Source organism: Lemur catta, chromosome 7 (genome assembly GCF_020740605.2).
Source record: "Lemur catta isolate mLemCat1 chromosome 7, mLemCat1.pri, whole genome shotgun sequence".
Taxonomy (NCBI): domain Eukaryota; kingdom Metazoa; phylum Chordata; class Mammalia; order Primates; family Lemuridae; genus Lemur; species Lemur catta.
Genome location: NC_059134.1, coordinates 40,608,259 through 40,752,437, shown reverse-complemented (window position 1 = coordinate 40,752,437; position 144,179 = coordinate 40,608,259). Strand labels below are relative to the sequence as shown.

The following is a 144,179-nucleotide window of genomic DNA, read 5'->3' as shown; positions in this document are numbered from 1 at the left end:
GAGTTTCCTTCCTGTGAGTTACTGCACCTTTTCTGGATGTCATCGTTGGTATAATATATTTGCAAAATAAGAAGAAAGGAATGATCTCCAGGGCCTTCTCAAATTGTAAGTAATAAAACCTTGCTTTCCAACAAGTATTTTCATATTACTGGGTCACAGAGATTCTCATCAAGTTTTATCAACTTATCTATGTAGACAACCTGAGAGCATTTAAGAAATGGTAATGGTCCTGGCTCCCAGTTAATTGTCTCAGTAGCCTGAGGTGTTGCCAGAAATCTCACCACTTGGCGCGGTTCCTGTAGGCTATGAAAACACAAACAGTCTGAGGAGAGTTAGTGCATTGTCCCAATACTAGCAACTTAGAGTAAATGATCTTATGAAATCCTTCCCACTAGCTAGGAACAATTCCTACACACAAGCAATTGTTTTGGTAGGTAACAGGTGTGGTGGGAATGCTGTTCTGAGTCAGGAGGTGCCCGTCTTAGACTGGCTTCCTGTGGGAGACGGGAGCCTTACCGAAGGTGAGCCCTTTATTGTAAGATCTGGGGACAAAGCGAGAGGCACTCTAAGATCTTAAAAGTGGGGCCAAAACATTGCTGTCTAAATGTCCAACGTGAGATCAGTCCATAATGGATCAAAGAAATAACAAGGCTGGTTGGGCTGGTTGGGCTGATTGTACTTATAACCAGTAGTGTGCTGGTCCATGTTGAACAACCAGCTTTCTAGGGGGAAAAAAGTGCCCTGGTTTGTCATGTTTGCCAATTTCTGTGGTGTAAATATCCCCACCATCGCTGATTTCAAGCTGCCAACGTGACATCACTGCAAGCAGAGTTGGGAAGAGCTGTACACAATCCATGCTCCTGAGTGGTGCAAGTCACTGGGAACTCCCCCATACCACTGTACTTCCTAATTCAATTGAGCACATTCAAATATGTACAGAAAGAAGGTTTCCAGTAGAAAAGGAGTTGAACAGCCATAGTATGGCAGAGAAAGGAAAATCATTAAGACAAATACCATGCCCATTTGACCATGCCCATTTGAGTACTATCCAGGAGACAGGAAGGCTTAGTAAACTGAACATTGAATATCTCAAAATCCAAAGGCTACATCACCTGTCCTGTAAAATGAATGTATCGGGTTATTTTAGCTCAATGTCATTAATGTCTCTTTTCAGTCCTGTTTCAATCAACAACCTTCTGATCATGACCTGGCTTCCTGCGTTGGGTTGCCTCTACGGAGCGAGTACACTGAGCACACAGACTCCAAATCCCCTTGACAATGCTTCATCAGAGCAATTGAAACAAAGTAGCTTCCTGTGTAGCTTAAGAACACAATGTACTTAAAATGCTAGTGGAAGTGTTCTAGTCTATATAATCAGCTGTATTTTTCAATGTAAATTAATAAAATGTCATTGTAGTGTTGCCTTCAATCTCTGGTGTGTCCTAGTATGAATCCCCTTCTTACAGCCTCATCATTCCCAAAAGCTCATCAGAGCCCACATTTGAGCTTTCAAATCTAGAAAACACCTCAGGCTGTGGTATTCAAATCAGCACAGAGAATTCTGCACAGCCCTGGGTGGCTTTCCCTAAAATACCACTGCCACATTTCCACCTCCTGTCTCAGATCTCACTTCTCAGCACTGTAACCTCTATCCGTGAATCAAATAGCATGAGGATGTGTTGAAAATCAGTGAAAACCCATCTTCTGCCATGGTACTTCAGGATGACAAAATGCGTTAGTTAGGATCCCTTTGCTTGCACGCAACAGAAGCCTCTCTCAAGCAAGCCTAATCCCAAATTCACTGGCTCATGCAACAAAAATTTAGAAAGAGGCTGTTGATAGCAGGGACTCAAATGATGACAGAACTCTCTCACTTCTCTGTGTTGTCCTGGAGTAAATGATCTTTGTTCATACAGCATGGAGCATGGCCACAGGCAGCTTATGGCCTCATATTCAGAGAGGCAGGAAAGCTTTTCTGTTAGCTCTGGGTAGGAAAATCCCCAGGAAGTTTGTTTGTGTGTTTGTTTCCTAGTTGGGTGCATGCCCTCCTTGGGTCAATCACTGTGGCCAGGATGGTGCAGGAAGATGATTGACTTGGATTGGGTCATGGACTCATGTGATGGTATTGGTAGTTCTCATAAGAAAGACAGAGGAGGGAATGCAAGATAGACGTCTACCATAGCCCCTCATAGACTGACTCACAGCTTTATTTAAGACATACAGTTTGTCCTTTCAGTTTATAAGGTGCCTTATAATTTATAAAGCGCTTTCATCCCTTGATATGGACGACATCTGAATCACAGATAGATTTAGTTTCTGGCTTCTCTTGAAAAACAGAAGCTCTGGCAACTCTGGGCCAGCATATCTACAAGGCCATAATCAGAGCTGAGTAGATAGGGTGGACACTCTACAGTTTGTCACAGTCCCTGTCCTTTCCCTATTGCCTCCGTTTCCTGACCCACTGTGCTCATTTAACCTCCTTACCTAACTCCTGTAGCCATTTGGGTTTGCTGATCCCGAGAAACATCACATTTCATTCACAGCTAGCCTGTGAACACCAGTTATCCCCATTTTACATTTTAAACCAAGCCTCAGAGCTTCAACTGACTTTCCTAGGATCCCATAGTTAGAAGGTGAAACCCAGCACCTAGATTTTAGAGATGAAGACCGTTCAGTTTTCCTGCATAAGCTTGTATCCATTGTGCACAGGTTTCACGCTGTAGTCTATGTAAATGAAGCCCTCTAGAGTTACGTAGTCAGCATTATACGTGGAAGCCTTGGAACTATTTTCCCTTCCATTTCACCATAGTCATAATTCTGTCACAAATTTGGTTGAAATAATGTACTTTCTTCAAAATTTACTGTAGGACAAATGCTTGTGACTAAGTGAAATGATGAATGATCAGGTTGGAGCAGATACCTCAGTTAATTATATCAGTAAGTCCTACCACAGACAATGGTAGCACTTGTCCGATTTATGGAAATGATGTGGTTAGGTCTGCAATGAAGAGGTTTGCACTCGATTTTCTGGGAAGACCGTGATATTTACTCCTGGCTGCACGTTAGAATCACCAGGGAGGTTTTATTGATTTTTTTAACTGATGTTTATGTCCTGTTCCTAATGGTTTGAACATAAACTTCACCAAAGAACATCTACAGATAGCAAAAAAGTACATGAAAAGATGCCCAACATCATTAGTCATTACAGAAATGCAAATTAAAATCACACTGAGATGTAGTAAACTCCCCCGCAGACAAGAATGGTGAGGATATGGAACAACTGGAGCTCTCATTTCCTGCTGGTGGAAATGTAAAATGGTGCAACCACTTTGGAAAACTGTTTAGAAGCTTCTTAAATGTTAAACTTATGCCCACCATGTGATTCAGGCATTCCACTCTTAGGTATTTATCCAAGAGAACAAAGCATACATCTATGAAAAGACTTGTACATGTGTGTTCAGAGCAGCTTTATTTGTAATAGTCCAAAACTGGAAACAACTCAAATGTTCAGCTACAGTTGAATAGATAAACAAACTGTGGTGCATCTATACAATGAAATGCTACTTAACAATAAAAAGGAATTGACACATATAACCACATAGACAAATCTCAAAATAATTACGTTGAGTTTTAAAGAAGCCAGAGAAAAGAAACATACTATATTATTCCATTTATATATAATTCTAGAAATGTAATCTAAATTAATCTATAATGACAAAAAGAAGATCAGCATTTGCCTGGGGATAGGAATGGAGGAGGTAGGGAAAGATTACAAAGTGCATGAAGAAACTTTAGGAGGTATTGTAGTATTGTACATGTTCATTATCTTGATCGTGGTGATGGGCTGGGATGTATGCCTATGTCACCATGCATTAAATTGATCATTAAATATGTGGAGTTTATTATATATCAATTATGCCTCACTATAGCTGTACAAAACAATACTGATGCCTGGATCTCAGCCTCAAAGATTCTGATTTAATTGGTCTGTGTGGGGCCCTGGTATCTTCAATTGCTAAAAACTTCACGTATGATTCTGTTGTACAGCCAGGGTTGGTTCAGTGATTTCAGATCATTACAATTGCCCTGGGCCAGGAAGTGTGGGAGAGACTCCCAACCTTTGCAGACTAGGGCAGAAAGGGCTGGACTGCAGCTGCTGCTCATGCACAAGCATGCAAAGTTCTCTAATCCACTGCCTTGGCACTCAAAGGTCAGGCCTGGCCCCCTGGCCACTGGAGCTACTTGGCCTTTCACAGAGCAGAAGTCCCCTCCATCCTCACTGTCTACCCATCTACTCCAGCTGGCCTGGTGCTTTCTTAAGACTTCACTTTCCTTTGAGAGCTGCCTCTGGTGAGCATGTCAATGATATTTAAACTATGTAATAATGTCAGTTGAAGGGTTTATACGTGTAAAACAGTGTGACTTGCTCTAGCCAGGTACTTCCTAGTAGTACCTGTCAGTACAACCTTGGGCAGAAGAAGAAGCTGACACCGGCTGTTTGGGTGTCAGAGCTAAGGCAGCACACTGTGGACCCAGAATCCTGGAAGGTGGGAGAGAAATGCTCCCCACCCCAATGGTTCCAGAGATGGCAGCAAAACTTGACCAATGGCATTGACCAGGGATCATGCAGTCAGGACCTTCAGCTAGGGTGCTACTGTTTCTACTCAGCCCAGAGATACAGCAGGAACGATCTTGTTGCATGCTTCTTACTAATCTGGGCAAGTCACTTAAGCTCTCTTTGCCTTTATTTCCTCACCTCTAATGTAGAGATAACAAGATCTTCCTCATTTACCTCAACAAGGTTATTGCAGGGATCAAACAAGAAAATGAATGTGATCATGTCTTTAAACACACAGGCAGTATTATTCACCGTGATTATCTCAGTGTTTTATAGAAGGGAGAGGCGAAGGCGTAGACTCAATCGGTGGGAAGCTGGCTGAGCTTCATGGGGGCTGAGTGGGTGTGAGGAATGACATCATTGTGGTCTGCAGAAACTGGACTTGCTATCTACATGACTTGGGTAATGCCATACTCATAAGGATAAGAATAATAACAATAACAGCTACACTGTATTGAGCAGTTACTTTCTAGACACTAAAGTGTGTGTCTATTTTATTCTGAGTTTACGAAGGAGGGCCCTGAGGCTTAGGGAGGCTAAGTACCTTGTCCAAGGTCACATAGCCGGTAAGTGGACTCGGGTCTGGATACACCATAGTCCTGCTCCAGAGCCCACAGTTCTAACCGGCTAAGCTTTCTCCTACAAAGGAATGTCCCTCTGCTTTCTGCAAACATTCTCTCTTAATCTTAAATTAAGCAAAACACAGCTTTGCTAGGAATCAGACATAGATCTTTGTTCTAGAATTTTCTGTGCTATCTGGAGGTGAGAGAGGGTGTTTATGATCAAGTTGTCAATGCAAATGTTTTTTCCTTAGCTTCTAAAAGCTAGTGAGATAAGAGTAGGGTTATCAGCTAGGTTGCAGAATGTGGGGTTATCTGCCATGTAGAGTTTGTGGTTAGTATTCATTTGTTGAACCTTCATGTCCATCAGGCCGTGTATTAGGCACAGAGGGTAGACCAAAACCACAGTCATGTACCTGCCGCTACAGTGCTTAGATCACGTGCCTTACAGACTGTGGCTGGGGAGGTGAGGAGACTGATAAATAATATGGCAGACAAAGAACTAATGGACACACTGGAACAGTTTCCCTCCACTTCCACTGTAAGAGGAAAGTGCCACTGCCAGACCTTCTGGCATGAAGGGGCTCCATTCCTACGGTAAATACTTTTCCCCCTTGGCCATCACTGCCCTGAATTTTTGGCCCCACTTTCATAGGTCCTACCCCCTCAGAGCCCCTTGGACCACTCTGTGGCCTCTGCAGCTCTCTGGGTCTAATCTTGGCACCAGGAATCCACCACTAACTTCTGGGATCTACTCCCAGCTCTTGGGGTTCACCTTCCATTGCTGGAGTTAATACCCAGGCCCAGAAGTCCAGCCATCAACCACTGAAGTTTGCCTCCAGACTCCGGGGGTCCACCAGCTTCTGGAACTCACCCTAGCCTGTTAGAGTGCACCCACCGACCCAATAGTACACACTGATCCCAACTCCCCAGTGGTGAGTTCCAGGAACTTCAGAGGCACTCATTTGCCTCTGATTCCTGGAAACATTTCTCCCCCTCTTCCAAATGGAAAGTTCTGCCTGTTCCCTACCAACTTGTCTTTTTTCTTGTAATTTGTCATATTTTCCTCCATAGGGAAGTTTTGGTGATTTTGTATTGTGGACTGCACTGTGTCCAGAGCTGATTAAATAGATTCTTCCTCTCCGTCATTATAGGAATACATTGCAGTAACAAAAATTATACTAAATTGCTAAATGAAAGGGCACTGTATTATTTTACATAAACTACAACTGTAGCCATGCAGAGAAAACATTAATACAAACAAGTAATAACATTTTAAATAAGAAGAGAATGAGGAGGATAAGAGATTTGACTTCTACTAAAGACAAACTATAGAGCAATGAAGCAAACTTTTGTCTATTCATGCAAATTCCCCTGCTCCCAGTACCTTGTGAGTTGTGGATGGAGCTCGTCTGCAGGTTAATTAGGCTGAGAATAGAAGGCCCAGTTCAAACGGCTCTTTGCTCTGCTCTGATGGGTCACATCCTCTGTTTCTCAAAAGAAAAAAGAAACCTTTCTCAGATGTGACATAGAATTTATGTTTAGTACTTAAGATTAAAATTCTAACTTCTATATTTGTGTGAAACTCATGGTTTTTGGAACATATTTAAAGATAATTTTAAGAAGCCATAAAATACAGCTTTGTGTGGGAAACAGTGATAGCTCATGAACCATAGCAGCTGTTGACTACTTGGCTGTAATGAACTTGAAGTGAACTCTTTGGAGTTTTTAAAAAAACTGGTTTCACCTGCCTGTTAAAACCACAGCCTACTAAAAACTCAGTGTCCCTGTGAAGCTTGAGCAAGCAGCTTATGCTGTTAATTTCCCGTGATGCAGGTGTTTGAAATAAATTTGAATTAAAAGAATCTCTGACGTTTTCTGAATCCACACAAAATAAGGTGCATTTTTTTTGGTGGTGGTGGTTCTTTTTCCTTCTCCTCCTTCTTCTTCTTCTATTTTTGTTTTGTTGTGTTGTTTTGTTTGGATTGCTCTAGGAGGTGGGGCCTTGATGATGCAGAAGACCTGGGGACTGCCCGCAAAGAGCCCACAGGCTGGTGTTCCAGTTCCAGGCACACTGCTCCTTCCTTGCTAAGGCTCAGCTTGACTCTTTCAGCAGAGACAGGTAAGTGGATGTGTAAATAGCTGACTTCAGGCTATGCAGCAAGAAAGCAAAGAGCCTGAGAACCGTCACTCAAAATACAAGTTGACACAAAGAAAATGTACCAGCAGGATCCAGAGCACAAGAAAACTGGATAAGCAGAGTTGGCCAATAGTGAAATGACTTGCCTGATTGCACTCTGGGGAAATGCATCCCTTTTCCCTGCATTTCTCCCTCACTGTACATGACACTGTGCAGAGACTGTCCCTGTGTTAGTCTCTGGCACTGGACTGTGTCTAATTTATCTTGTGTCCCACTTCCCAGCATTACCATCTACCATACTTCCTGGCACAGAGCAGGGTTTAATAAATAATTTGGATTAAATAAACATTTAAGAAGGAATGTCCTAACTGGGTGGGAGATTGCACTAGAAGAGCTCCAAAATTCCTTTCTACTCAGAGATTCTATGATCATATAGAGAGCCTGGTATATGATCGGTGCCCACCAAATATTGAATCAGATGGTGTCTGCTTAGTGTTGAGGTTATTTGTACCCATATTTTAACTCCTCATATAATCAGCTTACTTTTTTCTACAAGTGTAGTAATCATCTGCTGAGTACTTTGCCAATCAACTTGCATGCGTTATCTCATTTAATTTTCACACAGCAACCCTAGGAGGTAATGTTTTGGTTTCTATTGCTGCAAAACAAACCACGGCGTAACTTAGTGGCTTAGAACAACAGTTTACCATTACCTGTCTTGGTTTGTGGGTTAACTGAGCTCAGCTTACCCCAATGTGGGGGGGGGGGGTCTCATGGGATTCCAGTCAGATAGTGGCTGGGCCTGCAATCATCTGAAAGCCCAAACGGACTGGCTTATCCAGGAGGGCTCACTCACTTGGCTAGCAATTGGCTGGGACTATTGACCAGAGCACCTACACGTGGCCTCTCCAAGTGCTCAGGCCTTTCACAGCATGGTGGCTGGGCTCCAACAGGGAACGTCCCAAGAGACACAGACAAAATGACTTATCCTTGTATAGCCTAGCCATGGAAGTTCCAGAACATCACTTCTGCCACATTCCCATGGTCAGGCAAGTCACTGAGGCCAGCCTAGAGGCAAGGGCAGGGGAAGTAGATTCCATCTGTTGAAGGAGGAATGGTAAGTTCATTTCTGAAGAGCAGCCGGGATGGAAAGTATTCTGCAGGCATTTATGGAAAATACCATCTACTACAAGTAGTTACTGTTAATATCTCTTTCTACAGGTGAGGAAATTTCACAATGACTTAGCTAGGTTACGTGGTTAACTTGCTTGTTCAAGGTCAACCAAATCCGTACTCCCTCTGATTTTGTAACCATTATACTTCACTTAGGGCAGTGTTTCATAACAAAGGAATCATATCTTGCAAAGATGCAGTATTATTTTCAAAAATATGAAAATATAAATTCAAGTAAAATTTATATGGTAGCAATATAAATTCTAGTAGGATTTGGGGTGTCATGTTCAAGAAATACTACTGAAGGAGGAACTAACATTTGTTGCATTGCTTCAGTGATCCAGGTGCTTATATACTATCTATAAATTCATATAATCCTCACAATAATTTTTTTCTGCCAGATGAAAAGTAAACTTTAGAGGGATTCAATAAATTGCCTCAAATCACATATCCACTAAGTGACAGAGCCAGGATTTGAACACCAGTATGTTTTGGTCAACATTCCATGTGTTTTCCATGTAGTTCCATGTTGCAGGTCGGGCTCCTCAGGAATCAGTCTCTGGGAAGGAGATTAGCATGAGGGCCGTTACTGGACAAGTGCTCAGGGGCAATGCCTTCCGGGAAGGGAGAGATGCAGGATCAGGCAATGGAAAGGGTGGGCTGCGGTACAGTTCATTGCAAGAACTCAGCAGGCCCACAGAGAGCTCTGAAGCTGAGATAGCCCCTCAGAATGGTCCTAACAGGAGCCAGGGGTCTGCACCTTTATTGCCACCTTATTTCCCCATAGAAGGCAGCACAGTAAATGGTTGCTGAATACACAAATGTATCAAGCAGTCGATCAAGATTGAACTGTACTCAGGAGGCTGAGACAGGAGGATCGCTTGAGCCCAGGAGTTCAAGGCTGTAGTGAGCTATGATCGTGGCACTGCACTCCAGCCTGGATGACAGAGTGTGACCTTGTCTCAAAAAAAAAAAAAAAAAAAAGAACTGTAAAGGGAAGTAGCATCACAGGGGGGAGGAACCACTGACATGTAAGGGCAACCAGTCCTAGCTCTGGACAAGGAGTCTTTCCCAAGAAAGACTAGAATATTCGGGGCCCCAACTCCCATAAATCCTTAAAGGGTGAAGTGAGGTCTCTTAGCCCAAACAAAGTGCTAAGATGAATGCTGCAAGTGCCTCTATATAACCTGCCAAAGGAGTCCTCGGAGCAGGCTGGTACATTTTTAATGTTGAGTTTAGACATGGCCCTGAATTGAATCAACTTACAGTATTGAATTTGTTTACCCTACGATTCCAAATTGTGACCATACACCCAATGAGGAGTTCCAAAAAGTAAATAATTCAGGAGCTAGTCCGTCATAGAGGTCAGTGGTGGGAGACTGTTAGTTAATAAGACATTACTAGCTAATCATAATGACAGTCATCTTCAAAGGGTAGAGTCCAAATTGGGTGGCTTGCAATAAAGGAACCACACCTCTCTCAGACCTCGTCCTTCATGTCTGTGTCTGATCCAGCGTCATTTTCGATCTCTGTGGAGAGAGGGAAGAAGCAAAAGCAGGGAGAACTAGAAGTCAACAGGGAAGAGGAAAAGATGAGGAAATGAGACTAATTTATTAAATACATGTCATGTTGCTTAATCTTGCGGTCCCCAACCCTCGGGCCGCAGACCAGTACTGGTCTGAGGCCTGTTAGGGACCTGGCTGCAGAGCTCAGCTGCTCCCACCTCCCCACCCCACACTCCGTCTGTGGAAAAATTATCTTCCACAAAACTTAGGAAGGGGAGGGGGCCGCAGAAAGAGGTGAGCAGTTTTGAGTGAGAGAAGCTTCTGGGCTCCCCATCACTCACGTCACTGCCTGAGCTCCACCTCCACCCCCACCCCAATCCATGGAAAAATTGTCTTCCAAGAAACCTGTCCCTGGTGCCAAAAAGGTTGAGGGCCACTGGTTTAATCCTTATTACAACTCTACATATTGCTATGATTTCAAGTTTTTCAGATGAGGAAATTGAGATTCAGAAGGACCAATTGAGATCCCATGGGTGTGGGAAGAAACAGGAAAGAATAAAAGGGTGAAGTGGGGAGCAAACCAGAGATTAGAATTGGGCAGGCACTTTTATCAGGAAAGGGGAAGAACAATTTTTAAGCTGCTGCCCAGATACCTGCATGCTGCTGGAACACGAGCTCCCTGCCTCTGCACCCAAACTGTGAGAAACCAAGTCCCTGGACTCTGGTCCCTTCGTGATCACACGGTCAGCATCCACCGCCCTGTGCCTGTGGCAATCATCCTCAAATTAGAACTGGCTCTCTCCTGTGTGGATGCCTATGGATGCTGCCAGTGTGTCCTCAGGAGGGCATGCCATTATCCACAGCACCCAGGTCCTGGCCGTGGGGCTGAGAGACTGGCCGGAGCACCGACGGAGGGCCGATGAGCTGCAGCCTGGGGGGAGAGGACCCTTCTGGGGGCACACCCAAGCAGAAGGTGCTGTCCCCACAGAGCTGAATGAGGAGTCAGGGGGCATTTGAGGCTGGGTCCCCCCAAACAAACTATGACCCCACATGCTACCAAGCAACCAAGAGGTGGGACAGGGGAAGAGGGAGGTGGGTGATGGGTGGAGTGGGCAGATGTTATTTACTGAGCCATGCAGAGCTGGAGGCAAGCAAATGTCAGTGGTGGCTTTTGGAGGCTTTGGGTGGAAAGGGGACGATGTCAAAATGGCATTAATCCTCAACCCTGCGTGGTGGGAAGAATGTGTGTGTGTGTGTGTGTGTGTCCATGTATATGTAATTTCTCCAATTCAGACAGTGCTGGGTTTGTGACTCCTCTATCATTTACCAATTGTGGGACTTTGCACAAGGCACATAACCTCACTGCAGGTAATAATTCCTCCGGACGCGCTTCGGGGAGGATTCTAGGGCTGGCCCATATTCCGACTGCAGGGAAAGTTCCCTTCCACTCCCTCAGTGTGGTCAGGAAGGCGGTTTTGTCTTCTTCCCACGCAGAGACCGCAAAGAAAAGTAAGACTTGTGTCTATCTTTGGAATCCTCTAAGGGGAGGGAGCCCTGAGCTGAGCGGAGGGGCAGGATCAGCCGCATGAGGACGGGCGACAAAGGGGCATTGTTTCCCGGGAGGGCAGGCTGGGGCCTGCCTGACTCCACTGCGGGCCTGGGCGTGGGCAGGCTGCCCCCGGGGAGGAGAAGTCCTCCATCTGGTCCACGGTGGCCAACCCCCCAAAAAATCAAGATGCAGGAAAATGCCGGTGTCCCCTGGGGCAAGTGGGGGAGAAAGCTGCTCCTTTTTCTGGGCTGGATGGAGCTCAGGGAGGCGGCCAGGTGGCAGCATCGCCACTTCCTTCCTCTTCCTCTCGGGTGACTGCGGCCCTTTCTGAGCCTCGCTCAGCCTCGCTCTCCGGCTGTGCATGGAGATGCTGACACCGCAACGCACAGGCCAGAGACAGGGATGGACGAGATACCGCGATCCGCCTGGCACCGAGCAACCGCACATGCCAGGCCTCGCTGCGCCCCAGGCCCGGGGCCCGGAGATTGCGCGGATGCTCGCTTCGGAAAGCTGGCCACCCTGCGGTTGCACCTGGAACAAATGTGTATACAGTGTCCATCGTGCCCGTCTACATGGAAACACGGTGGCTCCTTTGACAAACAACTCTCCAGTGCCAGCAGGGCGGTGGTGGAGAGAGATTCCCCGCCTGGAAGAGGGCGGCTGGCCTGCCGAGTACTCTGTTCTGGGATTGTCCGCTGCCTCCGGGCTTCCCAGGGCGCCTCGACGTCCCTTCCCAGCGCCCAGGCTCGGGCTGAGCTCGCGAAGCCGCGTGTCCGACCGACCGCCGCGACCCACCTCTCTCCCGACGCCCACCGGTCCCGCACTTCTCTGGGGAGGGCGACATCAAAGTAGACTGAGGCGGGCGGGACAACCGGGGCTCCTTCCCGCTGGCCGGCCTCGCGTCCTTCCTCCCGGAGCGCGTTCTTTCCCTTTCTCCGGGCGGGGGCCTTGCAGAGTCAGAGGGAAGCTTTAGACTGCTCCCCGAGAAATGCACCCTCAGCTACCCAATTCTGCATTTCCCCCGGGAGTTCCCAGACCTGCGGACGCCCCCGATGGAGCCAGATCCCACCCCGGGAAGCGCCGCGCGGGGCCCGGGCCGGGCAGCGCCGGCCGCCTGCAGTCCCCGAGCGGCCCCACCACGGTGGCCCTGCTGGGAACGACTGGGCGGTGCTCACCACGCTGAGGGCCATTTATGAATCTGCACCGAGAAAGTGCTGCCGAGGCTCCACACGTGTGAATCCGCCTGTGGAGGGCGTCCCCTCCCGGAGGCCCCCGGGAAGGACAGAGCGGGAGACGTTGCTGGAAGACGGTGAACTCAGAGCAGGGGAATAGACGCATTGAAGGTGCGGCGACATCAGGCTCGGACAGCCTGTTCACTCATCTCAAGAAGCCCTGACGCTTCTGCGAGCCCCACAGGGCCATCCCTTTCCTAGACGTGTGCCCCCTTTTTTGTGTGAAGCGAGCTGGTCACCCTCCGTCTGGGATGTGTAAACACACGCAGTCGCGTGAGTTTAGTCCGGCTTGTTCTTCCACACGTCTCTGCACTCCCGCCGTTGAGCCGATTTCATAGTTTCACCCGCAGGGGGCGACCTTATTCCAAGTTTCTGAGGTCCCCAGGCGTCGCTCCTCTCCCTACCTAACGGGTGAGGTGGAACTTACAGCCATTGTCATGGTTTACAGCCATTTCCCCCCAGGGCGGCCCCTCCGGTGCATCCAGTGGGGCTGGCTCCCCCCACGTCTCCAGGAAGGCTTAGGCGAGAGGGCCCACGCTGCTTGGCCCCAGGACAGCCGGTGTGACCCGCTCTACCCTCAGTGGAGGAGGTGACTGTCCTTTTAGCCCTCCTCCCGAGCTGTTTGCAGTTTAAGGACCTTAAAAGCCTCCGACAGAAGGAAAGCAGACTATCTGCTGGAAGGAGGCCGACTGTGTAGGGCTTCGTAGACATTTTACAGACTTTAGCTTTAATGTGAAAGACATGGGGAACCATTGGTGGGTTTTTGAGTAGCGGATGGACATTTGCTTTTCACAGGACTCACAGGAGGTGCTGTGTCGGGCAGGGACTGTAGGGGGTAATTGGGCAAAATGGAAGCCGTGGCAGCGACCCAGGTGAGACCCAGGTGAGACTCAGGTGAGACAGAGTTGCTTTGGCCAGGGAGTAGCGCCAGAGGTGGAGAGAGGGGGTCAGATTTTGAATACGTTTTTGAAAGTAGAATAAAAAAGATTTCCTGTGCAATTGTTCGTGAGGCGTGAGAAAAAGAGAGGAATCAAGGATGACTGCAAGCAGCTGGAAGGGTAGAGATGCTACTGCCTGAGATTGGAAGACTGTGGAGGCAAGAGGAAGGAGGGCTTAATTTTGGACATTTCAAGTTTGAGAAATGTTAGAAAAACAAGGAGAGGCCGGGCGCGGTGGCTCATGCCTGTAATCCTAGCACTCTGGAGGCCCAGGCGGGTGGATCATTTGGGCTCAGGAGTTTGAGACCAGCCTGAGCAAGAGTGAGACCCTGTCTCTACTAAAAAAAATAGAAAGAAATAAGCTGGACAACTAAAAATACTTAGAAAAAATTAGCCGGGTGTGGTGGCACATGCCTGTAGTCCCACCTACTCGGGAGGCTGAGGCAGTAGGATCGCTAGAGCCCAGGAGTTTGAGGTTGCTGTGGGCTAGGCTGACGCCACAGCACTCACTCTAGACCCGGCAACAGAGTGAGACTCTGTCTCAAAAAAAAAAAAAAAAAAAAAAAATTAAAAAAGAAAAAAGAAAAACAAGTAGAGAGGCTGATTAGGCAGGCAGGCACACCTGTCTGGAGAGGGCTGGGCGGGAGAAAGAAATAGGGGTTATCATGATACAGGTGTGGGACTGAAAGCTGAGAGGCTGAAGAGATCCTCCGGGGAGTGGGCAGAGACAGAGGAGTCCAAGCACTGAGCCCCTGGCCCCCCGCACGCACTTGGAGTCTGTTTCCTTTGCTCAGCTGCAGTTCCCATGATCCTCTCCTGTTCACAACTCTGCCCGCAGTGCCTGCTCAAAGAACGTCTATTAAATGAAGGAATCCAACTTTCATCGAATGTAAAAAGAACACAAACATGATCCCTACCTTCTAAGGTGGTTGTCAGAAAACGCTAAATGAGGTAATGAAAGTAAAAATGCAAATAGTAGACACAGTGTATTTTTAAAGTGTAGGTTTCATTATCTCATTCTCCCTTATTTATAACTCAAGTTTATATGAACTCTACAGCTTTTATTACTTGATTGTATCTTCACAGTTTCTGATGCATGCAAGGCAAATACTATTATTCTCATTTTATGGATGAGGAAAATAGGCTCGGTGAGGTAACGTAACTTCCTGGAGGTGCACTTATCATAGTAATACCAGCGGCTAACCTGCTTGAGCACATCTGTGTCAGGCACTGTGTTAACGACTTGCAACAATGCAGTGAGGTGGCCATTATTACCTTCACTTGCAAATGAGGAAACTAAAGCATGGAGAGGGTGGTTAACTTAGCCAAGGTCCCCTAGTGAGTGGGTGGCACAGCCTGGTCATGAAGCGGACCTGCCCATCCTGACTTGGATGCTCTTTACCTAGCCTCATAGCTCCTCTTCCTCATCCCCTCACTAGACTCCTGCCAGGGCCGGGCTTCACCACTTCTTGCCTTGAAGTTGGCAACATTTTCTTTTCTTACACTTTCCTCCTATCAAGCCTGCAGCAGGATCCAAAGTTCAATTACTCCTTGGGAACTTTCTGGAACAAGCTAGGTAAAAGTATTTGGTTCATTAATCCCTATGTTTGGAAAGTCCTTTCCCTTCTTCTCTACCTGGTAAACTTCTGTGTGTTGTTACAAATCCTGGTTAACTCCTATGTGGTTTTCCAAATCCAACTAATATGTCACCTCTACTGTGAGGCTTTCCCTGCTTGTACCAGACACACTCAGGATTTAGTTCATGTGATACTTTGTTCATACGTCTGTCACAACAAACTGATGATTTCCCATGGGTTTGACCAATGCACCTGTAAGATTGTGATGTCCTCCAGGAAAGGTTCTTATTTTTGTCATGTCTTTGTATCCAATGTGGTATTTGCTTGATGGATATGTAAATGAATGAATGATCCATTGACAATAACTATCAAAGCAAACTTAACAGTTATCAAATGTTCTTTTAGAGATGAGAAAACAGGCTAAGAAAAGTGATTTTCCCAAAGTCACTCAACTGATTAAATACTGGAGCCTCACCAGCCACAGTGGTGTGCACCTGTAGTCCCAGCTACTCAGGAGCCTGAGCTGGGAGGAACACTTGAGCCCAGGAATTCAAGGTAAGCCTGGCCAATATAGCAAGACCCCATCTCAAAAATAAACAAACAAATAAATAAATATTGGAGCCTGGGCTCCAGAGAGGTGAGGAGTTTGTGTCTCACGAAGTCTCTTGGCATAAAGTCTTTTGACAACTGGCGAAGTCCAAGACTTCACACTGCTGTTGCCTGCTTTTTCCTGTGCCGTCTAGGGTCCTGGAACCCTCCCCGATATGCTCCTGCAGGTGGCAACAGAGGCCAAGGAAAGGCGAAGCATCCTGGTGGAATCCCCCGTATGAGGTACATGGGTGGAGAGGCAGAGCTCTTTGAGGGCAGGGGAAAGGGGACTTGAAGAAATCCAGGCAAGAGAGCATTTTATGCATCCATCATTTGTACCTCAAAAGGAAATGGTTTAGATACTTTTAGCATAAGCACTAGTCATAAAATTGACATGAAGAAAGGGGAAAACAATTAAAATAAAAGGACAGCAAATAACAGAATACCTGTTATAAGGAAAAGCTATGCCATCTGCCCCAAGTCACAGAGTTAGAAAACAGCAGAGGGTAGTAAGTCTCAGGGCCCATTGCTGTCTGCGGAGGAAGTTTCTGTCTGATGTTTGAGCACAGAGAAACAAGGTCAGGTATGGGTACATTATGCAGGCCCCAGAGGATGCTGACACATGGACTGAGGGCTATCTGCTGGGCCAGAGCTTCTGGCTTCTTGTGGGGTTCTGTCCCTAACTCTGTCCTACTAAACATTTTTATCACTAGCTCCCTGAGAGAAACATAGGAAAGATCAGCGAGCTTACCAAGAACAGAAAGCTCTGAGTGCTTGCAAGTGCCCACGCAGAACAGGGAATTGAACAAGTTCAAGCAGCATGGGCCAATGTGGAAATGGAACAAGGTGACATTTTACCCTTGTGTTCAAAATAATTGGACAAGGACAGCATGGAAGAGACAGAGCTATGGCAGTAGTGTATGTGGGCTGAGGCTTTTATTATAACAACTCGCATTTGTGCAGCATGTTTAAGGCATTTGCATTATCTCTATACTCCTCACAACACCCTAGAGGTGGTAATGGGAAAAGCAAGCCTGGGAGTATCTTATCTAACTAAGTGGGAGAGCTGTAGCATGAATTGCATTTCTGTAATTCTGGAGTTCTCTGGTTTTACTGCACATCTCTGACCAGGCTGTGTGCTCTGCTCATTCTTGTTTTAGAGTCTCCCACCTCCAAGCCAGCCATCCACCCCATTAGAGAAGTGTATATCCATCTCTTTCTGAGGCTATTTCTCAATCTCTTCATTTAATCTCATCCTCTTTGTCCTCTCACTAATTTGATACATGCCACATGCGTAGGGTTGCCAGATTTAGCAAAAACCAAAAAACCCAAGGTGCTCAGTTAAATTCAGATTTTAGAGAAACAATGAGTAATTTTTATTGTATGGAACATACTTATGTTAAAAATTATCATTTATCTAGAATTCAAATTTAAATGGGCATCCTGTATTTTATCTGGCACATGTGATACATGTGACAGTTCTGAAATGCCATTTCCACCATTCAAAACATTTCCATTGGTTTCCTGTTACCTATAGGGCTGTGGCCACAAACTCAAATTCCTACAGGTGGTAACATAAAGGTATGAATTGGGTGAGAAATTGGAGAAGTGGGGCCTGGAGCTAAATTTAAAATTGAAGAGCAAATGTTCCCTCACTCCAGAAATTCAAATTCAGGTTTTAAATGTGCATAATTAATCCCAATGAAAGCAAAAAGCAAAAGCAAACACACACACACACACACACACACACACACACACACACACACACACACTCACCCATGGCTATCAGAGACCTGGGCTAAGCCAAACCACTCGGCCTGGCATCGGAGGCCCCTGGTTGAGCCTTCTGCCCTTCACTCTCACCACTTTCCATCACGGGCCCTCCCTGCCCTCCCCCCACCTCTCCTCCCCAGCTAATCACAGCCCAGCTCACCCATGGCCACCTTCCCATTGTGCCAGTCTTACTGGCACTCAAGTCCTCAGTGATCTTTCCCATGGTCATAGTGCTCTTCTCTGTCCAACACCTCTAGTGGTCACATCATTATTCCCTCCAACAGCCCAAAGGGAAGACAGAAAGTGACTTTGCGAGGTCCCTACCATGTGCCAAGTCCTCTATGCAGATGTTACTTAGTTTTGTCCTCTCCTTAGTGAGACAGTGAATCACTCAGTGGAGCAAGTTTGTCTCATGTGCCTCCAAATGCCATGTTGAGCTTTGCTATAAAATACATGTTCAGTATATACTTACCAGCAGGGCCCAGAGTGTGCAAACTCCCCAGCTGCAGACTGGAAGCCAAACCATAAGCCAGTGCTCCCCCCACCCCCACACTTCCTCAGCACACCTCTGCCACCTCCCAATTCGAGCTCAAGCATTTTTCCGTCTGAGGCTTTAGCCCAAATTTAAGTTTTGGCCTAAATAATGTTGTTTTTTTTTTTTTTTACAGAGTTGATTAGAACCTGAATTTGAAAGATCGTTCTCTTTTTGGCCTCAGTCCTGCTGGGTAGTTTTGCTTTATTAGAAAATTAGCCATAGCACCTTCAAAGGCCTTCTCTTGTGCATGGTGAGCTGAGCAGGACTGGGAGCTTTGAAAGGAATGCCATTTCATCTTGGCAGAGCTCCACCTTTTGTTTCCTAAGGAGGGAAAAGTCCCAAGGAACACAGGTGACCTGGGGGCTGTTTGCACCCAGACCTGATCCCCCTTTGATGGGAAAAGGCTCAGAAACTTCGAAGTACACAAAGCTTGCAAAAAAGAGAGACAAGCACTGGCCAGGCAACCTTCGGTCTTGCTAACTCCAAAGGTTTTAAAAATATCCTCCCCCTCTCATGGTTCCCTGGCCTGCCCAGCTATGTTCTGGCTGAGCTGTGCTGAGCTGGGCGGGGCTGCCGGCTCTGGGACTGGTTTGTAGCCAGCTGTGCCTTCAAAGAGCTCTCTCTCTCTCTCTCTAAGACTTCCTCCAACTCCAGATTCCACAGCTGCCTCCAGGAGCTTCCTTCTGGAAGCCCCACTGCCTTTCGAATTCTGTTATTACTCTTTTCTTTGTAAACAGGTTCTCTTCCTTTTAGTGGGAAAAGTGTCAGGACAAATACATATCTCTATTTTCCCATTAGGCTCCAAACTTTCCATGGGAAAAAATAGCTGTTTTTTTTTTTTTTAATTGAATGGACTAAAAGAAGCTCTTTATTACTCATCAACTTCAAAGAGACTGTACCAGGTCGCTTGGGCAGGACTACAGAGCAGCGTTTCTTAATCAGAAATCATAGCCAAAAAGAAGAGGAGATCAGGACACATGGGCATTTTACTGGATTAGTGGTTTCCCTTAATAGTCTAGTTTTAGGGAGGAAGGAAGTTGCATGTGCTTGCGTGCCGGGTACTGTGCTAGGAGCTAAGGATGCAGGAATAAATAAAATACAATCCCTGGCTCTCCCTACCAGATGGAGAAGGTAGACTTGAGCACCCTGTGCCGGGAATAAGCAGTGTAGTACAGTAATTATGAGCACTAGCTCTGGAGTCAGAGGACTTGGCTTGTGAACTGGCTGTGCCGCTTAGGGGCTGTGTGGCATTGGATAAGTTACTTGGCTTCTCTGTGCCTTCTATTTTGCATCCCAAATTGGGGTTAATTATAAAACCTGTGTTACAGGGTTCCTGTGAGGATGTAGGGAGTTAAAATAGTTAAAGTGCTTAAGCACAGTGCTTGGCACCTGTAAGTGTTTATTACCGTGGTAAAGAAGGTGTGGAGGAAGTGCGTGGGTGAACAAAGGAAGGTGCAACCGACTGCTTGGATGAGGTAAGGGCAGCTTCAAAGAGGAGGTGACATTTGCTTTGCACCCTGAAAGATGAGTAGGAGTTCGGTAACTGAGGGTGGCGTGAGGGAATTCAGGCAGTGGGGAGCATGGTCAGAGGCAGAGAGAAGGTGGTGGCTGTAAGGAGCAGCAGAGAGGCCATGGTGGTAGCTGCGTGGGACTTGCATTTGGCTTGGGGAAGGGAGTAAAAGCACAAACTGAGTCTGGAAAGGTGAGTTCAGACTAGATTGGGAAAGGCCTTGAATTCCGTGTAATAGGCCGCTAATTCATTCATGTAAATCACATAGACTGTGTCGTGTGTACTATAAGTGCTCAATAAACACTAGCCATGTTATTATTACTGTTATTACAAAGTCTTTTATAGGTTTCATCTCATTGAATTTCACAACATCCCTGAGAAGTAGGTTCCATTATCCCCGTAGAGGTGAAGAGGGAAGGCATCAAAAAGTTATGTAATTTGCCCAATGTCACTGAAACAGTAGGTAGCAGAGCTGGAATTTGAACCTGGGCCTGACTCCAGAGCCTGTGCTCTAAACCTTGACTTTGTGCTTCCTTGTAATCCTTAAGGCTGCTGCCTTGAAACTGTGCTTCCCATTTGCCTAGTTAAATGGGATTGTATATGACTATACTATACTGTTTACTTTTAAAGAAATAAAAGAACCTAATAAAGCAGTGTGACATGGACCTCAGGTGAAGAAATTCACCATTAGGCTGGGGTGTATCTCAGGCAGGCTGGGTAGGGAACTCGGGCTGTCTCCTCAAGGCACAGTCCCTAAGAAGCATGGCCACCTGACGCCCTGCTTCCTTTAGCACAAAAATTGCCATGATAGCCCCAGTTAGTAATTCCCTGGAGTCTGCTTGGCAGGGCTAAGTGATACCTGGTACCCTCTGGGTCACTTTGTTTTGACCAAGGGCTTTGCTAGGGTCAATGTCATATCGGGTGATGCAGGTCACCAGGCTTTGGAGAAGAGCCCAAACATCTTTCAATGAGACCAGGCCCTGTGATACCTTCTCTCCAATCCATTCATGGCCTGCTGGGCTTTTTTGTCCCGGGTTGATTCTGCAGGTCTTCTCCTCCTTCTTTTGGGAGACACTCAGTGGTCAAAGACACTTAGTCACTGGGTCCCTGGCACTTCCTGGGAAGTAGCTGGGGAGAGAAGGGCCCCACTGGGGAAGCAGACAACAGGCATCAGGGAATTCCCCTTCCCCCTGTTTATTGTGCGTTGGCATTTCATGCCACAGGTTTAAGAAATCACCAGGAATCCCACGGCATTTACCCTGGGACAGCTGCACCTCCCAGTGCAGATCTGCAGAGAACCCTGCTCTGCCCCACAATTCACTTTTAGTCCCTGTCTGTCCCTTTGTAACATTGACTCCAATTTGTAGTTCTGTGATTTTGTGGTTTTCTCCCCCCGCCTCCTCCTCCTGACTGTGAGCTCTATGTGGGCAGGGATCGAATCTATTTTATTCCCTATTGTAGCCAGCACTGGGGACAGGTGTGGCACATGGTCTTTGTCCCTGCATCACTGGCAATTTCTTTTCTATCTCCTTCATTGTCACTGGTGCATTCTCCTCTTTCTGGCCTGTAAGTGTTGAGGTCCCTCCAAGCTGGCTCGTAGGTTACCTTCATCTCTCACTTTTTCCTAAGCCATCTCACCCATGAATAAAGCTTCAATTAACCTACTTGACATCTTTGTCTATAAGTCTTAAAGGCATCTCACACTCCCAGTTACCAAGGCAATACACCTGATCTTTTCCCCAGAACTTGGCCCCTTCCCAGTGTTCTCTGAGTAAATGGCTCCATCATGCAGCAATATGGGCAAGCCAGAGACCTAGGAATCACCCTGACATCTCCTCACTGTTTACCCTCCCCCAAGCCCATCACCCAGACAGGTCTATTTTTACCTCTTACCTATCTCTCAAATCCTGCTCTGCAGTTCGTATCCTAGTCTGTACTTTCTGCCCCTTTCACCTGACTGGCTTATTAAGGAGCCTTTCTGCTTCTATTCTGGTCCCTTGCATTCTCCATGCTCCAGCCAGCGTGTCCTTGAAATGCAGATCTGATCATGTCACTCATTATCGTTCTATACACACACATACACACACACGCGCACACACGCTTTAAAATTCTGCTACAGCTTCCATTGCTCTTGCAATAAAAGCTAACAGCCTTTGCATGGGCTTTAAAGCCTTGCACATTTGAGACCTGCACTCTCTGGCTGAACTCTTGTGATATCCCAGCCTCTGGCCTTTGTGTTGGGGGGCACCTCACTCCAGCAGGCCCCCCTCTTGACAGTGTCCCGTCAAGACAGCTCCAGCCCAGTTACTTCCCAGGGTCTTGTCTTGGCCTACAGAAAGCTCACACGTCCTTGCCATGCCAAACACTGGAAGGGCAACTGTTCTTGCTGCCGCCCGGCCTACACAGGCCGCTCCGGCCACAGCTGGCCTGCATGCTTTCGTTTAGATTGGAGTTGAATGCCAGTCTATGTTGTTTCTGAAACTCCACAAGATTTGGAGAACTCCCTCAGAATGATCTCCTTGAAGGGCGGTGGGACTCAAAGCACACTCTTTCTAAAGAAATCCTCTCTTCCTGCCTCTTCAGCCTCTGCTCTTTTATAGCCAGGAACGGGGGTGGGGTGGGGTGGGGTGAGGTAATGGCTCACAAGGCAGGTGTGGGATCACCGCTTCTGCAAGTCCCGAATCCATGAGCCCTCCTCCCACTTTGGATTATGGGAACACTTGGCCATCTCTTGAATCCTTTTGGGCCATGGCCAGAACTGAGTAGAAAGAGCTCCCTGTACAGAATCCTGTACACAGAAGGTGCTCAATGGGTGCTGCGTGGAGCATTGCTGGTCGGCCCAGACATGGAGATGCGAGGGAGTAGCTGGCCATTGAATAAGCTTACGAAATGGCAGTGAGTGCCGTCTCACGCATCTGCCACCATTTGCTGCCATCTGCTGCTGGCTGGTGCCACCTGCTCAGGCCACCCCCTGGGGCCCCCTCCTGCCTACTGCCTCTGTTCTCACCGCAACTCCCAGCCTGAGGGTGACCCCAGCTTGCCACAGCCACTTGGCCCAAGCACGGAGCAGGAGCCATTGGCAAAGGCTCTGTGGGGCCCGAGGGGAAGCTGTGGTCCACCGGTGGGGACTACAAGTCCCAGTGAGATAGGGCACCACAGGCCCTGCACATAAGGGGTCCTAAGACTCAAACCAAGGTCTCCGATAACACAGGAGGCAGCAGAAAAACTGGCCAAACCCAGCTAGAACCCAGATGACCAAGCAGCAAGAGTCCTTCTCTCTTGCTCAGAAGTCCCATGGCTGTCTGGACCTTGCCGTTCACTGAGTCCTTGGCATTTCTGTCCCATCTCACGAAGGCCAGCCCTGGACAAATTCATGAAGGAGAGGCAGTTTGTCTGAAGCGCTTGTGACCATAGGGAGGGGCATCTCATGCGCGTTGGTGGGGTGTAAATTGGCACAACTTTTCTGGAAAGCAATTCAGAAATGTGTCAAGAGCATTAAGAGTGTTTTTTTGCCTTTTGATTGAGAAATTCCATTTCAGTAGTTTCCATGTCAGAAACCGTTTCTAACAGGATTGTAATGGGAAGTTTATTTTCACCTTGGGGAATCCATCTTTGATATCATTTCTTCTGGGTTCCATTTGATTTGCTGCTTTAATAACATCATGAAACTTCTTCGGTTTCTCAGTTATATATGGAACATAGAGAAGGGGTGTAGGCAGTCAAGGTGGATTTAAGGCTATGTAACGCTGTTAATGTTGTCTAAGAGACGCTGCTTCCTAAAGACATATGGTTCCCAAAAAAGAGACTAGTGGAGTGCAGAGTACATAAAAATTTGTATGGGGAGCTTGTAAGAAGGGAAATAGTATGAGCCCCTTACCTCCAATTTTGATTCAGCAAGTCACGGTGGTTTCCAGGAATGTCTATTTTTAATAAGCTTTCCTGTAGATTTTGATGGTTAGACAGAAGGTATGGTAATCACAGCTGAGACTATAATCTACCATACTCCATTTAATTTTTAAAGAATTCTCCTAAATTTTATGTTCATGGAATATTGTATGATCCATGCATTCAAGAAATACTTGAAACACTAGACAAGCATTCTCATTGCAAAGTTATAGGGAGGAGAGTAATTACAAAAAATACTACATAAACCATATGCCACACTTTTAAGTGCACACACCAAGTATAGATACAGAGAAGTCTAGAATGACTTCGATATGCAAAAGTGTTCTGCTCACCAGCAAGCTTGGGCACTTGACTGTTTCCCCTAGGGTTCCTGAGAAATGGGTGAATATTTCTATTTCACCTTTCTAGCACTTCTGAGGCTCCATCCTAAGGATGTGGACTTAGAAACAACTGGAATTTTTTTTTTTATTTCTGCCTAATCCAATTATCTTTGCTCCATTCTGCCTGCAGGCCAGTTTGGTAAATCAGAGCTGCAGTTTTTCCTACTGTTAGGAAGATATCTATTTGGTGGGATTAACAACACAATTTTTCCCAGTGGTTCTCAAAATGTGTTGCATATTGGAATCACCAGGAGTGCGTTTCAAAACCAAATGTCCTGGCTATGCCTCAGACTAATTACATCAGAATCTCCACGTAGGGGGTTGGTTCTCAGGTATCAGTATTTTTTAAAGTCCTCAGGTGATTCCAGGTGCAGTGTGATTGAGAACTATTCATTTGGCCTAAACTCCACCTGCTTTTTAACAATGGAGGTTCCTGGTCCATACATGTGTGTGTGTGTGTGTGTGTGTGTGTGTGAAGAGACAGAGAGAGATGGAAAGAGAGAAAGAGAGAGAGAGAGAGAGGAGAAGGGATTTATTACGGAAATAGGCTTACTCAATTATGGGAGATGAGAAGTCCAACGATAGAATACCTGCAAGCTGGAGAACCAGGAAAGCCGGTATCATGGCTCAGTCCAAGTCTGAAGGCCTCAGAACCATGGAAGCCAATGGTGTAACTCTCAGTCTGAGACCAAAGTCCTGAGAGCCCAGGTGGCTGCTGGTGTGAGTCTCAGAGTCCATAGGTCAGAAAACCTAGAGTTCTGACATCTGAGGGCAGGAGAAGAAGGGTGACCCAGCTCCAGAAGAGAAAGTAAGAATTTGCCCTTTATCTACCTTTTTGTTTCATCCAGGTCCCCAGGTGATTGTACACTGCCTGCCAATGTTGACAGCAGATCTCCCCACTCCGCCTGCCAACTCAAATGCAAATCTCTCTCAGAAACACAGATACACATGGGGGCAGCCCAATCATTCTAATCAATGCCAAAGCATCTGGGTTTCCCTTTTAGCAGAAGGATAGACATAGTGCCCACTGAAGCACTGCCATTAATGCTTTACTTGCTACCTGGGTATCTCTTAACCCAGTCAAGTTGACACCCCAAGTCAACCATCACATTGAGTGATTCTTATACTCTAAAGTTTGAGTATTTCTGTCCTTACCTCACTGGTCCAGTTATGAGTACAGTCAGGCTTAGGATCCAAAATATTAAGTGTAAAGACCTAAGAACAAACTTAACAGGAATGTGATATATTTTAACCCCACAAAGATGGACTTTCTGAGGACAGGGATGAACAAAGGGCTGATTATTAAGTTACCAACTATATTGACTCTGGTTTAGAGGTATAAGTAAAAATCCCTAAAATTATGCAAGGCTATTGTTAATAGACAGTAGTATAAGGAAGAAATTTCCTAATGCAGATTTACTATGGGTGCAGCACTGGCCACTTCCAGCACTTACATTCTATAAGTTATCTATTGGTGCAACAATGTTGTACTGTGCAACACGCAGCCAGAAAACCTGAATGGTACACAACAATAAATACTGAGTTTTGCTCATGAATCGGTAGGTTGACTGGATGATTCTGCTGATCTAAAGTGGGCTTGACAGGGCACTTTCATGAATTTGCAGTCAGTTCTAGGAAGGCTAGTTGACTTTAGTGGTCTTGGATGGGCTTTCTCACATCTGAGGCCTTAGCCAAAATATCTGGGACAACTCAGCTTCCTTCAGGTGGCTCATTCTCCCGTGGGCTAGCCCAGGTATGGCAGGGTTCTGAGCAAGAGAGAAAGAGAGAGAGAATAAGCATGCAAGGTCTCTGAAAGCCTAAATCTGCAGCTTGTACAATGCTACTTCTGCTGCATTCTATTGGTCAACCCAAGTCACAGATGAGCCCAGATTCAATCAAGTGGGGAAATAGACTCTACCTCTTGATGAGAAAGTTGTGAAGTCATGTTCCAAAGGATGGGGATGCAGGGAGGACAGTAATTGAGGTCGTTTATACAAACAATCAACTACATACAGTACCTAAACTTTATCTGTTTATGTACCACTTAGGTAGAAGGCATCAATTCTGAAGGCTATCATATTGGTTCGGCATCCGAAGAGTGTGCGTGCACATACATGGGAAGGTAAGGCCTTGCATGTCAACAGTTTGCTCTGAGTATCTTACACTTTACCCATGATAACCTGCTGTACGTCATCAAGGGGGATGTGCAGAAGTATTCAGGAGATTATTTCAGATATTGGGAAAATTCCCAAATGCTCAAAGAAGGCATTATTTTTACCTTGAAGATCTTGTTTCCATGCTACTCTGGTTGCCAAGGAGATGCTGTTGTTTCAAAGTGGGACACAGCATTGTGCTAAAGACCCATTGAAAATGGCTCCACATGAATGTGCCTCAATCTGGCTTTCGCTTCTTTTTCCAAATGAATAAATACAAATATTTTAGCTTATAACCATTACACTCTGCACAGTTTGACCAAACTACACTTTCCAGATTCATCTTCTAATGTGAAGTCCCACACATATGCCCCGACCATCACACTCTGGATTTTTGTTCTGACTCTTCTACCTACAATGTGATGTCTTTAGTCTCTGCAAATCCAAATCTTAACAATCTTTTAAGTGTCTGTTTAAATATTACCTGTTTGAAAAGCCTTCACTGATAACACCAAACAAAAATGCACTCGTTTCCTCTTTATGTGGCATAGAGGGAAAAAAAAGGCAACTAAACTCAGACAAATCTGATAACAGTTCTACCATTCACTTATTGTTTGACATTAGGTGCTTAATTTTGCGAAGCTATTTTTCTTAACTCCCTAAAATGGAGGTAATACTCACCTGCAGGTATTATAATAAAATACTGCATTTAAAGTTCCTAACATTAACAAGGTCCTTGATAAATGGTGGCTCTTTTTATGACCCCTGTACAAGCTATTACCTTTTCATTTTCTATATTGTATGATGTCAAACCAAGGCCTGTCTTACTGTCTTTCTACCCACCCTTTCCCCTTCTTAAGGACAAGGTCTTCTTTCTAGTTACTGTTCTCTGCATTTTATAGATGAGGAAACTGAGGAACCACAAGATTAAATAACTTGTTCAAGGCCAGATAGTTGGCAATAGTGAAGATTTGAATTTATTCTAGGACCTACTTTCTTAACCCCTACCCTGTATGTAGTGCCCTATCTTAGCCTGGGTTCCCCTGGAAGCAAAACCTGAGACCATGGTTTATTTGAGACTGAGGAGGAAGGAGTGAAGGACGGGGGAGTGAAATAGGAAAGGAGGGACCACCGATAGAGTTGGATTGGTACCACCCATCCCACCAGGCTCTCTCAATTTCAAAACTGTGGCTTGGGGGAATGAAAGAAGGAGGCACTGGTCATGGTTAACCAGCATTAACCCCTTGCCCTTCTGGTTGTGCATGCTTAGTGGAAAGGTAGTTTCCTCAGGCATCCTACCACAAGCACTCAGGCAAGCCCCGTGGCAGGGAGCCAGAAAGAAGCAGTCCAGAGCCACAAGAGCTGTACCTGTAAAAATCTAGCTGAAACCTGCATGGAGTTGGTTGCCACAGCTGCAGTGCAGGAGTTAGAGATGCTTGTGAAGTGGCTTCCAAGAGCCCTGCCCCTACATGCCTCTTAGCAAATTAAAGAGTCAATGGGTGTCAAAAAATAGTGTAACCAGGTGAGTTTTCCTGAAATTCCCCTTGATGTGAAGATGAAGGACTTGTTTATGTTTATTTTAGGAGCAGGCCTGTGCGAGAGGGAGTATTAAGAATTCTTGCCTGAAATTCCTTTTAAAGAGTTTTATGGAAAGTTTTGGGCTCACCTGTGTTTTGAAACATACCAAGTATGTGAGATTATGGGAGAAGAGACATTTTTTGAGATTGGCTTTCCTCTGAATCCACACAAAGGGAAGCCCATACGAGAACGTTACATGCATTAAAACTATAACTTGAATTTGTAACTTTCACCACAGTGTATTTCACCATATAGTGAAAGTTACCATCCTCAGTAAAATGGTCCTAAAAATATATAGTGAAAGTTACTATTTTCAGTAGAATGGTCCTAAAAATAAAAACACAACACATTTTAAGCTTTCCTGAGTTGTCTTTAGGATCAGGCCTATTGTTCTCTTGGGAAAAATTTTTAGCCTTTAAATTCACAGATGCTGATTTTATCTATTGTTCTGTGAACCTTCCCCTCAGGGACTATGTTTTAAATCAAAGGGCCTGTTTAGCAGTGGAGGGGAAAAAATTCTGTTTTTTAAAATTAAAAAGGTTGTAAGTTAGCCAGAGAAGAAAGTTATCTAATGTTTTTTGAGGTATGGATTATCCTTTTACTTTTGAGTAAAACATCATGTAGATAGCATGGTCATTTATATCATTAAGCAAGAAGCTTAGGCTGAATTAAGGTAGAGAAGTTCAGTAGAAATGGTATCAGAAAGACCGGAAAGTTCCAGCCCTCATCATGCCAATTCTAGGTGTCAACTCTCAGGCAAGCAAAGCCCTCTAAGACTCAATTTCCTCATCTAGACAATGAAGATATCTTCATTACAAAGTTATTGTGAGGATTAAATGAGATCATATATGTGAAAGGACAACACACACACACATAAACATGGAGTTTTACTTTAAAAAAAAAAGAGGCCCAAAGTTGTTAATAAATTCATAGGGAACTAGTGTCAAAAAGCTGGCTTTGGAATTGGGGGAGAGCTTGTGGAAGGAAGGGCTGGGCTGTTGGCCGAGTTTGTGCCTTGTCCTTTATCTCCCCCAAGGGGCTGCATATTATTGAAAGAGACAGAGTAATCAGCCAGGAGCTGGTTTCTGCTGAGCTCCCATTACAGCTAGACACATGGCACAAAAGAAGAGCTCCTGCCTTTGGTATGAATTTTTATATAATGAGTTAAGACAAATGATAAGTAAGGACTTTCCTTGGAAACCCTTGCACAAAAGACTGTGCACATCCCTTATAGATTTCCAAAAGCCTACTTTACATTTCTACTTGGAAGTCTTACTGTCACTTCACATTACATATGTATAATCTTCCCCTCCCCATCAATTCTCCTTCCTACTTTATTTCAACTGGCAACAACAGTATTCTCCAAACTCATTACTGCACTATATATTCAAATACATTAGTACACTTTACCTAATTCTTAAACAACTATCTCAAGTAGGTATTACTCCTCCCCCCCACCATTGTGGTACAGAAATTAAAAATTATAGAGATTAAATTACTTCCAAGGTCACAGAGCTAGTAGAATATGAAAAAAAATAGGTTTTTGAATCTAGGCCCTGACCCCATATTCAATGTTCCTTTCCCCATTCTAATTACTATTTTGGTTAATGAGAGATAATAATAAAGTTAATTTGCCTCTTGCTGAGATCACAATTGATATTTTAAAAGGTAATAAGGTAATAACTATACATCTTGCACAACTTACACTATTGCAATATTCCACTAATGCAATATCCAGTGATTATAAGAAATAATCACAAGAAAACTGTGGGTCAGGAAAAACTTAGTGAAAATAATGACCCCTACAATTCAGATGTCTTTCAGAATGCATGTCTCAATACAAGCAGAAACAAGCTTAGGCAAGAATGCTACTCCAATATAAATAAAGCAAGCAAATGATCAGTGTTCAGTTTTGCCAATTTTATTGAACCAATAAAATTCCTACTAATAACAATGAAATAAATTTCTGCAAGTATAAATGTGATACAGTTTAACAAAACCCATTGTTCTGTACCTATAAATAGATTTTCAAAATGTCATAAAAAGTGCAGTTATGAATCGTTGTTAACATGTTAATACACAGTTCCTTTATTTCAAATGTGTTTGTCTTGACTCACTAACAGTTCCTTCTGCATCTGTTCAAATAATATTACCCATCCCTCCAAAAAAAAAAAAAAGGCATTAAAGCACTAGAATATTACACATAAACTGATCCATTCAGGTCAGCTTTAGTCAGAACTGTAAAATCAGCAACAAAAGAAAAATAAAACCTAGTAATACATACAAAAAGCTTTCATGGGTTCTATAATCTCCTTAACTGCTGACTCATGTGGAGGGCATTAAGAGTTGAAAAGGCTTATATGTTTAACTATCTTAGACTATATCTACAGCAGGGTCTGGTTTGCCAGAACAAGTTTAAAGTGGCTGTTTATTAAGTTTGCTATTTTCAGAATTGAAAGTATAAATATGAGACCGCCATTTGACACTGAAACTTGTGTAAATCCTAAATTGCATCAATGATCTATTTGATAAAAGCTTATTCTAATTTAAAACCTTATAGAGTAAGAGACTGCTATATATATATATAGCAGTCTTAAAGATCACGTCATCCGCCTTACATTAGTCCAAAGTCACGTGCTTCGTAAAAAAAAAAAAGAAATTACAGTAACAAAGCACAGGACTACAAAGGCAAAACATCACAGCTTCTGATTACATTGAATAAAAAGTACCAAAGAACATAAAAGATAATTCTGTATTAATACTGATGAATTAAAGAACTATTATAGACATTTCACAGCATGCTACATATATCGCTCACAACTGAAGGATAAAATGATGTTTAAAATTGAAAGTCAAGAAGTTGGCAATCTGATTTCATGTGCAATTCAGCTACAAAGTTTTAATATATACATTCATGATGTAGCTGCCCTGCAAAATCAGGATTTTTTTAAAAAAAGAGTTTTCAAGTTCAAATCCTATTTCATAAGTTAAAAGATACATCCAGTTCTTCCATGACCAGGAAAGTTATTTTCAGGTTTGAAGGAGCTAATCCAAGTAGCAAGGCCATATTCCAAGTTGACCTGACAGGGTTCTTTATTACCTTGCTCAGACTGTGTATGTGAATGTGCCCATTCTATTAGCATTGAGAAGATTCCAAACTGGCCTGTGGTTTGCTTTCTGTCTATATTTTGGGTTGAAAAGAGTAAATGTGAAGAGAAAGAGGAAGAGGAAAATTATGTTTTCTCTCCAGAGAAGACATATAAATGCAAAGGAAATATTTGCACTAGATTATAGTTTGGATCACTTTCCTTGGTGAACAAAGGTACCATTTAACTCTTTATTTTTACTTTAGAGAACGAGCAAAATTCAGAAAGGCGATAATAGTCTTTCCACATTACAAAGAAAACCTCTTGGCTACCCGACTGATATATTTCCTTTATCCTACCTTTTGATCCTTCCTTATCAGACTTGGGGAGCCAGTTAAAAATTTGTAAAGAGCTGTATGATTAGTTTTATTATGTAAGTATCATAATGTATGCACTTAACTAATCAGGATTCATGAAAAATATTTTAACACTAAAGACCAGAGAGTCTCTCTCCCTCTTTGATATTCTTTTTGTAGAAATTATACATTCAGTTTTTAAGAGGTTAACTTGAGAGGTGCAAGAAAATAGACTGTTTTAGCAAAATTTACATAACAAAAATTATATTTATCATATTTAGACTTACTAATGTTTGATGTTGCCCTATGAAATGTAAGATGGGGTATTTGTTCTAAAGGCTATCTTATGGTATGCACTGCATTGTTTCAAAGATTTCTACAAGCATTCAAAAGAATCAGATATTCCTTCTCTTTTTCTCCCTGTATTAGTTCTTTTCCAATTCTGTACTTCATGGTGGTGCAGTCATAATTAGATTAAAGTTAGAATGAACACTTCATGACATATGACTTAATAAAAACCATTGCTTTAGTCTCCACAGCCAAGTCTCACTTCTTAAACTAGGCCATCAATTCATTTCTGGGCCATTTAAGGTATTTATTGGATACTGCTATCAGGTTGGGTTGTTCATCAATGAGTTGGAAAACATCCAAATACCACCAGAGATCCTAATACTCTATACTTTCAAACAGGATGGTTCATCTTTAGGTCAGACAACCATCTGCAGTGCCCCATGTTGGAAACCTGACATAGTTTTACATCTATGAACAACACTGAGTACACAATGGCTGGAAAGGAAGAACCATTGTGTCTTCCTCTTTTGTGCATTTCCTCTTCCTTAATGATACTATCTGGGTACACCTGAGGTGCAGCTAGGGGAATAGAGATTACAAAGTCAATGCCTTCTCTTTTCATCTCATAGAACATTTTTTCTCCCATGAGAACAGGACAGGAATGGGAATTAGAGCCTTAGTCTAACCAAGAAAAGCCTGGGCAAACCTTTAAGTGCTCAATTTTGTGGTATTTTATCTACATTATAAATGGGCTTCTGTGATGCAGTTGGACCACCTAAACACCCTTTATGGCATGTCCTTCTATTAGAAATGCGTTTCAAGGCCTAAACAACACCAGTAAAACAAATGTCTGAAACATCACCCCATTTGTATGCTAGAAATTTCCTGTTCCCACTCAAGGGTTACAGGTCATCTGGACTGCTGGAGAATTTTAACTTTACATTCAAATAGCTTGGATTAACACCAGTATTCATTACCTAATATAGATCCAAGTTAGGATGGCAATTCAATCACTTTAAAATCCTGCTAAATGCTAAATTCTGCATGGTAGAAATAGTTCAATTTTTGTATCATGTATAAATATAAAGATTCCTACTTTGATAGAAGGCAAAAATCTTTTATGACTTATTTAAAATATGGAAGTAGTATTACTGAACAACAGAGAGTGAATCCATGAAAAGGTTGGATACTCTGACTTTATAGGCTCTTTGGGGATGAGGTAGAGGAGAGCAAGATATTTTGGCAGCTGGGACAAGGGTAGAATAGTATGGGGTGGATGAGATTTACACTTGATACTGTGTAACATCTGGTAGGGTGTCTAGGGCAAAGGGTAGGCAAAATATAGCTGGACGACTGAGGGATTTAGAAGTTGGGACAAAGCCAAATTCTTAATGAATGGGTAAAAAGTAACTCAGAAAAATAAATGCTGGTGACTATCAGCAGGTGGCTGGTGATGTTTGGTTTGGATTGTGAAAGGCGTTCGGACCAAGATGGGCTGAGGGAAGGGGAGGAGAGTGAGCATGTAGAGGTTGAGGCACTTGGAGGAAGAGAAAGCAGGCAGGAAAGGGTGGGCTGAATGCAGGTAGGAGCTCCCACGTGGGAAATGTTTCCTTTATGTTAGGCGTACGATGCTGAGGACAGCCGCATTCTCAGCGTTATGTTCCATGTATTCTTTCAAAACTTTTCCTTCCTCACAGGGCTCTGCTTTGACATATACCTATGCCTCTAATATCCATTTCGCCCCAGCTATTTTTGTTCTAGGTCTCACCTGAGCAGACACTGCCAACTAAGTCAAATTAGCATTGAAATCAGCTCCACATAAAATGGGCTTTTAAGTTCTGTTGACTGAGATAAATACATTCATATTACAGTACTGCTTTGAGGAAAGACTAGTTAATTTGATTCTCAGTCTCCAGAGGGATATAATAGGGAAACACAGTTTATCATGGTGGCCACCTAGAATAGGTTCTGATTATACAAATTGGGTAACTTAAAACTCAACCTGAACAGAGGAGCCACATGTCTTTCAGTTTGCTATTGAATTGTACTACTGAGCAAATTTCATATACTATTTATATAGCATTATTGTTGCATACATTTTACTCCATGCAAGACCATCTCTTTGCATAAAAGAAGAAAAGTCCTATTAGATAAAGAGGAGAGTTTAAGGTCTTGCTTTCTGGAGAAATGATTTAGAATTGTCTTTAAAACACAACATAAAACAAAACAAAAAAAACCTCATTTTAATATCAGTGCAAATCGTTTTTATAACATGCACTGAAATTTACTTTTTTTCCCCTGATGAATTGTCCTTAGAGTTTAAAAGGATCTTACCATCATATATGCATGCACTCTCCACTAAAAGTGGTAAACTATTTTAGGTATAGATCTTTAATTATTTGTTGATAATTTTATTTTGCTGCGGCATAGAAATCTAAGATTTTGGATTAAAAAAACTTTATAAGGTGGAAAAGGAAAAGGCTGCTCTGTGATAATATCAATTAGATTTTAGAAGCATTTAAAATCTTTAGGAGACATTATAACAATTAAAATAGGAGCTCTGGTTCAAATTTTATATGATTTTGATATAAAACTTACATTGAATTTTCTGTTCTCAAAACAGCCCTGTGTTTCTCTGCCATTATTTGGGCTTAAAACCATAATTAAAGGCCAAGGCCATGCCCCGGATTCCACATTAGTCATCTTTTATTTAAAAAGTACCCCAGATGGGACAAATTCCTACTGAGAACGAGATAATGTACTTAGTTCAAAAGGTAGACCCAGCTCAAAAGCCTCTTTTCCCTAATTATCATGAGTCCACCTGAGGGAGCCTTGTCTGAAGGATCCAACGAGGCACCTGCCTGGCCACTCCCACAGTCAAGTGGGTTAAAGAACAGATTACTTTCAGGTGGGAGAGAGTATTTCAGTATTTCTTAAGGTGACCTGAGACATTAAGAATTACCATTGAAGCTGGAAAGCTTGAAATTCCAAAGTAAATAGACATTATTCAAGCATACACATCAGTGGGTTATTAGACGGATTTTAACGTAATAAGGAATTAAAGAATTCACATTCACATGTGCTTTTTTCACGTACACTTGCACATTTAAGTTTGGCACAATGTGAGACTAAGGTGTAGATTAGCATATTGTATAATCACATCATTATACCAATTGAACCAGATATCTCTTTTTAAAAATATCACATTTTAATATAAAAAGCTATACTATAAATTACTATGTAGTAAATTCAATACTCTGAAAAAATACCACCCTGGAAAACCGCATCAGAATTTCAAGTTTGCATTGGATAAAGAGTGTTAACAGCAAAAAATGCCATTCACAACCTGGAATGCTGTGCATGCTGCATGTTAGTAGGTGCTTTAGCACCTGCAGAAGTCAATTTTTCTAGGCTGGTTCACTGAGGTTCATAAACATATTGTTTTGTTTTTGTTTATAGTTCCAAGTCAACTTATTTTCCTGATTATTGATGAGATAGATAAATGCTGAGCTAAAAGAAACTTTGCTAGGAAAGAGATCTATTAAAGGCACTAATATTTCCATAACCTAAATTCTAACTACTTACATTTCTGGGGGAAAAAAAAAAACAAAAACTAAGTGGCCATTTTAGTTACTTAAACCTTTGTTTCCCCTTTTGGTCTAAAGCTCATATGGTGTTCTGTGAGAATTTCTCCTCCTTTTCAATACATAAAAATCATTTTTCATCCTGTAATACAGTTCACCTGCACAAAAATATACAGCTATTAATTGAAAGGAATCTAGTAAAAAAACAAATGCAAGAATAAAAGATATCCTCAACTTGAAAGTTCTAAAGTTAGGGAAGTCAAATGGACATTTACATTGCCATCTGTGTTTTGCCATTCTCCTAAATACTTTCTTTGTAGTTAATACATATCTATATAATGTGATATTGAATAAAAATCAACATATGGCACATGCAATAAACAAAACAGAAGAGATCTGGCACAAGTTCTTTGAATAATCTCTTTAAATAAACCACCCTGTCTTCAAAAATATTAGTAATTTTTTCCTCACATGGAAGATTTCAAACAAGATCCTGGAATCCAAAAATGCAGAACTACCTTATGTTAATAGGTTTATAATCATCTCTGTTTTCTTATCTGGAACAAAATCTAAAGGAAAGCAACCTAATGTATTGTACCAGAAAAGTGATAAATGGAAGAGAAAAATGACTTAACAAAACACTAGTTCACGATTCTTTCACGAGAGAAAAAAGTTAAGTCCTATATAACAAGTAAGTCTAAAATAAAGTCTTTATGGGAACTATAACGGAAAATTTTAACTACATTATTTACTATGAAAAAATTGGATTTTTAAAAAAAAATTAGCATGTATGTGTAAAATTCAAGTCACCCTTAATTAACCAAAAAGTGTTTAAAAAGCAGTGCAGTTGTGTCCTACTGGATAGTTGTAAGCATCTCTTTAGGCACTTCACTGGTTCATTAACATAATACAAATTAAAGCTATAAACACATAATTTGTGCTCTCTGAAGATAGTCTAATCAAGCAACAGAAACCAATGCAAAAATGTGACCTTTTGGCCGATTATTCCTCCCCTAAGACTTGATATCTTTTTTAAACCAGTTGTCCAAAGAGATTTTTCTGGGGAAGGGAATGCTTTGGCATTATGAAAGGAACATTGTTCAACCCCAGTAAGGTAAAACTGAAAAAAGCCTTGTGCAATAAAGAAATTTGAACAAAATTTCTTTATGGCTCTGTTTAAAAGGACACTTCTGCAGTGACATGATGGGGGAAAGTTTAATTGAGTATTTAACATATTGCACTCTTTTGTTGTTGTTCAATCACATTAATGCATAGAAATGCAATTTTTACCTTTGAATAATAAACTGTTTAACTTATTATAAGAAGAAAAATCATGGAAAATAATTTCTAAAAGCCTAACAGGAAGAAATACAGACATATTAACCTTCCTTTGCTTACTGAAATATAGGAATAGCTATGAAAAAGGAAAAATGTGCAAAGAAAATTTTTGGTCAGTCTTGTGTGGGTACAGGTTTATATGTGCCAACTAAATGAACTGTAAGCAGCACTGTAAGCACTGATTATTTAAGATGACTGAAGATTACTGTCAGTGATAGAAAGGATTGTGCATAATTCCACTTTTAATATATACATCTGATATGGAAAACCAAAACTTTTCTGTTTTAGAAGAGAAAGGAAATAGCTGAATTTGGCATTTCAGTAGCATGCTATAGAATTCATCATGATTAATTTCACATTAAATTATGGACAATGGCTGTATCACATTTCACGTTATAGCCAATAGCAGTAAAAAAACAAAACAAAAGAAATGAACAAACAAATTCGAAAAAAAAAAAAAAAAAACAGTGCCTGACAAATAATCTCCTGGGGACACAAAAGTGTCCAGTGAGCAGCTTAGTTCAACAGCGCATGCTTTTCTTCCACCAGATTTAGGACACAACATTAAAATTTTAGAATGGCCAGAAGAGGTCATTCTTTGCTGAATTTCAATATCTGAAAAACAACTGCTTGAGCAGATTGTAAGCGCTTTTCCTTACTTAAAAAAAAAAAGAGAAAGAAAAAAATACACATACATACAAAACCCAAAAGCGCTGAAGTTAAGCATTAACAAACCAGGTTCATGATTTATGATCAGTATCAAAACTCCAACTATAAACAATGCAAAGTAGTGCTCCTCAGTATTATTTTTGCAATTGTTAGTAATATTAAGCATCAAGAAAAATAAAACACATCATTGCACATTACAGCCGCAAAAAAACAAAACAAAACAAAAACGGCTAAACTTTGACACTAGAGAATTGAATAATTTTGATGCTATATCACAAACAGCTTCTGATGTATATCTTATGTGAAAGGTCTTTACACATATATGACATTTTCCTTGGGTGATGCTTCAGGTCAAATGCCGAGTTATGGCACGAAGAGCATAAAGAAGTTCAGCTTGCATCCGTGCTTCCATTAAAAGTAGATTTACATGAACCTAGAAATGAAAATGTTTATCAGTTTAGCAACCATTATAAACAGCTAAAACAATCTTTAATTTTTTTCACATGTCAGACATTCACAAAGGTTTTTTATAGATAATATACACACATACATGCCTGGGCATATTTAGGCACATTCATGATATAACACTCAAATCTGTATTTGTAAGAAATGGCTCTGCAACCAGTAAAAATGACCTATAAAATCTAAAAAAATTCCCATAATTTTGTTAGAAAATAAGTTTCATAAGGCCAATCAACCTTTTGTATTATAAAATAATATTAAGTTTTATAAATTACAATTTTCCTAAAAATTATACTTCCTTCTAGTTGTAAAATTTTACATGGCTAAAAATCAGCCGTACATTTCTTACAGCTTATGCTTATCCTGTGGAATGCTTTTAAAAAATCTGCTAGTGTTTACTTGAAAGATACTAATGTGAAAATCTGATGCTTAAAGCAGTTTCTAATTAGTGTTTGATACTTGTTAGATATGTGTAGCTTCCCTAGAGTCTTTTAGATAAAACTTTGAAGAGCACTTCTTTTGGGGATACACATCAGGTGATAGGTTAAAATGAATAACCACAAGTTTTCAAGATTTACTGCAAAAAATATGATATTATATTTAAATTATTTTGACATGCTTCTAAGGTTGGATATATTTTAGATATATTCTCCTGATGAGTAAAAAGAATTTCTAGATACACTCTAGAAAAGGAAGAAAATCTTGCAAAACATATACATAGGGCATAAAGATGCATCAAGGAGAGATGCTGGAGATAAAATGGGTCTTTTTATCTGTTAGGTACTGAGGCCATAACATTCTCTGCTAAGGTCATACAGTTAATAAGCGAATGTTAGGACCTTAAAAAGATTTTCATACTTTTAAGCTTGGAAACTGTAGTATAAAGGAGATTCTTGGACTTAATAGTTAAAAGACGTAGGACTTAAGGCCAGCTCTTATACTATGATGTTAGTATAGATCCTCAACATTTATTAGGTTTTAATTTAATGTTTCCTCCTGGTCTCATGTTATCCTTCTGCCTCAACCTCCCAGAGCACCAGGATTACAGGCATCATTACTTCCCATAGTGAACACTGGCCTATGGTATAATGCTTAGTCATGAAATACTTACCTTTTCTGAGTGTTTGAACTGCCGCCAGTAACTATCATACATGCGCTTTGTAGTTCTCTCAGGATAGCAGGTCACTGTCTTAATGTAAACCTTCAGGCTTCGTTCAAGTAATTGATTAACCTCTCCATAATCATAATCATCATACCTATGAGCAATATGACAACAGCTTTATAATGACAAATCAAAACTTTTAATTTCTAAAGATCTATCAAGAGATATTGATTGTCTGATAATTAAATACCTAAAGCTCATTAGTTAATTTATCTAATAAATATTTGTTTATTTATTTTTTTATTTTTGTGACACCATGTCTCCAGAGGTATCTAACAAACATTTATTGAGTGCCTATTATGTGCCATGTACCCTTCTAGCATACCCCCCAATCTGGTTTCATAGAGCTTAAATTCTATTGACGAAAAAAGGAAAAAATTAAAAAGATAAACATATAGTATATTACATGGTAATAATTGCTACGGAGAGAAAATGGAACTGTGGTCTTCGAGGAGAGGAGTTGTGATTTTAAATAGGGTAGGCAGGAAGGCTTCTCCGAGAGGTTGACATTTGAGTGAGTAAATACCAGAAGATGGTGAAGAAACAAGTGTAAAGGCCCTGAGGTAGGAGACAAATGTTTCAGGGAAGAGGGAGTAATCACTGTGTCCAATGCTACTGAATAGTCAAATAGGATGATAGCTGAGAACTGGCCACTGGAAGTAACTATTAATATATGGAGGTCATTGGCAACCCCAATAAGAGCAGTTTATTGGTTGGTAGGGGTAAAAGCCTGAGCCTGTAAGTGGGTTCAAGAGAGACTGGGAGATGAGAAAATGGTGATGGCAAATATACAAAATTTTTTCAAGAAGATTTGCTATACATGGATGTAGAGAAATGAGGCCATAGCCAGAGGGAAAAGAAGGATGAAGCCAGGATTTTCTTTAAAGATGGGACAAATTAACACCATGTTTCTACACTAATGGGAAAGACCCAATAGAGTAAAGCTGATTATACAGGAGAGAGAAGAAAGAATTGCTAGAACAGAGATCTTTAGAAGATGAGAGATGGGATTTTGTGCATAGGTGCACATAGGGGCATGGACAGAAATAACGGCAGAGACAGAAGAGACAGCAGAGTAAACGGGCACAGATGCAGACAAGTGGGTAAATGTGATATTAGGAGCTTGTGGAATTTCTCTTTTATAATATATTTTCAGTTAATTTTTAACCCAAATATAATGCTTAGTTTAAAAAAAGTATCTTGATGATTTTATATAAGCTTTATTTTGTAGCACCCAATAGATAAATTCATATAATCACCACATTTTTTTTGGCTTGCAGACAATAAATATTTATTATATTTAAATTAAACTCTATTAAGTATTTATTTTTCTTATATGTAGGTACAATATCTATGTGTTTTAAAATGTGAGATTCTTTGATAACTTATTATCTAGGATGGTAAATGGACAAATAGCTCAGTTATTACATACTACCATAATAGTGTCTTTTAGAATATTATATTATTAGTTGATTTATCAGGACATTTTAGAGTTTTTTAGTTAAAATTATAGAAAACACTTTGCTTAATAGATCGACTTCTAATTCTACTTCATAAAGGCTTTCTGATATATATCAGAAAGGATATAGTATATAGTCAAGTTAAATGTATTCATAACTGAAAATTTTCTCTTTCTGCAAATCTATCTCCATAAAAGCCTTCAAAACTCAGTTCAACAAGGCACTTTCTCCAAAAGCAACTTTCTTGATTAGATTGTTCAGTTTCACTCATTTACTCACTTTCCCCTCAAGGGTAATTTTTTAAATTTAGAGGCCATTAATTTATATTGGCTGATATATATTTTGTTTCATTGTTCTTGTATGAACTTATATAAGCTTTACGAGGGTAGAATCTATTCTAGTTTTGTTTGTACCCTATTATCATTTCTTTAAAAATAAATTTAAAAAAAAACAAACTAACTAAACAAGTCAGAATTTATTACAGTGATCTAAACGGACACAATACATGTCTTTTTAAAAACTCACCTATTCTTCCAGAAAGAATTCTCAAATTTAGTCTGATTCTATCCTGTTCCCCAATGATTGCTGATGCTTTTTTCCTTCCTTAGTAAATTCTTACTACTGTATTTATATGTCCATCATTGTTAAAATTCACAACACTTAAAGAAAAATGCTTCTCTATAAAAAGAAATTAAATTTTTAAATCAGAAGTCCTCATGTAATATTTTGCCCCAGAATCATATACTCCTAAACAGGATATAAATAAGCCTTTATGCCAGAATTTTCACTTAGAAATGTATAAAACTGTCTATGCAATGAACATACCTGATTCCAAACATACAGTGAACATAGTTAAATAAAGCTCTGCGTAGCATGGTTGTGTCAACATCCTCATGGGTGGCCATAGTGTTGTATGTGAGATTGTAGACCATCCGAAATTTTTCATCAAGAAGATGTCCGATGTCAGAATAAAGTCTGTTCACCAGGGAGAACCCATGATTTTCCCAGGTATAGTCCTAAAAGAATAAAATCAATCCAACCGCAAAGTGGGCATTTTCCATTTAAACTCTGTTTTTATTAAATATAATTACTGAAGCAAGTAAGTGCAAATATTTCTAATTTAGTTTCTAGGTGTGCAGCTTTACTAAGGCTTTGCCAAGAACCTTTCACATCAGTTTGGAGATCGATGTACCAGGATGTTTCCTCACAGGGCCAGAGTTTGGCACATTGGTAATGAACTATGGCCACCTCCCACGGTCAGTTACTATGCACATTATGCCCTTACCTGGAAGGACCCCAGGAGATCTTGGACTATTCCTGTGTGACCAAACCTACTCAATGTCTTGGACGGTTAGCAGATCATCTAAAACAAACTTGAAGGAGTTTGTCTTAATTCAATCTTATACCCTCTTAAGGAGTCCCGTCACTATTATGGCTATTTTCTAGGGGTGGGGGGAGGGCTAGCCCTTAAGCCCATAACTACTGGTGTATGATCTTATTACAAAATGCCTTTTTATTTATAAATGTGACCATATCACTTGATTTCCTCCTTGCTCCCCTCCAAAAATGGTGTGAACATTATACAACTACCATAATATGATGCAAGTAACTGAATAAAGCAGATAGTTTACTTTTGCCTTCTTAGAGGGAAAAATATTAAACTAATTATCCATCTATTGGGACCTCAAATTAGATTAAGCTGAAAACTATATTAAATAAAAAGATTTACAGATCCTATCTAAAAAAATCTGTCAATTTCTTTAGAAGTCAATTTATTTACATTTCAATGATTAACCGTTAAAATGACAGTATTTTCTAGTGTCTCTGAATTAAAGACATTTCATACCTGAGCTCGGAATGTTGGCAAATGCTCTTCTCCTCGTCTAGCAAAGTCTTCATACCCAAAACCAGGGTCTTCAATGTATCGAGAGACATCAGATGTTATAATCATGTCATCCTCAAAATCTACAGACAATAATGAACAACCTAGTGTTAAGGATACTATACATAGTTAAGACAACAAAACTGAACTCCATTTTCTTCCACATTTTAGCTTTTCCATGGATTTCTATAGTGATGATATTGACTCCATGGCTTAACTTCATTTACTGTATCTATTGCTAAAGTTTTGAGTACAATTTCATTACCAAATACTGGCAATCTTATCATTTAGCTGTAGTTTTCCAGGTAAAAAAACTAACTAAATTCAAATATCTAAGCAGTAGAGGCAAAAAATCAATACACTAGTTTTACTAATTTGGAAATGGAAGATAGGATAGACCTGTAAGTATAAAGCTTAAATATTTTTTTGATTTCTCCTGGGGAATGAAGTAGCAAGTGGGGAAAGAGAAGAGATAAAGATAAAAGACAACTTTGAGTTTAACTTTAAGATAAAATTTGTTAAAATTACATGGTGTTTAATCTGGACATAAACACAGTAAAAATCAGTTCAAGATAGTTCACTTTGAGCTTTTTAAGGAAGCACATAGGGAGAAGGATCAGGAAGGAAGCTCAACCGGAAGGAGAGCAGGTGTTTGGATGCCACAATCATTATTTTAATTTAAGTAAGGTGCTAGTTAAATGGAAGGGTTCAGTTTGTGAACATTCACTGAGATTTACACCTAAGATATGTACACTTTTCTGTGTACATGAAAACAAAAAAGTACACAACATATGGAATAAACAATGTGCTAATGAGACTGCAATTAGAATATTACCAAAGTAGCATTCGGGAAGACAGGAAGGCAATGATAACATTTTGAGACAGCTGACTTCGGCACACTTGAGGACATAAAAAAATTCACCACTGAAAATTTTCAAATGTCCAGTGGATATTAATTTTGGTAAAAATAATTCTCTTCTAACTCATTTTTTATTTTAGGTTAGTCTGTCTTTATAATAAATAATTATTTTTTTCCTGATTTTAACCACTTAAAGGGAATGGACAAGCTTTATTTACTACCTTCTACTCTAGAAAATGAACATATGTTTCTCAAAAAAAAAAAAATTAGCTCTTCCCAGGCAAGGAACAATATTTTCTTAACAAGTATTAAATAAGTTTGATATTTAATAAATAATAAATAAATAAATCCAAAATAAGTAGTTAATAAAACAATATTATGGCATAATAAAAACTATACTTCTTAACTGCACAAAATCTTGAGAGGCTTAAAAAACATTTGGTTATTCTTCCAAAAGAAACACGTGTAGACTAGTAATACTTCGTTATTTTTAATCTTTGCTATTTCATGAAAATCCTAACGATAAATATTCTTTTCTCACAAGTTTTTACCTTTCCTTATGTTGCTGCTGTGGACCAATTGGGGTGCTTGATAATGGTAAGAAAGATGTGCCCAGACTACCCAATTTAGGTATATCTTATCAAAATTGTTACCTAACTTTATTCTCTAATGAGAACAAACTGGCATTTATTGAGGGCTTACTACATACCAAGTACTATGCTATACACTTAGTATCTATTTTTTCTTTGTTTCATTAATAGCAAAAGAAATATCGACTGTAAGTTACTAACACCATTGCCAGTACTAAGTGTCAGTAAGAAATAAAGTGTGGATTGGCATAAAATGATGTGGAAAACTTCTAAACATTAAATTACTTGAACTGATCTGAAGCTTTTAAGTGACTTTCAGTTCTCTGAAGAGACATTTTTAGGCTTTTCTCCAGTCCAGTTCTACAACCACTTTATCTTCCCTGTGTGCTCCAGCACCCTATTCAGGCGAATAGAAACACTTTTAAGATGGCATTTTCAATGCACTGTCTCTTAATATTTACAAACTAGCGTATACTTTCCTTCATTCAGTCCATCACATAATATTCAATAGAAATGAAGAAAAAAATGTAGTAGCAATTACTGAGGCTGCTATGAAAACTAGGAGTTTTGTGGGTTGCAAAGTAAAATCAAACAAAGAACAACGAGTGATAACTAAACTCTGCAGAACAGTGTCTCTCTAGAAGTGATTTTTCCCTCCATACTGTGGTTTCATTTGGAAAATATTGGTACTGGAGTTGAGTATTATATACTTGGTTCCTTTGCCTTTGATGTTAGTTTCTGTTTGTTTATATACATTTTCAACTTGTCTGATCTTTAAACATCTTAAAATTAACAATAAAAAATGAGTAATTAACCAAATAGGAGACTTGATCCTAGGAAAAACTCTATGTATTAATTTAAAATTAGGAGTTAATTAAGACCTGTTTTCTAGACAATTTTGCACACAAAAAGAAATGTACAAAGGTCCCTCAATCAACAATTTTTTTTCCTAAATTCATCTTAAGAAGTTAAAATTAGTACTCTGATTAACAAATCTAAAACTATAGTTTTAATTCTATCTAAACAAATATTTCAAAGTCTGTATTCAAAGGAAATAGCATTTTGCTCATTATCTGCATTCTCCTGTCCCTAAGAAGTAGCTACTAACATAATAGAGAAAACACACGGTTGCAGTAATGGCATACCTTTCTAACTTAAACAACAAACAAACAAAAAATAAATAAAAAAAAAGCTAGTTAACCCTGTTACCAAGCTTCAGAATGTGAACCCCATAAAAACACTTCAAAGATTTATTTTCTTCAAAAGAAAAACTATTCTTTGAATCCCTACATAGAATCTAGGATGCTTTATCATACTGGTCAATCAAACCAAGAAATTTTTTATAGGAAAAAATAAATTCCTATTTCTAGTTTAAAACATGGTAAGTCTATAAAAATAATTAGCTGCTGTGGTGAGTTGTTTTTTGCTATATTTTCTTAGTGTAGCTAGCAAATTTAATATGACAATGGCTAAGAGTAAAAAACACATATAATGAAATCATTTCCTTGAATGATTTATACATGATATAACCTCTTCTATTAAGATTGGAACATAATTTTTGGCTAGGACCCAAAACTTGCTAGTATAAATTTTCATTTGAAGGCAGTAGTCCCTGCTCAGGGATCCAAGAAGGTAGAGACTGGAATCCAAAATATATTTTCAATATTTCAAAAGACCTAAAAGAAATAAAACATTTATATCCTTTGAGCTCTAGTGATCTTAATGAAGCTCTTAAAAATTAATGTCTGAAAGCAAATAGATACTACTAACCCTAATAAAAATGATTACATTTTAAAATATTGGTTTACCTAGAAGGTTTACCCTAGGCTCATTTTCATTTGCCCTCACTTGTTCTCTCTGGATGATTTTTATAATTAACTCTTTTGATTTCTGCTCCCAGTTATACGCTGATCACTTCCAAAATTTTACCTTGAGCTCAAAAACCTCTCTGCTACACCCTTGCTATTCCAAGTGTGGTTTGCAGACTAGCAGTACTGCATCAGTTGGAGGTTCAATGGAAATGTGGCTTCTGAGGCCCCACCCTAGACTGCCTGACTCAACATCTGCATCTCAACAAGATGCCCCAAGTGACTCATAAGAACATTAAAGTTTGAGAGGTACTGTGCTAGACATTTCGAGAGTGGATGTGTTACAGACATCTCAGCTCAGAATGTCCCAAACATGCAGGACACATGTTCCTTAAGGTTACAGAGGCCTTTCTAACCATTTGGCTCCTATACCTAGCATCCTGCTTCCTCATCACTGTGCCTATGCTTGGACCTGGATGCTGTTTACCACGTTCTCTTGTACCTCCCAGCCATTACCTGGCTTTGCCATGCTCAAGTCTAAGACTTATCTTAGAACCAAGGGGTGCAGGAGTTCTTGTCTAGGCTCTGCTTCTGTCTACTCTATTCTCCCCAAAAAGATCAGGTTCATGCCCTCTTACAGGCTTATATATCTTTTAAATTCTGCTAGGTAATATAATTATTTCCCTCCCACTAGCATAAGGGTGCTCTGAGGGCAAGAATCATGTTTTATTTAGCCTTAAACCTTATTACCTATGACAGTGCTGAGACTATACGGGGTTCTCAATGTTTGTAGAATGAATATTACAGGAGTAACTAAAACACCAAGTTTCTTTATTTGGAATTTCCTGCTGATTAGAGGGTTTGATTTTAGTTATAGTTGTCTTGAATGGATAATATTAATTAAATGGGTTAAATTGATCACTCAATTTGGTAGATAAAATTTTTCACAAAAAAGATCATTTGATAGGAGGGGTTCTTATTCCTCCTGGTAAGACTGAGAGCTACTGGTCCATGTTATGTTTAACATTAACAAACAAGTTACAGCTAAAACAATTCTCTAAATTTATGAGACTGACTAATCATTTTTTTTTGTTTTTTTTTAGAGACAGAGTCTTGCTCTTGCTCAGGCTGCTCTCAAACTCCTGAAGTGATCCTCCTACCTCAGCCTCCCAGAGTGCTAGGATTACAGGCGTAAGCCACCGCGCCTGGCCAAGACTGACAAGAAAGTAATTTTGAAGGTCTCTTTTAAACCAATGGAACTGTATTTTAAAAAGAAATGTTATATAGATTGATGACTTTTGAAGGGTTTAAGCTTTGTATTGAGTCTATGCTATTTTAATAGCATTTACTATGTGGTATTCAGTATCTTTTTTAGTTGTAATTGAAAAGTTCCCTTCCTATTTCACAGTCTCTTAGAGTATTAGAAAAACTATGTTTTTGAAACTAGAGCAAAGATTCCTAGCTTTTAATACAGAAAATTCAGTCTAAGAAAATGACCTAAATAATACATTTTATAGAATTCCAAAGAAATGCAAATGCAAGTGCAATGTAATTTTAGAACTAATCTGGAAAAGCAGCAGTGTGAGAATAATCCTCCCACACATACCCTATCCACAAAAAAGGCAAAGATATTTTTTAAAAAAATTATATCTATTGAAATAAGATTTCACTTATCATTTTAAAAAAATCACAAAAGTAGGATGAATTAAATATTCCTATCTAACTTTATAAGCCATTGGTCTGCTTCAGATGACATTTTTTTCCAGGATAGAATACAGACTACAGAGCTGGAAGTTTCTCTTAACCGGACCTGAAATACATTCAAAGATGCACCAGCCTAAGAAGGAAAGTAATAGCATTAGGGGATGGTAGACGAAGAAAACTCAATAAAAAGAAGATGGTAGTAGAATCATTTTTACATATCCATATGGAAAATACTGAAGGTTGTTCTGTTGGGGTTCTAAGAACACTGTAAGGCAAAGAAGTGAACAAAAGCACCTGAATGAGGAAATGAATGAAAAGTATCTCCAGAGACCACAAAAAGACTTTCTTTCTTCTCCTTCTCAAAACGAGTGGTCATTTCTTCCTGAGATGCTTCATCATCATCCCTTTCTTCTTGAAGCCTTTTCATCCTTTCCATTAAGGCCTCTAGCTCACTTAGAGAATCCACAATCTGGAACAAGATAAGATAATGTTGGGTGCTATTAATATTAAAAATTGTTCTAGTAAATGTCTCCATCTCCCAGTGTCACTTATGGACAGTGGCACAGGCACAGTTATTAAGTTCCTAAGCGGGCTTTTCACTAACTCCAGAGAGAATCATATGACATAGTCAAACATTTTCAGAAGTATGGTATTTTTGCTTCAGTTATGATTATAAAAAGTTTATAAGTATATATATGTATTTAACCTAGAATTCTAGCATTTGGTATATATTAAATTATATTATAGATTATTAAAAATGAGGCAGCCTCAAATTTTCTACCTTCTGCTCTCTTAATATATGTTTTCCATTGGTTGTCCCAGTGTCTTATAGACATAGGCACATTGTTCTGCGACCTGCTGTGCAAAGGGTATGACATTAAAAGCGTGTGTTTACTAGAATGCATCATTGTTTAGTCTTTATAATTTGTAATGATATATATTTGCTTTAAAAGCCTCTTTAAGACAAATCAGAACTTTAAGTACTGGTTAAATTTTTACAGTAATAAAAATTACGCAAAAATACTTCAAGTATATAATATCCTGTCTAATCAGAGAATAAATTCTCTCTAGGTATTTTTAACATTAAGAAGTTTAAAGCAAAAATAGTAAAGAAGAGTTAGGGAAACTAACCCCATAGTTGCCGCCTGTAAGGGATGCATTCTCTATGCTGTTATCATTTGCAAGATCACAAACGCAGAAATTGTTGACTGATATTAGCCTGAATCCATTGGAGATTTCCGGATCTCTCTCTGGATTGATACCACTACCAAAAACAAAGCTTGCCAAAGCATGATAATGTGCCAGTAGGACCACAGCATGTACCAGTTCAGGCAGAGACCAATTGTTTTCTCCAGTTTTGACAAGTTTCTGGAATGAGAAAGCAAATCAGAGCATATATGAAAACCACAGAATGCTTCAAAGAAATTTTAATTAACAGCATGCAAAAATCTACCAAATTTCATATATCCATTTGTTACAGTCCAACTGAGTTGTATTGCCCACTGCACAGAGAAGAGCCAATACAGCGAGACAGCAGGGGTTGCAGCAGGGGAGATCCATCTCCTCGCCTGGCACTCTGCAATATTTAACTGTTTGTCTGCTGAAACTTGGGCTATCTCACTGTATTGGCTGCACTTGCACCTACTGGAATGTTTTCTCTCTGACATTTTGGGCTTCCTATCAGGTCAAGTAAATGGAAAGTTTGACTTGGGTCCAATCCAGTAGACTGAGTGTCCCTACATACTACTGAAGACTCCCTTTTGGGAGCTGGGGACAAATTTGTAACAGAATAAATAACAGTATGGGAGACCAGGCATCCTCCATACCAGAAGGTAGCCCGCTGGGATGATTTCTCAAAAATTGGAAGTCCTTCAGGTTTTTCCCATCGACCTGCAAACAGTTAGTTTTTCTTTGCAAAACTGCTTGGCCACATTAGTCCCTGGGATGAGGAGAACAGTGGTCAGTGAATGGATCCTTTAACTACAATACAATTCTGCAGTGAGATTTATTCCCTAAGAGTGGGGACTGAAACTGACTCAACACATGAAGACAATTTCTACACCCCTATGGTTCCACCCTGAACTCAGCCACTTAGCAGCTCCAATTGCCTAGCCCTTTGCCTGCCAAACTATCTTTAAAAACCCTTTCTCCCAAATGCTCAGGGATACAGATTTGAGAAACTCCTCCAGTCTCCTCACTTGGCGCTATGCAATATGCACCTTTTCCCACTGCAACTTCCACCGTCTCAGTGTATTGGCTCTTCTCTGTGCAGTGGGCAAATACAACCTGGTTGGTCTGTAACACATTTATAGTAATAAAGCTTAAAACTCTCTTCTAAAAATGTTTCATATATTAATATTAAAAATATGGCTTTGGTCAAACAGTACTCTAGTAAAGCTATCACACCTAACAATATAATTATGTTGTAGCTTCTAAGTCCCTTATTATATAATAGATCTGCTTCCAAAGCACTTTTATATATTATTGTATATATTATTTGTATGTTATTTTAATGAGATACTTTCAGAGAATCACAGAACATTTGAAGGGATTTTAAAGATTATCTAGCAAAATCATTAATTTTAAGGTTTTAGGGAAACTTTGCCTAACAAAAATCACATAAAAATCCAATTCAGCAAATTAACTTTTCAATATCTTTTTTATACCTTCTGAGGGAGAAAAACCCTACAGCAGATGACAAAACCATAGAATAGTGCCTCACATTTAAATAAGAATTTTTAAAATGTCAAAGCTCTTTTTCATATGCTATTTTATCTGATCTTCCAGCTGAAATGATAGAATCACAAATGAAGCCATTAAAATCAGTAATTCTTCCACCCACTTTCTCCAAGAGTGAATTCCACCAATTAATCCATCAGGGGTTCTTTCCTATCAGTATTCTCTCTCTCTCTCTTTCTCTTTCAGGTGTGGAGGTGGGTTTGGGGTAGGCAAGGATCTCATCCCTCTCCTTCTCCTCCCCCTAAATCTAAAACTTTCATTTGACCTACTTAAAGGGTAAAACAAAACAAACAAAAAAAAAACCCTGCTTTCTTTTGCTTTACTTTCCGTTATTTAACTATTATACATACACACACATATATAATTTATTACCAAAAGCCCAGGGAAAAGAAAGGGAAAAAAAGTCAAATTCTACCACCCTAATATAACTTTTACATATCTTCTTTTATTTTTATAAGCATTATTATACAGTTATAATCATATACATCTAGTTTTCTGCCTTTCAAATTTGACATTTTGACAGGTTCATTTTTCATGAGGCTACACTGTCATACTAATTTTTAAGCATAGGCCTTTATTGTGTATCAATGGATGTACGTAACTACTTTTCCCTTCCCATACTGTTAGACATACATACGTCTAATTTTTTTTGTTTATTTGCTACTATCAATAGCATCTTCGTGCTATAGCTTTGTTCATATTTTAGAAACACTTCCTAAGAGGATTTTTAGGACAAAGAGTATTAATATTTTTATGACGTTTGATAATACTGCCAGAGAGATTTCCAGAAGGTTTGTTAGAATTTATAATGCCTTTGCCAATCTTTGCACGGTTATCATTAAACCTGAAACGACAGACAACACTCATCATCTCTAATTTCTCACTTTTCATTCATATCTACTTTTTTTTTTATTCATTATGATCTGGTTTCTTTTTCAGATAAACTCCTGAAGCTACATTCACTAAGGTCACATATTCCTTATCCTATTTGATCTCTGCAGAATTTACATTGTTTGCTTCCTCCCTTCTTGATGTTAATCTCCTTTGACTTTTCAAAGGGTTGGCAGAAAAGTACATTTTCTACTCTGAGATGTATCTTTTGCTATTACTGTATTCTATCCATTATCTTTTTTCCTTGTACAATATCTCCCTGGATAAAACATTCATTCCTTCAACTCGACCTTTGCTTATCTGTAAATAACTATCCAATTTTATTTCTCTCCCCACTCCACCCCTGTCTTGAGTTACAGACCTGTATTTCCTTCAGCAACGGGACATCACTTTGTGGATGTCATAATCTGTTGGCAGCATGTGTATGCTTATACCATGAAGAAGGAAACTTCAGTCATTCTCCTGTTCCACCCCCTTTCTCCATCCTCCCATCCTGCCAGTCACTGAGTCCTGCTTATTCTCACGCACTGTAAGTACTACAATCTCACTTCTCTTCTTTATCTCCCCATATTTTTTTTGAAAAAATCATCTCTCAGGTGCAGTACTATGCCTGGTCTCCCTGCTTCTAGTCTGCACAATCTGTAATTTATCTTCTCCATCACCAAATATGTTTATATTACAACTTGGCACAAAAGCCTTTAATGATTCTTGATTCTCTAGCATATTCATCTCCAAGCTCTTTTGATCATATATACTTCCAACAGTAACAACAGGGGGACCAAACCGTGATATTATCTATATTTATTTATAAATTAATATATACTTATAAAATACATTTTATATAGAATAGTTATATAAATGTACTAGAATACTAATATAAAATACACAAATATGGAAATTTAAAAGGTTAAGAGTGCGTAGAGATGGATTATTGCTCTTGCTTAGGCTGGTCTTGAACTCCTGGCCTTAAACAATCCTCTCACCTCAGCCTTCCAGAATGCTGGGATTACAGGCATGAGCCACCACACCTGGCCAATAAATTCTTTAATACAGTATTGATTGGCTCATTCAATATGATTCTTCCCATTTCCACTTCTTCCCATTTCCCATCCCCCACCTCATACAAACATTCCTCCACTTCAATAACCTGAAGCTATTAGCTATTCTTCCAATATATAACATTACATGCCCTATTCTTTCTGTAAATGTGCTCCTCTACTTGAAAACTCCCACTTATTCATCAAGACCAAGCTCAAATGTCACCTCTTTCAACAAACCTTCTGATCCATTCTCTTTATTCATACCTGCATACACTACTGTGCTGTGATTATTATCATTACCCCCTGCATCTCCTCCCCTAGACTCCAAGCACATCCAAGGGTTAGGGTCTTCATCTTTACCCACCAAAGTATCTGGCACAAAGTAATTAAGACATAACATAAAAATAATGATTAACTCCTTTACCTAACTAACATATTATCAAATCAGAACATAAACTTTAGGACAGCATTGTACTTCACAAATTTCCAGATAGATCATCAAAATCTGAGAGTATACAGATTATTGACAAAAGCTACATTTGGTTAGATGGACAAATAACGAACAAAAATGTAGTCTAATAAAAGGATCAAAAAAACAAGGACATTTCTGTGCATCAGAAACAGAGATTTTAAATAACAAAGGATCCTACTGATAATAATTTAGATGATAGCTCCTATTTATTGAATAGTTACTATGTGCCAAGCATAGTGCTAAGCATACTATATAACAATCTCATCCTATAGGCCTTTGATAGAAGCTCCTTTTGAAATACAAATACTCTAAAAGTTAATCACAACTCTATTTCTCATCTAAGCTCTAGTTTCTAAAGGCATTTGGCATTCACACACCAGCTGGCAAAATCATTTTTTGGGAATCTTCGAATTATGATATTAGAAAGGAGTTTAGAACTCATTAATCTAGCCCTCTCATTCCACAGAGGGCAGAGCTGACGTGGAGCTGAGGCCCATAGAAGTTAATTTACTATAAAGGGCACAAACTTGTAACAGAGTAGAGACTAAAATGCAGGCATCCTACCATGTTAGTGTTATTTTCTTTGTTTTACCTACTGCTTAAAAAGAGAAGCCAACTTTTCTGATAGCCATTGACCAAAGTACTTGTATAAGCTAATTAATGATTACTTAAACAGGAGAAGTATTTGTTTGTACACATATTAAACCCACTGACTTTCTACATTTATCTTTTCTACACATATTAACATAATAGTTTTTATTTTTCAAGTTTTTAATATGCAAGTGTTTAAAATTAAGTCCTAAGCAAAGTCCTTTATATTTCAAAGAAATGCTCAGTACCTGAATGTGCTCTTTCGTGATCAGCCAGGGTCGATGTGCTAGCAGCTTATTTATTTCATTAAGATTTTTCAGTCTTTGTGGCACATATTCCAAACCATTCAACCACTCAGGAATACCTCCAGTCTTCAAAAATTCATCCACATGCATGTTTATTAAATAAGAACAGCGATGTCTGGCTGCAGCCTAAAGCACAAAGAAAAGAATTCGTTGATAAAACAATCATGGGAAAGTCTCATTCCACTATTTCTAAACAAATAATTCAGGTGGAGTTGATAATTTTTATGGCCAGTAACTCTTTTCTTATAGAATCCTCCTTCTAAAATATCTATCATAATACTGCAATAGATTCTCGAATCAATACATGAGGCCAATACTTGTACAAGCAAATAATTGTCACCTAAAGCCAATTACTTCCTCATCTAGATGTTGGTGTATAGATTAAGCAAGAGCCCACTTTCCAGTTAAGGAAATACATGTCCATTTCACTATGGTAAATTTTTCTACTGTATCCTATTTAAAACATAATAAGATTTCATTAACTTATACCTTAACAATTCAGAATTCATGCTAATTTGGGTACTTCTCTTACATCCTTTAAGATAACTGATTTCAATCACATTTGTGTACATCATCCTACTCAACTGACACTGAAGCTCACTGATCCTTTCCTTCCTATGCAGTCAGAATCAGCCTTCATGCTGACAATTTCATAAATCCATGCAAAGCAGGCTTTTGACCTCTCTTTTCCTCAGGGCTGTTCTCAGCAAAATAGTATTGTTTTATTGTTTTTGTTCTCTACGTCTTGTTTCTCTCTTAGCTTGTGAGCATTCAAAGTCTGCTCTCAGCCTTACTGTCATCAAAACCATAAGCTAAAATTATAGTCTTAGTCAAGTTCCTCATTCAATAAAACACAGAATGCTGCTTTTTGTTATTGTTGTGTGAAACTTCAGTGAGAATATTAAAAAGATAATCAAAGCAAATGTGGTAAAACCTAATCTGCTAACTCTTGGCTGGCTCTGCTAGCTGTCAGCCCAGCTGTTCCCTTAACCTCTCTAGATACATATAGCACTTGCCTCGTGTTTTTGTTTTTCTTCTCCATTAACAGTCAACCGTGGCGCTTTCTTTCTATCCTTCTTTCTATCCCTCTCTATCCTGCTGCCTATCATCCCAATTTATAATTCTCCTCCCTAACCCCTACCACCTGCCAATAATATTATAATAACTAGTTAACCAGTTTGTAACAAGAACTATACTTAGAAGTGTTAAAATTCATTTAAGAATTCTTCTCTTATCCAGATTCTGCATTACTGATGATTGATACTTTCCTCTTATTTCACCAAATTAGTAATATCCTTCATGTATAAAATGACTAAAGTAATGTCACAAATGACTTATGTTTTTATTAATAATAAAAACAAGACATCAAGAGCAAAACCAAAATTGGTCGGATATTATTTTGGACCCTACAAGCATCTTTAATCATAAAATTTTTACTAAAAATTCAGTGAGAAACATTCAGTGCATTAAGTGGTTTAAAGCATTCCAAATGTACCCAAGGGACTTGGTACCCAAAAGGCTACCGGTTTCTTCAATTCTTATGTCTATAAAATTACATGTTGCTTTACACACACATACACACACACACACACTCTGATTTTAGAAGGGAGAGAGAATAAGTGGGGAAGATGTTATCTGAAAATAGGAAAAAATAGGAAGTTAAGCACCTACCATTATTGCAATGTAGTGCCTATATGGTAAAGGAAGGGGACCGTCCATGCGCAACATGTAAAACTGGCTCCGCAAGAAAGACTCCAGGTACTGAGTGTGCAAACTCATGACCTGTGTGATGTTGTCCAGACGACCAGATGTAGAATATTCTTCCACAAGAAAGTTAGTACGTTCATCCACTGTGTTTGCTTGGACAACCTTATAACCAAGAAACACAAAACAAAATAACTATTGAAACATAAATATACCCTTGGTTTACATAAATCATGCCACTATTGAAGCAAATGAATATTCATTTGATATTAACAGACACTGAAATTATGCAGTTGCTCATACTAGGAACAGAAATAAAAAAAAAGAAAGCACCATTCGTTTTTGGCTCTGGTACCACAATTTATTAAACAACAAATGTTAAATTATCAAACATTATACACACAGCTATGAAATTGAAGAAAAGAAGCTTCCATCTGTGTTTCCAGGCACATTAGGCAGATCTTTCAGGGCCCACTTGCCTGACCATTTTCACACCAATTTGTGGTGAGGCGAAAGCAGCAGCGTTTGATTACATACATTTACAATTTCAGCTCATCAGCCTATGAAGATAATTGACCACATCATTTTTAGACAAATATTTTCATTCTGATCTTTTGTTTGCTTTTGTTATTCAACATAAAAAAAAGCTTTCTGAAGTCTTTTTAGGGACGCAGGGACATATGATAATTTGTGGGAAAGTGTTAATTGAAAAATTAATAAGGACAGTAGAAGACAGTCATTTCTATTTTGAGCCTATCATATTAATTACTAAAAACAAGGAAAGTTATTAAAATGGACATCTTCCATCCTAGGAAATCAAAAGAGCTTTTTCAAAAATAGATTATTTAAATATAGCTTTTATACACAATGATAGTTTGGGCATCACACCAAGAACTGGCTCTGAAGGTGTTAAGAGCTTATTAGCACCTTCTAGAAAGACCCAGCTCTGCGGGTATTAATGGACATGAAATGCATAATTCTAGGACTGGTCCATTATTTATCTGTATTTTAGAATTAGAGTTCTAGACTTAAGAAGAATACTTTTTTTTATTTTAGAGATAAAGAAATAGATTCAAAATTAAATTCAAGCTCATGCACCTTATTAATAGCAGAGCCTAATCTAGAATCCACATCTCCTAAAGTCCAGACTAATGGTCTTTCCAAAGATCCACAGTGCTATTAAGAAACTCTGTTTACTCTTCAGAGCTCACTTCATAGTCTTTTCTGAAAAATAAGTACACATTTTACAAAGGCACTACTGATTTAGGCAAGTTTAATCCCAAAGAAAATATGTTTGAGAAGTGTAAATTGTGAGGAAATGTTAATTATAATGGTGTAACTCATTATAGAGTCAAGTATACTTTCATTTGCCCATTTTCCCCCATGTCATCAACTACAGGGACGAAGATGATAGTTAAAAATATAATAGGATCCAGATGAACCACATATAATTAGGGACAGAATATTTGTTATTTTTGTTGTGCTTTCCCTAGCAGAAGTTTCTTGTGTCTAACTGGATGCCTAGGATACATTAATAGATTCATATGATGCAACAGATTCTGAAAACCAGATTATCTTCAAATATATACCGTGAAAATGACTGTGCTTCAGAAAGTCTTTATAAATACTAGGCAATTAAGAGCAGCCCCAAGCTATATGAAGGAAAGAGGCATACACACAGCAGATTCTCTAGTGCATGGTTATCACCCAGAAAGCTATTGCCACTGAGCTCCTGAAATGTTACTGCGTCTTGGATTTTCACTTAAATGGTAAGGTCACTAAAAAAGTGATATGAATATAAAAACAACTGCTGACTCTGGCAATGATCTGGTATTATTCTAATTCTACTAGTCCCTTCTTTTAAGACAATGCCTGGCACAAAATAGATGATCTATAAATACTTGTTAACTAATTTTAGAACACTATGGGAATAATCCTGCTACTGTAAGATAAATGATATTTTTGTAGTAAATAGTGAATTAGTACATAGTAAACTGTATATAATATGAGCTAATAACTCCTTGAAGTAGAGAAAAACTCAATTAGTGGTTCTTAAACTTTTCTTAGCCCAGATATTTCTGAGAGGCATCTAGGAATCTAAGGTCCTACAAACTGCTGTGATCCTTCAAAGAGATGTATACCCACAAAACAGGTACAAACCTTGTATTGATTATAATCTCCTTTGTGTCATTTTATAACCTCTCTTTCTTGGCATTTACCATCTTGACTCCTCATCCTCACAAAAGGTGTATAATTGTATTGGAGATTCTGTGACATCCTGTCCAATCAAAAACTTAGAACCAAATGAAAAGAGTAACTACTACTTATGTAATATCATGTTTTATCTGATCAGTTTAGTTGGGACACTTACTTTTTCATTTCAAAATATCTTTTCTTAACATTTATGTAACCTATAATCACCATGAAACCGTGGCCATTTTAAAATTTAAAATCTTCAGGTTAATATTAAATTTTATTACTCTTAGCCACTTTGTTCAGAAAAGCTATATATGAAATCAAATATGATTAAACTTATATTTTCTAACCTTGTAGTACTATCTAACTTTAAAATAAGAAGACAGATTATTATACACTCAAACTTCTAAGTGAAGCTGAAAAGAAATTATCTCCATGATTTTCTGACATGTGAATAAGAAACCCAAGAGCAAAATACATTTTTTACTTCTATATTAGAAATGGAGATATTATTTGATACAATTAAGTAATTTTTTAAAATCATACTTTATATATTTTAAGACAGATGAACTTACTTCCTTCTCTGGAATAAAGGCACTTGGTCCTCTTGTCAAGGGTTGAGCTACTCTGATTCTTTTATCCTATTTTTAAAAGAAAATGTTTTATGTATTAATGACTTTCTAAGAAAAGTTAAATTTGTATACATTTATTGCTAATGTACTAAAATAAATAAATAAATAGAATTGTGTGAAACCAGAGTAAATGTTGGGTCTCAGACCAAAGAAAACGCGTAAGTGCATCGTATGGATGAGACAATGGGTCAAACGTCTACCATAGTGCTAGGTGCACCACAGGTGCCTCAAAATGTCATTTCCCTGAGTTCATATTCTGTATCACCATACATCTTTAGCCTATAGTTGACATGACTGAAAACCATTAATCTCTGTAATAAATATATCTAATAGTATATTACCACCGTTTCAATTTGAAAGCTAAAGGAAAGGTTAAATTCAAAGAGGATTACAGACAACTCTCCAAAGCAATTACCTGGCCTGTAGGCTTTTTTCTAAATAAAATAGCAATAAACATATCTAAGATCAAGTTCTGAAACTTTAAGAAAAATGTAAAAATTGGAGAAATAGAGGTTAGTTTAAGAAATGAAGAATACAGTAATTCTAATTGTTCCACTTGCTATCCTGTTAGTGTTAACAACTGGTAGACCACAAATGGTATATCTGAATGCTGTATTTTGTTAAGTTTTGAAATTTTTCATTAAATTTTTTTTATTTCAACTTATTATGGGGGTACAAAAGTTTAGGTTATGTATATTGCCCATGCCTCCGCACCCCCCACCCTGAGTCAGAGCTTCAAGCGTGTCCATTCCCCAAACAGTTCGCTTGCAAAATATTTCAGTGTCCTCATTTAAGTGTGATACAAGCCACAAAAATTCCAATCAGGGATTAGCTTCCTTTCTTCTCCATAGCTATGTTTAGGAGCAGAGATATCGAAGGAGGCTCTCCTGCTTTGAACTCTTTCTTAGCCAGAAGAGATGGGATAAATGGCCACTTAATTTTATATAATAAAAGTAATATTCTAAATTTCTGAAGAAAGAAAAGCCCTACAAAGCCATAACATAAAATTATGGACTATGTCATGGTTTATAAAGGTTATACAGACTGAGAAAATTAAAGAACATGGGAACACATATCTATTGGAAAAGAGTTTGTTAAGCTTTAGGTGCCATCAAATCCTCCTGAGGAAACTTCTAAGCCAAGAAAAGAATTCTAGCTGGTTTCTTATTTGAGGATAGCAATATCTATTTCATATGACTCTGTCTCCTGGCCACAGCTAACTAGACCAAGATTCCAACTAGTCAAAATAGAAGATAATTTGGAGCCCATGGGTGCCTTGATGTACAAGTTATGCCCAAACAGAGTTGAGGGTAACTAGCTGGACCAGTAAGATTCTCTCAGGACTATGTACTAGACTTATAGGAAAGTAAGACAATCTGACAGAGAAGAGAAACAAAATATCACTCATAAGTAGAGGCAAAGAGGAAACAAGGAAGAAGCACCAGGTAGGTATCAACAGATACCCGCTTCTGAGAGGAAAACTCTTTCCCCCCTCTCTCCTCCTCCCCTGCTCCTCCCTCCATTAGTAGGTAACCTCAGTCTTCCTTGTTCCTTAATATCAAAAAGCCTACAGTACAAAGTAGTTACTTAAATCCCCTAAAACTTTTACTTTGTAAACTTTGCAAAGTCCTTTACTGTTACAAAACAACATGGCAAAAGGAGGCAGTCAGGCATCCAACAATGATTTCTTGAGAGCCTAATCAGATACTGTGACAGACTTTGAGAATGCAAGGTGAAGAAAACAGGTATCATCCCTGCCCTCACGAGCTTAACACACAAGTCTTCATCAATTTTCAGGGTTCTATTGAAATAAATATATTAAATAATGATAACCTTAAACTGGTAAAGTTTTGGAAATAACGAGGGATCTAGGTTATGTTTATAAGGTGATGACAAATAGGTCTCAATACTGGTCAAACACACTAGGGGACTGCATGTTAAAAGGATTAATTCAGAATTCTAATATTGGCATTTCTTGCCTACATCAACCATAATCAAGATTTATCCAGAAAAATAAAAGTAAATAACTGATTTCTTCCCTTTGCTGGCTTCTGTAAGTTGCAGAAAACAAAATTTCAAACATTTTCTATATATCTGAATAAACTAGTATGTGAAAAGCAATTTTTTGGACAATTGATCATTTCAAATAAACAAAGCAGCTAGAGAAACTGATTATGAGGGAAAATCATAGGCCTGAGGAGAAAAATATAATGGGCAGATAAGTGGAGATTTTAAAATAATAAAAATACATAAAATTTAGAGAAAACAAAGGGGAGGAAAAAACATAAAATCTTTTACATTAAAATATACCAGGCTTTCAATCCAAGGAGGAGGATTAAGAAAAAAATTGTACCAGGAGATACAGAATGATTTATTACTAATATGATTTATTTATAAAAGTCACAATTTGATATATTTCACAACTGAATTTACCTTTAAATATTTGATATTGTTATTTTATCTACAACAATATTTTCTGAGACAGGAGAGGTTTAAATTTGAAACACGTTTTCATTATGAATGGAGATGGAAGCTACTGTATTTAAATGAATATAACACCTCTTAGATTTTGCCAATTTATGAGAAGCAACTTAAACTCAATTTCACTTGTGTCAGCCTTGATTTGTTCATTTACTTAGCAAACATTCATTAAGCATTTGCAATGTGCTAGGCACAGTGGGGACACAAATAAGGATTAGACTGGCAGAAATGCATGCAACTAACTATACCATACATTCCATACTGTAGCAGATGCATACACAACATGATGTGGGAAGACAACATTTTAGCAATTACCACTTAGTCATTTCCCTATTGTTGAACATTTAAGTTATGTACAGTTTTCACTGTTATAAATAATGCTACGATGAACATCTTCACACAAAGAGATTTGAGACATATTCATGGTATTTAAGATAGTTTCTTCAGGAAGATTCTCAGAAGTGGATTTACTGGGCTTTTGGTTACAAATATCTTTACACTTCTTGTTTACTGCCAATATGCTAATGAAAATGTTTTACCAATTTTATTTTCATCAGCTCAGAAAATGTCCCTTAACTTCCTAATTTCAAAAATGAAAAACAGCATCCAAAGACATGTTTGAAACTTTTTATTGTATGCTTATTTGTAGTACAAAATTCTTAAGCAGAGATGTATCAGATCTGTGTTTTTAATAATACAATTCTGCGGGTGATATAGACCCTGGGCTTGAGAGGGAAAAAAAAAAAAAAACAGCTGGGACGTTACGGTAACAGTCCAGGAGAGAGATGATATAATCTGACCTAAGAGATGAGTTTACATACTGAACATAAGGGAAAACTAACATAATTTTTAAGTTTTACTATCATGTATGCTTCTTCAACTATATTGTTTAAATGTCATCACTTTTGAAATGATCAGCCCAGTTCCTGCTTCTGTATAAGGAACATCTTTTCTGGTGAGGACTCTATTACTCAGTTGGCTGCTTTGTATATTTATATGAAGGTGAAAAATAATTTAAAAAATGATCAGAGGCCGGGCGCGGTGGCTCACGCCTGTAATCCTAGCACTCTGGGAGGCCGAGGCGGGTGGATCGCTTGAGGTCAGGAGTTCAAGACCAGCCTGAGCGAGACCCGTCTCTACTAAAAACAGAAATAAATTATCTGTCCAACTAAAATATATATAGAAAAAATTAGCCGGGCATGGTGGCGCATGCCTGTAGTCCCAGCTACTCGGGAGGCTGAGGCAGTAGGATCACTTAAAGCCCAGGAGTTTGAGGTTGCTGTGAGCTAGGCTGATGCCACGGCACTCACTCTAGCCTGGGCAACAAAGTGAGACTCTGTCTCAAAAAAAAAAAAAAAAAATGATCAGAGCAGTTCATAAATTCTACTATAAGCTCATTTTACTATGAAATTTTTTTTCTATCCACTTTATATCTCTGTATGTTTTTAAAGTCAGTAAGATCAAATAGAAAAGAAATAGGACAGCACTAAATCCAAAAGATTCATTTTAAAAACATAAGCTGGAACTCTGACCAAATTGTAATGCCTTTCCTCAGCTTTTCTTTCAAATCCAAAATGCTCAAGGACCAAGTTCCCACTTAATTCATACTCTGATTAACTTTTCTGGACTCTCTAGACTTATGTTGCCCAATGGGGTAACCATCAGACATGTACAGCTAAATTTAAATTAATTAAAATTAAATAAAGTTAAAAACATGGTTTCTCAGCCACACTAGTCACGTTCAGGTACTCCATAAGAACATGTGGCCATGGCTACCATATAAAATGGTGCAGACATTTCCATTTGCCATTGCAGAAGAGTTCTGCTGGACTGCTCAGGACTCCTCACTTGGTTTTGTTTTTTAAAATCACATTTTCAGACATTTTTATACCTTTTGAAATGTTAAATGACTGCTCTGCAGAGTTATTGGTTTGATGGTCACACTTAATCTCAGAACCAAGTATCTTAGTGTAATTGCAGAAATGCTTTCAACCAAATCAAGAGTAAACCCAGATAGGGATAAATCAGGAAAGGAAAAGAAAAAAAAAAAAATAATAACCCAGCCAGTTCCAAAGATCCTTGTCTCAACTTCTGCTTACATTATAGTCTCCAGAAAAGTATCAAGGGCATACTCCTTCCTTCCCTCCCTCTCTCGCCCTCCTTCCTTTCCTCCTTCCTTTGTTTTCATTGTGGTAAAAATATCCACATAACATGAGATCTACCCTCCTAACAAATTAAATGTACAACACAGCATTGTTAACTATAGGCACAATACAGCAGATCACTAGGACTTTTCATCTTGTGTAACTGAAACTTAATACCCACTGCACAGCAACTCCGCATTCCCCCTACCCCCAGCCTCTGGGAACCACCTTTCTGCTTTTATGTAAGCACAGTCTTCAGGTCACAGGGGAGCCTTCTTACCTCCCTACTGAATTCACATCTACCCTTTATGTGCAATTCTCTCCTTGCTCAGCTTCCATAACACTGAACCACCCAATACACTAACTTCTTTGGTCATTTACTTTTATGCTTTGCCTAGATGTTCCTTGCAATTCTGTTTTCATAAATATTCATTCTCTCAAGTGGGTGTTCTCTTCCATGCTTCATCTTCTTTACACAAAATTCTAATGAAATTTGTTATGGTCACCATATTAGGGGGAAGATAATGGATTGGGTGAGGGGGAAAAAGGGCATGTGATAGGAAAATGAGCAAGCCATGCAACTGCCTCCTGAATCTTTTATATCTAATGAAGAGCTAGCTCTTCTCTGCCCTTCCGTCTGGCTTTGGGATGTTTTGTGACATCATCTGGATGCAATAATTAGCACCTTAAAATCAACATGTTTAAAATTAATCTTCTACCCCAAACCAGCTGTTCCTCCTCACTTTCCTCTGTAGGTTATAAAATCACCACACACACTATTAACCCTGGCTCAGATTCACAGTTATGTTTGACTCTTTATCTTAGGAGCCTGCATTCAAACAGTTGCCAAATCCTATAATTGCCTTTTACCAACTAAATCTTTGAGTCATCCTTTCCACAGCCCCTTCTCCATCATAAGGTTTCTCTCATGCTGAGAAATATTTTCTCCTCACAGCTGAGAATAATGTCAATTCTAGGCCATAGCTTTCTCCCTTGTCAAGAAACTTTGAAAAGATAACACATAAAAATGTAAAAAATGCCAAGCACAATACAAAATATTTTTATTTTTCTTAAATGAGTTTGATCATTTAGTCGAAGATCTAGTGAATCTTACACAATGGCCTTTAAATCATAAACCTGTTCAGTTTCTGTGAAAACAAAAAACAAATCCTGGAGTTTCTTTAGCTGTACTGTCCATGACAGCAGCCACTAGCCACATATGCCTATTTAGGTTTCAGTTGATTAACATTAAATAAAGTTAACATTTTAGAGCCTCAGTTGTACTAGCCACATGCCAAGTGTTTAACAGCCACATGTGGCTAGTGGGTACCAGGCCAGATAATGCAAATCTAGGATATTTCTATCCATTGCCAAAGGGTCTATGGTAGAGTTTTCCTTCTTAACGTTTTTCAGCTACTGGGATGATGCCCCCAGGATAATGCAAAGATATAAAATGGCTACAAATTCAGGAATAAACAAAGCACAATAAACATGTATTAAAGTACCTTCACAGAAATGAAAAATTGATTTGGATGTTAAAACTGGAAAAACCAATAAAACCAACAAATTAACTATAATAATAGAAAAGTTGAAAGATACCATTCTGCAGAGTCTAAATTTGATGACAATTTTGAAATCACTAACTAAAAAGAAGAAAAAAATTCTCTAAAATGTTGCCTCCACTGTTAAAAAATAAAAAGGGGTATAGACATATTTAAGAAATTTTAAACAGTAGTAACTTTGTGATCTGTTTTCAGATATCTTAAATAGTAGTGAGAATTTGCTTAAATTTTTTTATCATAAAATCCTATAATTTAAATCAAGAAAAAAACTAGTTATAAAATAGGAACTCATACTATGTGTCAGTTTTATGTGCTATAAGAGATTATTTTACAAGGGTTACGATCTTTTTTTTTTTTTTTTTGGAGACAGAGTTTCACTCCATTGCCTGGGCTAGAGTGCCGTGGCATCAGCCTAACTCACAGGAACCTCAAACTCCTGGGCTTAAGCAATCCTTCTGCTTAAGTCTCCCAAGTAGCTGGGACTACAGGCATGTGCCACCATGCCTGGCTAATTTTTTCTATATATTTTTAGTTGTCCCACTAATTTCTTTCTATTTTTAGTAGAGACAGAGTCTTGCTCTTGCTCAGGCTGGTCTCAAACTCCTGACCTTGAGTGATCCTCCCACTTCGGAAGGGTTATGATCTTAAGAATGCTACCATTAGGAAAGTTTCTTTTTTTCAGCTATCTTGTTATAGCTGAAAGAAGTTATGTTGGAAATTCATCAGTTGAGATTATGCCTATTAAGTAATGCTGGAAAACAAAACATTAAATGGATAAAGATGAGTTATAGTTAGAAAATTACTTCTTTTAACACTTAACAGCTAAGCAATTTACTAGATCATTTTATATAAATTAATCCCAATAGAAAATTAAGCTACTTGGAAGTTAGGAACTCTTAAAATTATGAATAATCAGCAAATTATTTGCCCTTAAAAGGCTGACTTCCAAAGAAAATTAATTGCTGCACTTTAAGCTACTGAATGCTTTAACATAAATTATTAAATTTAATTTTAACTTTTCTTTAGTTCATTTAAAAATAGAAAAGCAAAAAACATGCATTTCTACCATTAAAATGTAAAAGCTGCTTATGTATTTATTTCTGTAGGAGAGAAGAATGTTAAGAGTAAAATGTGTAATTAATTTTACATAAAGACACTTAAGAGATCTTTTTAAAAAAATATGTTCAACATATAAAATATTCTGGCAAAGCAAAATTTGACTCCACAGAGTATACTCACTCCACAATTTTTAAAGACAACACTAAGAAGATATTTTCTTTAATAGTTTCACAACATTCTTTTTTTTAATAGACTACAATGCCAAAATATTTTAAATATAAAAAACATGTCCCAAACAAAATTTTTAGGTGTGAATGTGAGAAGGCCAACTGTAGTTGTCAACACAAATAGTAAATTTCAGTTATTGACCCTCCTTTTATTGTTATGGATGTTTCACTTTTGCAGAAATACTGCAAAAAAGAGCAAGGATGGACAGGTGGCTCTATGCTACGAAATAATGCTAATGTCATGTTCTTATTCCTTGGCAGATAATTTCAAGTAATATGACTAGTTTGTGGAAATTGAAGACATTATATATTACAAAGGGGATGGGCAAATGGGAAAGAACACAGGAAAACTGCTATAAAATTTCTCTAATCCTAAATGAGGAAAGAATAAGTTTTAGATTAGATTAATTATAATGGATTGGTAATTTTACAGTAAACTTAAGTGTCAGTTACTACCTCAAACATACGTTCTGTTCCCACCATCCCTAGAAAAAATATACAAAAGACTATTGAAAAAAATTGTGACTTCTCCTATACCAGATTAAGATATGTATTGACATTCATATTAATAATATCATAACAACTAACTGAGATCCAAGGGCCTTTAGTCAGAAAAGATCTGGAAGCAGAAAATGGCAACGGCACAAAGGGTGAGAATCTTCCAAGTCACACCAAACTCTCTCCTCTTATTTGGAGCTGGAGTGGTTTAAGGAACCACTAAGCATCAGGCCCTGTCAGACAGACACTACAGGGTGTGTCAGAAATTCACTGACACGCCAAAGAGCACTCAAGATTCCCCTTCATAGTAGGGAATCTCATCTGATTTGAAGGGCCAGAGATGTCAGGAGTGGATTCTTTTTAACTGAGCTATTAAAACCAAGGCTATCAAGTCCTTCCTGCAACAGCTCCCACTCGTGGTAGAGCCACTAGAGGAACATTGCAAAGATATTGTTAATAAAAGTGTGAAATTTAGCCTTCTTCAACAATACATATGAATTTCAGTTTTTAACTTGAACTCTCAAAACATTTCCACTCAAAAGCACCGTATTTATCAACTATACTACAGCAATTTCTTTATCTCCTCTCTCCCTACTGAATCAATTAGTTCCTTGCAGGTTGGGAAGTACCTTGTTTATCTTTGAGTACTTCAACTTTAGAATGATATACAGTGTGAGGTAAACTTCTGGTCTTATTTTTGAAAATTTTATGTAATGGTCATTTGAAAAAGAGTATTTTTTTTTTCTATTTCACTTTTCAAAAAAATGAGTTCTAAGAAATCATATGAGATATCACGATTAAGCAACTCTCATTAAAAAAAAAAATCTTGGTGTGCCATATGCTGAGAACCATTAGGTCAATTTTACTTGTTTTGCTAACCATGAGCCTAAAACTAGACAAACTCACCTAGTGAGTTTCCAGAGTGAGTACTCTGGAAATGGTAGCCCTGAGTACTATTACTACTACTAGCAGAAATCAGCACTAGTACTCATTGTAGGAGAACCAGTTAAGTATTCAAAGATGAATGGAACTCGTCCCAGCACTAAAAGAATTAAAATGTATGAGGAATTAAAAATGTATATCCATATAGCAAATGGCAGCTAATGAGTTTAATTTGCACTGCAGTATAGGTGAGATTCTAAATGAGCTTTCCCTTGGTCAGTAACAAAATCCCTTAAATCTACTCATTAGAACACATGGTGAACCTGTTCAAAGTGCAGGCAAGTTTTTATATTTATACACTGGCTATGGAATAGCAAGCTTCTAAAAACAAAAGGACCACTTTAAGGAAGCACAAGAACGCTGTACTATTCCATCCCTTTTCTCTTCCTTGAACAGAACAAGAACATCCTATTGACTTAAGGAAATTAATGTTCACTGTATCCTTATTAGAAAAACCAATAAATTAAACTAATAAATTAAACACAGTCCTGGACATCAATTCACTACCTTGCAGGTACCTTCTGGATTCCCATTTATTTTCTTATGTTGGTAAAACAAATGGTATGTACAATTTCCCATAATTTGTACTGCTTTCTTAGAAATCAGTAATAATATTGCATGCTGTGACACTAATCTTGGGCAACAAAGGCTCCTATAAAAGCCTTTAAGTGTTAAGCACTTTCTATAGAGATGCAGAGCTACAAAATATACTTGTTGAATATGCTATTAAAACTTTGGGCCAAAGCCCAAGAAAATGAGGGAAGAACTATAAGTCTTTGTACCTGAGATAATACAAGTCCATAATAACCATCTAACTCAATGCTTCCCTATTAACATACAGACAATATACTTTTCTACCACTAATTATAAGATCTGGTCCCACAGAAGTGTTAAGAAGGGCTTCACTTCTACACAAACAATTTTTTTTAAAGTTTCTGTATTGTATAATAATAAAACCTTGCTCTCAATTTTATAAAGATTCACCTAGTAAAATTATGTCCCAATTAGATTAAAAGAAATTAAAATTCGGAGTTTTAGAAAGTAAAATTCCCATTAGAAACAAAGTTACATAACATTCTAATATTACTCAGTAGATATTTGAGAGTTACTAGTATTTTTTGAGAAAAAAACAAAAAAAATGCTATGAATGTAGTTATCTTGTTATATGTGGGAAAAGTAGAATTTTAAATCAAGCCTCCATATTCGGCATCTACCAGCTTGACTATAATGAAATCAAAAGATTTTAGGTCATTCTAATGGAACAGGATAGTTTAAGGGCTTTCAAAACACAACAATAAGCAAAATACAAGTCACTTGCTCAGCTTAGAGGAATCAGGGAAAATACATTAAGTGCATTTGATTTCTAGAGATTTATAAAACATATTATAAGGATTTAGCCATCTGGAAACCAATGTTTCTTTATAGATTGAGTAGTCAAAATAGCAAGAATTCATGCTCTCATTTAAATTGAGAAAGTATCTTTTACACAACCTCCCAGGAACACAACTGGGAAAGTTACAGTATGTTTGATTTTACATTGAATTATATTAATCTTCAGGATTTTTTAAAATTTATTTATTTTCAATCTACCCAAGATAGTATTTAATAAACTTTAGTTTTAATAAAGCTTAAAAGAACAGAAGTTTTCATTCTCAGTTTTAAAAGAAGTTGTATTTTCACTTTTGCCGGGAATATGATAGATCTGATCTGTATAGTAATTGCTCATGGACCTCACTTCAGTTCTGTCAGTCCCCCAGTCTAGAAACAGAGGACTACAAAGTTGTGCTTTAATGTATGCAGGTAAACTTAAAAACCTACTGTAATCAGAATTAAAAACATGAATTGTTTTTCTCATTTAAGCAGATGGTTCACAAACTTTTTGATATCACGGCCTCTTTATATTCTCAAAAATTATTGACTCCTTTGCTTCTGGGCAAGGAGCAGGTTGCTGGCGTGGACCTTCATGTCTGTGTGAAGGGTGGTGGTCACAAGGCTCAGATTTACACTGTCAGTCCAACTCCAAAGCACTAGTGGCCTATTACCAGAAATATGTGGATGAGGCTTCCAAGAGGGAGATCAAAGACATCCTCATCCAGGATGACTGGACTCTACTCATAGCTGACCTGTGTCACTGTGAATGTAAAAAGTTTGGAAGCCCTGGTGTCTGAGCTTGCTGCCAGAAATCCTACTGGTAAGCCCACCACAAGGATCAATGTTCACCTTTATAATAAACAATAGTTATGGGATTGTAAGTCTAAAAAAAAAATCACTGATTCCAAGAGCTTCTGTTTATGTGGTTTATATTTATCAATAATTACCATATTAGAAATTAAATATGAGAAATTTAAAAAATATCTATTAATTTATTGAAAAATTAAAATATACTCATTACATGTTAAGACAGATGAATTTTTGGAAACTACAATTTCCAAAACAAAGAAAAAATTACTGAGAAGAGTGCCACTGTTTTATGTTTGTGCAAATATCTGGCTTAATTATAGAGAATTGAATTCTCATATCTGTTTCTGCATTCCATCTGTTGCTATATGTTGTGGTGATTGAACCACAAGGAGTAAATCCGGCCTCACAAAGATAGGTAGTCGGAAAAGAGAGAAGTATTTTAATAGCTTTTTCAAATAATTTTGGACATTCTTTGACACTAACCTAAAACTTGACAAGTGATGACTTTCAAAAGTTTTTTGTACTGTGGAATCTGAAAGCATATGGATAAACTTACTACACTACCACATTAAAATCCACTGGTTTATCTTGGACTTTGAATAGGTCATTTTATCAATGCATGATTTTGTAATGTTAATCATTGGTCATTTAGAAAATATTGGTTCATGAAGCTTTGCAGGTTTTCCAAATGTTGAAACATTTAATACAGTATTAAAAATGAAATTTGTTTATATCACCGCTGATCACATAAGTCTTTAAGTATTGAGAAGCAGTCAAGCTCATGGTACAAGATACCAGTGTTCTAAAATTATTTTCTCCTGAAAGCTCAAATGTTATCATCAGCAATAAATCTTGTCAGTTGTTTTCCTTGATATAATAGGCTCACTGTATTCATTTTTGTGAAAATGTGTGAAAAATATGCAAGTGTGAATGACTATCATTCTTTGAATGACTATCAAAACTGGTGTTTGATAAAAAGTAACTCCTTCCCAAAAGTGACCAGCTCATAACTCAATCACAAGACTGCTCTTCTTTGACTCAACCATCACTGTTTGGTATGCAGAAGAGCATTATGCATAGTCATCATTTCAAAACACAGATTATTCAAAAGATAAGCATTCAATGGTTGAGATTTAATGACATGTATAATTTTTACTGTTTTATCAAGGACATTCTTCAGTGAAGCAGGCATTTCTTTACTGTGAGTACAGGGTGGTGAGGAAAACAATGACTATTATTAAAGTATGATATCAATCCTTTAATTTGTCCTAAGGTGCCAGAGGTCTGTAGAACATACTTTGAGAACTGCTGGTTGAAATACATGTTTCCAATACACTCATGTCTCTCTTCCTTTTAATTCTGTATCCTTATAAACTCTTTCAGTCATTTGGAAAAAGATTGATACATTTAACACTCATATTAAGACATAGTACTAAGAAACACTTAAGAACAATGAATACTTTTTCCTCTTTATTATAAGGTCATAGATCTTCTATGGAATTGTTCATTTCTTATTTGTACAAGAAGCTTTCATCAACTAAACAAACATACATAGCCAAGAAAAACCTGTAAAAAGAGCCCCATGGAGAGTGGTTAGGCCTATCATAAAATAAAACGTATTTCTATAATTAAAAGGATTGTGTTGGCACATGAATAGACTAAAAAACCAATTGACTCTTCCTAATTATGACTCAAAATCAAAAAATGACAAAAAATGATAATCCAACTACATATAAACACACACACAATTTAAAAAGCCTTTTACATGGTATAAAAACACCATAAGCAAAATCATATGGCAAGTATTTGTGCCTTATCAGGCAAACAATGGCTAATACCCCAAGTATATAAAGAGATCCTAAAAAATCAAAAAGAAAAAACCCCTACAAACCAATCTAAAAATAGGCAATTAACAGAAGAAATTACTCATAAAAGGAGAAAAGGAAATATTATAATTCATACACCAGTTTGGTGAAAATCCAAGTTAAACAGTATACTTATTGACAAAGCTGTAAGGGAACAGGTACTCTCAAAAATTGTGTGAGAATGCAAAATCAAACAACTCTCATCAATAAGAATTTGGAAATGTCTAGCAAAATTATGTATGCATTTGTCCTTTCACCCAGCATTCCCACTTCTAAGAATCTATCCCACCAATGTAGCCACAAAAAAAGGGATGGGGAAAATATCTACATACCAAAAATACCTCGAACTTGAATGGAATCAAGGCTGTAGTCATAACTTCAAATTAACAGGAAATACGGGAGTTAGGGGAATAAGTTAAATGGCAACATGAGAAAGAATGGAAATATTATGAAATATTCCATAGAACAACTGATCTAATTTTTTCAACTAGTTAAAGGTATGGGGAGTAGGGGAAAGGGAATTACTCTAAGATAAACTTAAAAGACCTAACTACCAAAAGTAATGGTGGACTTCACTCAGAAAAAGTCAACTCTAAAAACACATTTGACAATAAGGGGAAATTGTTTAATTGCCAATTTTGGTGATGGGTCTATGAAGATTTAGTATTGTATTCTGTCTGTTTTTGTGTAGCTTGAAATTTTTCATAACTTTTTAAAGGTGCCTAGCAAGATACCTGACACATAACAGGCATTTAAATAAATGGCAATTTTTAAAATTAAGTTTTGGTAATTTACAAAACAAGGTGAAGAATAAATGTGTTTATTAAGCATTACTAAGCATTGAAATTAAACATTATAACTTTCATAAGGAAGAACTATTAATTCGTGTGACAGATTTTTTTTAAGCTCCATTATGGACTGAATGTGCCCCCCCTCCAAAAATAGATATGTTGAAATACTAATCCCCAATGTGATGGTATTAGGAGGTGGGGCCTTTGGGAGGTGATTAGATCATGGGTGGAGACCTGATGAATGGGATTAGTGCTCTTTATAAAAGAGCCCCCAAGAACTCCCTGGCCCTCTTCTGCCATGTTGAGGATACCATGAGAAGACAGCTATTTCTGAACTAGGAAGTGGGCCCTAATCAGACACCAAATTTGCTCGCACCTTGATCCAGGACTTTTCAGCCTCCAGAACTATGAGAAATAAATGTTTATTGTTTCAGCTACCCAATCAACAGTTTTTGTTATAGTAGCCTGAATGGACTAAGAAAGGTTCATTACCTGGAAGGTCTTGGGCTAAGTACTGGGAGTACAAAGATAAATAAAGCACAAGTGCTGCCCTAAAGGAAAAATCCAGTTAAATAAACATGGATGCACAATTACAATTCTGTTAGGAGCTATAATGAGGGTGATCAAACTAGGAATGCCTAAGTCTGCCTGTAAGAGTATGGATCAAAACAGCCTCCATATGAGATAAATCTTTAGAAAGGAGTAAAAATTGTTTGGCTACCAGGAAAAGGATAGATAGGTCTATGTGGATACAATTTACCAGGCAAAAGTAATACAAAATACAAAGGCATGACACATTTGGGGAACTAAATGTTGTTCTATAGGATGCCTGAAAGTTTCTCAGGGAATAAGACTAGAGATATAAGCAGGAATCATATCACGACTGCCATACTAAAGAGCTTTTTTGTCATACGAACAACGGATGATAGCAAAATAAATAATTATATTTGTCTTTTTTTTTTTTTATTTGTAGGGACAGGGTCTAGCTATTGTTGCCCCAGATTGGTCTCAAACTCCTGAACTACTGGTCTCAAGTGATCCTCCTGCCTCAGCTTCCCAAAGTGCTGGGATTAGAGGTGTGATCCACTGTGCCAAGGCATGTATTTATCTTTTAAAAAAACATTTCTGACATCCATTAGAAAATGGACTCGCATGGGAGAAGCTAGAGGAAATACAACCTATTAGTAGGCTACTATAATTATCTAGAAGAAGATCTGGGTTAACTAAGCAGTATGGGTTAAGAAAAGGAATTATGTTGAGAGCTACTTAGGAGACAGAATAAATAGAATTGAGTAATTGACTGGAAATGAGGGTAAAGTAGTGAGAATAGTCTAGGATGTCTCACAAAATTCTGAACTGGATGACTGGATGGATGCCTAATGGTGGTACCAACTGACATAAAAGAAATCAACAAAAAGAGGTGGCTTGGATTTAGATTAATTTTAACAATCCAGGGATACATGTTTATAAGGCAGGCACATAGAAGGATTTGGTTTTCAGGGAGATCAAAGTGCGGTTAAGAGTCAAGTGTTTCATTATTTAATTTGCATTTAAAGACCCAAACTTCCATTATGCATAACACTCTAACATTTAATAACAGCTTTATACCAGATTATCTCACCACCTGTTCACAAAGTTTCTTTCAGTGACTCTAATATCTTTTCCATTTCTACCACCATTGCTCCAGTTTAGCCTATCATTTTATCCCCAGCTTTGGGGTGGCAGAGGACAGCAAAGACAGGAAGTTAAGATCTCCAATATTCTGGCCCCTAACCTAACTTTCCACCTTTTGTTTTGCAAGCGTTCCCTACATGAACACTTCAGCTACAGTGGTCTGCTGACTCTCAAACATGCCTTTGCATATTCCTGCACCTTACTTTCTTTGTTCTTGAACCTCTGTGTGGAATGCAACACTCATTATCATTTACTACAGTGTTGCTAAGTTATCACATAAGGCCAAAGTCAGTTCCTACATTCTCTATGATGAGTCACTCAAACCCACGAGTTTTCCCATCTTTTGGACTTCCAATTTATATAACAGCTGGTACCATTTTGTGAAAGAGAAGATAAACATATATAAAGGTGTTGATTATAAAAGATGTGTTCCATCTTACTTAATGACTAATTCAAACCAGGTGCTCAATAATTATTGATTGAAAACATACTATTTTTACATTTTACTGAGCCCATTACATATTTAATAATATTAGAAATTATTTTTGGACAATAAGCACCTTAAAATAAAGTGTTTTTGTTTTGTTTTGTTTTGTTTTGGCATCCTGGACTCATACCAGTCCTAAAACACACACACACACACACACACACACACCCCAATTATCATTGAATAGAATTATTTCATAACATCCAAAGGTTTTGAATTTCTGTATTCACAAGAAAATTTTCAGTGTGTAGTTTTTAATAAGAAGAAAAAGCTGTAATTATTCTACAATTAAGATCTGTGAAAGTAATTATCTTTTAATAATCACAAAGACTTTCTTTAATTTGTCGTTCTTCTGATATCTTCTCCCATTTTCCAGATTAGCCTGCATACAGATGCTATTCAGGTACTTTTCTGTTCTTTATCATTCTATTTTAACTCCATTTATTTTCATTAAGGATAAAAGGATATATTATCCTTAGCCTATACTTAAGGTTTCAATGTTTATATACTAAATCCACAGTTTTCTAGTTAGGTCTAAATAAATAAGATCATTCATATATTCTAAACATTACTACTATTTTTTTTTTGGTGAAGACAGAGTCTCACTATGTTGCCCAGGTTGGTCTTGAACACCTGGCCTCAAGCGATCCTCCCACTTCAGCCTCTCAAAGTGTTGGGATTACAGGCGTGGGCCACTATGCCTGGCCAACATTACTACTTTCTAAGCATTAAAAGAACATCAATGGGGACCAGGGCATTGTGCAAGGCATTCTAAGTTAAAAGCACACTTCCAAATCAAAGAAATCAACTAACCAATCAGTATATACTAACTGAATTCTTCATTGTTAAGCAGCTTATGTAATAGCTCTTTTAAGAACATACAAAGTATAAAAGCTGCTGAAAGGGGTTTATAAACTAGTTGGTGAAATTAGACATAGACACCCAAACAAACAGAATGATATGTAACTGAATGCTAGAGGTAAGATGATATAACAAAATGGGACTAAAAACCTGAGTTCTTTTTCCTTCTTGATCACTTTTCAGGGCATCAGTTTTCTCAATCGAAAAATTAGAGAAAAAGAGAGAGGAGAGAGAGAGGAAAAGAAAGAGAGAAAGGAGAGAGAGAATCCTAAGGGCCTTTTTGTATTAACATTCTATGGTTATACAGAATGCTATGGGAGATTCTAAATGCTGGTAGAAAGTTTTCAGAAAGAAAATAAGTGAAATGCTTTAAAATTACTTTCCCTTTATTTTTACTAGTTTAAAATAAGTTATTATTTTAAAAATAACCATTTAACTTAATCCATTAATAAACTAATAAACTGTTAGGTTCTGGATTTTTGGTAAAATGTTATAAAACAACCCAGATTAGGAAAAAACTTGTATATATGGTATATTTTATGATAAAATTACCTATGTTTATAACAGAATAACCTTAATTTTAAATATATCTAAGATTCTCTTCAATGGTCTACACTGTATGTTCTCTATAAATGATTCAGTTAAAGAAACACCATGTTTCTAAAAAAAAATTTTTAAATATTGGTAGGATTTATGGTGTTTAATGATTTTCTTCTTTCTTTAGTTTTTTTCCTCAAATAAATCAAGAAATTATGATAAGGTACTTTCTGTAAATAAGAGTAGTCTTTCAAATAATCTTTATAAAATTAAAAATCTTTATAATCTAGTACTATAAATGATTTTTCAAAGTCCTCAAAACAATATATGAACTTGTTGTCCTTAGATACTTTTATTAAAAAAATGTAGAATTTAGCTTCAGCATTAAGGATCACTGGCCCCATATAGATCAGTGAGTTTTAATGTTCCATAACGTTTTTTTAGGGAGTTCACGTAACACAACAGGACTTCAAATACAGCTGTTCCTTCCCTAGAATATAATCTCCAAAAACTACATTTTTTTTCTTCTAAAAGAAGAGCTATATGATCATTAGTGTGCCAAACATGTTTATAACTATCAGAGCATATGGGCTGGCTGGTAGGTCAAGATCCCTCACTCAAATGGCTGGCAGTTGGTGCTGGCTGTTGGCTAGAGTGCCTTGCTGCTCCCTCACATGGGCTGCTTTTGCTTCCTCCAAGTATGGCAGCTTGGTTCCAAAAAGCAGCATCAGGCAAAAGCTGAAGCCTGCAGATTCTCCCTGTAAGTTTTTACTGTTAGCCCTTCAAAGGCCACTTTTACTTTCTGAAGCAAAGAATTTTAGTTTCCCTAGTTGTACCCCAAAGTATCATTTTTCTAAGATGAGTGTATTATAGTGGGAACAATATTGAGTTTTTTTTAGCACAGTTATATGAGTGGTAACAAGACCTAAGAATTAAGTTCCACTTGAGAAAGTACATTTACAAGTCAATAAAACTAGTCCAATGACAGTTTTTAGAGGATTTAAAAATGAATCAAATGCTTATTTTACTTTATAATCAAGAGCAGAAGTGAAATTACCAAAGCAAACTTAAGTCACTCTTACCCATAATGTAAATAAAATTATTTTTTATTAATCATAACAGTTTGGAGAGACATATGATGATTTAAATCAACAGAATTTAGTTGGCAAATGTATTAAAATGGTTTAAATGTACCAACAGATTTCTGCACTTCAAATAGCTGATATAAATACAAAAATCTTTTGTATTTTGTTAATACTATTATTTGATTTCTTGGAGAAAAATGTCTCAGATAAGAATGGTATATGGTCATTAGTGTGCAACTCAACTTTGTAAGATTGTTATGACGATTAAAAAAGATAGAGTATGAAGAAAAAACCTAGTACAATGTCAAGAATAAAGTGAACAAAAGATGAAAAACACCCTATCTTCAAATTTTAGATAGAACCATTCTGGCAAGATTTACTAATTTCCCTCTATTCTAGATTATGTTTTCCTAAGGGTTTCATTAAGAAATAAATTAGTAGTACTATATCCCCTCCCAACATCCATTTATGTGTACTTTCCCTCTCTCTATGTAGTTTTTCTTTTGTTCTGATTTTAAAAGTAACATTTCCTCATGGTGGAAAATAGTGTACAAATAAGCAAACTAAAATCTTTTATAATCTCACCATATAAAAATAATTATAATTATCATGGTGCTTTCTAGTCTTCAAAAGGTTTTTCTAAGCATGTATATATGTATGTATATAAACACACATACATAAAAAAATTACTAGAGATCAGAATTTTATATGATTTTATAATTTTCTTTTTTATATAAGTGCTCCAAATCATAAATTGTAATAACTTCACAATAATCAGTAATGCTTTTAATTAGGAATTTAGCGGCAAGTTCATGATAGTTCCTTATAGTGTCCTCACAGGTGACATGTTTCAAAGACATCTGTGACCTGTAATGAACTAATTATATTAAAAAAGAAAAAAAACTTCCAAATTTCTATACCAAACTTATCACATCTATAATGAGTACACTTACTAAATTAATCACACTATTATAATAAATTAACTAAAATCAAAGGCTAAATTTAAAAAAATAGGATAACACTTTCAATTACAGTCATTCTGTTATAACACAACATATTTGCCCCTGAAAAAAAAAAATCACTGCACTATGCAAAATCATGCAATAAAAACCATTATGGGAAAAATTAAGGGGTTAAAGGCACAACATGGATGACCTAAAATCTGACAGAAAGATGTAATACCAGATATAGATGGACAGAGCTCCTAACACACTGGTAAATTAAGGTAGAGGGTAGATGTTCGAGGTATGTGTGTGGGTTTTGGGTATCCTACAAAGTTCAGATCAGCTGGGTGCAGTTTTCTGAATCACCTATTGCTTCTCATGGACAAAACTTCCCATAAGCAAACAAAAAATTCCTATGTTCAAATTATTCCTTAACATGTCAACTGGAACAAAAATGAACATAAGTGTTATAGCTGAACTGACAGCATTTTGCCTTCTATTAAGAACACTACTTCACCTAGGCATAGCTTTTATTAAGACAGAAAGGAAGACTAAAGAAACTTATTATACTAATATTGTAGACTAAAGACTAATAAATAGAGGTTAAATTGTTTGTATTTTAAAACGTTAATTTAACAAAGTTCACAGGCAAGGCGAAGGGAATGAAAAAAACCCAAACTTAGAAAATCTGCTTTTAATTATGACACACAGATCATTATAAATACTCTGTAAATACTAGCCTTCCTTGTTTCAAAGATTTGGCTATACTAAAAAAACAAAATAGAAACAAAGCAGAGTTAGTTTAGGCAGCTTACAATTAGATTTGCATTATTTGAAAACCAAATTCCCAGGAAAAGATATCCAATTTTATAAACAGAAATGACAAGATGCTCTGACATGATTAGAGTGGGAAAAAAAAAAAGAATATGTATCCCAGATAATCATAAATTGCTTCCTGGTATTTAGAAAAGTATGTTTTAAAACAATGACAAATCAAGTTTGCAAACTCCAAAGTTGTAATCAAGTATACCAGCAAAATTTCCATCAACCAAAAAATATTTTACATATTTATAACAAACACGGTTAAAGTTACTCATAGAAATGCTGGCCTTTAGAAATGAAGTTCAGTAGACCATTCCCTCCACACTAGAATAAAATCCATATTATCTTAATATTTATTCTGCTTTTAAAGGATCTTGGAAGACAAAAACTGAATGTGTCACCTCTCTTAATAAAAACTATGTCTACCAGCTCTCACTCAAGAAATGCAAATGTATCTCCCAACATTGGAGTTTATAAACTAATATATGGAAAGAAAAGAGAATCATCAGAGCACTTGGATGAAAATTCCTAGCAATTAATAATATAAACACTAAGGTAGTTTATTTCTGAGTTAGAAATGAGGATAAAATATTAAATTTCCATGTGCTTTCCTTTTATTTCTGGATATAGAGAATTTCTACCTGGGTTGAAGGAAAATTCACATAGAAGAAAATAGTTGGTTGTTGTAGTTTTAAGCAAATTACTTTGTGTACCTGATATCCTCATCTATGAAATGAGGATAATAATAGTATGTACCTCATAGGGTAAGTGTGGCATAAAGTCTAAAATTAAGGTTTAATATTATGTGCTGCCTTGACATCTGGTACAATTGGGAGGACCTCAAATAACCTAACTGCAAGTGCCCCTTCCCACTCTGTTCATACAGATAAGGTCCCCTGGCCAAACAACCCTTCTAAATGGACTAGGTGCAATTCCTGGTTATTCCTGAGTGGCAGGTTCCAGTTTACTGCCAGCCCATGAAAATATTCAAACAAGCCAATTGCACTTTCCTGCAGAAACCAGGGGGCATCTGACCCTCTTGTTACTACAAAGCCTGCATGCCACTGTCCCTGGTTGTTCACTCTGTTCCTGACTGCACTGAATGGCATGCAGTGTCCTCTTCCCCTGGGCTGTAAGTACATGTGACAAATAAACTGCTGTTGATCTCATCTGTTCAGTGTCAGGTGTTGTATGTTCAGCCACTCCCATCACCTGAGGTTGGGAATCCCTCCATCACCAGTGGAGTCAATAGGCATCTATTAAAACAGGCAGTGAGAACATTATATGAGTATATACCTATAAAGCTCTTAAAACTGTATGATATTATCTACTGGGTAAGTATTTGCTATTATTAGAATTATTCAATAGAGTTCATAAAGTACAACGTAACTAGCCAAAATGTTTAAACACTAACAAGTTAAAGAAAAGATTTACAGAATAGACTGGGTTTAGAAAACTATTAATTGGCTCATAGTAGGCCCTTAATTCCATATCTTGCTCAACAAATGACCCAGACCATTAAAAAAGGAAAATAAAATAGGAAAATAAAGACACTTAGGTGAGAAACACCTATTTATAACTGGTTACAGATACTCTATCATGTTATCTATAACATATTTTTCATTTTCAAGAATTAAAATTCAATTTTAAAAAATCATTAAAAATGGAGAAAGCCCATTGAAACCACATCCCTCTGCCTTGAAAAGAGGAATAAATATTTAACTATTCATCTTTCATACAGTAATGTATTTAAACGACTGAAATGTTACCTATGCCTTCACAATTGTTGAAGAGAAATAATAATCTATGAATATCTATAAAAAGCCAAAAGCTATGTTTTCCATTTTTACCTGTCTTTATAATTATTTAGCCATTTTTCTCTTCAACCACAAAGAGCACTCTCTAAAACCTAGGCCAGATTCCATATACCTTTTTTATTCTTCAAAAATCAAAGAATATACATATTAATTGAATAACTATAAAATTAGTTTATAAAATACCTTTTTCTATCATCAGGTCCAAATAGATAACATCTCTAGATTAAAATACAATGTTCAAATTATGTACTTGATAAATGCCTGAAATTTATACAGGAAGTATTATTATCTACCATATAGGTATAAAAGTAGAGCAATACAATTGAAGCTATCTTTTAAATCAAATTGGAGAAAAACAAATTTTATGATGAAATATTAGCAAGTACATTAGATTTCTAAAGACAAATCTTGGAATGACTGATATGACAACATAAAGGAATATGCTGTAGACAGCTACAGTACCTTCATTCATTTCCAGATTATATATATCTATGTCTACACTTCTAAGTCCTCATTAGCCACCTACACACACATTATTCTTCCCTTGGTGATTTACCCACAGCCACTATGGGTATCTATTGAACCAATAAACATTTGTTTTTATCTCAATGCATATTTAATTTACCATCTAATTTGAATTTGCCCTCTGAACTATCCATCACTTAAATTATTTGTTCTTCTCTATTATTTCAAAATAGCAATTGCTTTTAAAATGTTTGTAAAATATATGTTTACTGTTAAAATCAAACAAACAAAAAGGGAAATGAAGAGAAATAGATGGTAAAAATGATTTCCTGTAATTCTATCACCCAGAGATTAATATTTTTAATTTTGGAGTCCATCCTTTTGTATTTCTTTATATTTTTAAAAATGAAAATGAAAAACCTCATATTCTTAAAAAAAGGCTTTTCTACTTAATAATCTATTATAAACATCTGTCTATATCCTAACAATTTCCCAGTATTCCATTGTATTTATGTCACATAATTTGTTTAACCAATTCCCTCATTAGCAGTAATCTCAGAGTATTAAGCATTTACTGATGATACTTTAAAGAAGAGAGCTGATTCAACTGGACAATAGTCCTGTACTGAGATAAGATTTAATGAAGGAGGAAACAACTATAGAAAGGAAAAAGACAAAGACAAATTACAAATGATAATGTGGTCTTATTCTCCAGCCTCTAACACACAGGACCATCACTGACCTTCACTGAAGGCTAGGTGGTCCAGCAGCTGGAATCAAAGGGCTCTGCCTCTTAAACAGGTGTGAATGCAAGAGGGAATAAGGGAAGTATGTTGCCAGCGGCGTTGCAAGAATCAGTTACAAAAAAAATGGCATTATCAGTTAAGCTTTTATTTTTAATCTTGTCATTGCTTGCAGTGTTCCAGAGATAGTTCTGTTTAAATGTAATCAAGAATGACCCATAATTTAGTCAGTATTTTTATTCTTTATGAAAATAAAATCATAATCAGAGCTAAGCAACTCTTTTTGCTCAGGCATGGGCCCCAATCCTATATTTATATCTGAGCTTCTCAAGTTTTCTATCAATCTGAAGATAATAATTATCACTCATTAATTAAGAGAAGGAATTTTATGGCATTTTGAAAAACTCAGAGAAAAAGTGCTATGTAAAAAAAGATATGTTCTGCTAGCTTAATCAGTCATGCAATAACTGACAAGAAATATTCTCATAACTTACTTTTGCTATACTGCTATTTCAGAACAGGAAAATGCTTTTTTAAATTTCCTTTTTCATGAGACTCAAAGTCAAAAGCTGACTGTCCATTGCCATGGAGACAGTTCTATTTAAGGTACTGTATTAGTCCTTTCCTCACAGATGAAGGATAGAAAAATGGTCAACAGAAAAGCATCAATCTCCACAGTTTAGAATTAAGTAATTGCATATGTTTTGGGGGCAGCCCATATATAAGGAAATTTGGAAGTGGGGTGGGGGCAATTTAATACAGCCCATTATTTTTCCTGAGTAAGATCAATACTGGTTAAATTTTAGCACTAAATTAGAGGCAATGTGGGGAAAACACCTATTACCTCAAAATTAGATGCAACCAAAGAACAAAGTAAAATTACTGATAGTTATTATCCTAGATAGAACTACAACTAACTGAAACAATCTTTGCTTTTCAAAGAGCAATCTTCTATTCATTTAGGGTCCATGTATAAAATACATGCCAAGGATTTGTTTTAATTTGCAGGCTTCCTGATGTGACTTTCTTCTGACACTCCATTTACAATTGAAGAGTACACTATTATAGGTGGAAAAAAATCCATAATTTATATACATATTTAACTTTGTTTACGAGACTCAAAACAATAAAAAACAGTATTAATTCTAAATCTATCTTCAGGATAGAAATGTTATCATCATTTCTCCTTTGATTTAAAAAAAAAAAGTCCTTTTCTCCATGAAAGCTTAAAATACGAATCTTCCTTGAAATAAAAGCAATCCAAGAGGGAAAGACCCATCAGAGTCTACCAATGTTAGCACTAAAACACTTATTTTTATGTAAGCAAGAAATTCCAAGTGATATTTTCACTTGATTTCAGTCATAAATAAGCTTCCAAACCCAATTCTCTTTTCTTCCTTAAGTTAAAGTTCAGAATCCAGCAACAATAAACTAAGACATATTTCTTTTAAAGTGAGATTATATTATTGTACCTGAAAGTCTCAAATCTATATTTTTAAAACAGGCAAAAGGAATATTCCTGATTCTAGAGCTGGTACTGCTATTATCATCTATAAAGAGTACGGTTTTAGTATTAATTTGAAACAATTTCCTCTTTTTTACCATTTTCAAAAATAATCATGTTGAAGATGAAATGGATGTAAATTATTCCCATTTGTAGAAGCATTTCCTTAACAATACTACACAAGTGGTTCTCAATCCTTAGAGTAAGTCAGAATCATCTGGAAGGCTTGTTAAACTACAAATGGTTGGGTCCCACCCGAGAAACTAACAAACTCAGGTGATGCTGGTGTTGTTGGTTCCAGAACCACATTCCAGAACCACTGTCCTAGGCATTAAACAAATTTATTAGTCTATGGAATTTTTATTCCCTGTAAATAAGTACCTCAATATTTCCCAAAATGTATCATTTAAAATAAAACAATAGCTTCAGTTTGGGGATGAGGGGAGTAGGGACAGTGGATCATAGCAATTTGGAAAGGATTTTAATTCAATCAAGACTTACTTGTTAATAATTCCTAAAAATTGCTGTCCAGTGGTTGAATAACTGCCATGAGTTACAATGACATTCAGAAAAATAAGGCCCTGGCCAGTAGTAAATGGTTTGTGTTCCCTGTGACTTAAACTGGCCTTAAAAAACAAACAACTACTATATGATAGTGAAGAGGAACTTAGCAGTTGAATGTAAATTTTTCTTAGAAATAACTGTAAACCAATTATCCATTACATATGCTCCAGAAAAGGTATGTATCAAGTTTCTGAGTCCAATCTAGCTTTTCCACTGACTTGTATCTTCATTTTAGTAATCCTTTACCTTGAATTGGTTGATACATAATAGATAGCACATTGCATTTTAGTTTTCAAGTGCTCTAAAGCTTGTCACATTATCTATAAACACTAAAATGATTAAAATGACTATAAAGGTAGAATAAAAAGAAATGGTCTTTTATAGGAATAATGCACTCCTTTCCTCTATTATGGTCATGTAATACATACCTGTCACTGAAAAAGTAATGGACAAGTTAGGGGTTCTAGAGGACAAATTACTTCATTTTTGTGACATCAGAGTACTCTTTATAAATGGTAACACAGTGACGTTATTAAATGCAAAAATTACTAAATATACATGCCATAATTGGTTTGAATTTTAGTAGCTCTCTAAAATGAAAGATGAAACACACTGTAGCACACTGATGGCAGCATCCTATTTACTTACTTGATATTTTTTTAACTTGGTATTTTCAAAAATCCAATTGTTTCTCTAAGTATCTGAAATTAAATGGAGTATCACTGATGTGTTCATTAATTATCAATTCTTTCCATTTTCCATTATGACAAATATGTTCTCTGCAATAGCTCTCATAAAGATCTAACAATTAGTGAAGGAAATAAGATAAACCCACATAGATGCTAGTAAATAATTAGTAAAGGAAGCAAGATAAAAACACGTAGATTTCCTTACTTACCTTTAAAAGATTAATACTAATTAAAAATACTGTCCATTAATAGCTGCTTATACATCATGGGAATTTGTTTTAAAACCACATGCATTAGACTGGTGATTATTTCACAAGAGAACAAGATAAGAAAGGTAATCTATATCAATGCATATAGGTTATGTGCATTTAATTCTCCCATATATAATCATAACAATACACAGTCAAAATAAGAGTTAGTCAAAGGACTCCCTACCAGATGTAATTTGAAGCATATTATTAAAATGCATAATTGTCAATCCTCATTTCAATGGAAATTCTGATTGAATAGGGCTTGAATCTTGCATGTTGCACTGGCTGTGTCATTGCTCTGGATATCATTAAATCCCAGCCATGGAAAAATCATATACTGATGCATTTACAAATGTGCAACCTGGATAAATGGTGCCATATTATATCCACTGATTAAGTGCTCATTGTGCAATTTTAAAAGCTTATGTCTATAAAAAAGCATTCTGAATGACTTGATTTTCCATTTTTAAATTATTGATATCAATTCTGCTCATCAGAGGAGGGGTTTGTTTCTACTGAATTATCTTCCCCCCACAACACTCTGCAACACAAATATTCATGTACCCCTGTGTCAAGTACTGCTCTTGTTAGCTCTGGAGTATGTGGTTCACTTGTTATATGACACATTTCTTGAGCACCACTATGTTAATGTTGGTTAAGGAAGGAAGGTAGGGAAGTAAGACTTTAACAAAATAAAACAATTAGGCTGACACTTTACAAGTATTTGCTATAGAAAAACTATTATGCTTGTATGTACGGCCGATAAGCCTAAAATATTAATATCTATCATCCAGCCCATTACAGAAAGTTTGACAAATCCTGTTCTATACTGTCTGTCAAGTGAGGGGCATAAACTTGAGGATCTTTGTGAGACCCACAAGTATGTTGCAAATCATCACACTGCTTAGTAAAAACCCTGATGTTTTCATTCTACATTCACTCAGTGCCTAACAGGTAGGAGCACTTAGTGTTTGTTGAATGAATAAATACCTGAATGGAGGAAATTCATACAGTATTCAGTGATTTATAAATAAATGTTAATAGCTTTAATATTTCTTGCCTAAGAATGTAACAGACAGTAAAGATAATAGCATTTGACATAGAATTCTGATAAACATAAAATGGCAATCTGTACAATTTTACCAAAAAAGAATTGTTTCTACATTCCTATGTACCTAAATGTATATTGTCCCTCATCTTCAAGAGTACCAAACAGTAAATAGGTTTCTTGTATAATAAAAAGAATACTTACTAGTTTATGCAAGTTTTGGGTATTCAACAATGCATTTTGGCTAAAGAATATTAGAACCTAGAGTTTGTAGTTATTTTTAATAGCTACATGATATAAAAATTAATCTCATGAGATTATTAACTATATAGGTAATACTCTATTACAATAAAACTATAACACATTCCACACTCCAACTGAGAATGTACTAAGTAACATGTAAAAAGTTTTGATAAAATAAAAGAATCTGAACATTACATGAGGGTTAGTGCTAAGGTTTCTTTAGCTTAGATGTTATTTGTTTTGCTTTAATTTTTTTTTTAGTGGAATAAATTTGCTGGACTGATTTGTTTTCCTTTACTAATTTACACCAAAACATTAAGTACATGTTAAACTTTTAATTTCACATAAAAAGGGAACTTTTCTGAGGAGTTGAAATATGAAGTTTTTTTCATTTATGTTACCTTATAGACAACAATGAAAAATAAAAAATATTTCACTCAACTTAAAATACACCATGCTGGGCCAGAGCATTAGTCAGTACAAAGTGAACAAGGATAAGCCAACTTGACTCTGGTCCTTGGTTGTCCCAACACCCTACTCATCACCCAAGTAGTTATCTATATCTTCATTTCAACTCCTACCTGAATATTGCATGAAAATGCATCAACACTGTTTTCCTCTTAGATACAATAATCAACTGACAAACACATCCTTGAACATATTAAAAAATAATTTTTGCCAAAATCATTACTTTTTTAATATTGAGTAAACAAGTCAGGAAAGACAGTCTCTAGTGAAGCAGTTACTTGGATTTCAGGATACATTTTCCTCTGGAAACAATTTTATACCTAGTGGTTAGGTTTCCAGGCTAATCAATAAATGCCTATTGAACACACCTGTAATATTAATAGTACTCTGGAACTTGACCACATATCTTACTGTGTTTCCAAGGAAAACTCTCAGAGTTCCAATTTACAAATAGCAGAATCACATCTCCCACAAATCCCACACCCCAACACAAACCCTTTGTAAGACTAGAAACTTCTGTGATGTAGTATTGTGGGGGCTGCAGACAGGGAAAGGCCAGGAGAAAGATATCAGTCTCAGGGTTTCTTTGCTTCCTTTAAACAACATTTTGCCCTAACATAGAAAGCCAAATGAATGGTGGAAATGAACATTCATGCTACTTCTTATCTTCACAAGTAACTCTTTTTTGTTGCAAAAAAATCTACCAAAAAGTGAGAATGTTTCATAGAGGTCCTATTCAAGAGATGTAATACTTAAACTCAAAATGTTTCTAGACAATATCTTTTGTCACAAATACTACAGCAATACTGAATGATTCAATGCTATTGAACTAATTAATGACTGGTTGGCAGGAGGAGGAAAGCAAAGTATGTTGAGAAGTTAGGAAAAGGTTATCCTGAGATTAGGAAAGAATGGTCACATAATTAGGGATTTAATACATAAAAGAGCTAACTGGATAGGCTAAAATTTTTCAATAAGAACTTTGTTTCTTAATTGATTTAATCTTGGTGATTTTTGTTGCACTTCTAATGTAAAAAAAAGTAGGATATATCTGAATTTGAAGTCACTATTAATTTCTTGAATAATCAGGTCCTATTAAGTTTCATTAATTTTACATTTTACAAGAGGCTTTTTCATAAAGAAAAACATGTAGATGTAAGGCAATGCAGTGTTTATACCTGTATAATGAGCTAGGCTTTGGAGTTCAACCTGGTTCCAAATCCTGAGCCTGCCACTTATTAGTACTATGACCTTGAAGAAGTTCTTAAGCCCTCTGAGTGCCAGTTTCTTCATCCATAAAATGTGAGTAATGATTCATCATAGGTTAATTGTGATGCTTAAACATGATAACATATGTAGAGCTTAAATACTTAACACAGACTATGGCACACATGCAGTATTCAATAGAAGCTACTGTTACTGGTATCATAAAATGTGTTTTGAAACTAGGAGTCACAGTCTCAGATAATTACAATGATCTTCCACAAAATTCAGCTTTATTTACCCATGAGATAAATGTGATCTAAGTATTCAGCATATATATCTATAATTGGAAAGACAAATTTCATTTCTTCAACTGACCAGTTTCATCTTTGCAGTACAGGAAAATATAAAAATAAAATACATAGCTAGAAATAGGAACATATCCCTCCATTATAAGTAGCTATTAATTAGCAGAGAATAAAGAGAAAATAAGTCTTACTCAAATATACATTTTATACTTAAGAAGTCTCTGCTGCAAGAAATAATATGGTCCTAAATCAGCCATTTTTATACCTGTTCATCCTTATTCACACATACTATTTTCAATATATTCTTTTTGAAACATAAGGTTAAATGCCTGCCATACCTTATTACAAGCCTTGAGCAACAAAATGCAAGGTATTTCAATCCACCATTGAGTTCTGAATGGGATAAAATATCCCATAATATTCGTGTCCTTCAGGGGGCAGCCAATATCCTGGCCCGTAGACCAATAAATGATTCACTTCTGGGTGGATCTAAATAGTAAAGGCTAGTTTTGGGGTAGTCCAGGCCTATGAACAATTCTGTTTCACAGTTACCAAGGGAGTGCCTGCTGGCCAAAGGGATCACAGCTGGCTTGGGAGACTTCCAAAGCAAAGGGCTTCCGGGCAGGTGGAGGAGAGAAAAGCTTAGCCAGAATTCTATAGTCAAACTGGAAACTTAGGAGGTGGCCCACAGGGAATCTTAGAAGTTTGAAGGCATGCCCTTAACTACTCTAAAACAACCATCCCTTATAGAACACTAGCAGATTCCAAGACATAGGGCATATGTCCATTTCAAAGCAATGGCTACTTTACATTTCTGAGAAGGACCAGCAGCTAAGGCCAGTGCCTTGACCCTCTCTCTTGATGGACATTCTGGCTCCCTATAATTCCCTTCAAACAGTGGTCTGATATTTAATTGAAACATTCTCATGGCCACAAAGATGACAAAATGTTTAAAAACAAACAAAAACAAAAATCCCAGGCATCAGTGTATTTTCTCAAATAATCTTTGCTATTGCAATTCTGAAAGTGTTCCTTATAAAGAGAACAAAATAGGGCCTAAAGAACAGACATATCAGACATAGTGTGGAAAATCAGACAAGATTTCATTTTATTAGCTATATTATATCCAATATAAATATATCACCAATATTTTTTTAGATAAATATCTTTAAGTCAAAATCCCATTTTGCTAAAAATAACTCTCCATTAACCAGATCCCAAATAAAGAGGCAATCTAGTAGGAGAAAAATGTATATAATTGCTAATTATAATTCAATATACTAAATGCTACATGTGTAGTATAATTGGATAGCACAGCAGTCCAGAGGCTAGAGGAAGAAGGAAGAGAGTTGAAAGATTAGAAAAAGTTTTTTGGAGATGACACTAGAGTTTTGAAGAAATTTTTTGGAAGACAAATAGGAATTCTACAGCTTTAAATAGTTTATATTGCAACTACTTAAAGGTTTAGGGTAACTGTCATGGGACACACAACTAAATGTTTTGGCTTGGTAATATATTCATATAGTGAATTCTACTTCCTGCCCCCCATTCCTATTCCCATCAGACTGATGTCTAAGGGACAAGTTAGAAACTGGCAGTCATTTGTAGGTCTCACCAGATCTAATCAGATAGAGTGTATGCCCATGACTTCAAGACCACATTGAACTGCAGGTAGTTTCTGGCTGCCATAGCTTTCACGTACAGTGTACCACACCCCCTCCACCTCCCCACGCACACAAAACATGAAGTCCTCTATACCTTTGGGCATTGCAGTGTTTAGGAACTCCCAAATTCAGAGCTGTCCTGTCTCCTGTTAACAGTGATTTTGTTTTTCTTCGTTGTAACAATGCTTGCTATCAGTACCCTACATGAATACTTCTCTCTCTTCTCCCTGATTCTTTCTTGTCCCGTCTGTTGCTGCTGCTTCTCCCACACTTCTCAGCTTTCAAGCCAAAAAGGCTAACCTTGCTACTCAAGGGTCTCTCTTTCCTTTTCAGCCAAGAACCAACCAACTAGAACCTAATGGACATATTTTTCATAATCTTTGGATCTGACCTTTCTTCAGTGGTTGTATAGTACTAAGGAGAATATTTTTTCAGAGCCAAAGAGCTTTTCCCCTTGCCTTCCTGGTTTCTACGAGGTAAAAAGATGCTCATGAAAATTAAGAGAAAGATTATTTCTAATTAGCCAAAGTCTTACTGTGGTAGTAGAGGAGCTTCTAGGATGTCACTGAAAGGGTCCTAGGCAGCATTTGCAAGTGACCCCATATAGAATAGAGATGACTGGGTTGGCCTTATCCATATTTTCTGTCAGTAGTATGAGATTTTTATTTTCCCCATAGAATTACATTTATATGTACCATATCCTGCCACCACTAACTCTGGCTCTGCAGTTCTTAAATGTTTTGGTCTTGGAACCCCTTCACTCTTAAAAATTATTGAGGACCCTAAAAAGCTTTTGTTTGTAATTGTCAATATTTACTGCATGAGAAATTAAACCTGAGAAAAGTTCAAATCTTTAACTCATTTAAAATAACAAAATCCATTGTTAACATATATCACATATTTTTATGAAAATTATTTTCCAAAACAAAAAAAGTGAAGAGTGACATTTACATTTTTTCAATTCTCTTTAATGTCTGTTTAATACAAGACAGTTGGATTTTCCACATTCAATCTGTTATGATACGTTTTGATTGAAGTATGTGAGAAAAATCCAGCCTGACACAGCTATATCGTTGGAAAAAGGAGATTAATTGTGAATATTTTTTTTGATATCACACCAAAACTCCACAAATGTAGCTTCTTAAAGGTTAGTTGCAATGTGGAATCTAAAACCATATCCGTAACCTTAACTCTCTATATTAAAATCCATTTGTCCATCTTGAAGTTTGAATGGATCTTTTACCCATATAATATTTTGATAAACATTTTCTCAAAAATGAGCAAAATGATACTGAAAATTCAAGGAAAACAACTGACAATATTCATTGCCAGTGATAAAAGAATGCTCAGATACAAACATTATGACCATTGTGCTCTAACCAGTTGGATCTTGGCTGAAAAGAAAAGCCCAGAATAGTATTTATTGCCTTTACGGATTGGTCATTTGGAAAATATTGGTTCAATGAGTTATGTAGATCTTTCCAATGTTAACACATTTTGTTATCCAATATCAAGAAATCACATCCATTAATAAATATCACCCTTGATCTCAAGGGAAGAGGCTTTAAGATGAGAAGCTTTCGGACTAACAGTGGCAGATACACATTTTCCAAAATTCTAATATTTCCTTGAAAGCTTGAATTTTATTACTAGCAACAAATATTACCTGTTATTTTCCTTGAATTTCAGGGCCACATTACTCATTTTTAAGAAAATGTTTATCAAATACCTAGGTATGAGTAACCAAAGTTTGTCTGACAGGTATTCTTTCAAGTAAAAACTGGGCTACATGAAAAAAGTGGCTAGTTCAGCTTGCAACTAAAACAACTGCACAAGTTTTCCGCTTCAGACAGCCAATCTTGCTATGAAGTGCTTTATACATTTCCCATTTTGTCACACAAGATATTAAAAATATGGACAGTCAAGGGTGAAGATTTAACAAAATTTAAATTTTTACTTCTTCCTCAAGGACATTCTTAAGTGAAATTGGCCTTTTTTCCACTGCTGTGCGTGGTGGTGAAGAATACACTGACCTCTGTTTGGTGTCACTCCCCTGATTTATACTAAGAGACCAGCAGTTTTACCCCCACTGCTTTTCTAAGTATTAAAAAAGGCAAATAAAGTCTTAATATAATTATGAACATAGTTTTGACCTCTCAGGCTCTCTGAAAGGGTCTTGGACATCCACAGGGGTGTAAGGATCATACTTTGAGAACTGCTACTTTATCTTATTAGGGAATTAATCAAACAACTGTTAGAGAAATAATAAAAGTAGCCAGCTTACTCCTCTCCTAATCCTCCAGTTGATCTGCAATAATATGTCAAAAGAGTGGCTAACTTTCATACTTCTAACCCATATTACCTAGAGAATTGTAGGTTCCTATGGGCAGTCCACAGATGATGAAGCTGGGAGTGGGGATATTCCCCATCAGCCACAATTCTGCAGGGGACAATTAGAATGCAGTTTATTACAGAGGCAGTATTAAGAATTAAATGGACATCTTATTAGTTGTATGACAGGGACCCTTGAGAATCAACTGAAATAATGTGAAAAGCACTCTAAAAATTGTGAAGGTCAATAGAAATTTATTATAACCCAATCCTTTCAAAAGAAAAAATGAAAAGGAAGAAGAGATGGGGAGAAAAAATTAAGAGACTTTTACTTCCATAACTCTTCTCCTAAACTAAACTAATTAAAAACTCTTTGCTTTACCCTAGATTCTACCCCACCTTTATTAAGCACAATCATCCTTAATTCTTAGTCTTTTCAAACCAAATATCAATTCCCTTATCTGCTAAAGTATTAATGAGACAATTCAATTACTTGAAAATCTAAAAGCAATGCACTAGATTATCATTTAAGTGAAGGAGATCAGAAGGGTAGAAGAATACAAATAGAAATATGGAAATCAAAAATAAGTAAAAAGGTCATTCAAACTAAAAGCATAATCTTTACCTCTCATTTATAGGCAATAATTAACCAGGACAGAAAAGTGGGTATTAACCAAATTACTCAAAATATATTCCTACAACACACAAAAAACTAAGGTATTCTGGAAAAAAGGGCAATATATAGATAGGTTTGTCCTTTTCTTTCTTACAGTTATACTTCATGGTTTACAAAGTACTTTAACACACATCTCTCTCAAACTATGTAGCAACTTGTAAGGCATGTAGAAATTATCTACATTTTACAGATAAAACTAGACTTCAAAATTAAAAGACCTGTCAAAGACTTGTAAGCACATCTTGTGCCTTTCAGTATCACTACATTAGTTATGTTTTTATTTATTTGATGGTGGGGAGTTGGGGAAAGCAGCAGAGATCCTTTTACAAATGAAATCTTATATTGAATCTGAACTTAAAGGCATATAAATATACAAAGCAACAACTTTAATAAGTATTTTAGTTATAAAGTAATAATTAATGATAATAATAAATTTGTATTTTCACAAATAAAAATTAAACATGAGTAGATATGGAAGGAATCGTTAAAAAGGCCTGTGCCTTCATAATCAATGACAATCTTTCTCTTCAATGACATAGTAACAAAGAAGTTCAAATATATGTACAAAGATAGTAGAGCAAGTTGTAATTCAGGGCCTGCACAAGAATAATCTTGTCACAAAAGATAATTATGGTAGGATCCAATGTATCAAAATTATATATTACACATTTGGGGGTAGCTGTACTTTGAAATTATAGTTTAAAAATAATTTAAATACTTTAAAATTTAATGCAACTCAAGAATTTTAAAACCCTGAAGCATTTTAGGGCACCATAGAAAGCAGTTTGAAAACCACTGCATAAAGGTTTGCCATCATGAATTTACTTTACTAGTTCATAAAGTGAATCCATTCTATTGGCTAAACCATATAAAATTGCTATTATCTGACAATATTGACTACAAAAATGAGGCTCATATGGTTAAACCTAATATTTTCCATTTTAATCTGGCAGTGTCTATGCTTATAAACCAATAAAAAGTTGTCAGAATATGATTATATAAGAACCTAAACATATTAAGAATTTTTAAACCTTAGACCCTCTAACTTGCAGTGCAGAGTTCTATTGGCTTAAGTGGTACTAACTGCTCAATACTCAAAGTACATTGTAATTTGCCACTTTTTATTTACTGGAAGATGAGTGGACAATTACCTACCTTCCTCAATGCAGTTTGGCACTCCACTTTTGAAATTAAAAGGATCACATCATCTAGTTGTCACTGGAATTTCTTCAAGTAAAATGTATTATACTTCAAAACTCATTAACTTTACAAAGTAAATAGAAGCACTTCCTCTTTTATTAAAAACTTTATTGAATTGCCTCATTAACAACAGAGCAAGTTAGGCTTAATAGGAGTTATGGATTGGAGGATAGTTTTGTTTGTTCCTTTGGTTCTAGATAAGGTTTCTCTCTCCATTCGTAGGTTTTTACTGACCTAAGGTTCCCAAATTAGGTACATTCAATATTTATTGTGGAAGACACTGAATCAGAATTATAAAGGCACTTCTAAAAATAAATGTGATTCTCATACAATATACAGTTCAAAATTCAGATATTGGGTTAAAACAAATTATTTCATTAGAAGGTGAATTCTATTCCTTTTGAAGTTCCTCTAAAATTCAACACATTGCAACAAATTAAGCTACTTATTGAGAGAAAAAGGCTTTCTGCCACATATAAAGGTGACCCTTCCCCCACCATTAATGAGGGTTATAATAGCAAAGAGTAATTCACAGTGGATGCATTTGAGTTTCATTCTTCCTTTATGAACTATACCAAACTAAAATTCAAAGTACTATGATTCACTTGGCTATTACTAAACATTTTGTTAAATAGAAAAAACAAGATAAATTCAAAGAATCACATTTTGAGAGTCATAGATGAATTTTACTTAAATTCTTTCTATTAATAAGAAAAACATGTCTTTACTAGAAATACATTCCTACATGCTATATTTAGAATGAGGAAGAATTTAAAATGCTAGATGCTGATTTTTTTTAAGAGCACTTAAGAATGGCACTCTTAAAAAGCTACAAATGTTCCAAATCATGTCATAAGTGGCTGAAACAATCCCATTTCCATCTAAGTTATTTCATGCTACTGCATGAATCCATATTAAATACCTTGGAGTTACTAAAAACTGGAATATTGGCAGAGATGTGCACAGCAATTATAAAATATGAAAAGGTGAATACTCATTTTCCACATACTTCTTTCTTTTAATAAAGGCTAGAAATGAGGATATTCTTTCTAGGTAAACAGAAATAGTTTCTCAAAAACTAAAGGAAAGATGTAAAGATGTCTCAAATGCTAGCAAAGTATCATGGATCCATAGCCATAGTTCTCTCTCAAAAACATAAAATAAAATATGCTTTGATGCCTAATATGTCCAAACATTTTATTGGCTTAATAAATTGCCAGAGCCATTAAAAAAATTTATCAAAGTCAATATAGTGCTTTTTTCCCTCTTATACAATTAAAAAAACATAACTTGCTGTCATTTTAACCAGGCCTGAATTTAATCAAACATGTCTCAAACAGCATATTTTTTTTCATGTCAAAGATATAACATCACTTTTAAAGTTAGGAAAAATATTTTCTAAGAAGCTAAGTTCAGATGACATCTGGCCCTGCAGTGAAAGAGTTAACATTCAACTAAGCTGATCTGCACTTCTGATCCATTACATTTCTCACAAGCTGCCCTACAATGAGCTGAGCAAGTATCAACTGTAATTTGATCCCAGAGTTTATGGAAAAAAATAACTGCACATACTCAACATGCACATTTAATAAAAATCTATTTCAAGAGAAATATAACCAATAAACACAATTTAAGGCATATTTAACTGTTCGATTAACTTCATATCTGCAATCCCTTTGCTCCCCTCACGCTCTCAAATAAAATAGGGGGAAAAAAAAAGGCAGCAGCCCTACTGCAGGGAAAAGAGGCTTGAAAAACAACTTTGATTGGCACTTGGCCTGACCCACAGAGGAAGAAAAACAGTTTTTGGACAAAGAGCGCAAATATTTGAGCTTGCTTACTTATGTGCTTTTTTTTCCTTCCTTTTTTTTTTTTTTAATATATAAAGAACAATCCTAAAGTGAACCGTATTTAGAGAAATTGACTAAAAACGGTACCATATTCATCTCGGTGTTTCAGTCCCGATGCATTTGCACAGCTCAGCAATTTTAATTCATTTGTACTGGACAAACAGAAGCATCTCACTTAATGAAATGTAAAAACAGAGCTTGGATAAGAATAAATTGATAATAATGTTACTCAGGAGCGGCTGTTAAAATCTGATTAAAAACTCTTCTCGGTCTAGAGAGACATTTTTTCATCCCCTTCCCCATCCACCCCCCCCCACGGAGAGATTAAGCCAAGTAAGCTAAACAATACAGGAGTAAACTTTCTATCAGTCACTCTGGGAAGCAGCAATAAACTGATGGTGCGTCTGATTTTTCCGGATCAACACGGGGTGGGGGTGCTAAGGAGGCATAACCCACGTCCACCTCAGTCTCCTCCTCCCCCAACTTCAGCTTGAGGAACTGTAAGGTCGAATAGCATTTCCCATGGGCATAAAGTTCAAGATGCTCTACTAGTTCCTTTCATGGCTGAACTATAGACACAGGACGACCATCAAAAGAATGTGAAAAGGGGGTGTTGGGCAAGGCACGCAGGGCAGAAGCAACCGAATAAACAAAAACAGCACCCGCAAAGAGTTAGCCTCAGCAAAGCGGAGCCGGGTTCCTCAAGCCCAGACCAGGCTGCTCTGATTTCACACTGACCTCCATCGACAGCTCCAATGCACAGAGAGAAGGATCGAGCGGGTCCCTCCCTCCCTCCGCCCAAGGAGCAGACCTGGAGTAGCAAGGTAGAGAGGCGAGCCGGAAAACAGACCACAGGCATTAAAAAAATAAAAAAATAAAAAAAAAATCCCAACCCTTCGGTACTAGCGTCTGTCCCGGTGGAGATAAAAAGCAGCAGCGGTCCAAACCCTACACCCTCAACCCACGCCCCCTTTTTCGGTCTCCGCGTTGAGACGGTGCCCGGGGATCCCACTGCGCCCGGGGCCGAGTACCCGCGCCCCGGCCGGCAGGAAGCGCCCCTCTCGGGCCGGACCCCAGCCGAGCCCGTACCTTCCGCAGCACTTTCCGGCAGTTGGTACAGAGCAGGTAGTTGGCGGCGGCCGACGGGCTGCTGCCGCCCCGGTTCATCGTGGCTGCGGGCGGGCGCCGAGGGCGAGAGCGGACGGCGGGCCGGGTCCGGGCTGTCACTGCCGCCGGCCGCGCCGCTGCGGGGCCGGACCGTCCCCCCGCCGCCAGCCGCGATTCAGCCTCAGCCTCCTCGGGGCGGGATGTCGGGATGAGAGGCGACGACCCCGAGAGCGAGCGGCGCTGCCCGAGGCGACCACCGCGGCGGCTGCCCAAGCGACGGCGGAGACGGCGGCGGCTACTCCTCACCGGCCCGTTGTTCCACCCGCCCCCATCCTCCAGACCCCCGCCCCCGCCAGGCTAGGAAGAGCAGCCGCCACCGCTGCTGCCGCCGCCGCCGCAGCCGCCGCAGCGCTTCAGTGCGGACCCGCCCCCGCCGACCCACCACCTTCACCACCTCCACGCTCCGGTACCGCCCCCTCCCGCCAATCGGACAGCTCCGGCCACGCCCCTAGGGCGCTAGCCCGCAGCCAATGAGCTCCTAGAGCCCGGCTGGGAGCCGCGCCGGCCAATCGCAGGGGCCTAGGACGCCTTGAATCTCCGGGCAAGTTAAGTTTATCTCCGAGGCTCGGAATTGAAGGGAGATGGCGGGTTAGTTAGGTAATGGAGTGGGAGGGTATACGGTTTGCTCTGCTCCACCAATAAGAAAAAGAGGGTGTGTCGCATGCAAATATATGGACTCTTAGCCCCACCCCCAGTGCAAGCCACGCCCCCCTCCTCTAGGTCCCTGCCGAAATGGTGGGGAGCTAATAAATAGCTGGGAGCTATGGCTCACTAGAGAGTGTAAGACTGAGCTGAACATTTCCTCATCTCTTGAGAAAGAGGGACAGAGAGGCAGGTTAAACGTTCCTTCCGTCGGCCAGTGGTTAAGCTTTCTCTCACCCACAATCTAAGTTTAGCTGTAAAGAACACTGCAGTTATGTAGCAGTTTGCATACAGGGATCTCAAAGAACTTTATGCATCATTTATTGTGAGCCTTGTTTTGCAAAACACCAGTTACCTGAGGCTTGGGAAGGGGTAGGAGATAAAATGTCCGAGGTATATTTGTAGAACTAATGGGGGGGCGGTAAACACAAAACCTCTGGTTTAGCGGTTTCCTCCTCTATCTGAAGCACCTTCTCTCAGTCCTCTTAGAGATGAAAGTTCCTTTATGTATCCAGCACAAAAGGGCCAAAGAGGTTTGTCCTCTCACTCAAAAGCCCTTCCTGAGGCAGCTGTTCGGATACATGCAGAGAACAGGGCCCTGCTTGGGAAGGAAGGTTCAGAGAACAAATTGCCGTTTAAAACTATTAGGCCAGACCTGCCTGTTCCAAAGCTAAAAATGGTGAGTCAGGGTTTTAGCGTCCGCCTTCTGGGGAGAGAAGGCAAACGTAATTGGGGGCAGCGCTGGCTGACCGAGTGTGGGTAGACAGGCGGGTGGGGGTGGGGGTGGGCCTCTCGAAGGGGCCGGCAGTGCGCGTGCGGGTCGGATGCGGGTTCCCGGCGTTAGACGCCAGAAACCTGCTCCCGAGTGAGAACAAAGGCAAGCGCAGAGCGAGAACCTGATTGGTGCCCGGTCCTCACCGGTGTCCTCCGGCCCCGGAGATAACTTGCATCGCCCACTGGCACGGAGCGCCGTGCTCGCTCCCCACCCGGCCTTGGCCGTGACCACAGGGCCTATGAGTTATGACATCACCTGTTTTCGATTTTTAGAACCTGATTAGTATTCTCGGCTTCTCCTTTTTTAAAGGTCCTTAGTGTACCAGGATTTGTGAAGGCCTGCGGTTCGCAGAATGAAATCTGTGGAGGTGATTTAAAAGAACGGTTTCACGGGTTTGCATTTATTTTCTTTTTAATTTAAAAAACCACCCTGGTTTCCTTAGGGATTCAGTGTGGTGTTGTGATGCAAAATCAGAAAGGTACACTTGGAGGAGCTAGCAAGTTTAGCATATCAAAGCTATTAGACCAAATTGTGCGGTTAAAACTGCCAATCTCCTCATTTCTCAACAGCTGTCTCCTCTCTGTCCCTTTTAGAGACCAACAAGTATAAACCAAGTCTACACAGGAACAAAGGAAATTGAAATCTGCCGGTTTCAGGTTTAAATAGATTAACGTAGACTGGAAAACCCCGAAAGGGTCCAAGTTATGTGGTTGGGTAAATGTGTTGATCTATTTAGCTAGTGATAGCTAAAGGTCGCTAGGTGCTGTGTAGAATTGTGAAACCTAGAATAGCAATGATGTTTGTTGGAAAGGTGCTTAAGAATCAGAAGAAAATGTAAAACCAAGAAAATTCAGCAAAGGAAGGAATTACCACATGCCCTTCAATGCAGAGAACCAAGAAATCCAGGGAGAAAGTCAGCAAGGCACAGTTTTTCTAAGAACTGAAACACATATGTGTCCCCATTTAGTGGTAAATTTCTTGGGCTATGTTCCTGGCTGGTTCTGTTTTTTAAAACAGATTTTATGTGAGTACATTTTAAAGGAAAGGAGAAATTGAAGGATGAAGTGCATTTTTGAGCAGATTGAATTTTCTCAAATAGTATTTTAACTTCATATTGTTTTCTAACACATTCTTCTTATAACCTTTTCTTTTCTTTTTTCACTTAACAGCTAAAATCCTTTCGTAACAAGGTCCTTTAAATTCTTCAGTAACTAAATCCCCCAGAAAGGAAAGCCAAGAGAGTTCAGCCCTATACAATTACATCCTCTAACAAAGCTTGCTAAGGGGGGTTTTAGAGAATTAATGTCATCAGTGATACATGGATCAGATGATGGTTCTCTCTACCAAATTCCTCCAAACTTTTATAATATTTATTGTCTATAGTACCATTTAGTTGACAGTTAATCATGTACTGCACTGTGACATTTCTTATATTGAACCATTATATATGTTTTTATGTTCCATCACTGAACTACTCAATGCCAGTAACTCATTCTCAGCACAAAACCACCACCCTTTCTGGTCCTCACACTCTGGCTCCCACTGTGCTTGTTCTCCTCTCTCATGGTCAAGTCCAGCTTCTGGACCCCTCCTTTCTCTTTCATTCTTCACCAGGCCTTCCTTCCTTTCTTAGATAGTCTGTATACCATAAAGAGAATGTGGTTTAGAGAGTAAGTGATTTGCAAATCCAGGCTTACACTGATAGTTAAGAGGGAGAGAAACAAAAGCCAGTTCTTTTGATTTCACACAGAACTAGGAGAAAGTCCTCCGCTATTGTTATCTTCTATGTCTAAAACAAGGAAGAGCTTTAGAAAAGTAGGATATGGGTGAAAATTATAATCAATGTTGAGAACTACTTTTTAATTTTTTATTACAAAATTAGGATGATACTTCATTAAATATTTTACATTTTAAAACTCTGTTAGATCATAATCACTTTGCCTTGTTGTTTTAAAATATGATTATTTTTTTTTTTGCAAAGAATGCATAGAATCACATGGCTTGGATGTACCATAACTTATTTAACCATTACTCCATTGTTGAACATGTAGGCTTGTTTCTGGTTTTTCATGGTTGTAATGATGCTGTAATAAACTTCCTCGTACTTAAATTTCTGGCAGCATCTCTGATTCCTAGACATGGAATTTGACTAAAATGGTATGAATATGTCTTAAGGCTCTTGGTGCAACTTACTAAAATATTTTGTGGAAAGGTTTGAATAAGAACACACACAGGTGAGAGCAATCATTTGAAAGCACAAATCTGATCTGTCATTCTCATGTATAAGGCCTATCAATATTCCACTTACTTCTACCTCTAATCCCTTCCCCCTGCTTCTGCCATTTTTTTGTCCTTTGAAAGTTTTCCTGATACAGTCAAGAGTCTGTAGTACCTCTCTACAACTCTTCTTTATCATCAAGCTCACTACTGAAATCATTGTTTAAAGTTGTTTTCTCATTAGACTTCAAACCCCTTGAGGGGAAGGGTAGAGTTACATTTCCTTTGACTCCTTTGCTCCTAGCTCAACCCACAGCTCAGCTGTGCACTGAAAATCTTAGAAAAAGCAATGAGTTTAACTCTTTATAAAAAAGGGCCCCGGGCCAAGCACTATGACTCATACCTGTAATTCTAGCACTCTGGGAGGCCTAGTTGGGAGAATCAGGAGTTTGAGGTTGCAGTGAGCTACAATGACTCTACTTCACTCTAGCCAGGGGGCCAGAGTGAGACTTTGTCTCAAAAAAACAAAACAGAGCAAAACAAAACAAAACAAAAAAACCAACCAAACAAAAAGGGCCCGAATAAATATTTGTGAATTGAATTGTTCAAAAAAATTCACGGCTTCAGAGCAGGGAGATTGGGTTCATGTCCTTATCTGTCACCAATTCCTTTTCTGACATTGAACATAGTGACTATTATGACTTGGGGCTTGCTACCTCTTTTATAAAATGAAAGTTCTTGCCACAAGCCATGGGTGTAGGAAGGGTTGAGGGAAATTTTTTGTGTATAGTGCTTTTGAAAGAAGTTACCCTGTTAATAATATGCGGTTACTTTGAATTTGAAGTTGTTTACTTCTCTGGATATTCTCATTCTATTAACCTAAGAACTGGGCCTCTCTATAGTTCCTAAATAAGGATTCAATTGAAAAAAATCAATTACTAAAGATATTTTTAAAATTCCATTTCTTGGGACAATAGGTCATTTTCTAACATTTTGCTTCTTCAGACTTCTTTTTCTTTCTCCCTGGGACACCCAAAGCATTTGGATTGCAGGGAAAGTGCTGCATTATTTACAAATTTGCAAATACTGTAATTTGTTTCTTGCACAAAGGAATTCACACTTCACACAATTGTAAATTGATTGCTTCCTTAGAGCTGTTAATTTGATTCCTGCTATTTTTTCTTATGGCCAAGACAGAATACTACTCCAAAGGAGAAATAAGGGGACCTGATCCCAAAAAGGCAACTTTGGTTCTCATCTCCATTCTACCTCCTTAATCACCCACCTACACCAAGAAAATTATTCTTACCAAAGCTCATTTGCAAAAAACAAATATTCCACCAAGATCCAAATTCCTATCAGCCTTCTCATCTAACCTTCCCTCTCACGGTTTTCTCCATCTAACCCCACTACGAAGCAGGCTACAAGTGAAAGGCTTGCAGATGTGGGCTGTGTTGTTTGTTTCTTTGTTTGGCCTGCACAGTGTTAGCTGGCACAGCAGCACTTTCAAAAAAATTGGATTGCTTTCAAATATTTATAATTTAGGAGATTTTTTTTATACCAAAAATCTGGACTTCCAATTTCTTTTGAAAAATTATCAGATCTAGTCATCTGCAGATTACTGATCTGTTAATCGTCACTCTTAAGTTTATCATAGAACACGAATGGAAAATAAATTTGTAATCTCTTGGCTATAGCAAAAGCTAAAGAAAGGGGTCAAATGCAAAGAATATTATGATTTATCATGTCAAGTATTCTGACTATATATATAAAAATATATATACACAGGTATATACATAGATACATATTATATATACACATATACATATATATATATTTTTTTCCACAATGGGGAGGACAGTTGCCTAACTAACAATGGACTACTATGTTCTTTATGCTGCTAACTTCTTATTCTACTGCCCATATCCCCATTCTAACAGTTGCTTTAGGAGAAAGGGACGACAGGGAATATGGCAGTAGAGGAAGAGCAAGGAAGCCAAGCCTGGTACACTGCAGGTGTTTTCTTTGGTGGGCAGTATCACACAGAGGCTAAGAGCCCTGGCTCTGAAGTTGGATATGAATTTGAGTACTAATTTTGCTTCTTATTAAATATATGACCCTGGGCAAGTTACTAAATATCTCTACACTTCAGTTTCTTCATCTCTGAAATGGAGTAATAATGCTATCTATCTCAAAGGATAATTGTAAAAATGAACTGAGATAATGCATTATAGTGCTCAGCAAAGTGACTAGAACATTGTGAGCCCTCAATAAATGTTTTCTGCGAGTTGCCACAATATGAAGAATGTTATACTCTCCACATACTGTGTGACCTTGGTCTTAGTTACTTAACTTTTCTGTGTCTCAATTTTCACCGTCTGCAGAAATGAGGATATTAAGATTAGCTTAGTCATACAGTTGTTTTGAAGATTAAATGAGTTCTTTGTAAAGTACTTTAAAACAATGCCTAGCTTGTAAGAAATGCTATATAAGTCCTATTATTATATACTGTGGTCAGGAGATTTTTTTATTTGCCTCTTTTTTTTTCAGTGAAGATCTTTGATTTTGAGATACTTGTTCTCAAAAGTAAGATAATATGGAGTAGTAGAAATAGCAATGGACAGAAAGACAGGAGACCTAGGGTTCAGTTCAGTACTGCTATGAACTGTATATTAGACCTCTGTTTTTTTATCTATTAAATGTGGAGGGGTGATTAAGTTGGGTTAAGGCCAGAGTCAGGTTTTGTGGGAACTGAAGCTTATATACTATGTGAAGCTTCCTTGAAAAAAGAATATAAAATTATGGATGCAAAAATGAAAGTGAATACTTAAGATCAGCAACAAAATCACAATAAATTTTAAAAAGCTTAAAAATACTATACAAATCACAAAATCCAGATAAATAACAAATTTTTATTAACTTTCTGACACAACTCTATATTACCTTTTTCCCAACATCTTTAGGGCTGTATCTTCTAATTTCCTCTTCATATGACAATGATTTTTGTAATATTACCTTTTTTAGAGAGAATGGAAAGAGAATGTAATCTTCCCTCTAGTATACATTCCCAGAGCTGAATACCCTAGGACACATATGTCTCATGAAACAGCCTCTGACCCTACCTCTTTGTGGCTTAATACCTGGTGAATTAGCCCAGTGGGCAGTGGGACTATTCCTAGAACCCATTCTACCATTAGGACAACTAGAAATAACAACCATATGCTGACATAACCCACTAAACAAACACAAGCTAAAGGTATTTCCATCTCAACTTCTCCTTAGCCAGGTCAACAAAACAAAGATACCCACAGTTTCTCCAATGCCTCCAGCACAAGGGAGGGTGTGAAGGAGGTAAATTGGAATACAAGGAGACTGTGGTTTTTACCAATAGTTTTAAAAATACTTACTTTTGAAACATATTTAAAAATATGGCCATGTGAGTAAATTGCTTGGAGTTCTCCCATAGCCTCAGAAGGGGCCAATGCTCCTGATGGACCCTAAAGTTTAAACTTCATTAAGTTCATGATTAATCCATGTCTGAGTAGAGAACTGCAAAGACCTCTTCGAGCTCTATAATTCTGTGAATTTGTTTTGTCTTAGTGTTTCCATGAGAGTCTAGTGTAAGCAGCGTATGGGAGAAGTAGGTGAGTTTTTTCCAGGACACAGGGAGAAAGTATTATAAAAGCAGCGCTATTGTCAAATCTCTCTAGAGTTGTGTTGGTTTTCCTTTGTTCCTGTTGGGTTATTTTTCCTGTTAGCCTGTTTATCTCCTTGATACTCCAGATTCAACTCTCCCAAACTCTCAATTCTTTCAGAGATAAGAACATTGAGAAATATTTTATATATTTTAAAGAAAGATCACTGTGAAATGTACTGGCTGAGTGTTAAAAAAGGAGAATGGATGAATAAAATAGAAAAATCCACATGCGAATACGGGGATAGGATCTAGTTAATGGGAGTACAGAGGAATTATAATTTGTTGACTTAGAAGTCGTAGATAGAGCAGTATTCGATTGTGAGGGATTTGTAGGAAATCAACACATAGGACTGAGGTGGGATTGTAGGGGCCCTTAGAAGGGAACAGTTTACACTTTATCTTTTAGATGCCCTGAATATGAATGAGACTATGGCACATCCAGACTTTGACAACTTCAGGGGCAATTCTTATTCATCTGAATATTTCCATTAGTTTGAATCTAAGAGGTGCTCAAAAAAGCTCATTAGATGAAGTGATTGGATATATCAGAACTTGTTAACTTGAAATCAAGTGAACATATTGTTATTACCAACAAAAGTTCCCAAATTGTCTTAAAATTATAAACATATTTTTGTGCAAATGTAAAATTTGTCTTGTTACCAAGAAGAAACTTTCAAAATTTATATGAATGATAATGACAAAGATAGCAATTTCAAAGAAAAAATGTTGGCTTGAGAGGATGCATTCCCACGTGAATTGCAAGCTTGAATCACAACAGCAACTTGTGAGATTCTGGAAGGCTACAAGTTTAGATGCTTTGAAATATATATGTACATATATATATACACACACACATACACACACACACACACACACACACACACACACTCTGTCCAAATATTCCTCTATTCACTCATTTATTTATTGAAGCCTTACGAAGTAGTAAGTCCTAGTAATAAAAATAACAAAAGACAGACTTAGAATCTAATAGTGAGACTGAAGTATAATCTCTGCATTAGTGCAGACAATAAGTAGAAAATGGAGAATAGAATGAAAAAAGGATTATTAACAATGAGCTCAGAAAGATCTTTTGAGCATTTATGTCTATAATTGGATGCCTCTCAGTGGTAGTGTTGAGACATGTGATGCAGGATTCTTGCTGTGTTTCAATGCAATTACAATGTCAACAGGAAGACAGGATTAACCCCCATAAATACTAGAGAACAACACAGAACAGTATATGATGAAATCACCTCCTAATTCCATGTTTATTACTTAAGTCATTCTTGCATTCATGCATTCAAGCATTCTGTGTTTGTGGACTGCTTGTCATGTGCCAGGCACTTGGCTAGTTATGGAGATGGAGTGATGAACTTGAGAATCAGAATGTATAACCTGGCAGAGAAGATGAACTTTAAACAAATAATGCCATAAGTAGGGAAAACACAGGAAGGGAACATATATCAGGGGATGTAACCTAGTCTAGGCCTTTCTGAAGAAGTGAAACATAAACCCAAGTAGTGGGCTTCCCCCGGTTTCTGAGAGTGACTGCCAGGTATTCCATCCAAAAGGTCCTTTCTTAATGTTTCAATTCCCCCTTTTAATATAATTCATGTTCCAATTACAAAACTCCTATGAATCCTGGCCTTTTACATTGCAGTAGACAAACTTTCATGCTGGGTGCAATCCCTCATTTCTTTTCTAAGGGGCACTATCCCTATTAAAAATTCACCAGAATTTTGACCTCCTTTTCCTGATTCAGGAATATCACTTAACTTTATAATCTCACACTGAAGTTTTCACACTTAGCCCACCACTCTGCTGAGTTCCATTTGTGTATGTGCAAGTTATATGTATGCACCATTTCTAACAAGTGCATCTATATTATCTCCCTAAGACTGTGTACTTAAAGATAACCCTCATACTTCTAATCTACATTTTCTAATTCCCATAATCCTCAAGGCAGTGATAATAATCATCAAAGATACAGTATTAGAAGCAACCACTATCATTTAATGAGTACTTAGTATATGGCAAGAATTATACAATAACCTATATATATTACCTTGCCTAATATTTATAACACCCCTATCTCTATTGTACATATGATTTGTAAGGATTGAAAGTTTGGTCAAAGTCACACAGTTATTACAAGGCAGAGGTCTGATTTGAAACCAGATTTGCTTGATGCCAACAGCATTTACGATGTTACACAATCTTACCTTGGCATTATTCTGTCAGTCATTATTGTGAAATATTTTTTGAGCTAATTGTCTATGTTAGGTTACTAAACTATAAGGTCCACTAGATTAAGTCTCTTACATATTCACCAAAGGTAGTTTGGCCATCTTTGTTAATTGGCTTCCTATTGAAATAAATGCTATGAGAGAAGGCAAAGGAATATCCATTATTCCATATTCTAATATTTTATTGCCCACTGGCATGTTACTCTAAAATAAAACAATTGGGTGATCTTGGGATAATAAAAGTACTTTTGTTGGTACTCTAAGTTAAAATTTCAAATGTTTTGAGGTATGTCTGAAAATTCCTAGGCTCTTGGCTAGTCATGGGGATAAAGTGATAGACATGATGGAGATAAAGTTAAGAGAAAGAATAAAGGAAAGGGGTACTGTTGCTATTAATACTTTCACATGCTATACCAAGGCAAGCCCAGGTCTAGTGCAATTAGCTGGGATTAGCTTCTCTAAGAAAGAAGATGAACAAACTGGTTCCCACATAATCTGCCAGCAATCTCAAGACGTTTATAACAACCTATCCCATCCATATCCTCTTCTAAATGAATCTTTCTGCTGGTGGCTCCTTCTAAATAATTGTACTGCGTGGTTGCCCCTTGTCTCCCATGAGTTGACCAAGAGATAGACACTTGACTCAAAGACAGACATTCTGTAACCTAGCCATCCATCTGTGTGGACTAGCTTCAGATGATAATCTGGGCCAATCAGATTCCTTTCTTAGAAATCTGGCATTGAGAAGCTATGATACTAAGCCAGTTGGCAGCAAAGTCAGATTGAGAGAGGATGTCATGAACCATATGCAAACTAAAACTAAGAAGGAACAGAACAGACAGAGAGTAAAGAGTGAGAAAGCTGGTTAGGGAGGGAGGATGGGGCAAGGCACAGAAAGAAAAAAAAGATGCTAAGACACTGGTATTTAGAGTTCCTTAAATTCTGATGTGTTTCCTTTTCCAGTCCCTGTGTATCCTTATAATAATTTCCTTCACTAATCTAATCTCCTGCCACTGCTAATTTTGTAAAGTACTTTATATGTTATAACTCTGTTTCTTACAACCAAAAGAAACCAACTGATACAATCTTCCTTCATTTCCATGTCAAGCACTTATAAATGTGAAATATTACCCTTATTTCTTATTAGTAAATGGATGTGAAAGTCAGACGTGCCAAAAAAAAAAAAAAAACTAGAATTCACTGGGCCAGAAAGTCCCAATTTTAGCTTTTACACATCAAAATTCTTACAGCCCATGTTTCATTAAGAAAGTTCTGCTCTGCAAAAACCTCAAACTTTTTAGAACCTTTTTCTGTTCCAAGTTAAAGAAGAGTCAGTCGATCAGTAATGTATTACCCAAACTGCTTCTCCTCTCCAGGTTTAATGTTAAAGTAATGCTAATATGTCTATGCCATCAACTGCTTGTAAAGAAAACTTTGAGAGACAAAGGCTCTCTCCCTGTCCCCTCAGTATCCTTCATTCAGACTTAATGCCTGCAGGCCCAGTTTAATGATTTCCCAGAGTTTATGAACCAAAAAGATAAAAGAAAAAAGTACAAACAAAAATCAAAGTTACATTTCCTCAATAGTTTTCATTCAAGAACTAAGCAATTGAGACAAAGTGAATGAGGTACCTATGTGTCAGGAGGCAAATTAAAGATCACTGAGTTCTAAAGGGTATAGGTGTATAAGGGACTAGGTATATAAACTAAGAGGTCATTTTGTTTTGGAAATATAAACATGTGTATAAGTGTTCTATTTTCACTCAACTCGCCAGATGTGGAATGTGCCTGAACAACTAACTGATTCGTTTCTGTAGACCCGATCACTAGCTTTAGAGGAGCTGATCTCAGCTAATCACAATAGATCTGGACTTTTCTTGGTTTCCATTCCTTTGTGTCCTATTCCTCATCTCTGCAGGAGGCACCGATCCTTCCCTCCCTTTCTAAATCTCTCTCTCTCTCTCTCTTTTTATCCCTCTTGTTTATACTGGGCTCATGTTGAGCTCAGCAACCCTTGAACTTGTTTTCTATTTGAGAGGTGAAATAGTCCTTAGGATTTTCCAAGCTCTTGGAGAATAAAGAAGGTACTTCACTCTGCCCACAGGAGTCATCGTCTCAGGTATGGTGAAGAAAAGAAAATGGTCTTCCTGGGCAACACTAGGTTGGTTGTGGTTGTGTTGGCCTTGCTCCTGATGAGATAGCACTACTGTTATTTCTGGATATACAAGACCTGTCACTTTGCATTTTCTATTTCTCAGTGAAGTCATGAACATCTAGAGATTCACATGTCTATGGGGAACTGGAATGCCCAGAAATGGAAGCAAATGGAAACATTCTCATTATGCAAGTGTAAATTTAGCTGTGACCTGAAATGTATTGCCTAAGACTTCTATAAGGGTGAAGCTGAAAAATTTTTGTTATTTTTTTACTTCAATGTTGTATAGTCACTGTTCAAAAACTCTTCAAACTTCATTTTTTAGTACTTTATAGGTTTTTTGTGAAGACTAAATGAAAAGATATATGTAAAGTGCTTAGAACAGTGCCACTCCTATTATGAGCACTTAATAAATGTTAGCTGTTTGTAGTATTTTAAAAAGATTTCATATAACAATAATGTATTTTTTCAATAGCAATTGAAATTTACTTGAATTTTAATGTTTTGGGTTACCTAATCCCATTTATCAAGACAATTTGTTTTGATTTAAAAAGGCCTCAAGTGCTTGATAACATGCAGTGTTTATCATTAAACATCTTTATTGCACTTGTGTTTGCAAAGTACATTTTTGTCATCTATTAGACTATCCAATAATATTCAAAGATAGAGAGCTCAGTGTCTGTGATACTGTTAAATAACAAAGAAGCTAAGGGTTGGAGAAATTAAATGACATGAACATATCCTTCATTCTAATCTCTCTCTAGATGAAGAAAGATCTTCTCTAGAATTTGGGTTTGCAGGTGTATACAGGTGAGTGTATATGTATACACACACATATGTACATATACCTCTATGTGTCCTGCTCTCAATAAATTCTCTTTTTTCTAAGCTAAAGATAGAGCTCATTCTTTAAGCTTTTAACTGAAAAATTACAATTTGCCAGTTAATGAAAAGAAAATATTGTTCCCATTTAAGAGCTGAAACTCTGCAGTAGAGTGTTTTGGAATACTTCAAGAGCTTTGCCTACTAGCCATGGCTGGTGATTTCTGGTTTTACTCTGAAGGAGGCAACTACCTTTTGTGACATGAACAAAATACAGAAGATAATATGCCCAATGTATTCTGTAAGGCTCAAGCAAGGACCATATTATAAATGGTTTATAATAATATAAAACAACCATATTGTAAATAGGTCTGGTTTTTATAAATATAGGGCTGAGCTGAGAGGGTCCTCTGGGTGGAATAATGGGTAGGGTATGTAACCATGTACTGAGCACCGCAGTTCTGCCTTCTTTGCCTTTTGTGATTGCCTTGTGTCTATAGAAGCTTATTTGTGAGTCTGCCTTGGTTATCAGGCAAAATGCCTTATTTATTTCCTGGTTGTTTACAAAACTAAGGACCCAGGCTACAGGATATTTATGCTGTTGTCCATCAACACACTCACTGGGAGAGGAGATAAGCAATTCATCTGCCAAATATATTGTGGCCTATGAATTTTGAGTGCACGTGAAAAATGTCACTGCATTACCAGGTCACAAATAAATGATTTTGTTCTCTTAAGCTAATGATGCAACTCATGGAGGTTGATTGAACCTTCCTCAGATGTCATGAATGTAATTTCTGCCTTTCACCTATAGTGCTTAGCCCACTGTGCAGTGGCATCTCAGGCAAAAAGGGGCTGAAGCAAAGTCTGAGTTCAGTGCCCCTGAGAATGTTGAGAAGAGATTCTCCCCTTTTTCAAAGAACTAGGGAGTGTATTTAGCCAAACAAGGATAAGGCTCTAGGCTCTAGATGTGGAGGGCGACAAAGAGGGGTAAGATTTTTCTGTGTGGGAAAAGCAAAGAAGGGAAGGGAGATGCCGTGGTGTGTTGGTATCATAGTTTCTGTAGTCCTGGTGCTTCCCAAAGTAGCTTCAGAATGAACCAGCACTCAGTTCCCCTATGCAGGGCAACAGCCTGGGGGGAGCAGAGACTGGAGCCACACCCTACCAGCTCCTGAGCCAGCTCTGCGTTTTCTTCTCTCTGCCCTGCACCTTCAGGGCTTCAGCACCATTATTCAGCTCCTATTCTGGAGTGACCTCAGGTGACTTCCTCAGAGCCCATGGATCCTGATGACATGTTAGCTTTTTTGACTTTGTGTCACCACTGCTTCTGGATTCCCATGAGCAGTTTCAACAATTTTACATGACTTCAAGGCCTTTTAATGTGTCTTGCCTTTGGCGCTGTCACTCACCTGATCAACTTCCAATTTTTCCTCGTCCAGTCTCCCACCCCTTTTATTCATCTGCTTCTTTCCACATCATCTGCCCTCCTTCCTGCCACCTTCTAAGTAGAGCAAACTGCTCAACCCCGGTACTTTTGCTCTATTTTTCAAATTCTCCTCAAAAGTCACCCAAATTATCCTGACAGCAAAGTGGAAAAGCTTAAATATATTTTGCAGTGAAAAGCCTAGAGATGACTTACCTACACATGGCCTATTTGCTACCTGTAGTTTACACTCCTGCCAGGGGCTTTGCCTACACACACTTTTGTGATTTTGTGTTTAATGCTGCCTATGCTGAGTCAGCTATTGTTTAGGCAAATTAAGGCCGGTGTCCTGGAGGAGTGGTAATGGAGATATTGGTGGCATTCGCATGGCTGAAAAGTTGCAGGTTACCTCTGGCCCTGTCCATGGATAAAATCTCAACCCCAGCCATATTATTCTGAAAGAAAGGCCATTTTTCATCATTAGACTGTAAGCTCCATAAAGGCACATGTCTCTGTCTGGATTCTGTTCATTCATGTATTCCAGGTGCCATGGCATGGAGCCTCTCCCAGTGTAGGTGTTCAATAAGTCTTTGTTAATTCAGTAAGCCTTTGTTAATTGAATTTATTACTCTAGCACTGAATAAGACTCTTTTCATTAAATAGCACAATATCAAATGTGTATGGCAGGGTAGATTTCAATATGCTAATTAAAATATATACAGAAAAAAATGATCCTTATATCCATCATGAGCCTTTGAATGAACATGAATTTCTGAGGGCTGTAAATGTGTCTCAGAGAACAATATTAGGAACTAAGTGGAACTATAGTAAAATTTAAGGAATATCTCATACATGAAGGGTGGCAGATAAAGAGAAAATTTATCTTTTTAATTATAGAAATGGAAAATTGGTAAAGAGTTCTCTGTTTACCTGAGATAACAAGTATTTTCTCAAGACCTTAGCACTGCTACTCCTAAAAAATAAAACAAAAAACCCCAAATAAATAAAATAAGGAATTTAGAATAGATAAGATGCCTTCCAAATTTAAAAAGTTATGAGATTATGATTATAAATGATCAAAAAATTATATAACATAAATGAAACTGAGGACTTTATTCCCTCTTTTGGGAATAGGTCTAGACCTAGAACAAAAGATCTTAACCCAAAATCTATTATTTTACTGCCTTGTATCTTTGAATTTCCTAAAACTGTGTGTAAAAATTATGTATATGTGCAATCCCCCCCACCCAGGAACAAAGGATCTATAGTTTTTATCAAATTCCCAAGGTAGTTTGAGACCCCTAAAAACCTTATAAATCCCTGGATTATAATATTTTAAATTGTCTCTTTATAAGACTCAGGAGAACACTTCCTGTGTGTCAGGCATCATGCTAAACATTTAAATATATTAACTCATTTAACCCTAACTTCATAATACTGCTGCTTTTCTAAGATGTAAGTTCATTAACTTTCTCAAAGTCATAGAGCTGATATGTGGGGGAGCAGGGATACCAACCCAGGCTGAACCAAAATGTCCTGCTTTTAGTCATTATGTAGAACTGACTTCCTTTTCAGGAGATGGAACATTTGCCAAGAACCAGGGCCTTTTCAGTCTTAGCCATCATTTTCCATTTAAATTATCCTTTATATAGTAACTGCTTCCTAAGCATCCTAAAGCCATACCACTCTCAAGCAGCATTCCTCTACAGAACCAGTCTTCTAAAGCACAGAAGCAACCCTCTCCGTTCACATCCATTTCATGCCATTGTACAACTAGGCTGCAGTAAGCTTAATTTTGTCTTAACTCTCTCTTCTACACTCAAGTCTGGCCACATGGCACAAATGGACAACCCATACGTTTGGAAAGACTCCAAGAAATCCATCCCAAGCACTGAATGGTCCTGGCCCTGTTCCAAAATTTTACTAACCTTCCACAAATTGTGATTCCAGACACGTTTATACCATGGCCCCCAGGATAATGGAAGCCACAAAAGATGCAGAAATTAAAATGTCAGTCTAGCTGGGCTCACAATGTGGGCCAGCAATTACAATGGAACCCATTGCCTTTTAGGTCACCTGAGGGTAGCACGTCTGTGCTTCCTGCAAGAGAGGTAACAAAGTAATCCAGAACAGTTTTCTTTTTACTTTTTTTTGAGACAGAGTCTTGCTCTGTCCCCCTGGGCTAGAGTGCAGTGGCATCATAATAGCTCACTGCAACCTCAAACTCCTGGGCTAAAGCAATCCTTCTGCCTCAGCCTCCCAGGTAGCTGGGACTACAGGGGCATGCCACCACGCCCGGCTAATTTTTTCTATTTTAGTAGAGATGGGGTCTTGCTCTTGCTCAGGCTGGTCTCCAACTCCTGACTTCAAGTGATCCTCCCACCTCGGCCTCCCAGTGTGCTAGGATTACAGGTGTGAGCCACCATGCCCCACCCAGAACAGTTTTCTTGATGTTTCTCAGCTCACTGTAAATACAGTGTGCTACTTAACAATAGCAACCAAGATTTTAATAAGCAGTAGGAAAATGTTTTAAAACCAGGTGAAAAGTAGAGATCAGAATTCTGGTGAGCTTTGTAATTCAGCTACCACTGTCATTATGCCAGTGTGAACTAATCTGAAATACATGCTCCCGGCTGGCGAGGCAAGTAAGATAAAGCACTGCTATTCTCTGCCCAAGAAAAGAGTAAGGCTCATCCAAATTGTTTCATTAATGTCAAATTCTGAAGGACGAGCAGTATGCCATGTCACGGAAGATGGAAAAAAGAATATCCACAGCAAAGGTGACCCCAGAGAGGCCATACACATTGTGGGATAGTGACAAAGGTGCAAAGCATCAACCTGAGAAACATAAGTGAAACTGAGGACCAGAGTCAGAGCTATGGGTGACATAAGGGACTGAATGGTGCAGTATTTGTGACATTGCCAATCCCACTTTCTTTTTTTTCATTCTTTATAGCCCCAACCACTGATAGAAGCCACTAGGTTGACCTGAAGTAATCTGTGGTGTTTTCTGTGCTTCTGAAGGTGCAGATTTCAACGTCTGCAGTGTTACATTCATGAGTCTGCTAAATTTGAAACTGAGCACTCCAAAACAAGTAGATACCTTTTCTTCTGGTATGCCAGGTAAAACTGAGATTACTTCAACCAGAACTGGTATTTAGTCATGAAGGAGCTTGCTTAAACTGTTTTAGTTTTTCTTTTTATATTCTTGATACAATACTATGGATACAGGTTATTTTCTCACAGTACTTGTCACCTGCTTTGTGATTATTTTTTTATGTAGCTGCCTTCTCCATGAGATTATAGGCTCCAGGAGGACAGTTTTCCTCACCATGATATCCTCAGTAAAATAATTTTGGGGAAGAAATGAATAAAGAAATTTCCAATGCAGAGAAGTCTTCTGGTCTATGTCATAGAAATGGTGAATTCTTATCAAGTTAGTAAAATGTGGGTTGCATTGCTCAAGAGTTTTTAGTAACCAGTGGTTGTAAACTGAATTTACATCATGTGTAAATGGAATGCTGAATACATTGTAAATGCAGTTGTAAGTTTTGGAATAGGAACACTCATTCAGGCTGCAGTGGATAACTGCTATTTTTTGTCCTCCTTTGGGTAACTTTTAGCCAGTTGGGTCTGGGAAATTACCCCCTCCTTTATGCTGAGCCCTGTCCTTGTCCTCTTGCTATAAGAGTCTCCTCCCTCAGATACAGTGGGTCCAGCACTGGTATGTGATTCTCTCTTCCTCCAGGGACATTTCCCTGGGGCCATGAGGCTTTCTTTGTTCAACTACAATCCCAGCTGGTCTTGTCAGAGGAGCACCTGTGTGGGTGCAGGAGGCTGTCCTTCCTTTGCTTTAGGGAGAAATGAGCTGGACCTGTGGGTTCTCCACACTAAAGCCACACAGGGGAGGGTTAGGGGTGGGAGAGAAAGAGACACAGAGAGAGGGTCCTGATGACACCATTAGAGGCAATGAATCACCCACAACTTTATTTTTTCTGTCATTTGCCACAAAAATAATACTAGGACAGGTACTATGCTGTTACTTAGTTTTTATATTTGTAAAAGAAAGAGATCATTTGGGTGGCTCTTAGAGGAAGTGAAGTTTGGTAGATCTTGGTCTGGTTAGGAAACTCATTATTTTATTGGACTGCAATGTGCTGGCCTAGATATAATGTTCTAGTTTCTGGAGCTACAGATAACTCAAACTCTCTTCACTCTGACCCCTCCCTATGAATCAAGCAATTATGACTCCTTTGTTCATTCTTTCATTCAATAAATATTGAGCACCCACTATGTGTGGATACATCTTTTCTCCAGGCTATATGTGTAGGCCATTCTTCGAACTGTTTCTCATTTCACAGCTATTCTGGACCAATACTGCTGTTCCTTCTTTAGAAGGACTCCACTGTGTCGAATCATCTCCTTTAAGATATGGATCTGGAGCAGAGCATGATAACATTCAGCCATTGGTGTTACACATTTCTTAGGTGCCAACCATGGGCCAGGCGTGAAGGTAACAAGGATGGATGAGGCTGTTTAGGAGGCTGCCATGTAAATAAATCAGTACAACACAGAGAGCTATAGCATGTCCCAAAGAGGGAGTGGCCGATTCTCCTTGGGGAGGAAAATCCCTAAAGAGCCTCTCACACAACAGAGATGAGTAAGGAGAGGCGTGTGGACCTTTGACAAGTGGATGGAGAGTCAATGGCCTGAGCAAAGGGAAGGAGGAATGGATCAGCCTAGTGAGTTCGAGGAACTGCAGAGCCTTTGATAAAGCAGGACTGTGGGATATGAGATGGGGGTATAAAGAGGTACAACCAGAAAAATATTTGGGGGATGATCTCATGAGAAAGCCTTGAATGCTGTACTGAGGAACTTGGATTCCTTTCCTACAATTGACAAGGAGTCTCTAAAGTTTTTAAAGAAGGGGGACGACATGATTAAGTTTACATTTTAGAATGACACTTTGAAGTTATATGGCCCAGAAGCTGGATCTTGAGGATACTGAGGCAGGAATCCAGCTGGGAGACTACAGGGTATTCCAAAAGTCTCCATACAAAGGAAAAATTTTGTAAAGAATATTTTGTAAATAAAGGTACATTTAGCTACAATTTTCCCCTTTCCCTATGTATGGTGACTTTTGGGACACCCTGTAGATCATCTGGGTGAGAGGTACAGAGGGATTCCCTTATGGCAGTATCTCTGAGGATGGAAAGAAGGGCAAGTTGAGAGGCAGTGAGGACAAGTGGGCAGGCTGTGCTGCAGGCCTTTGCTGTTCAAAGTGGGTCAGAGGACCAGTAGCATCAGCAGTACCTGCGAGCTCGCAAGAAATGCAGGCTCTCAGGCTCCACCCCAGACCTACTGAATAGAATCTTTAGGTTAACAAGATCCCCCAGACCATTCATCAGCACGTTAAAGTTAGAGAAAAACTGACCTAGGTGTTTGGCATATGGTGGTAAAGACACAAGACAGCTGAGGTCCCTGCCTTTATAGAGTTCATACTCTAGTAAGAAGGCAGATTTGAAACAATAATTAACACTGAATAATGGTTTATGTTGAATAATGACTGTGATTAGTGCCAGGGAACTGGGTGAGCATGAAATAGAGGGACTTCCTGGGCTGTGGGTTCAGAGGTTTCCTTGAGTAAGTTAAAGAGACAAGGAGCAGAAAAAGCAGGTGAGGTTGGTAGAAAATGAATGTGTGTGTGTATATGCCTGGAGGGAATGGAGGGAGGAGTCTTCCATGCAAAGAGATCAGCACTTGTCCAGACTGGAAGGGACACGAGGATCTTGGGGGACTGAATGAGAGCAGGAGCAGTGTGGGAGCCAGGAGGAGCATGGTAGGAAGTGGGGCTTGAGGTTGAGCATCAGGTCCAGTCTTCTAAATCATGCAAAGGATTTTGATTTTTAATTTGAGAAGACAATGGAAACAGTATCAGGAAGACCATACCTGAGAGGAGAACTTCTCTCGTGGTTTTCATAGCCTTCACTGGTGATTTTAACCACAGCCCGTTCATTAGTAGACCTATTGCTTTAGGCACTTTTAGCTTTTACTCAATTTAAGAAAGATTTATTGAACACATACTCTGTATTAGGCCCTATGCTAGACAAGGGAGGGCTATTAAAATATTTAAGTTGTGACCCCTGCCCTTAAGGATATTACAGTTCAGTAATGACATTTTGCTTCATTAAAGCAGCTAATAGTCAAACCAAGAAGAACTTCCAGTTTAATCATTCCCTGTGTCTTCTCACATAGACTGCTTCTGAACCAGTTTTTTCACCTCCTGTTCTTATACATTTGATTTTTTTAATACAAAATTTTACATTTTTCTTGGTTTCAGGCCATCCTCCCAGGCTGCTATATCTTTTTGAATCCTGCTACTAGCTCTCTCTTCCAACTTATGCTACGTGCAGATCTGATGAACGTGTCTTCTTTTTGTTAATCCAAGATCCTACTTAAAAAATTGGTGATAGGTCTCAGAGGGTCCTAAAGCCCCTTAGCATGGCAGCAGTAGAGATGCCCTTTCAGGTGATTATTGATTGATTAGGGTACCATATAGTCTTTTTTCCTGGGAAGCATCTCCCTATCTTGTAGCTAGAAATCAGTGCCCTATTGATGGGCACCCACAGCACCTGTGAATACCTTCATCATAGTACTTATCACATTACATTATAATTTTATGTTTCTGCCCATCAGTATGGGGCTGCCGTTTTGTTCATCACGGCATTCTCAACGCTGAGCACAGTGCATTGCATTAATGGATACTCAATAAACATTTGTTCAGTGCCTTAACCTGCATAGTTTTTACGGACTTGTAGAAATTGTCCAAAACTGCCAGGCTATTTGATAAATTTCAAGGACTGAAATATAAAATTTAACCCGCCAGATGGTTCCTGGGTCTATGGCCAGTTTATCTCTACCTGATTAGTAACTGGGACTTGAGTTCACTTCTTGGAGTTGGCTCTACACCATCATATGCTTTGCTGTCAGGAGCATTTCCTGATATTTCTCATAGATTTTTTTTAGTCTCTCCAGATTATTCCAGAAATGCTGCAGTGAAATCAGAAGAAAAGAGATGCATGTAACCCACCTTATCACCAATCTCTAATTTCATGGACTATCTAGTTAACAGGTATACTAAATATAGTGAAAACCACGGTTTAATTTGGAAAAGCTCATTGACAAAAAGATAATCTTTTTGATGTTAATCATCTTGAGAGATTTATAGTTTTTCATTCTGTCCCTGCATGTTTCACTTTTTTCTTTGATTAAACTATGGGTACTACACACACTTATTTTTGAAATTTGCTTTCATTAATTCTTCATTACCTTGATTTATTTTTTTCTTACTGTACCCAAGTTTCTATTAGTTTGCCAGAAATACTTGATAAGATTTACTGGGACTTTTCAACATCCCACATCCAGTTCTGTGTTTTGGATTTCACAGGCATTATCCTACTTCATCTATGGGAGGCAAGTATATGGCTCTCCTTGATTTATATTAAAAAATGAAATAAACAGGAGGAAGGTTAAATCATCCTCACATTTAGCTTGGTTTCCATCGCTCCTCCAGGTCTGCTGGTGTGTTGCAGAGCTGAGGTTTGAATGAGAGCCGATTCTAGAGCCTGAACTCTTAAGCCAGCACACAATTTTGCAAAGGGCTCAAAGACATAGAATACTGTGCTGGAAGTGCCGTTAGAGATCACGTAGCTTAGAACATGATGTCCGTTTGTGGACTTGTTTCGCTCTGTCACTTTGGGCAAAATTTTTCAGTGCAAAGAAATAGGTAGAGGAGACAGGTGGAGTGGGAGAGGGGCTGGGTGGGTTGATTCCAACTCCCAGACTCCTAGGAGAAGGCTATCATGTCTGGAGCTTTTGAATGGGATGGATATTGCACACGTTTCTAAACCTGCATTAGTGTGTTTCCTTATCAATAACATTTTTTTCTACTAATTACGTGAGATTGGGATCTAATTTAGTTTTAACTGCCACTCACAAGCTATGTAACCATAGGAATTTTTTTTTAACCTTTACTGAATGTTAACTCTGTGCCATTTTTAAAGACATACGATTCAGGCAAAAGAGACAGCAGGAGGGAAGGTGCAGCCACTGAACAGAAAGGTGGGGAGCTGGATGTGAGAACTGCCCAGGTTCACTCTGGAGAGTTGATAAGACAAAGATTCAATTTTTCAGTATGACAAATTGTTATCTTCAAATAACACAGAAAGACAGACTATCAGTAAGGTCTGTATTTCCACAGGCAGTGAAACTATGAAGAGCCCAGCAGTGTGAAATAAAGCCAGTTTCAGAGAGAGCATTTTGCTGAAATTGAGAGTGACCTGTGTGTGCCACAGGAAGCAGGAGACCCGAGGATCATAGCCTCACAATGTCCCCAAAGGGCAAAGAAGCAACTTTGGGAAAATGAGAGAAGCATGCAAAGTACATGAAATCAGCTGTTTACATCGTGAAACATAAGTCACAGTGCTATGTGTTTGGAGGCTGCAGTCACAAAGATCAAAAGAGAAAATAAAAGCTTATACCTGCATGAGTAATCTGTGCCCCTCACTCTCTCATTCCTTTCCTCCAACACTTTAGTCTCCTAAGCCTTTGCTAAAGGATTCTCTGTCTCAGTTAAAAATAAGGATGAGTGAGGGAGTATTTTTTTTTCTTGTCTTCTTTTCTTTTTTTGTTGGGAGAGAGTATTGTTTTCACCTGAGCAAACCAGCTGTGACAGGCTCCGCAGCAGAGTAAATCCCTGTGTTTTTGCTCTGCTTATGTAAAAATAACTTAGGGAAGCTGCAATATTTCGAATGTGTATTAAAAGTTGAAGAGAGGAATGGTTTGGTGCAATGAATGAGATGAAAGACAAAGCTATGCCAGGCAAGATGAAAGCCAAGCAAAGGGTGGTTAATCATCCCAGCCAGAGATAAACAAGAGCAATCCCAGTGTCTCCTGAGAGAGGAGGAGGAGCCCCGGCTATCCACTGCTGCTCCGCTGCAGAAATGTCTCTGACATCGAAGTTACCGAACTGCTTACTAAGCCTGCTATTTCTGCTCTGTCAAAGTCATTCCATTAAAACTTAAAATAAGCCTGCAACTGGATAATCTCATCCCTTATAGAAGCCTTATGTAACATATGCAAATGTGCATCTGAATTATTAGGCTTTTATTTTTTTTCCTCAAAGCTGCACTTAATCAGTAAAAGCTTGTGAAAGCCTAGAGATTTCTAAAATAACTGTGTATCTAAGAACATCCCTAATGTTGTCTTGAGAGCTACGAAGTGGTTTTAGAAGAAAAGGCCTCAGATGGAGAATAAGAATTGCTGGGTCCTGGGGCTGGTCATCTGCTTCCTTTGGACTGGCACTTGCAAATCACTCAGCCTCTCAGGGCTGAAGGATGCTATGTCCGAGTGGAAAGAGTTCAGAAACTAGGGTCAGAAAGCCTGGGTTTGAGTCCAGCCTTGTCACTTATGAGCTATGTGGCTTGCAAAGAATTTAATATTTGGGGACTTGTTTTCTTATCTATAAAATGGGCGATAGTACCTAATTCATAGGACTGTTGTGAGGGACATATGAGACACGTATACATAAAAAATGCTTTGCAAACTGTAAAGGGCAATGGACAAGTTGGCCTTTGCCATCACTTCCCTAGTTTATCTATGCCTCACAGAATGCTGGGAGAATAAGTGAGAGCTAGAAAGGCATTTATTACAGAAAGTCCTAAGTACTACTTCACAATTCATTGCAGCAAGTGAGGACATACTTTAATTCTGTTGGTAAAGGCCAACATAAACTAATCAGAAGGCCAGCCCCATCTGGGAGATGTGTGAAACATCTTCCATCGACAGTCACAGAAAAACAGCAAGATTCTTTTCTTACTCTCTTCTCCTCTAGAGGCAGTTGGGGGTTGGGTGGCTTGGAGGACAGAATGCCACACAAAAGCATTTGCTAGATTATGGGGTGGGGGTTCAGGGTGGGGGATGCTATAATTTAAGAGGCATAAGATGACTGAAGCGACCATACAAAAAAGATCTTCTAATTCCATTTGAGCTATAATCTGATTTCGCTGTTGAGTACAATGTCCCCTTCACAAGAATCCGAAGTCAGTGTTGAGGGCTGTGCGGCAGAAGTTTTCCACCCAGCAACAGGATGATGTCAGCGGCCAGGGGAACAACCAATCAGCAGACAGAATGAATCAGAGCCGTGCTGGGATTTTGCTCAACTGTCTCCTAGCAAAGCAAGCTGTGCTTTGAAGTGCAGGGGTTATTTGCACTTCCTCTGCACTTGAAGCTAAGACTGAATGGCTCCTTAGCTGAAAGGGTTACCAATGAGTGTGCAAGCAGTTAAGATTATTTGCATCCAAACAGCCAGTCTTATGGGCAATGAGAGACATATCTATGTTTTTCTGGAAGCATTTTTTTGCAATAAAAAATTTAGTATTAATAAATATTTTAAAGTCTTGATTTATATGTTGTGTCTTGTAATTGTTTGAAACCTGTTTTATTTCATGCATTATGTGCTGCTGGGCAGCTCTTGGCACATGAGCTATATGTAGGTTTAATATTGTACCTTAGAGAGTTTGAATTTGCTGTGATGTTTTGTCGTCTAATGATGAGCAGCCTAGAAATCAACAGCTGTTTCATTTCTGGGTCAAAAGCCCTCATTCTCTAATTCCACTAAAATGTGTTTTATGTATGCTTTAAAAATAAGTCTAAGCTGAAAGGTTATGATGCGACTTGTAGACATTGCCTCATGGATGGGTGAGAGCGAGGCTTTGTAGTATTTCTGAAAACATGAACTTATTTCCCAACATTTTGTCAGTTTTTCTGATCTTAGCAGAGAGTGACAGCAGTACTGGAAAAGGGTACAATCAAAGCATTAAACCTACCCATGCAGCATCACCTGTTACACCTCCCAGCTCTATGAGACTTCCTAGGGCAGCTTCTTCCCTGGCACCATCTGAGAACAATTTCTGTGCTAGCTAGGGCCAGAAGGCAGTCTTGCCTATTAGTGGTGAAAACACATCTTTACAAAAGATAAAAATATATAACAAAGAGGGAGTGATTTTCCATCTTGTATTCTTTCAGAGGCCTTGGTAGGTCTCAGGAAGCACCATAGACTACGATTTATTAGCTCAGACCTGCCACAACCTTTCTCTCCTTCAACAGTTTGCTTCTTGCCCGAAAGCCACATTTTCCTCATTACTGAAATGAAAACAGGGTTTACAATAGCTAGCTAATTTGAGCTAATTAGGGACAGACCATTCTGAAATATTGAGAGGACTGAATTTGAGAATATACTTTAGAGAAAAGCAGACATTACATTCAAAGTTGGGTAACATGCTGGAGGAGAGTGCACAGGTTCTAGAATGTAGGCTCACCTGGTTTTGAATCCCAGCTCTGTGACTTACCAGCTCTGCACTTCCAGACAAAGCTCCATTTCACAGGTGCAAACTAGGGCAAAGCTTAGCTCCAAGGATGGTTGTGAAGATAAACAATCTCCCATCACCACCCAGCACAGGCAAAACACATAGTAGCTACTCAATAATTCATAGCCCCTCTACCCCCTTTAAATTGGAAATAAACAACTTGTTGGCTAATAGAAATCCCAGAGAGACTTGCTTTCACAAATACTGTAGGAATTGTAATTAGCATGTAAAAGGACTGCTTCCAAGCCTTAAAAGCACGTTGTCCTTTAAAGGCTCTTAGGCAGACTCAAGAAGCCTTGTTTACACTCCAGCATTAATTTGCTTAGCAAATCCTCACTGCTAGGGCAAAATTAAATTTCAGTTTAGGCTCTGTTTGATTGACCACAAACTCCAAATGAAGGTGGCTTTAGTGTGACCTAAGTTTCATTTTTCTGGGAGCCTTGACATTAATGCAATGGGCCTTCTAGTGATTCTATAAGGCCCTGGCACTCTTTATAAGAATGATGTAAAACATGTAAAAGCATCTGAACTGATGCTGTTATCACCATTCCCCTCCTTCATATGAACATCCCTCAAGGGGTTGCACTTGTGTTGCCCAGAGGAGTTTAGAAAAGTTTTCTACAGACCAGGAGTCTTTACAGAGGTGCGAGCCCCAGGGCAGGTACCTGGTTACAGCAGATGTGGAGCCCAGAAAAGTCTGGAGGAAGTTGGGTGGGGGGTGAACTTCCTGGGTGAGGTTGAATCAGCTATTTTGGACTCTAGTTCCTCATTAGAAAGGGTAACATTCTGTTATTCCCACTGGGCCTTTCTCCTGAGAAATGCATTTGCTGACTAAGATACAATGTGGTAGGTTTGGGGTACACTCAAGGTTTAGCTTACTGCAACACAGAGAAACCTCCTTCTTCCCACTCCACACAAAAATAAACTGATAGCTTGTGGGCAAGTTCAGGGATTTGTGAGAGATCACGTTAGGACAGCAAGATCTCCAGACAGTACCTCTATTATTCCAATCACTTCAAGTCCAAGTGGAGAAGTTAGAAATCGGTAACAATTGCAATCACAGCTTTAACCAAGAGTCAAGACCTGCCTATTTTGAATAACTGGGCCTCTGTATATAGGAACTGACAGATCTTTCCCTGTTATGTAGGCAACGGGAAGTTAATTTATTCCAAGACAGTGCCATTTTGTGTCAGAACAATTTGATATCATACCATGGGTTAAATAAATTCCTTATTTGGAAAGGTCAGGTTATTTGGAAATGGGTTCTCTGCAAATGTAATTAGTGAAGATGAGGTCTTACTGGAGCAGGGTAGGCTTCTTACTTAACATGACTGGTGTCCTTATAAGAAGATGACGATGTGAAGGCAGACACAGAGATAACACTACATGAACATGGAGGATTGGACTGATGCATCCATAAGCCAAGGAATGCCAAAGATTGTTGGCAAACCACCAGAAACCAGGAAGAGGCAAGGAAGGATACCCCTAGAGGTTTCAGAAGGAACGTAGCCCTACTGATACCTTAATTTTGGACTTCTGTCCTCCAGAAGTGTGAGACAATAAATTTCTGCTGTTTTAAGCCACCTAGTTTGTGGTACCTTGTTACAGTGCCCCTTGCAAAAGAATATATATGGCAATAACCAAAATCACCATGTCACTCCAGAATGGGTAAAGCTGCCAACTGTGTGATCTTGGGTAAGTTACTTGAACTTTCTGGAAGAAAGTTTTCTTACCTGTGAAACAGGGGTGGAGTAGGTGACTCAAAAGGACTCTAAAATTCTTTGAGAACATGCAGTTATCGCCCAATATTTTACAGCGTTTCTTCCTCTTATCTAGCTCATGAATTCTTCCCCATTTCTCCATCTGTATTTGCCTATATCTTAGCTCAGGGCCCAGTTATTTCTTGCCTGGAAAACTGCAAAACTGTTCTCTCCTCTAACTTATATATAACATAAGTGCCTGACAAATCTTTGTAAACACAGATCTGATAATATCATTCCCCTACACACCTCCTACAGCCTGGTGTTGCCTACAGAATCCTGTCAAAACTCCTTGGGTTGGCACCTGGCTCTTCACATCTGGACCAAACATCTGCCTCCAATCTCATCCCCCACAAACACCCTGCCCAGATGCCCTCATGTCCACATTTCATATATTCCAGCCACACTAAAATATCATTTCCTAAATAAGCTATGAACTTCCCTCTTCTCAAATCCTGCACCCACCTCCTCCCTAGAGACTTCTCGCTTATCCTTTTATTCCCCACAAGACAATGAGCAATTTGAGGACAGGAACTGTGTCTCCTTCACTGTTTCTTTCTCCATTACCTAGTACTTTCCTTAGCATATATTAATAGTAAAAGCTTGATAAGTATGATTTTGTCACTATTTTCTCATGTCAGTTCTCCTACGTATGAATCCCCAGATCCATGCATGGTGCTTTGCACGCAAGTACCAAATAAATGCTTGTGGAGTGGATGGACAAATAAATAACAGACACATTATGACTGTTATGAACGTTCGTGTGTACTGTTTGTTTAGTGTCAAGATCTTCAACTCATCTGAAGTACGTGAGAAAATTTAACGCCTACTTGACGGACGTTTCTTGTTTAATCAGATTGTGGCCGTAGTGGTTTAGTGCAGTAGGTCAGAGTGTGTGCAGAAGGTTGGCTTCCTCAGGAGTTCTGCCCTTATTTGGGGTCAGTTGCAGCTAACTCCTCAACTCCAGATGGCAGAGGGAAACTCTGCAGGGCAGAACCCCTCAGTTTCGAGAGGCACAGAACGAAACAGTGCAGATGGGTCCCCACAAGCTCACTGGGTCAGCAGCTCAGCCCCAGGGCAGTGGTAAGGGGCTGGGGGGTGAATCCAAACGAGCTCTTGGCAATGCAAGTCTCTCCTTTGCGATGCCCTCCCCCCTTCTCCTTCTCCATGGCTAAGTTTGGCCAAACAAGGCCTGAGGTGGGTGGGGCAGAAGTGAAGTCTCCTGGGAGGTGATGCACATGCTCCTCCAGGCAGGTCTTCATGGTGAATGGGTCCCAGTGCCGGGCGGAAGCTGCCGGGCTTAGTCTTACACACGAGTCAGGGAATCATCTTTTGAATTATAGTGATAATGACTGTGTATTGGGTACTTACTATGTGCCAAACTCTCTCTCTCTCTTTGTCTGATTTAAGTGAATTTGACTAACCCTACAATACAGGAATTGAGATAGAATATTATTAGGTGATGTGCCCAAGGTCACACAGCTAGTGAGTGGCAAAGGGAAGAATTTAACTCAGGTCTGTTTGACTCAACAGACTTTGCTCTTGGCCACTAAACACAGTGCTTTCCCAGTCCATGGCATTCTCTCAAATTCATCAATTGATTAATTAACTAAACAATGTTTACTCAGTGCCTACTATATGCCAGGTACAGTTGGAGGTTCTGGAGATAATGTGGCAAACAAGGCAGATAAAGTCTTTGCCCTTGTGGAGCTTACATTCTAGAGAAGGGAGGTAGGCAATAAACACATAGATGAATAAATAATTTTAGCTAATGACTAGTGTTGTGAAGAAAATAAAATATGGTAAAGGATTGAAAGTGTGATCAGCAGCCTCTGAGACGGTCCTCAACCATCTCTGCCTTCTGGTATTCCTGCCTTTTTATAATCACTGGAATATGAAATGGACCTAGTGACTCATTTCTAATGAATAGAATATGGCAAAGATGAAGGGATGCCCTTTCTGAGAATAGGTGACAAAGAGCCTTTTTAAAGTATTTTGAAATACTTTATGCTTGTAGGATTCAGTGAGATGAACATGGTACATTAAGAAACATTACTACATTAATTTACATTAAGTTATGTTAAATAGCAATTTACCTTAGAGACAAACCTGAGCTTTTAAAACATTTTGTAGAAAGAACGCCTCTAATTCTTGATACACGTGTTTAATTTCCTTGAGCCACAAAACCAACAGATTTTATACCTTCTGCTTAATTTTGTTTAATGTCCCTGGCCAGGTCATTCCAAGCTCTCAGTGCAGACAGTGAGCCCATTTTGATGTTCTCCAATAACCCAGATTTCTGAGAGCTGTAAGTATTAAAAGCCTGACCTTGACTTTTATGGGTACTAAAAGGCAACATTAAGGCTTTCAGGGAGTATTTTTGATATGCATTTTCTCAAGCTATAAAGAAATATGAAATGAGAAATTTCTTCAATTAGACTAGGCCTGGAACAAGAGTTTAAAAATTAAACATTTATGAATAATAAATATACAAAAAAGGTATAACCTCACTAGAAATCAAAGAAATGTAAAGGCCATGATGAGATATAATTTTTCATCTTTCAAATTGGGAAATATAATTCTTAATGCATGCAGGATTTAGTGAGATGCAAAATCTTAGACAGCTCACGTGGGATGAATTACTGGAACAACTGTTTGAGAGAAGCAGTCAGTCATACGTGTCAAGATTCTTAGCCACATTCATCTCTTTTAACCCAGTGACACCACAGTGTCCTCAGCCCCTCAACTGCAGCCTGTACATCATAGATATTCAGTATGTATTCACGGAATTCATTAATTAAATTGGATATAAACCTAACAAAATTTAAGAAAGTAATATCAGTTATAAAAATGTACAAAGATGGTTACTGAAGCGTTTATTTTAATAAGGGAAGTGGAAACAACCTGAATGCCTAAAATAGAGGTCTGATTAAATAAATAAATATTCAGTTGATGGCATATTTTTCTGTCCTTACAATGAGCCTTTAGAAGAATTTTTAATAAGATGGGACAGGATGGACAAAGATCAAGATATTAAACTGGGTATACCAGGATCCTCAATATGCATGTAAAGAAGGCAAATGCATCACTATACATAGGGGAAAGTAATTTACAAGGAAATACTCCAAAATGTAAATAGTGGTTGTCTCATAAGTGATTTTTGTTGTCTTCTTTATACTATACTGTATTATAAAATTTCTGTACAATGACCTTGATTTACACTTACTGTTAAGAAAACAGCAATATAAGCATTTTAGCAATACTTTTTCAAGTCTAAGCCTACAAAATTTAGACTACTAAAACTATGAATATATATTGAGCCAAAAGTTTACAGTAAAAAAAGAAAACTATTTTTGATTATCCCCAAATATTAAAATCATGCTAGTTTTCTCCTTTTATTGCCTTTAAACTCACCAAATCAATTTGGGTAGGCATAGGAGGCCATGTGGAGTAGTGGTAAAGGATATATTCTCTAGAACCAGGCTTTGTTAGTTTACACCTGGGCTCTAACAATTACCACCTGGGTAAAATTTGGCAAATTATTTAACCTCTGGAGTCTCAGCTTCTTCATCTGTAAAATGGGAATATTAATAGTCTCTATCTCATAGAATGATTGCATGTATTTAATGAGAATAATATATGTGAAGCACTGAGAATCATGCCTGGCACATGGTGAGTGCAAGCTGCGTTTGCTCTTGCCATGGTAGGACTTCTAACCAAGTAGAGCTCTGTTCAGTGTCAAAGGTTTGAAATCCAAACCCTCTACCTGCCCTCCTTGAACCAAGAGGACAAGCTTGACAGTAAGGCTTCTAAGTTATTTAGATGTCTGTATGTGCATGACTTATAGAAGAAGTGACAAAGATAATGAATTGAAAGGATTTAGAAGAACTGAACCTTAAATGTCATAGTCTTTTACAGCAAGCACTTTGAAATGTACTTTATTATGTATGAGTACTTGCAGTTCTCTTGCCTTTAAATTGTTGAAAATAATATTAAGCTCTCAGTTCACAGAGGAGTTCTCTCAACCTAAATGGAGAAGCAAAAAAAAAAGAAAAGAAAAAGAAAAACCACAAAAGTTTTAGTGCCTGTGAAATAGAAGTATCTGTCTTTGAACACTGAGTGGACATTTGAGGTCTAGATCATGTTCTTCTTCCTCCAGGAGGTCTCCCTTGGCCTACCCAGCAAGACTCAATTCCTTTCTCTTCTGAAGTTCCTGAGCCCCTTTTTAAGAGCTCCTTGAGGACTGTTCCTACTTCTGCTTTGTATTATGATTATTGTGTGTGTGTGTCAATATAGACCTTAAATATCATGTTTTACTCTTCCTTATATCACCCAACTATACCTAGCATAGGAGAACCTGAATAGAAGTTCAATTTTTTTTAATGAATTAAATAATAAATAATGTAGATCCTTAGAGCTTGGAAAAGATCTTAAGGGTGGCATTTTAGATGGAGGTATGGTGAAAACTGTCATTTGCATACAAAAGGATCTAGGGTTTTATTCACTCACAGGCTGTATGATCTTGGGAAACTTTCTAATCTTTCTGATAATTGTTGTCCTTGTCTCTAACAATGAGGATAACAAAAGCTAACTCAAGGAACTGATAATAGGATAGAAAGAGATAATTAACTCAAGTGGTTTTCACTTAATAACACTAGTGAAAAATTTTTGCTCAAGGCCACATTGTCTGCTAGCTGCTAAAGCTGCTGCTCTATACTTTTCTCTTTCCCTTTCTTTGATCAGCTTTGAGGTTTTACCTAAACACCATGGCTGTGATATGAGGATCTCTTACAGGAGGATAGGAAGTAGCATTTGTTGCTAGTCTGCTATGTGCCAGGAGCTTTGTCTATAGCTTTTTTTGAAGCTACTCTTGGTAGCAAAGCCTATGGAAATGGGTGAAAAAGTCAGATGAACTGATATTACCTTCTCATCCTTCAAGTATGCTTGCTCACTGTACTCCCCTTCATTCAGAACTCAACAACCAAGATATTTGGAGATAGTAGATCGAACTGGACTAAAAGCCTCTGAGAAATTAGAGGAACGTTCATTCTTTGGAATAATTGGAACATTTTAGTCCCTTGAGACACCCTCCGTTATAAAGCTCTCAGACTAAAGGGCTAAGTGGACTTACAGCCTTCCTGTGAATACTGCAGGAGATATTTCAAGCAGCATAGTAACGGGGCCCATGTGAGATACTGTACTGTGGCCAACTTCCTGGCAAGTGGAGTAACTCAGGAGTTACTATGACCTATCAGTAGATTTCTAAAATTATGGAAAACCCCTCACCCCAAATTGCAAGAATTTTCAAATCAGGATAATAAGACGTGTTCCAGACCTAATCTAACTCTTTGGATCTGAGCTTTTTTCTTTTTTTTTTTTTTTTAAGTGCAACTCAAACAAGTAGATTTTGTTTTCAGAGGAAAGAAACATCAGTGAGGACCTATCATGTACCAACACTGTTGGGTGCTCTGCCATGTTATTCCATTTTTACAAATAAAACGATCATTTTTCAGATGAAGCAACTGTAAAGCAGTTTTCTTACTTGCATGGTGCCACACATAGATCTCACGTAGTGGAGCCAGGAATCACACCCTTGGTTTTTGTTTTGTTTTGTTTTGTTTTTTAAAAACTGCAAGGTCAGTGTTCTTTTGGCCACACTGTACAACTCATCTTAAAGTGTTTTCAGAGTGGTTTAAAAAAATAAATCATTTATTCATTCATTTAATGCAACAAACCTTTGTTGAATGACTTGTGTGTTTCAGAGAGAGAGAGTCAGCTGAGATTCAGAGTTCAAAGACAGTTTTCTCTTCAGGGAGCTCACTCTGCAGTGCCATATTTTAAGGACTGCGTGAATTTGACTCTAAAATCAACTGATTCAGCTCAGCTCTGGTTGCCCCTCATGGATGATCTTGGACAAAATCACATCACATCTTACCAGGGCCATCCTATGTTGAAATTGTGAGAGTTTTTAGAAGGTGATTTACAAGTTAGCCATTGACTCAGTGTGTAGAATATGGAAACATTGTGAGCGGTTGGACCTGTGAGGTCTGTGGGGGTGGCAATCCATCCAAGAAGTTGAGCTGTCCCTGCATGTGACATGGTGAACCCCAGATTAACAATGACTGCTCTCCTAACACATGCTCTTTGGACAGAGGATGCTGGCAGCACGTTTTTTTTTTAAATGTAGAAATTGAACTTGTTGAAAGTTAGGGAGAAAATGTTTGCAGTTGATATTATATATTAAAAGGTCTGTGCAAGGTTTTGACAATGAAGGCTGGTGCAGGGAAACTGTGCTGAGTGGAAGACCAACCCATGCACATGGTGGGTCATGCTGTTTACTCTGTTGGCATTGAGACCCTTGTCCCAAAGTCTAAGGTGGTATAACACAGTTATTGATAGTTAGTATGTCTTTGGAATTATGTAGAGTGGGGTTTAAATGTCAGCCTTCTCATTTACTTATTCTCTCATGCTTGGGTAGGTTATTTAGCCTTCATGAGCCATCGTTTCCTCAAGTGTAGTAATAGTTCCCACTTCTTAGCTTTGTTGTGAAGATCAAAGGAAAAGATTGCTGTAAAAGCACTTAGCACAGTTCCCCAAAATAGTAAACAATAAATGCTAGTAATTTTAATGAAATATTATTTGATGAAGAAAACCAGTATAGGAATAACAGAGATTAAATATTTGCCATACTTTCTTGTCATGTGATAACATCAGTTTTTTTTTTCTTTTTAACATCCTGTATCTCTACTTATAAAATAATTCTGGAATTTACTCACATAGAATATGAGCTCCTTAAGGACAGGGACTTTATCTAATCATCTGTGCATCTCCTGCACCTAGAACAGTGTCTGGCCCACAGTGGGTAGTCAGGAGGTATTTGTCAAATGAGTGAATGAATTCAATCATTCAAGCTTTAGTATCTGTAAGTGTTACGGGAGACACAAAGATAAATTACATAGGTTTCTCAACCTGTTAGGTAGATAGTGAGGGATTCCAAGTCTCCTTGGGACCAAAGTGGGTGCTGGTGCAATTCACCTCGACAAATGGGCTTTCAGAGAGGCTCATGGGAGATCTGCATGCGCAGTAAGACTCAGGTCATGCAGCTTTCAACTGTCCAATCAAAGTGGTTTTGTGGTGACGTCTGAGCCACTAGGGAGGTCCCAATCCAGGCACTATAAAACAAGAACAGATCATAACCAAGGCCCTTTTTGCGCTCTTCCTTTTTTTTTTTTTTTTTTTTTTTAAGACAGAGTCTTGCTTTGTTGCCTGGGCTAGAGTGAGTGCCATGGCGTCAGCCTAGCTCACAGCAACCTCAAACTCCTGGGCTTAAGTGATCCTCCTGCCTCAGCCTCCCGAGTAGCTGGGACTACAGGCATGCACCACCATGCCTGGCTAATTTTTTTCTGTATATATATTTTAGTTGGCCAGATAATTTCTTTCTATTTTTTAGTAGAGACGGGGTCTTGCTCTTGCTCAGGCTGGTCTCGAACTCCTGAGCTCAAATGATCCACCTGCCTCGGCCTCCCAGAGTGCTAGGATTACAGTCGTGAGCCACCGCGCCCGGCCGCACCCTTCCTTTTGCTCTCCCTTTCCTGCGACAATAGGTCCAGTCATCATCTGTGGCATAGGTATCAAGCTCTGCAAACCTATGTCTTGCTCTTGCCCTATAATCCTATCTTTCTCTCCTCAATAAACCTCATTTTTGTGCTTGCCTAACTTTGGTCTGTCTGGTCATTCTTCACCCATAAGTGTGCCAAGAACCGACATTTCGGACTAAAACCTGACAATCCTTATATATTATACTGAATTAGAGAAGAAAATGTAGACATACACTGTAATCCCTTCATGAAGCTGTAGTGGATAAGACCAGCGTTGGACCACCAGACACCATTAGCTTTTCTGGATGAATATTCAGTTTTGGACTGTGTTTCGGCACTTCATCTTTATCCAACCATTGTGCCAAATGCTTGCAATTGCCAAAAAAAATCCATTTTTTATCACACATAACAATATGTTATAGAAATGGTTTGCCTTTATGTTGTGACAGCAAAGAAAGGCAAGCTTCGAGACGATTTCTCTGTTGATACTCATTTAATTCACGTGGAACCCATCTATCCAGCTTCTTTACCTTGCCCATTTGTTTCAAATGGTCCAATATTGTTTGAATAGTAATGTCAAACCTTGCTGCTAATTCACCTGTAGGTTGAGATGGATGCGTTTCCACTACAGCTTTCAGCTCATCATTATCCACCTTGGTCTCAGGTCACCCACATAGCTCATTTTCAAGATTAAAATCACCAGAACGGAGCTTCGCAAACCATCGACATACCGTGCATTCATTAGCCACATCCTACCCAAACACTTTGTTGATATTTTGAGCTGTCTGTGCTACATTTATTCCATGACAGAACTCATATTCAAAAATAACTCGAATTTTTGAGTTATCCATGATTTCACAAAAATTGATCTAAAAAAATTTGAAAGATAATCACAAGCCAAACCGTGCATTTGAAAGAATGAGGATGTACCTTCACAATAAAAATAAAACAAAAAGTGTCAAGGTGAAATGTTAGAGATATCAACTGTCAAACTTAGTACTTAAGAAAATCTGACATTTCATATTTAATGACCTAATATAAAATGATATTCCAAGTAACACTTCAGATAAGATGTGGACTCTAAGGTGAGACTTTGGAGGAGGAAGAAGAATATGGGAAGGCAAGAAAAAAGCTGCAAGGAGGAGTGGTATTTGAATTGCACTTAAATAGACAGGGAGAATATTGCTAAGTACACATAAAGGGGGTAGGGAGGGAGGGTAGAGAATGGAGATGGTATACCTGGAAGGAACCATCATGAGCAAAGGTCTAGAAGCAGGAAAGAATCAGGTAGGCTTAGAGACAAGGAGAAGTACAATTTTACAAATGAATAGAACACTTGAGGGGAACTTCAGGACAGGAACTAAGTTTCCAGAACACTTTGTGCAGAGCCCAGAACCCCATCCAAGGTTCAGCAAATTAGCCATGAGTCACTGAAACATTGTGCTGTTGAAACGAGCATCCAGGAGGCCCAGTAAGAAGACTGCCTACCGCAAGAGAGGAGAGGACTTGGGGTGTGGGGGTAGCTACAGACAAGAGATGAAGCATGGGATTGATTATTGTGTTGTTTCCAAACCCACCCACCAGCGGTGTCTGGGAGGATTTCACCACATTCTAGGAAATTAGGGCTTTGGAACCCTTGGGTTTGTTGGTTTGAGACTAGCCTGTCTGCATTTTGACTCTAAATAAAAAATATTGGCACTTCTATTACGTGAATTCATTTGTTGGGAAGAGCACACAGTTCTGGAGAACATCTGTATAACACAGAGCTGTGTCTAGCAGGTGACATTTAGCCCCATCTATATCCCTAACCTTGGTGGTTACAACCGATGGAACAAAATACTGCCTAAATTCTGCATCACCAGATAGTACACAGATCTGAGCTGCAGTAGACAAACTTTGGATCATCTTCAAGTTTCTAAGAGATATGTCAAGGTCAACCTGCAAATGATTTTCTTCTGCCTGGATTGGTGGAGGACAATAATAACAGTTAACTTTTATTGAACAGATACTATGTGCCAGCCACTGTGCATTATCTCATAAATTTAATTTTCACAACAACCCCAATGAGGTGGCTTCTATTATTCCCACTATTATACAATTGAGAAAATAAGGTTAGATTGCTGGAGTAGTAAAACACAGAGCTTGGACTCAAAGCCAGGTTATTTGATGAGTTAATGGCATTTTATTGCAATCATAGAAATTCTCTAAAAAATGAAAGAAGATTTTATTTGATAGGTACAAGGAGTTGAGGGAAAATGTGAAACTATCTAGAATTGAAGCTGATTTAATGGGATGGGAGGAGGAGTCTCCGAATGCATGGGGGATAGGAGTGAAAGAGCAAGAAATGGAGTAGAGATAATTACGAAACTAACAGCTCCTACTTTTTCTTCTGAGGTGACAACAGCTTCTCTCCCCCACAGTCAGGTGAGGGTAGTGACTTCCAACTGACTTTATGGTCTCCCTAGCAAGGGGCAGATTTTTTTTTTTATTTCAGCATATTATGGGGGTACAAAAGTTTAGGTTATGTATATTGTCCCTGCCCCCCACAAATCAGAGCTTTAAGCGTGTCCATCCCCTAGACAGTGTGCATCACACTCATTATGTATGTATACACCCATCCCTTCCCCCCACACATCTGCCCGACACCCGATTAATGTTATTCCTAAATGTGCTCTTAGGTGATGATCAGTGAAACCAATTTGATGGTGAGTACATGTGGTGCTTATTTTTCCATTCTTGTGATACTTCCCTTAGTAGGATGGGTTCCAGCTCTATCCAGGAGAACATAAGAGATGCTATATCCCCATTATTTCTTATAGCTGAGTAGTACTCCATGGTATACATATACCACATTTTATTAATCCACTCATGTATTGATGGGCACTTGGGTTGTTTCCACATCTTTGCAATTGTGAATTGTGCTGCTATAAACATTCAAGTGCAGATGTCTTTTTTATAGAATATCTTTTGTTCTTTTGGGTAGATGCCCAATAATGGGATTGCTGGATCAAATGGCAGGTCTACTTGTATCTGTTTAAGGTATCTCCATATTATTTTTAATAAAACTTACATAGTGCATCAGCTCCATGTCCCTGCCAGGAGGGCAAGGCATCAGGCCTCTATGAGATGCAGCCTTGCTTGAATCCTGGCCACCCACCTTGAGCAGGCCTCTATTGTCATTCTAGTTAATCATTAAGCCTGGGGACTTGCACTTAACCAGAGACAAGCCAAGTTACCAGACACAGGCATGACATAAGGAGCTTATGATTCTCCAGCCTGGTGCACTTCAAGGAGTTGGCTCTACCTACCAGCCTAGATCTGCAGCCGCATCTGGGGCACAGGGAAGGGAGGGAGAGGAAGTGTTCATGTGGATTCTAAGGCTTCCAGGCAACAGATAATCAAGAAGGAAACTGAGAAGGCAAAATGGAGTTAGCAGTTCCAAGATTTCCAGTTTAGAACTGAGTTAGCAAAGTGGGGTGCAGCAGAGGCAAAACCCTCTACTCTAACAAAGAGAAATGTTTCCATACTGTTTTATGTTCTGATATTGAAATTCAAGCTCTCTTCTAAAACTATTCTGAGCCCTCAGTGGTATCTGCTCTGTCAACCCCAAGCTCTTAGTAGTGTAAATTTCTCCCAAAGATTCTTGTTACCATTTGGCCTGAAATTTGGAGTGGATAAGAAGCAGAAAGGGCCCCAGACAATTTAAGTGAATTGTGAGGGTGGAAGGGAAGTGGCTCAGAATGCATACCCTGCTCAGTGATACTTGCATTTGGGGCAAGAGCAAACAAAGCAAAACAGAAACCAGATCTTTGGCTAATCTGCCAGCTGAGAGATGCCTCAGTAGGATAAACAATTGGCTAAGTATTCAGACTCCGAGGTACATCCAGGAATGGCAATCTGCTCATCATTCTCCTGTCTAAATGGTTTCCCTTTGCTCTTAGAAGAGAAATGAATATCTTTAATGTGACACAAGGCCCTGCACAATCTGGACCCTGTCGCTTCCATCACTGGGCTGTAGCCACATTGGCTCTTTCTCAGTTCCTGGAACATGCCAGCACCATGCTCCATGGTGTACCCGTACTTAAGCTCACACATGCTTTTCTGTCTTCCCACATGTTTATTGTCCCCCCTTGCCCCCAACCAAGAAACAAAACAATGCAAAACAAATCATCTCTTCTCCTCCCCAAAAGGGAATGTTGGCAACATGAGTGCAGGGACCATGTCGTTCTCATTCACACTCGATCTCCACACCTAGAACAGTGCCTGGCACATAGTCAGTGCTCAATAAATATTTGTTGAATGAATGAATGGAGCCAGATTGTTTCAAACAATCACAGTGTCATTGCACAGTATTGTTCTGTTGGACAAACAGTATAAACACAAAGGATGGGGACATGCCATATTTGTACAATATATCACAAACTAGATGCTGATCAATAAACAACTTGCACCTAGAAGATGCCAAGTGCCATGAGTTCAAACTCCAAAGGAAAGCCTTCATGGGGTGGGGGCAGGGGAGAAGAATCTAAGGAAAGTGCCCTGAGTCTTTCCTGTACGAGAGAGAGGAATTGAAATGATCAGTGGGACATTTTCAATTTGGGCAGCTCATAGGAATGGAGTATTTTGGATTCAACGTTCATTCAGCAACTATTTGTTGAGAATTTCCTAGATTCTCTGGTGTAAGAGGAGCAAACAAGACTGACAAACCTGCTGGAACTGGGAGCCTGATTTGCAGAGCCATCCAGGCTGGTGCTGTAGTAAATATTTGGTTTCTGGCTTCAGTGGGTTCTCAGCGCAGCCTTTTCCCCACCTTAGCTCAGTGTCCTCTTCTGTTCTCAGAGGCTTCTCCACACTTCACTATTCTCATTTTATCTCTAGCCCTGACTCCATTCCACCCGTGTTCAATACATGACCTCAACTCCTACTGCAAGAAATATGAGGCTATGAGGCCTGAAAGGCCTCAGCTTCCTCCCTATGACTGTATATTAAGCCTCATCTCTACCCAGCTTTATTTTCTTCTGTCCTGTTTCAGAGATTGAAGAGTCTTTCTCTCATTCCAGTGTTCTTTAAAAACGTAAGCCTCAATCAGTTAGTGGGGCATGAAATCAATTTAGTGAGTCGTGACTAGCATTCTTTAGTGACATAAAAGAGAACAGAAAAGAAAATTTCAGGGTACGTAATATGTAGTAATAGTGTCTCGTAAACTTTGTTTTACGTATATGATTATGCGTATATCTTTGTGTGTCTCCTGGGTCTTGAGTGAGAGGTATTTCTTTCAGTGGAGTATGGTCAAAATTAAGGCCATGGTCAAAGCTACTCAGAGCACACCCGTATTCAAGGCCATTCTCCCCACCCCTTCATGCTTCCACAGAATCCCGACTCACTCCTTCCACCATCTTCTATCTTCTCTGCGTATTTAATCTGTGATGCTTTCCGGCAATTCTTTCCCTTCAGCCTATAATGCCCTCTAGTTTCTTTCAGCTTAAAGCTGTCTTCTCTTGACCTAGATTTCCTCCGACTCTCTCCTCTTCTCAGTCAAGAAGCACAATCTAAGCTCAAGCTTTTCCTCCTTACTCCTGTGACCCCACACCATTGAAACTGCTTTTTAAGAGGCTGCAAATGCTCTTCATATTGCTAAATGGAAGATGTATTATTTCACACCTATATGAGTTGCATTTTTGCGTTTCTTTGTCCTTGTGGGCTGTGTGCTTGAAACTTTCAACATTCTGGATTTCTTTCCTGCTTCATCTTCCGCCAGCCCGAACTTTTCTCTGCTGTCCCAGTCATGAATTTGTCATCGTTCTGCTGTCCCTTAAGCTTGGGTGTTCTCCAGGGCCCCACTCTCACCCTCAGATCTTTTCCCACGATGGGGAACTTTGAATTAAACTGACGACTCCAGGCAGATCTAAAGTCTGATGTGCCCTGTTGGTTTGCTTTCCCAGATTTACTGTATAATCGTTCTGCTTTTTTAATTACTCTGTGCTGTGTAGACATAGATGCAAAGAGGAAATTTGATATCAAAAAATTAGGGCTCAATTAACTGTTAACTAAAACTAATGACTTAGACAATAGACATTATACATGTTATCTAAGTTACTGAATATCTCAAAGGAAAAGAATCAAGATATTGTTGAATCTGTTTAGAACCTAATTAGAGAAACTCTTCAAAATTGTATCACACCCATTACTGGATTTAATTGCACTCTCAAATTATTGCCAACACTAGTTTATTCAATTTTTCATGGGAGGCCTGTAATAGAGTTATAGCCTGTCTGTCTAACCTTTTGACTAAAATGCTATTGTGTACTTGCTGTGGTCGAAAGGTCACTCAGAGATTCTTTTTGGTGGACTCCCCCTACTTCCTTCAATACTTTTGTAGGTTTGGTGCTCAGCTGTCATGTTCTTATTTTATTGTTAAAATCTAGGGAATTGAGAAATTGATGAAGAAGTGAGTTGGGAGCTGAGTTCAGATACATTTTTTTCTATCAGCTTCTTAGAGGTCGGGTTTGTTTGGGGTGGAGAGAATGCAGCTAAGATTAGTCTATGTGATTACCATAAACTTCTTAACAAATACTTGAATTAATGAGAGCATGTTCTGCTGATTTCATTAGTTCCAATAATGCTCACAGTGAATAGCGATTTAATTTTCTCCCTCAGGAGTTGATATGTAGGATCAGAGGGCCAGTGATATATTGAAAATGCTATTGTGTCACGATTCGAATTTACAGTGATATAGACTTCTCATGTTTTCTCTGTAGCCTCATCAGGATGATACATGGGCTAAAAAATAAAAGAGAAAGCCCTGTAGTTCACTTTTTAAAAATATCAAGAATTCTGTGTATTAGACTAGCACTGTGTAGAATACCATAAGTTTTATAATTTATTTAATTCTTAAAACAGCCCTCATAATTACTCCTGATTTATAAATGATGAAGACAAGACTCAGAGAGATTAGAGTGGCTTGTCCAAAGGCACACAATTAGTGTCAGAGAGATGATACTATTAGAAAGCAAAAATTTTTCAACAAAGGGCTTTGAAATGTCCTTTAAAATCTAGTCCAGTCAAATACTAGTTTTAGGGTAAAGTATTTTCAACACTAAATCTACCAACAACTATTCCCCAACAATAATTCTTTCTTTCTGATTTCTAGTTATCATAAAATATTCATTGAGATAGATTTCTTCTAATGCTTTTGTTATTTTCTGACTTTCTCTGTAGTTAGCGATGGCATAGAAATGTCTTCAGTTTTACCTTTGAGGAGGTTGAAATGAATTTGGTTATATTCACTTCATTCCAACCCACTAGTTCAATGATTTAACCTGCTCCTGTTAGGGCCCCTCGTAGAGTCAAAGACTGTTAGAGCTAGAAGATGCAAGAGACCATACAATCCCAGGTAGGGCAGGTCATGTCGTTCATCTCTCCTTCTTGCTCTAGTACATTTCTAAAGCATTGTGTTAACAAGGATTGTGAAACTCTGTTGAGCTCAGTGGGAGCAAGAGCTATAATTGATTAGCAATGCCAGCCTTTGCTAATCATTGGGTTCATTGTTGTGCTGTGGTGACCCTTGATTCTTCTCTCTTTTGCCATTTATCTCCAATCTGTCAGGAAGTCCTATCAATTACACCTCTGAACTATATCTCAACTGTGATTACTTTTTATCATTTTCATAGTTAGTACCTGCATGTGTTAGGATATGCTAGGTTATTGTGTGGTAATAAACAACCCCCACAACTCTGAGATTTAAACAAGTATTTATTCCTCTCTCAGGCTGTGTGTCCATGGCATATAAGCAGGGAGTTCTGCTCTTCTTCTTCCTCACTCTAGGCCCTTCATTGCAAAGGCTCCACAATCTGGAATGTCCCCATCACAGTTGCAGGAGTAAGAGAGCACAGGAAATCTCACCTGGCAATCAGGTGCTCCAGCCTGGAAGGGATATACATCATTTCTGTCCCCACGCCGTTGACCAGAACTAATCACCTGACACCACCCAACTGCAAAAGGGACAAAGAAGTATAGTTCTTTGATGTGCCTGGAAGGTGAGGAAAACAGACATAGGTGAGTGTTACAATTCCAAGTCACTACCCTCTCTTACCTGGATTCCTAAAATGCATCATAACTGGCTCTCTGCTTCTACTCTTGCCTCTCTGAAGTACTGAAGTACATTCTCCTTAGGGCAACTAGAAAATTTATTGAAAATATAAATCAGAACATCCCTCTCCAGCTAGTCGATTGAACATAAGAAGAATTCTCCTTTGGGAAGCAAAGTCTACTGTGTCCACAGTACCTTCTATATTGCCATGTGTTTCTATAACAACCACTCTCTTAAATCTTTCTTTTTGAATGAGGAATGAGTCAGAGCGTCTTCACACAGCACCAGATGGAGATGGATAAGAGAGAGTCCTTACACAGAGTGGCCTTCTATGTTGTCTTCTTGTGGAGAGCCTAGGAGGGGTTGCTATGAGAGAGGTGAAGGTGCACCAGCTGCTGTTTGGAGCCCTCCCTAAGGGTGAGGACGGCAGCCATGCCTTCAGCACCCAGATCATGCTCCCCGTGCTGGCTGTACTGACTCAGCTTGGTACGAGGGTATAAAGGAGGTAGGGAGTGGCTTGTTTTCCCTCCTTGCAGGGCAAGGACAAAAATTAGTGATGAAGAAAGACAAGGACATACTGCTTTCTTTCTTCTTCTCTTATCTCCTGCCTGCAGTATCTCTAAACCATCTGAATCTTCCAGTGCTCTTTGATGAAAAGCAATCCTTCAAAATCTTTGCTGGGTCTCCTACTTGAGGCAGTATCTTACTTCATCAGTAGCACTTACCACTCATCCTGACTAACATGAGCACTGTGGGCACACCTACCTATACAAAGAGGGAAATATAAACAGTACAGAGAGGAACTAAACTATCCCCCCAAATATGATCTCTCCTTGATGTTTTCTGTTACTCAGTGCTATTATTTATTCTCCCATCCCAGACTCTGGACTCCATTTGCTTGGACCTACAATGCTTGCTCCACCCTTCCTACGCTGGCTGGTTTGTTTGAACCTGACTTCTTGTTTAGATTCATGTTGTCGGTCCAACCTTTTGAGTCTTGAGTACTGCGCCAGAGTCACTACCTAGATTTTTTTCTCTTGTATAATTTCATTTCGCAATGTCCACCTTATTTTCTTTGATCATGTATTTGGCCTCAACGTACTTTCAATAATGACACCAGTATATTTCATATGAGCAGGTCTCAGCATGACCTATGTTTCATCATATCACCATATCCTAGAATGAAATGCTCTGAGAAATATAATTTATTTAATTTGGAAAAATTATTATGGAAGTTCTGAGATCTTTCTCCAAAGAACTTAAACTAGTTTCATAAACGTGAATTCATGTAAATATAGAGTTGGAAGAAACCCTAGGGATTATCTCATTCTATTCTCTTACTATATAATTTTGAGGAAAGAGAAGCCAAGAAAGAATAATTCCAATGTCCAATATTACCAAGTTGGCTTGGATTGTTCTGGAATCCAAGCCCTCAAGCCCAGGGCACAGGCCTGGTCATTCTATGATGGCATCTTTGGGTTTCACATTATAATCATTTTTCAAGATACTGATATCTGAGTGTTCATTATTACAGTGAAAATGTCTGTGTGAGAACTTTTGGGAAATTCAGTTTTAGAGCATGGAATTCTTCAAAATGAGGGAAAAAAGCATACCCATTTCTAGGATGTAGTTATAAATTTTGCTTTTATATATACTAGGGCTCCCATAGCGATTCTCCTTTTTTATATTAGAGATGTCTTTGGAATCTCTTTTTTGTATTTTCTTCTTTGATACAAAGTCTCTTGTTGTCAAATGCAAATCTAGGTAGGGCTTGAAAATCTAGAGCATTGCTTTGATAGGAATGAAAAATACCAGTGACAGGAAGAATATAGAAATTCTTTAGCTAACAAATATTTCTTTTGATTAATTTCATTGAAAGAATCACCAGCATCTATGAGTCATAATTTCAATATAATTTCCCATTCTATGGTCATTACATTTATGTTTTATCGTTCTAGCCCACCTTTGGCCTATAATATATCTACCTATTATTTATCACTGCTTACTCAGACCAGGAAAAAATTTAAAGAGTATTTAGCAGTTCAAAGTTTCCCTTATGAAAATACATCTCCAAAAGAGATGGGCCATGGAAGCAAAGCAGTCCAAGTATCCCAAGGAAAAAGAAATGTCCAAATTGTCTATTTCTTTTAATTTTATATACTTTATTGATTTTAATTCTACATATCATCCACCCCAGGTTCCATTTTAAACTGGTCTATGTGGACACAAATACTACCCTGGCAAGATGATTGCTCTTTCTATACACATAAGTTTGCCCCATTCTTGACCAGTAGAGTCAGACACAGCTAGTGAGAGACAAGAGTCAAAACAGGTTTCTAGCAGTGGCTCATTGCTCTCAGTAATGGTGAAAGCTGTGGATTTGTACAAGATAACAATTCGAAAGTCTGAGGCATGGGTAAGGAATGTGAAACACTTGTGTCTGATGAAGATGTGTCATGTGTCTTTGGGGAATATCACTCAACGTCTGGATGTCTTCATCAGTCAACAAAATAGGTCAACAGATATCTGCTTCCCCGTAGTGCTGAGAATTTACTGAAAGTCCTGATGGCAGTGCGAAGTACCGAAAGACTTGCTAACATATGGACTCCTAAGTCAGACTCTCATCAGAATGTGAAGAGAAAGTCAGTTTGGGAAAAAGAGACTACTTAATTACCTTGAATTTTAGGGATTGGGTAGTAGTGATGAATTGCATATTCTGCTCAAGTGAGGACCAGCCACAAAAATCTCTTTTATTTCTCTTTTTGTCATTTAAAATGTTTCTGAAATATATGAATGAACTCTTGTGCTCCTGTAGAATAATATGAGACACAGAGATTCTGAAGTTAGGGAGATGGTGTTCAGATCCCACCTTGATCATGGACACCGTATTAAGCAAGTGATTTAGCCTATATGAGCTTAAGTAAATCTGGGATGATAATTGTCATGCAAATTGGTTGTGAAGGTAAGACTAAATTAAATTTCCAAATGGATATAACATTTCAAAAATAGTGCCTGGCACATAATAGATAATAACTCCAAATGTCTTAGGTTGGGTTCTTGAGACGTAGAGCCTGAGATAGGGATTTTTATGCCAGTGATTTATTGAGAGTATTTGCAGGTAAAAGCTGTCAGAAAGTGTGTGAAAGAAGCAGAATGAGAAGGGGCCAGATAAAGACGTGTACTCACACCTTGATCCCTTGGGGAATTCTCAATGGAATGACATCTTTCCCACACTAAGAGGGGTTGGGGGGGAGTGTCTAAGTTTCAGACCCCTTTATCAGTCGGTTATTGGCTGCTGGCCACCTCTGGAGATAATGTGAACCTCCCCGGCCTTCCTGGGAAAGATGTTCTCATCCACTGAGGGCAATTCTCAGGAGAAGGGGACAGCTCCCAGCTGTTAGCAGCCCACAGTTATAGGAGCTGGGGGATGAAGGCACTGGTCTGGGAAAGATCTGGGCAGAGCACCAAAAGTGTCTTTTATACTAAAGATACTGGATACTTATTGAGGACAGAGGCTTGCTATATCTTATGTGTTTTTATATTTCCCATTCATTCAGCAATTACTCATTGGATGCCATCTCTGTTCCAGTCACTCCTCTAGGTGCATGGGATACGTCAGTGAATGAAAGGAAAGCCATCATCCCCTCATGGGGCTAACATTTCAGTAGGAGAGAGAAAATAAGCAAATAGACATAATAAATAATTACATACCATTTTGTATGGTGACAACTACTATGATGAATGAATAACAGGATTGTCTTTTCTTTTTTTCTTTTCTTTTTGAGACAGGTCACTCTGTTGCCCAGGCTGGAGTGCAGTGGTGTCAGCTTAGCTCACTGCAACCTCAGACTCCTAGGCTCAAGCGATCCTCCTGCTTCAGCCTCCCGAATAGCTGGGCCTAAAGTGCGTGCCACCACACCTGGCTAATTTTTCTCTTTTTAGTAGAGACGGGTCTCATTCTTGCTCAAGCTGGTCTTGAACTCCTGGCCTCAAGAGATCCTCCCACCTCAGCCTCCCAGAGTGCTAGGATTATAGGTGTGAGCCACTGCGCCTGGTCAGGATTGTCTTTTCATCACTGAAAATGTGTAGTATCTAAAGCCTTGATTTCTAAGCTCAGGTCTCCCTATGGAGTATTGTAGATGTATACTGTATAGAATCATATGAGCATGGATTTTTTTTTTGGTAGTAAAAGAAACCTTAGAGATTAAGTTCAAGATTTGGTTGAATTTGCAATGATTTTGGGACATACATTAATTTGTTTTTTGACTCTATGCTTGATATGATCTAATTTGTTTGTCTTTTTTTCTTCCAAAATTGGAGTATTGACATTTTTCAGTTAATTATGCTTTCTGGTCATTTGAATTCATTCATTTATTCACTAATTTTATAAATGGTATTTGAGTGTCTACTATATGCAAAACACTGATGAAATTTGGAAAGGGTAAGACAAAAGTCTCTGCCCCTAGAAGCCCACAATACATTGGAACAGATAAGCTGGGTGTACTAATAGCTCTACCATAAGGAAGAAAGCACAGGCCAAGAGACCTACAGGAGAAACCCGGGGGAGGAGTGAGAGATTACCTGTGGCCACGAAGGTTCAAAGGAACCATATGGAGGGGTTTCCCCTGGGGCTCAAAGGCTGGCTAGCCTGCAGACACTTGGACACATAGGCGGTGGGACGTTGGGGCAGAGAGGACCTATAACCAAAGAAATAGAGACAGCAAAGGCTAACTGCATTTGGAGGATCACGAGTAGCTCTGGCCAGGTCTGATTCCTGAGATGAAATAGTAGGTTAAAAAGATAAATTTATGACTCCATAGAGAAGGATTTGAAGGTGTTCTAATCAAGGATCTTTTGATAGGAAAGAATAGAAACCCACTTAACACATATAAAAGGATTTAGTAAAATAAAATAGGGAAATTGTACAAAATTCAAGACTGCAAGTACAATTAGACCTCACTGAAACTTGTAGAAAATTAGGAAGTTTCCATCTCCCAGGCTGGGAGGTCTCTTGTCTCTACTTCTCCTTGTTTGTCTGCTTCACCCTTCTTTTTCCCTTTCTGGTTTCCTGTATTTACTTACTTTTCTCGTGGCTCAGACCAGAATAGCCACTTGTCTCTCAAAGCTAGCAGTGAGCACGGGCAATCATCCCCGGGTTTGGGGGGAGAGAGCCTTCCTGGCTGTCTTTGGGCCACGTGTCCATTCAAGTCAAGTCACCTAGCGCTGGAAGGGAGGCATCAGGAACTTGCTGCCTATCCAACAAACCTTGGGCTGGGTGCCCTTGGAAGGTGCCCTGGTGGGGTGAGCAGGACTGGGGACTGGTAATGCTCATGGTGGGGCTGAGTGACTCCGCTCTTCAGGAGGAGGTGGAGAGCCTGGGAAACTGTCTGAGCAGGAGGTTCCAGTCCATCGGTTGATTTATTTACTTGTGCTGTAGTTGCTT

General features: G+C 38.4%; 1 protein-coding gene and 2 long non-coding RNA genes across 4 annotated transcripts; 2 read left to right on the top strand and 1 right to left on the bottom strand.

Annotated features, from left to right (window-relative positions):
* Nucleotides 1-15,733: 15,733 nt before the first annotated feature.
* On the top strand, nucleotides 15,734-26,052 carry LOC123641140. Its single transcript, XR_006736229.1, has 3 exons — nucleotides 15,734-15,847; nucleotides 16,036-16,123; nucleotides 26,033-26,052. It is a non-coding gene; the product is annotated as an uncharacterized LOC123641140 (long non-coding RNA).
* Nucleotides 26,053-29,620: 3,568 nt separating this feature from the next.
* Nucleotides 29,621-96,247, bottom strand: SESN3 (sestrin 3). Its single transcript, XM_045557094.1, has 10 exons — nucleotides 95,810-96,247; nucleotides 57,480-57,545; nucleotides 54,676-54,873; nucleotides 52,948-53,130; nucleotides 48,098-48,334; nucleotides 47,261-47,435; nucleotides 41,970-42,088; nucleotides 40,949-41,139; nucleotides 38,613-38,757; nucleotides 29,621-37,472 (listed from the first exon to the last, which is right to left on the bottom strand). Exons 1-10 carry the CDS (start codon nucleotides 95,885-95,887, stop codon nucleotides 37,386-37,388), a joined length of 1,479 nt encoding a protein of 492 aa, XP_045413050.1. The 5' UTR covers nucleotides 95,888-96,247; the 3' UTR covers nucleotides 29,621-37,385.
* An 889-nt stretch (nucleotides 96,248-97,136) lies between these two features.
* LOC123642194 lies at nucleotides 97,137-116,925 on the top strand. 2 transcript variants are annotated; one of them, XR_006736387.1, is made up of 3 exons: nucleotides 97,137-97,208; nucleotides 97,614-97,671; nucleotides 116,899-116,925. It is a non-coding gene; the product is annotated as an uncharacterized LOC123642194 (long non-coding RNA). The 2 variants fall into 2 exon arrangements; XR_006736388.1 differs by lacking the exon at nucleotides 116,899-116,925 and adding an exon at nucleotides 112,820-112,906.
* The last annotated feature ends 27,254 nt before the right edge of the window (nucleotides 116,926-144,179 follow it).

Bases quoted from the DNA above. Each gene is read 5' to 3' on its own strand.
- SESN3 (XM_045557094.1), bottom strand. From the start codon at position 95,887: ATGAACCGGGGCGGCAGCAGCCCGTCGGCCGCCGCCAACTACCTGCTC. The intron at 57,546-95,809 runs GTACGGGCTCGG...TTTTAAAAATAG, and splicing joins GCCGGAAAGTGCTGCGGAAG to GATAAAAGAATCAGAGTAGC. The intron at 38,758-40,948 runs GTATGTTCATTG...TATTGCTCATAG, and splicing joins CACTGTATGTTTGGAATCAG to GTATGATGATTATGATTATG.